This window comes from Rutilus rutilus (genome assembly GCF_951802725.1).
Source record: "Rutilus rutilus genome assembly, chromosome: 24".
NCBI lineage: Eukaryota > Metazoa > Chordata > Actinopteri > Cypriniformes > Leuciscidae > Rutilus > Rutilus rutilus.
The window spans coordinates 24,542,298-24,664,321 of NC_140228.1; the positions used below are offsets into that span (position 1 = coordinate 24,542,298).

At 36.8% G+C, this 122,024-nt stretch overlaps 3 protein-coding genes across 8 annotated transcripts in view; 2 read left to right on the forward strand and 1 right to left on the reverse strand.

The window, feature by feature from the left end:
• Window positions 1-1,722: 1,722 nt before the first annotated feature.
• On the forward strand, window positions 1,723-45,641 carry LOC311283900 (NACHT, LRR and PYD domains-containing protein 12-like). The gene is made up of 13 exons (XM_084398660.1): window positions 1,723-1,905; window positions 2,028-2,118; window positions 2,318-2,431; window positions 3,587-3,694; window positions 3,876-5,672; window positions 6,743-6,916; window positions 13,655-13,825; window positions 22,340-22,510; window positions 29,884-30,054; window positions 35,502-35,672; window positions 41,724-41,894; window positions 42,437-42,612; window positions 43,776-45,641. The coding sequence occupies exons 2-13, from the start codon at window positions 2,069-2,071 to the stop codon at window positions 43,778-43,780; spliced, it is 3,279 nt and encodes a 1,092-aa protein (XP_084254786.1). The 5' UTR covers window positions 1,723-1,905; window positions 2,028-2,068; the 3' UTR covers window positions 43,781-45,641.
• Window positions 45,642-46,220: 579 nt separating this feature from the next.
• Window positions 46,221-66,833, forward strand: pdss1 (prenyl (decaprenyl) diphosphate synthase, subunit 1). Of its 3 annotated transcripts, none has more exons than XM_084398747.1 (11): window positions 46,221-46,447; window positions 46,868-46,935; window positions 49,182-49,308; window positions 49,479-49,606; window positions 49,689-49,830; window positions 53,982-54,093; window positions 54,174-54,283; window positions 54,372-54,452; window positions 58,177-58,290; window positions 58,440-58,520; window positions 66,359-66,833. In XM_084398747.1, the coding sequence occupies exons 1-11, from the start codon at window positions 46,304-46,306 to the stop codon at window positions 66,497-66,499; spliced, it is 1,248 nt and encodes a 415-aa protein (XP_084254873.1). In that variant the 5' UTR covers window positions 46,221-46,303; the 3' UTR covers window positions 66,500-66,833. The 3 variants fall into 3 exon arrangements, with proteins under 3 accessions (XP_084254873.1, XP_084254874.1, XP_084254872.1); XM_084398748.1 differs by having other exon boundaries at window positions 46,233-46,447; window positions 49,476-49,606; window positions 54,174-54,280; XM_084398746.1 differs by having other exon boundaries at window positions 46,234-46,447; window positions 49,476-49,606.
• Window positions 66,834-67,629: 796 nt separating this feature from the next.
• The window catches only part of abi1a (abl-interactor 1a), a 58,976-nt gene continuing 4,581 nt past the window's right edge, over window positions 67,630-122,024 (reverse strand). The window contains exons 2-11 of one of the 4 annotated variants that reach the window (XM_084398745.1): window positions 107,819-107,986; window positions 89,399-89,575; window positions 83,316-83,419; window positions 83,025-83,165; window positions 79,318-79,418; window positions 77,492-77,581; window positions 74,235-74,432; window positions 71,972-72,058; window positions 69,754-69,945; window positions 67,634-68,928 (exon numbers count right to left, since the gene is read on the reverse strand). In XM_084398745.1, the coding sequence (XP_084254871.1) occupies window positions 68,753-68,928; window positions 69,754-69,945; window positions 71,972-72,058; window positions 74,235-74,432; window positions 77,492-77,581; window positions 79,318-79,418; window positions 83,025-83,165; window positions 83,316-83,419; window positions 89,399-89,575; window positions 107,819-107,986 (1,434 nt within the window). In that variant the 3' untranslated portion in view covers window positions 67,634-68,752. Of the gene's footprint in view, window positions 68,929-69,753; window positions 69,946-71,971; window positions 72,059-74,234; window positions 74,433-77,491; window positions 77,582-79,317; window positions 79,419-83,024; window positions 83,166-83,315; window positions 83,420-89,398; window positions 89,576-107,818; window positions 107,987-122,024 lie in introns of all 4 variants that reach the window. The other 3 variants (XM_084398742.1, XM_084398743.1, XM_084398744.1) reach the window with 3 other exon arrangements.

The window sequence follows — 122,024 nt, forward strand, 5'->3', positions numbered from 1 at the left end:
GACTCTATTGCTTAACATTATTGATGGTTATTTAATGAGAAATGTCATGATTGTGCTCTTATGTTAGGACTCTAATGACGATGACTCATTCTGCCATCTGCACATTAGAATCCTCCTCATTGAGCATGAAGGTGTTGTGCTCTCGTCTTCTCTCCGTCTCAATCAAGCGTCATTGAACATCATCATTGAGGAAGAAGTTATGATGGACAACATTGAAACCGTGCTAAAAGCTATGTGCATTCTGATTGAACTTGCAAGCAGTTTCAATGCTTATTTTTACTTGTCTTTTGGTTGACAAGTTTATTACATTGAAGTGTTAAATGTTTTTTTTGTTTTTTTTGTCAACAATGAATAAAAAAACATTGGAACATTGAAATGAATGGTTTAATTTTCTTCCCCTCCAATTTATGTGACAGAATGCATTTATTACAATAAATCTCAAAATATAAAAAGTATAAGACATTACATAAATATAACATCTGTGTAACATAAAAGTTATTTTATACAACATACACTCCAAATAAAAGAAATACATGAACTAATGATTTTAAGTAAAGACTACTAATGTAAACTTGATTTGTCTACTGCATCCACTTAATGTGTTATGCTTGATCTCTTTAGTTTCACCTTGAGTAAAAACTTAAATGGTTTAAGGCAACAGGTTTCTGTGCAATTTCTAGTAAAGTCAAGTAATTCAGGTTAAGAGTGAGATACAGATGCTGTCCATTGTAGTAATCAGAAATAGGAAGAAACCAAACACGGCACACAATGCTTTTTTAAACAAACAAACCAAAAATTATTTTGGCTAAAGACAATTTCAAAAGAAAGTATGTAGGAATAAAGCATCAGTTGTACGGTTGTACATAATGATTAAATTACACTTAATTTTACACTTTTGGTTCTTTTCGCTCTCTATCCTCTGTGAGTTCATGGAGTTATGAAGTGTTTGAGAATAGGTTTGTTAAATACATGGACAGACGATAAATTTAGAATACTTAGAGATAATGAATTATGTTTTCCTTCAAGAAATCTATATAAATAGAAGAGATTATAATGAGTGGGATGTGTTGGGAGAACAATTTGTTTTTAGTCATGGAACAAACACCAGCGCCAGTTTTCTTTTATCTGTTGAAGAAATATAAAAAGGTCTTTAAATGTATTGCTAACAGAGTTTGGGGTAACATGTAGGTCCTATTTGAAACTATGCACACACACACAAAAAATGTGTGTATAGAAGAAGACTGGAGCTAAACAAGTAAGGAACCTCATGGTCAATCTTGTGAGGTCCATATTATAATTAAGTTTATTCAGTGGATGTGAAGAGGAGGAGGAATGTAGAAGTGGTTTAGAGTAGCCTATTAAATAAGAAGAAAGTAGTGCTACATAGATTCTATTTAAGTGAGATGTGGAATAACAGGCTTATGAACGCTTACATGTTTTATTACTGACTGGTATAGACAGATGACCTGATCTGCACGCCTGTCTCGAACACCCGCTTTCACTACACAGCGCACACCGCCCTCTACTGGCGAACACGGGTATGAATAATCTGCTGTAGCTACAAATGCATTAATCCGTGTAATAAATGTTAGTTTTGAGTTTATCAGCACACAAAACTGACTGGAGTTATTAACTGTAAACCTTACTGGTGATTAAACTCACGTCATCTGCCAATAAGGGCAACCATTAAAACACTACTAACCAACAGCAGTTTAATCACGTGCCCCTTTCGTCACAGATAATAGCGAAAGTAAAAGAAAGCGGATGTTTCGCCATTTTAATAAAATAGTCGTTTCCTTCCATGTGTAGCTAGCCTACTCGATGGAACAGATGGAGGAGTTTGTGAATCGGTTGGCTATGTAGATACATTTTGATAAAGGTTACTGTTCGCTTAGCCTACTCGAGGTGACTTCCACAAATATATCTATAATATTTTCTCTGAAAGGAAATGAACGAGGTTCGATTATAAAGATGTTTAACAATGTTTAATTACATTAGTTTTGTGTTTGTTCGTCATTTCCATCCAGAGTCAGTGGAGATCAGACTGTTTCAACTGTTCAGCTTTATCATGGATGACACACAAACATCCAGAGATGAAGATGTTTCTAAAGAATGCAGGTACTATGAATAAACACATTAAATAACCTTTTATATAATAAAAAAATATGTCTCCTGAAGAAAAAACGGTGACATTATTATTATTAATTTTTATTAAATACATTGTTTTAAATGAAATTTCTTGAAAACAATGTCTAAACCCTCCTCAAGTGCTTTTTATTAAAACGACTTGTTTTTTCCTTTCGTTGTTCTGTTATAGTTCAGTTCAGCAGGAGAGATCAGAACCAGCGCCCAGCTGTGTGTCTTTGAGGAGTGACAGGTCTATGGGTCCGCCAATAGATTTTAAGAATGACAATAAACAGACTGATCTCAGGTATAACATTTTTTAAAATACATGATTGGCATTTTTATATTATTTTGTTTTTGTATTCCTCCTCCAAAATAACTATTAAACTAAACTGTAATAAAATTAAACTTAATGAAATTAATCATGTTGTTGGTAGAAAACATTGTTTCTGCTCAGATAATCACTGCCACTATATCATCTGCACATATTGCCAAATAGGCACAAGGTTTTGTTATCAGTTGAAGATCCTCCTTTATGCCTCTTATGATAGAGTCCATCTTTAAAGCATATTTTAAGGAAATGCGATGGTTTTAACTCCTCTAGGACTCTGTTTGTATTCTGTTGATTCTTATGAAAAGAATAGTGAGGCTGTTGATGTGATTTAGTTAAAAAAAAATGTAATTTGTAGATTTTTGTTTATTTCCCTTTTTATATTTTGTTACTTTTATTCTAACCATTGAAATAGCTCTGACAACTGACATGATGTTAAATTATAAGCAATCAATAAACAATGTATTATTTTAATTTAATATGTACAATATATTGTCAAACTTTTTTTATAGTTTTTGTTTTTAGTATTATTACAGTTGTGCCCTTGAGCAGTTGACTTATTAATGTGCATTTACTTATTAACTGTTCATAGAATTATTCAGGTGATGTAAAAAAAAAAAAAAAAAAAAATAATCCACCAATATTGTCACGAACTGCTCCGAGACACAAAGGTTGAGATCCAGTTGCATCTTTATTTGAAGCGTAATCCAGAATCGTAATCAGCACAAGCAGGGGTCAAACACAGGAAGGCAGTCCAAACAAACAAATAATCAAAACAGGCAGGGGTCAGAGGCAAAAGAGTAATCCAGGGAACAGGCAAGAAATCCAAAAACCAAGAGACATGAAACCAGGGAAAACGCTCGGAAATGCAGTGCAACAACATACAAAACTTTGCAGTGAGTGATGGGGTGAATCAGGCTTATATGGGGTGAACTAAGCAAGAATATGAGATACAGGTGAATGTGATAATGAGTGCTGATGAGTCCAGGCAGAGAATGATGGGAGATGTAGTCTGTGAGTGAACATGAAAGTCTGGTGTGGAGTGCCCTCTGGTGGCTCTCAAGGGCACTCCAGCTGGTGACCGTTACATATATCAGTGTCTGATTCTTGATTCTCTTCATGATTTTTAAGGTCAATCCCACTACAAAGATCAGCCGTAACAAAACCCGTCTGTAAGAAGAATGACCAGCCTATGAATCAACTACAGGACTTTAATGAAAGCAGGGATACTGGTGTCAGGTAAAGTGTGGAATTTTTGATTGAGATCAAAATTAAAACACATTAATAATTAACACATTTCATAAATATTATGATATTTTCTTGGTCATGATACAGAGAATAAATAAGACATTTTATTCTATATATGTATCTCTATATTTAACTTATGTAATACATGTACCATGGAATTTTAATTTTGCAGCCATGAAGTCCTCAACACATTTAGATCAAATCTGATGAAGAAGTTTAAGTGTCTGAATGAGGGAACAGCAAAGCAGGGAAACCCAACACTCCTGAATGAGATCTACACAGAGCTCTACATCACAGAGGGTGACAGTGGAGAGATCTGTAATGAACATGAGGTGAGACAGATTGAGACACAATCCAGGAGAGCAGCAACAGAGGACAAACCCATCAAATGCAATGACATCTTTAAACCTTTAGCTGGACAATACAAACCCATCACAACTGTGCTGACAAAGGGAGTCGCTGGGATTGGAAAAACAGTCTCTGTGCAGAAGTTCATCCTAGACTGGGCTGAAGGCAAAGTGAATCAGGACGTCCAGCTCATATTTCCACTACCTTTCAGAGAGATCAATTTGATGAAGGGCAAAACGTCCAGTCTTTCAGATCTTCTTCATGTGTTTTTCCCTGAAACAAAAGAAATGGAAATATCCAGTGACAAATATAAAGTGTTGTTCATCTTTGATGGTCTGGATGAGTGTCGTCTCTCTCTGGATTTTCAGAGTGATGTGAGGTTTTGTGATGTAAGTGAATCAGCCTCAGTGGACGTACTGCTGACGAACCTCATTGCGGGGAATCTGCTTCCCTCTGCTCTGATCTGGATCACCTCTAGACCAGCAGCAGCCGATCTCGTCCCCTCTGAGTGTGTCCATCGAGTGACAGAGGTGCGAGGCTTCAATGAGCCACAGAAGGAGGAATACTTCAGGAAGAGAATCAGTGATCAGAGTCTGGCCAATACAATCATCTCACACCTGAAGTCATCAAGGAGCCTCTACATCATGTGCCTCATCCCAGTGTTCTGCTGGATCTCAGCCACTGTTCTAGAGAAGATGTTGAGTGAAGCAGAGAGTGGAGAGATTCCCAAGACTCTCACTCAAATGTACACACGCTTCCTGATCCTTCAGTCCAACATCAAACATGAGAAGGACTATAAGAAGAACCTGACAGATGAAGACATGATCCTCAAACTGGGGAAAGTGGCTTTTCAGCAGCTTGTGAAAGGCAATGTGATCTTCTATGAGGAAGACCTGAGAGAGTGTGGCATTGATGTGACAGAAGCATCAGTGTACTCAGGATTGTGCACTCAGATCTTCAGAGAGGAGTCAGGCCTGTATCGTGAGAAGGCGAAAGTCTTCTGCTTTGTTCATCTGAGTGTTCAGGAACATCTAGCAGCTTTATATGTGCACCTCTGCTTCATAAACAACAACAGGAATGTATTTGACCCAGTCACCAAACCAGATTTGTTGTTTGTATTTAAGGACTGGTTTCAACTTAAGTTTAAACATGTTTCATTTTCTGAGCTTCATGAGAGAGCCGTGAATGAGGCTCTAGAGAGTAATAATGGTCATCTGGACCTTTTCCTGCGCTTCCTTCTGGGTTTGTCAGTGGAGTCTCATCATATTCTCCTTCAGGGACTAATGACACTGAGAAGAAGGTTTGACAGCAATGAGAAAACAGTTGAGTACATCAAGGAGAAGATCAGGACCATTGACTCTCCAGAGATATCCATCAATCTGTTCCACTGTCTGAATGAACTGGGCGACCAGTCACTAGTGGAGGAAATACAACAGTATCTGAAATCTGGAACAATAAGTGAAGCCAGACTCTCTTCATCTCAGTGGTCAGCTGTAGTCTTTGTGTTGTTGACATCAGAGAAGAGTCTGGAGAAGTTTGATATTAATACATTTGTTGGAGAAAACAATAAAGCTGAAAAACTGAAGGTTCTTAAGAAGCTGCTGCCCGTGATTAAAGTTCAGTAAGTATCAGTGAAAACTATCACTTTACTGTTAAAACAAAAGAAAATCAAAAGCTCATAAATCTAAGAAACATACGAACATTTATTGTACATGGCAGCATACTTGTTTTTATTGTTTTTCAGATTTTTTAAATTTGAATTAATCTATTTTATTGATGGGAATAATGACGGGGAGATGTGATTGGGAAAAAATACAAGCTGACTCAAACTTGTGTTAAAGCACCTGACAGCCAATGTCTTCGACATGAAAACCTTATCTAAGTATCCACGTTAAAAGTTAATTCTTTATTGTTGCAAATTTGACAATGAAACTTGACTACTTAGATAAGGTTTTCATTAATATTTTAAGTATAACATTTTAAACACAAATAAAGCCCAACTCTTACAATAGAGGTAAACAACATCAACTGGATAGAGCCAGAGACTGGACTAAAAAGGCAAAGGTCAAAATCTATAAATATGACTTCATAATGTATATAATAAAGCATGTATAATATGACATAATAAAGCACACAATATAAAAAAAAAAGGCTATCATGGTTGAGATATCAGTTGATGGTTGTAAAATTGATGTCATGGGAATAATTTGTCTTAATTATACGCTATACAAAGAGAGTGATTTATCACTGATCCAGTACTATAAAGTCCTGGCAACAACAGACAAAAAATGTAATATTCATATAGCATGTTTATTGGTTATTCACCTGCAAGGGAGCCCAAGAATGCGGTCTTACATTTAGAGCAAAGCGTGGCGTTAGTTGGTTTAATTTGATGTTGTTTATGTCGTGTCTGTTCAGAATCTTGTTCTTTTGCACACTGAGAGTTTGTTATCCTGAGTCCATACCATGTCCCATTTGTCTTTTATTCACACTTAACTCTCTCTCCCATTGTAATCTGTGACACCATGACCTCAAGGTTCCTGAGTAATTTTGAGACAGTGCCATCCATGGGTGACCAAGTGCAGTGTTTTCTTTACTCCATCTACAAATTGTCTATTTTTTCTCTATTTTCTATTGCTTTTTGTTTTCAGTTCATAGTGTTTACCAAGTATGATTTTCATCTCTCTACAGTTTGAGTGATTGTGGAGTCACAGAGAAAGATTGTGCTGCTCTGACTTCAGCTCTGATATCAAACCCCTCACAACTGAGAGAACTGGATCTGAATAATAGAAAACTGCGAGATCCGGGTGTGAAGCTTCTCTCTGTTGTACTGAAGGATCCTGACTGTAAACTGGAGAAGCTCTGGTAAGAGCATCTACGGTATATCATAGTCAGACATGTTATTGTCTTCTGTAAGACTAAATCAGGGTTCCTCAAATCTGGCACTGGAGGGCCGCTGCCTTACTGAGTTTAGCTCAAACCCTGATAAAACTCTCCTTCCTGTAACTCTGAAGACATGGATTAGCTTGTTCAGGCGTCTTTAATTAGAGTTGGAGATAAACTCTGCAGGACAGCGGCACTTCAAAACCGGATTTGAGGAACCCTGGACTAAATGCTTTGATGTTAATTTTAGGACTACACTGCAGAAAATACATTTCTTTCTCAGTATTTTTGTCTTCTTTTCTTTTTTGTATTCTTAATTGAAGATACATTTACTTGAGAAGCAAAACTTAAAATGTTAAGTCTTGTATACTGAAAAATTGCTTATGTATCTTGATTTAAGAATTTTTAGATATTAGATATTTAGACGACGTCTGGATCGGATTCAGAATGATGATCAAAACACAGATGGAGTAGATCAAGTCCAACAACACCCCCAAAGCTTCACAGTCCTATACCTCGTCCTGCGTCGACATTTCATTAAGTAACATTAGGCAGTTTTGATTTTACATATGCGTCTGCTTACATACTTGACACGTTCTGGCAAAATGAGTCGCAATGAGCAAATGTTCATGACTGAGCTACACCTGTTTGAATTTAATAGTCAAAGTAAAGTTTTCTGAAGGTACACAAGAAAAAGTGAGGGTACACTACAGCTTAAAATATAGAAGTGCTGGTGCGTACCGGCCCACTTCGAGCACTGGAGGCACATCATCACTACACACGGCTTATACAGTAGAGAACTGTTGAGAATACAGTAATATCACTGTGAAAACAACAAAAATAATTTACAGTCTACAAAAACATATCAAACTCAATATAACAAAGCACTGGAGAACAGGGGCCCGTTCTTCATACGTGGATTACTGTTATCTGGATTTTACTGTTGACGATTTTACATGATCCAGGATTGTTAGGTTCTTCAAAGCTAATCCTGGAGTTGCTGTCATAGCAACAGGTCCGTAAGCTCAAACGGGAGCATCTTATTTCATGTAAACTGGATTAGATTGCATCTTTTCAAGCGCAGGTGATACTTAAAGTCTGTTCCAGCCACTGCTACTTTCTTACAAGAGTAGCCTAATGAACCAGGTACAATAATGACTTAAAATAATAATAACAATAATAATTTAAAAACTCATTTGAAAATAATATTACAGTGCTGTGTAGTCTATCATAATAGACACAGTTTACTGACTGAGAGTAATAATTACCTAATAATTTTATTGGAGTCTTACATGATGTAGGCCAACAGTTAGTCTGAGCCGTACATTAATTTGCAGATATTATCGGAGTGGTTTGTTGTAGGAGATGCAGTTAACTTATAAAAAAAATGCTGTGCCATTAGAAGAATGTTCTTGCCCCATAAGAAACTTTAATCAATGCTGTCATTTAACAAATCTGCTTTACAGGTAAAATGAAATGAATTGCTAATTATAACATTTAAATGAAAATGTAAAGTACAAATACTAGAAATAGTGAAATAATGGAAATAATTGGGAATCATGTAACAAGCAGTACATTTAATTGATCTATTATAACTTTTATGTCATTTTAGTTGCTTGGCTGTTTCCTTATAAAGGTCCAGAAATGTTTTCGTCAGGTGTGTGATGTTATTGTTTAATATGATGTCATTACGTTGCTGTCTTGCTGTCTGAAATCATTGAAAAAGTTGGTTTTGTTTGAGCCTTCACAACATCAGTGGATCAATAATTAACAAACAACAAAAGAAGATTATCTTTCCTCTGTGTTTCTCCTATTATTAAACTGCCAATATAAACCTGGAGTTTCACCAGGGCTGCGTTCAGCCCCGACAAAACGTTGCACAACGTTTTTTAAACAGAAACGGTGATGCGTTGAACCAAGGGCGTAACTTTGGGTCTACCATTGGGGGGGTTAAACTCGCGGCATATTTATTTATTTATTTATTTATTGAATCATTTTCTTGTGTAAAAGGTAACATGCTAATTTGCCGTTCCTGTATTAGGCTACTTAACGTAAATGCAGCTGTTCACTTGACTATTTATGCCATAATGACACAGTAGTTAAATTAAGTGTTTAAGCAGTAGCCAGCAGTGGCAGCTTCCACTTAATTGATTTTTGGTGTGTTCAATATCTTATGAAAAAATAACTGTTAAAATGTATTTTATTAACATCACATTTTAATAACTTAACATCAAATAACAGCATTAAAAACTTTCAAATAAAGAAAATTAAAGTGCAATTATATTATTACTTTGCATGAAATAAGACTCAAGTAAGTAGATAAAAAAATAAATAAATGTGTTTGCATTGAGCCTCTGATAACATCAAATTCAGAAACTGAGAAAATACAAGTGTGGACTAGTTGTGCTTTGATTCATTTTGTCACTTCGCAAACTGCATGCAAAAAGAACAAAAAAAGCCGGAGGTGGTAAATTCCTAATAATGTATACGTATTTTAGGTATTTTAATAAGATACCTAAAATAGGCTACGTTGCGCATAGCCTAACGTTACAGCTCAACTAACGCGATCATTATAAAGGTGTTTGAACAACAAAACACATCCACTTGCACATATTTGACAATCGGAATATCATATATTTCCGGCTATAGCTAATTTGTGAAATTTTGAATAAAAAAGGAAATAAAAGCAGATCATCAGTCATTCAGCGCTATTGTGGCTGCGGTGTGACAAGCAATGTGACGCGTCTCCATGGGAACCATAAAGCGATACTACGATCTAAATAACGGTTGCCTTTACATGACAGATTATTTAAAATATGATACTATCTTGCTGGCAAATGAAATTAATAAAGAAAACGAATAAAAGTATTCATTCTGAATATTTCATATTATTATTTTAATCTGAATGATGTGATGATATTGGGGGGGTTATATTAGCTGGATCTGATTTTTGAGGGGGTCATGACCCCCGTAACCCCCGTGCAAATTACGCGCATGCGTTGAACACACTGTTCTGATGACGCAAGAGTTGCAACTATGGCAGCTGAGAAGGCCATTCTTGCTGATGAAGTCGGTATAAATATGTGTTTAATACTACAAAATATGGCCGATGTCACAGTTACTGCACTTGCCGCCCAGAACAAAAGAGAACATCCCAATCGAGTGAAGGGATTAGTGGAAACTGAAATGGAAGCACACATCTTACCTAATTCAGACTAAAACACATTTATTTAGCCTCACATACTGACTTTATTTGTAGGTCATACTGTTTTAATACCCTGTATTTTCTTTCTCATTTTTAGGAAAAGCACTTAATTTCCATTGTTTATTTCTATACCAAATGTCATACACTTGCAATGAAGCTAAAAATATAAACATCTACATCATTATGTTGATATCCTATATTTTAAAACTTTCGACAAACATGTCTTCTAATATCCTCAGTTGTTGCGTATACCGAGCTGCATCGAACACATTTGTAAATGACTTTCCTTGAACCCATTGTGCGAGTTCACTTTAATGCGAGTGCTTTATATACATGTTGCTGCTGATTGGACTGCAGTTCTGACACACCCACCAAACAAGAGAAAACGTATCTCAAACCCCATTGCACACCGGTGCACGCCGTTTCCAGGAAACATGACGTTCAACCCGGAAACCGTAGCAAAACGTTGCGCACCGTTTTGAACTTGAACGTGCCCCAGCACTGCACAGATTAGATGTCTCTCTAATCAAACACAGCTGATTCAACTCATCAGCTCGTTAGTAAAGACTCCAAGATCTCAGGTGTGTTTGTCAGAGAAGAGAGACATCCAAAATGTGCAGTGTTGGGGTTCTCCTGGGTGGTTTCTCAGATCTAAGAACGGACTTGTGTTCTTGTGGAGAAAGAATGAAAGAATGTACGTGCCTGAATGAATAGTTCAATATTATGTATCATTTTGATGCACAGAAGCAGGAAACGTAAATCATGTGTCTATCTCGTAACTGTTCCTGGAGATCTACCTATCTGCAGAGTTCAGATCCAACACACTGACCCAGCTCATTAAGCTCTTCAGGAGCACTTCAGAATGACAGTGAGTGGTGTTTGTTACAGCAGTGTTTCCCACTGGTTCTGTGTCCTGTTGCATGAAGCCAGTTTCAGTTGCTCCCCTTGGAAGTTTGAGATTATTTTAAGCAAACTCAGTTTTTTCGGGCTCAAGAAGGTGGATTGGTTTCTAGCGGGTTCGATCGCCATGGTAACTTGCGCTGCAGGATGACCTTGAATAAAATGAATGTATTCTGTGTTAGAGATCACAAACCAAATCTGGACCAATCAGCTGTGAGTAAAGTGACACGTATCTGATGCAATAAAGCCACTCCCCCTGTATCTCTCACTCCAAATTAAAGCAGTTTAGAGTGAAATAATTTTATATTTATATTATATGAATTGTAATTATTTGTAATTTATATATTATTCATATAATTATTCTCTTAATTTAAAATGAACCCTAAAAGGGGCGATGTATCCTGGGACACACAAACATTCAAGAGTCTGTGAGGAGAAGCAGGGATTTCTTTTAATTTCTCAGTTTTCATGTTGAAAGGGTGTTTGTTGTGAATATTTAGATCTGGTGACTTCATTCATATATTCTCTGTTTAGCTCATGGGCAGCATTTAAAAACAACATGACCTGTAGTGGGAAATCTACTCGCCTTCAGTGATACATTTCACATATTTACAGTATTTGAGGGGACTTGCATGTTTGAAGAGTTGTTAAGTGTTAGCTTATTATGTTTATGCTGAAATTGTATGGATTTAATTTTTCCATTTTCCATAATCTGCCTGTAAATGTTTGTGTCTCCCAGGATACGTTGCCCCTTTGGGAGTATAAATTAATTGGAAAAAAGAATGCTGGTTTGGCAATGCGTGTTACAGCATTTTAATAACAATTTTAAAACATTTATTCTCTCATAACTTAAACTAAACATTCTTTGTAAAATTCGGTCGAACAATAAGTATAATGCCTATTTATGAATATATTAGCCTACTGTATCATATTTAATATGCAAATATCTAGGGCCTATTATCAATATGACCAAAACTTTGCTGAAAAACATCTTGTACACAATCTACTTCATGCCTTCTGTCCTCTGACTGATAAAAAAAAAAAAAAAAAAAAGTATAAACTATCAAGTAAAGTCATTTTGCTCAGAAATGAGGGCTTTAATTATCTTTATTAAGTAATGTAAGAAACATTTACTAGACTGAAGCAACTGGGGTTTATTGATTATTAATACACCATTTTTTTTTATGTTAAAAATTGCATATATGAACTATAAAAGCGTGTGTGTGTGTGTGTGTGTGTGTGTGTGTGTGATATGATACTCAACAAAAAACACATGCAAACTTGTATATCCATGCATGTGTGTTTTTTGTTGTTGTTGAGTATCATATTTATGCATTGGTTTATGGCTCAAATGCAATTCAATGCAAATCAATGATAATTAAGAGATGAAAAATGTTCCTCAAAAGCCTATTGTGTCATATTTGACATTTATATTTACATGAAAAAATGTCAAAAGAATTAAATTTTTAACATTAACAAATGGTGTATGAATAATCAATAAACCCCAGTTGCTTCAGTCCAGTAAATGTTTCTTACATTTACTTTATAAAGATAATTAAAGCCCTCATTTCTGAGCAAAATTACTTAACTTGATAAAAAAAAAAGTATAAACTATCAATCAGAGGACAAAAGGCATGAAGAAGATCGTGTGCAAGAGGTTTTTCAGCAAAGTTTTGGTCATATTGATAATTTATAGGCTCTAGAAATTAGCTTTAGCTTGCTAATTACACTTTACATAAGAGGCTAACTTACACATGTTGGCCAAATGCTAGCATGAAATTAGATAAGATGTATACATTATGAATCTGAGTACTGTATATACAATAGTCCTCATTATGTGTTTTTATGTGACTGTTGGCCCAAATGAAGAGGAAGGGATACAGAGACAGATATTTATTCATTTATTTACAAAAAAATCAGAGCGAGATGCAGATGAAGCAGGAGAACAGGAGCAAAGAGCAGAGGCAGGACATTATTATGCAGTGGAGGTACAGAAATGCACAGTGGAGGGAGAGAATGATATACTGGAAGGAGAAAGTAAATGATGAAGAAGAAGAAGAGTAAAACAGAGAGGCAGAAGGTAGCATTGGGAAGACAGAAACACTCACTACATATCCAGTAAAACCTCATGGTATGTTCACTGTCAGCAACAGTGTTGTCATAATTCTCAATTTAGGTTAGACCATATTGGTTTCACTTTATTTTAATGGTCCCTTTAACACATTCTGTTGACTATAAGTACAGTTGCACATGTCTACTAACTCCCATTGGAGTGTTGATAGATGTATTAGTAGACTGGTAGGGTTAGGGTTAGAATAAGTTGGCATGTAGTTGGAAAGTTACTTATAGTCAGTAGGTAACCTACCATACTCTTGTGTGCTTTCATCTTCACGATGAGTCTGTCACAGAGAAGAGGTGTAGTTGTGTTTGAGCTCATTTAGAACGGTTGGATTTATGAAGAACATGTTGAAAGCTTTTTGAATTTCTTTATTATTTTTTTATGACTGATAAATCTCCAATTGAAATTTAGACATATTTATAGTCTGTGTAGAATTGTGACTTGTACGTGTTGATCTGAACTGAGAGAGTGAAGAGTGTGTCATTGTTCTCTACAGGTTGTGGGATTGTGGAGTCACAGATGAAGGTTGTTCTGCTCTGGCTTCAGCTCTGAGATCAAACCCCTCACACCTGAGACAACTGAGTCTGACTGGGAATAAACTAGGAGATTCAGTTCTTCTGCTCTCTGCTGTACTGGAGGATCCTCACTGTAAACTGGAGAAACTGGGGTAAGATGAACTCTCTGATAGTCACACGTCTTTGTCCTCAGTAAGAATTTTAGGACTAAAATTAGCTTGTAAAATGTTCAGTAAACACTAAATCTCAGCACAGAAATCACAGGTGTACACAAATGTCTAATCTCATTATCTGGTATTAATGGTCATTTTTACATTCTTTTTAAAATATATCCTTTAAATTTAGTCATTATTTCATTATATTCATTATGTTCAATAATTTTAGTCTGTTTCACTCTGACTACAATGACAACTCTTTTCCCCTCGTTTACTCAACAGTGTTTTCCCTAATGATGTTTCTTTCTGTGCAATAATAGTGGTTCCCAACCCTGATCCTATAGTTCCCCGGCACTGCACAGTCCTTAATCGTTGAAGTTTCTGCTTTGAACAGCTCTTTCCGTGGCTACAAAAATACAATAGACCTTTCTCACAACTTCCGTATTTGTGACCGGAAATACGCAATCGTCGTGGTAATCTACTTCCTCCGCAGTCAAGACAACATAAACAAATGGCGCAAGCAACTAGCAAGAGCTATTGACACGCTAATGATGTGTCATTTTAGTTAACAGTTAAGTAACAGTTAGCCTCGCTCTCTTACTTACCTTGATATTTATGGACAAATTCCTCGTGGAAATTTTTTTACCCTTTATTTCGTTTTTTATTTTTGGTGACGGAGTTTTCCTCCACGAGGTGTCACATCAGTGTTATGTCTAGGTCCAGGTAATAGTGAAGACAAGAAAGTTCACTCTCATTTCTTCAAGGTTTATTCAAACCCACAAGCAATATAACAGAGTCAGCCATTCACATGATTAGGCAGCAGGTGTCACACCTCCATTCTTACTCTACACCTTTTATAGGTATCAACATGTGGACTACAGCGCCATCTCCTGACAAGTACATAAACACAACAATCAGCAAATGTAATACTTATGTTAAATAAGAGAGTTAATGATAAATTGTCAGTGTTCACAGGAGAAATGCTGGCCATTCTCTTAGCCCTTGAGTGGGTTGAAAATAGTAGGTCAAGGGAAGTGTTAATAGGGTCAGATTCATGCAGTGCGTTAACCAGTATTAAGAACATGCAATCAGAAGCAAGACAGGATATTTTGTTGGAAATAGCCCAAGCTGTTTATAGAATTAATAGAGTAGGAGTAGTAGTAAAATTCATCTGGATTCCAGCCCATATAGGAGTAGAAGGAAATGAATTGGCTGATAAATATGCCAAAAATGCTACCAAAAAAACAGAGATAGATATGGTAATAAGGTATAGTAAGGCAGAAGTTAAAAGCATAATTAAAGCAGAAATGAGAAAGAAGTGGCAAGAGGAGTGGAATATGGAAACAAAAGCGAGAATGTACTACAGTATCCAGAAGAGGGTAGGAGGTATGAGAGAAAATAATAGGAACAAAAAGGAAGAGGACATTATTTCGAGAATGAGATTTGGGCATACTGGATTAAATAGTACGCTTAAAATAATAGGGAAACATGCGACTGGGATGTGTGAGGTCTGTAATATTAACGAAACAGTAGAGCATGTAATTATGAATTGTCATAGGTATAAGGAGGAAAGGATGAGGCTGAAAGACTGGTTTAGGAAAGAAAAAATTAGATTTGAAATGAGGGAAATACTACAAATGAATTCAGGGCATGTAGGGTATAGAGCGATATTTGTGTTTTTGAATAAAACAGGGCTTAGTAGAAGGATATGAGTTTAGTTGTTTTAGAAAGTTGTATGTAATAATAATGATAATGTATGAATATTAATAAAGTTATTAGATATTTATGAAGCTATTTATTGGTTTTATATAAGTATGTATTTATTTATTTATTTATTTATTTAAAGGATAGTGAGAGAAGGCTATTGTGATCCACACTCCATATCAGAAGGTGGCGGTAATGCACACTGAAAAGTTGTTTGCCAACCGCCATTAAAAGAAAGAAGAAGAAGAAGAATGTAATACTTGGCAAATCCGTTAATGAAGTTGTGAGGACTCTTTGATCCATTTTAAATTTGCCCGCGTTTATGTTTTTCTGGTGTGTTGATTTTCTGGTGTGTTGACGCTTGACAGGAACTCCGCTTCCACAACGATTACGTATTTCCGGTTATTGTGAGAAAGGTCCATTCTTCAAAGTAGCTTTTCAAACACTACTGTATAAAAGGCTCTGACGTTTCTGGGTGCCTGTCGCTTTAAGACTCTTCTTCGGTGGTTACGGTAGAGGAAGTGTGTAGCTAGTGTTGTTATAGTGAGTTCGGAAACGTGTTCAAGTTCAGCAGCATAGTTCAGCCTACATACCTGTGTTGTGTAGTTTCCTTAATCTGTTCTGGATGATCCAGCTTCCAATATTCATGTGTTGAGTTCATGACGAAAAGTAAGTGACTCACTTAGTTGTGTTTTGTTTCTATATTGTAGAATTACCATGCATTAACACGTGCCCAGCGTGATGAGTGAGATTTATAGCGATAGAACAACGTTTCTGCTGTTTAAACACTGTAGGAAATAATAATTTAACTGATGTGAGCCTTCTGATGTCTAAGTTATGTAGTAACGTTTATAACATTGAGTTAAGGAAAATTAATATCGTGCTCAGGAGACCATGTGCGGACGCCGTTTGTGTAGTAGCTTAGTCTAGCCAGGGGATGTCGCCATTTCTCCTTCTGTAAACCCTTTTAATACAGTTTCATGTAAACTGGTCAGTGAGATAGGTGAAGCTCCTTATATTTCTCCAAAGAGTAATATTCTCGTCTATGTAATTGTATATTATGTTAAAAGGGGCATAGTACTGTTTATTGAGAGATTTATGTTTGATGATCCTGATTTGTATTATTTGTGTGGATTTATTATTTACGTTGCATAGTAATTTAAAGGTGCTGTATGTATGATCCAGCGGCCTCTAGCGGTGATGTTTCAGATTGCAACAACAGCGCTCGTGCTCGTGAAAAGCAATAAAGTTACAACTGTAGTCTTTCACATCAGATAACGTTAGCAAATGGTCGGCGTTAGCTGGCGAACTAATGATGTCTAACTTGAGCCAACTAAAGCACAAAATCACAATATATTTTACATGCTTTGAAGTATTGTTAGCTTACCTGTCCAAAAGGATGAAAGCCAACTCAGGGTCTGTTTTTATACCTAAAACAAAGCGGAGGTCTCTCCATAATTCAAACGCTCTGCCAATGTTGATCCGTGTTTTCGTCCTGAGTCGATCCGATTGACGTTTGGCCTGACGAGCTTAAGCAGATAAAAAAAATTTTTTTTTTTTTTTGGAGTTTGTGTTGGAGTCTGTGTTGTGCTGGAGGCAGGTCGTTTTTTGGTGTTATCAGACTCCATGTCGTTAGCATAGACAGTAAAAGAAATGGACACAGCGACCCCATTGGAACTCAATGGAGACAAGTGAAGCCCATTTTCAGCGATTTCTTAGCACTTCCTTTCCTGACGCGCAGACTCAAACCGAGCAAAGCGTTACACGGACCACGTGAGCAAACCGTCTGTCTTCTAGTGGCTGTGCCGAGAGAAATCTGAATCATTCCCTTCCGAATCTTACAGAGACGGAGAGTGTGAGTACGAGCTGTCCATGAGCGATGAGCTGGAGAAACTTTTAGTAGGTGTTCTGATTAATTACTTTGCCATTTTCCCTCCACGTCTCCCCGATTGCCCGCGAGCTTCTCCTCCTGTCCATACGGTAATCTCTCTACTGTGCGACAGAGAGTCGAGTGGTTATGACGCGATCGTTAGCCTACTTTTACAAAAACTGCTTCTACGGGCCCATAACATAAGCTACAAGGTAATGGAGCATTTTATACATTGCCGTGTTTCTTTAGAAATAAAAAATGGACAAATGGAGTCTTCAAACGCCTCAGATGTAAAGTTATTCGCTGTCAAAGTGACGCCAAAATGAATGGAAGTCAATGGGATTGCTAACGCAAGTGAAGTTCCGCTCAAGATGGCGGCACCCGGCCGACTTCAACTTCCGGTCGACTTCCTTCCCGCCTGGTCGTTAGCTGCAGTGACTGTATATATAAAACGGAGAGGCTCGGGAGCGCGCATGCACGTCACATCCGGTGGATTGCGCAGAAAATCCGACCCGGAGACTTCACATAAAAATAGGAATACTGGCCTTCAGAGGTAATAGCAAAACGCGAAAAGTGGATCATTGTAATGTGTGATTACAACCCCTTCACAGACGGGCAATAAAAAAAGGATTCATTTTATAAAAAAAGTTACATACAGCACCTTTAAGTACAACTGTTTAAATGACAGTACCTAATGGTGATTTATTTGTTTCTTATCAGACTATAATGACAATACTGGATATTGGAATGTTCTGATGAGTACTGCTGGATCTCAATACAGTTAATAGAAGAAATTACATCTCCTCGTCTTTGTTCCTGTGTTCTGACCGATACACCATCCTGTTTACTGGCTAAAACCCTTGATGAACTAGCCCTGCTAGAATACCTCACTAACAACTACTAATGTACTAATATGAAAGATAATAAGCAAAAGAAATGTAATAACTTCATGCTGATCTTCATTATCTTATATGCAGGGAAAACACCTGAACTTTTGTGGAGCAGTAATGAATAAAGTCACATGGTCTGCGCCGCGCTGGTGAGATTAGTTTGCGCTGTCCATTCGGTTTCGCTAGCAAACACGTCCTCCCTGCGATGTCGAGTCGGTCGCACAGCTCGGTCCATTGAGCCGCACCGATGACGTCAGCACGGCACGAGCTCTGTAACACCGCTCCGTTTCGTCCCACTGTTGGTGTGTTTGGCTTCCCATACAACTCGTTACAACTAACCGACATTGCTTAAGAGTTTGTGAGACGCGCCAAATTAAACAGAAGTGCGGACACACAACTTCCTTTTCAAGGGAAATTAGCCATCATCAACTACCGAAATCTTTTCTTATTTCAGTAATGCGTATGAATGAGTTTCATCAAGGTTGATCAATGTTTTTCGTTTCACTAGTGTTGAGGCTTTTCAATAATTGTTGCCTATGCGGCCCTTCATACTGGAGATCTCATATTTGTCTCCTTCAAAGTTTCAGACAAGAATGAACATTGATCTAGATAATTTGTACAGTATGGTGTTCTGGCAGAATAGTTTTGTATAATTAGTGTAGAAATATGTGAAATGCTTATAAATCATTAAATGTTTGTTTTATAGACCCCATTATTACACATTTTTCAAGTGTCCAGACATATATTATTATCCATTTAATATGAAGAGACTATTTTATTAGTCTTTTTCATTATAATATATAATAACATTTCTAAAGACACGTATTTACTGTTGTGGTAATAAACACTTATGTGTTAAACTGCAAGCATGAAGTTATAAGGCAACGCAAATAATAGAAATAAATGATAAACATGAAAATGGTCTTGATATAAAAGCTTCAGGTCAGGGGCATTCAGTCCGTATACTGTACGCTGTGAATGATAGCAGACCCAAGCCATTTAAGAGAATGAGTTTGTGGACTCGCAAATTAATATTAACACTATAAATATGACTATAAATTCCCTTGTCGTTTGAGGTGTAAAATAAAGCTTACATAAGAAAATTATGGTAATACTGTACATGCGTAACTGTCCGTCATTTATTTGCCAATCAACTCATTTTTTTCAAATAAGTACCAGTTATAAATTAAATTAATATATATATTTTTAATTAATACATTATTAGCTAACTGTGTGATTTGTGTATGTACATTTCTGCAATGCATAACTTGGACAGTCACCTCTGATAACAGATCACTGTAAATTGTAATGTAGATGTGCATTTTCTGTAAAGCTGCTTTGAAACAATATGTATTGTGAAAAGCGCTACACAAATAAATGTGAAATTAATGGAAAAGTTATGGAGGGTTTTGGGTAATTGCATCCGCAACGTTGGCGCCTACGTTCTGTTATTATGCATCATCATCATTGTTCCGAGTTCTATGGAAGCATATGAGTAGCAATATTCAATTAGAAATGTAATATGTAAAATGGCAATGCATTTCTGTATTTAAATTGATGTTTTCCATTACATTTGTGCAACGTTTGGTGCAAAATTAAAATTCTATTATATAATTTACTTTTGCCATTTCATACACTAGTTTTAAATTGAATACATATTTTAACATATTGCAAGTTTGCAGTGGCTTCATCAATTAATTAAAAACATTAAAAAAAACAAGTACACCTGATGCACATTTCTTTGTTCTTCATTTTCTAGAACTGTCACTTGCCTATATATATACAGTGGTCAAAATTGATGGCACCCCTGATAAATATGATCAAAAATGGCTGTAAAAAATAAATCTGCATTGTTTATCCTTTTGATCTTTCATTCAAAAAATTCACAAAAATCTAACCTTTCATTTGGAGAAAAACATTTATTTCATAATGTGATTTACCCCCAATTTCAATTATTTTACTTCAATGAAAGGTTAGATTTTTGTGAATTTTTTAAAGGAAAGATCAAAAGGATAAACAATGCAGATTTATTTTTTAAAGCCATTTTTGATCATATTTATCAGGGGTGCCATCAATTTTGACCACCACTGTATTTAGAACAATAATATCTTAGTAAAAACCTAAAGTAATATTGACAAACTATATATCATTTGAAAGCTTACAATCTCTAGTTTTCATATTTGGTGGGTGTTTTTTAAAAATAAATTGCAGAGGAGCAGTAATTTATCAATTTGCAACAAGAATATTTCATATTCATTAGGCGTGTTTAGGCCTTTATTTTGAAATAGAAATAAACATGAAAAATCATGAAAGATTGGTAGAAACCTCAGTTTGTTTTTATGCCAAGAGTTCAAAAGATAACACCAATTCAATTTTATGAGAGAAAAAAAGGTCTGAAAATGTTTTTAATATAAAGAAAAATATTATGGATTATCGATTTGTGATGCGGCTGCGAGCTATAACGCACATGTGCTCTTTTTGTGTTTATTAGAGGTTGAAATCAAATCAAATACTGCCAAACCACCCATACTATTTCTGAATAGGATGTATACTTCATAAATTGTATGAAATTATGGATGTACATGGTTCAGATCACTCAAAACATATATGAAAATGGAGGCGCCCTTATATGGTCATTAAGGAAGCTTGGCTGTCCATCTAGTGAAAAAGTTTGGTACTGCGCCCAAATAAAATCTTACTGAAAGCTCATTTTTTGAGATATCAACCTAAAATTTGGAACACAACTTGTTTAGATTTTTGGCTTTAATTTTCTTGCAGTTTTAGAGTAAAATATATTTTTTAATATATATATATTTTATATAAAATATTAATAATTATATTTTTACATTGTACATTTTCATAAACTCAAACTTATATAACTTTTTTTTCTGTTTCACTTTCATAATTTACTTCTACAATAATCTGGCAAATGTTTTCTTTAAAACAAGACCAACCATATGTCTATATTCCAAAGCATTCTTGAATTACAGCCATTTTATTTTATAATTTAAAATTATATAATTGAATTTATTTTCATTTTGCACCAAATGTTGCACAAATGTAATAGAAAATGTAAATTTAAATACAGAAATGCATTGCCATTTTACATATTGCATTGTGCATATTACATTTCAAATTGAATAATGTTACCCATAAGCTTCCAGGATTTCATGCGAAAGGAAAGCTGACTGTGAATAGAGCTACAGGGATGACATCAAAACCTGGGAGACTAATTCGCCACTGGTTGCCTCCAATTTATGGAAGCTTGTTTCCGCCACGAAATAAAACAGTTTAAAAGACAATTGTGACTTTTTATCTCACAAGAATTGCAAGGTATAAACTTGCAATTCTGACTTTTTCTTTTCAATTGTTATTTATGTCACGCAATTGTGAGTTTGGCCCTGTCACAAACGGCACCCTAAACACTCGCGGTCTTCCTCTGAGTCCGCACTTTCATAACGTAACGCCGCTTTGACTGTCGGGAACAAGTCTGCTGCGGAGCTCGCTTCAGTGCGCATTTAGGGCGCATATCGACCACAGAGGGGCGCTCGTGAGTACCCTTCTGAAACCTAACATTACTAAATGGGACACCACACGGTCTCATGGACTTAACAGGCACGCAGAAGCCATTGTAAGTCTACAAGACTGAAAGTGAAGTGTGCCATTTAGGACAGGGCCTTTATATCTCGGTGAGTGGATTCTGACTAAATGAATGTGTGACTGCGTAAATGAAAACATGACTGTGATTGGCTACATTTCTCACCGCTGTAAAAGCATTTGACGTTCTCCAGAGCTCAAACACAAAAACACACTTGAGAGTTTGCCAGTATGATATTATTACAGGATCAACTGAGGGTGATCTTGCATTCATTTGAGAGTGCTTATATTTAAATTTGACTTTGTGATGTTTTTTACCCATGTTTTAATTTAACAAAAAATTAATGCTTGAAATAATTGACGGCCCCCTGCAGTACGGCTGCGGACCCTTGTGTTAAACTGATCTGATCTGAGCTGAGAGAGTGAAGAGTGTGTCATTGTTCTCTACAGGTTGAGTGATTGTGGAGTCACAGATGAAGGTTGTTCTGCTCTGGCTTCAGCTCTGAGATCAAACCCCTCACACCTGAGATATCTGAATCTGTCTGGGAATAAACTAGGAGATTCAGTTCATCTGCTCTCTGCTGTACTGGAGGATCCTCACTGTAAACTGGAGACACTGGGGTAAGATCAACTCTCTGATAAACACATATTTTGTCCTTGGTAAATATATTCTTTATTAGTTAGCCTATGTAATAGTTTTTAACTTTTTTACTCAATGATCACCAACTTTGCTCGTTAAACCCTAGCTTGTTTTTTTATGTGTGAATCATAGACACTCAGTTAAACGATAAATTACAAGTGATACTTACTTCAGTCCAAATGCACATTAAATAAATATTCAGTTAAATCAGTGAACATCACAGGTGAGCCGATGCTTGATTAAACATGCTAATCCTAAAACATAAATGTCCTCCCCAGCATATATATATATATTACATATTTGTATATAAATTCCTCCACATCACAAACAAGGCAAAACATTACACAAATACACAAAGTATAAATGTTAAATTAAAACAACAGGGTTTTTGAACAGCCATAGACTTCCATAGGAATCGAGGAATGCGGAAGTAAAGTTTTGTATTGCAGTAAATATCATTACAATAAGGCAAAACAAAACTATAATAAATGAACAGAGCACAATATAAAAAAGGAAAAAGAAATAGAAAAAATAATAATGTCAGGGACAAAAAGGTTTCTAATAATTTACATTTCTTTAATAAATTGATTCATCTTCCACTTTTCAATGTTGACATTCTCTGATCCTCTTCGGTCAAAAATGAAGATTTTTTTCTTCTTCATCTGAATGGGATGACACTTGGTGACGTTTGATGTATTAGCTATGTGAACACACACAAAAATCATGGACATGATTTGGATATGTTTAAGGGTTGTAAAAAAAGGGTCACACTTGGCTCCTTCGCAGTCAAAAATGACCGACAGGAAATGAAAGGAAATACGAAAAAATACGAAAACTCAGAGAAACTTTTGGTGGTACAAACTACAAATCAGCCACTGTGCAGAAAAAAGTGCACAGCAATGAAAGAGTGACACTCTAAAACATCAAGAGTGCAAATAAGACACACACACACACACACACACTCTCTCTCACACACACACACACACACACACACACAGAGAAATGTACTGGTAAGACTGCAACCGCAAATTCTGAGAATATGCTAAATAAAATCAATAAATGAAAAAAATACAAAAGAGACTCTCTCTCGCTCAAATACACACACACACACACACACACACACACACACACACACACACACACACACACACACACACACACACACACACACACACACACACACACACACACACACACACACACAATGATTGTGTTTGCTCTTCTTTTAGCCTAATAGGTGTTCCTGATATCTGTTGCATATGATACATAAAATAATAACAGTTTGTATGTACATAGTTAAAAAAATATTTATTATTATTAAATTTGTATTCCTGTTTTTTAACCTACAGTTTGATAATGATTGTTTGCTGTTATGTTATTTTATGTTTTTGCTTAGATCATAATTGTTGTTCCCTTCTGAAGTTTTATTACCATTTATAGAATTAAACTGAATAAAATACCAATTAATTGCAAAATGTCTGTATAAACTGTTTTGAATTATCACTATCCATCCCTTATTTTGTTAAATATTTTAATTATCAAATACTGATTAACAAAAATGCTTGCATTGTGTTCCTTTTCTAACCAAATGTTATTGTTTGATTGTGAACAAAAACAGTATTATTATGGGTGACTTTAATATTGACATTTCTAAAGAAGATATCAAGGGAACTGATTTTTTAAATACCCTTCACTCTTCCTCATTCTATCCTACTATTGATAAACACACACGTGTTACAGAGAGAAGTATGTCTACAAATGACAATATTATAACAAATTTACAAAATACGGGTTGTAAATCGGGTGTAATATTTTCTGACATCTCTGATCATTACCCTGTTGTGTTCTTTACTAACTGGATAAAAAGAGTATCCGATCCATAGGAAGGTAAAAGTTCTTAATAACAAAACACTTGCAAATCTAATTCAACACCTCCAAAGTAAAAGCTGGGATGAAATATACAATGCCATAGACCCCAATTTTGCTTATTTTTTAATTGATGGAATAACCGATGCTATTAATGTGACTATTCCTGAAAAGATAATCAAACATAAAAAGGAAACTCATCCATGGATCACCAAAGGAATCCTAAAGTCTATTCAAAAGAAGGATAAACTTTACAAACAATATAGGAAGAATCCGAATAACAATAACAAAACCTTATATACACGGTATAAAAATAAATTAACTAGCTTAATACGACACAGCAAAGCGAGTTACTTCACTGATTGTCTCAAAACTGCCTCGGGGGATCAGAAGAAATCTTGGAAGGTGTTGAATGAGTTACTTGGCCGCAGTAATAAATCCACAGTCATCCCTGACACCGTTGTGCCAACCCAATCTAATAATTATACAATACAAGATTCACTACCAGACTTGTTTAATAGATATTTTGCCTCTGTTGGAAAGAATTTATCTCAACAATTTGGTCCATTTGGGGGTGCCAATTATAAAACATTCTTGAGGAATAATTATCCCAGTTCTTGCTATTTTAGACCTAGCTGTAAACTGGAAGTTACTAACATTATTAATAAACTTAAATGCTCTCACACAGCTGGTGCTGATGGAATCTGTAGCATGATCCTTATAGCCATAGTGAATGAAATAGCTGAGCCACTCGCCTATATAATTAATTTATCATTACAGCATGGCATAGTTCCTAAACAAATTAAGGTGGCAAAGATAATACCAATATACAAATCTGGTGACAAAAGTGATTTTCAAAACTATAGACCCATATCAATCCTCCCAACGTTGTCTAAAGTATTTGAAAGGGTGGTTTATTCACGACTTGTAGATTACTTAAATAAACATAACATACTAGAATCTTCTCAATATGGCTTTAGGAAGAACAGCAGCACAAGTATGGCTATTTTAGATCTTGTTGAGAAAATAAATGATGCTTTTGAAAGGAAAGAGGCTGGTATTGGGATCTTTCTCGACCTTTCAAAAGCATTTGACACGATTGATTTTCAGATTTTGCTTGGAAAACTGTCGCACTACGGGGTCAGGGGTGTGGCTCTCCAGTGGTTCAGGGATTATGTTTATGGAAGACGGCAATATGTAAACTTAAATGGTATTGACTCTGGATTGCAAAATATAGTATTTGGGGTTCCCCAGGGATCTATTCTGGGGCCTCTCTTGTTCATTGTTTACATTAACGATTTTGTACATTGTTCCAGTGATGTTCATAAAATACTCTTTGCTGATGACACAAATCTGTTTGTATCCCACAAATACTTGAATCATCTTGAAAAACTCTTAAATGATAGACTAGCAGAAATAGACACCTGGTTTAAATGTAACAAACTATCGCTAAATATTAGTAAAACCTTTTATATTGTTTTTCGATCAAGTAGTCATAAGTACAGTGATTGTGACATTAATTTAAACATAGATGGTAGAGCTATTCAAAGAGTGGATGCAATAAAATTTCTTGGAATACATATAGATCAGTTCATAAATTTTAAGGAACATATTAATGAGTTAGTTAAAAAACTGTCTAAAATTGTGGGCTTGTTCTTTAAAGTGAGACATGTGCTCCCATTAGACGTGCTCTTGTCTCTGTATAGGACTCTGTTTGAGCCTCATTTGATTTATTGTAATATTATTTGGAATAATACTTACCCTACTTATACTGAGAAACTCTTGATATTACAAAAGAAAGCTATAAGAGCTATTACATGGTCCACACGTAACTCTCATACAAATGCTCTCTTCCATAGACATGGCCTATTAAAGCTTCCTGAAAGTAACTTTTATCATAATGCATGTACAATGTACAATGTTGTCAACAGGTTAAACATCAGATTGTGTGAGCTCATTCCACTATATACACCTTCTCACACATACCACACTAGACAAAAGTTGCTCTTAAAAATGTAGGAACCGAACAAGTGCTAGGTTTAGTTTATGTTATAGTGGTCCACAATTATGGAATGAGCTGGATACTAATTTAAAACAATCTGTTTCATTATTTATATTTAAAAAGAAATTAAAGCAACAACTACTGGAGAGATATAAACCTGAGGGATTTACGGCTGAGAGCTAAACCCCTTTCTCTTGGTACAAGGATCAATTCAAATTGAGGTACAAAAGTACAGTGACTGTCATTTCTCTTCTTTCTGTTTTTTTTTTTCTTCTTCTTTTTTTGTCTGCTTAAGGTAATTCTAAACACCCATAATTTAAAGAATGGTTGTCCTGGCATCTAAAGTTGGACCAGTTATATAATCTTTGCCAGGTGGGTGGGGTGGTGTTGGTGGTGGGATGGACCCCTATTTATAAGCTATTGCTTTTTGGGAGTTCATTTTTTCACAATAGAACACAATTGTTTTTTTGTTTTTTTTTTCAGAACAGCTGTTGGTCAAGTTATCTTGAATTGTGGTGTGTACTAGTTGTAGCTGCAGTTGAAATGTAATGTGTTTTGTAACGTAAAATTTACACTGCTTCAAAAAGAAAAAAAAAAAAGAAAAAAAAAATGTAGCTGTGTAACTGAGTAACTACTTCAATTACTTGACACCATTGGCAAGATATGGACTGAAATGGTAGTGATACCACCGAGCCGGGGTGCAGATAAAGATTTTCATTTACCCATTCTCTGTGTTTTTGTTTCGACGTTGGCTATAAGCTCTTGCAGATCTGGATACTGTTGTACAAGACTGCACACTTTACCCACTCAAGTTATTTGTATTGTGATGACTGATATATTATCATATTTTGTGTGGGTAAAGTGTGTAGTCCTTGGCTGCTGGAAAAGTAATATATTTTGTAACTTGTTTTTTGTGATTGCTACGCTCAACAACTTTCTGATGTAGCAACAAATGCAATGTGTGAAATTGTGGAAATAAACAAGAAACAACAACTAAACAAGAAACAACATTGTAATCATAATGCAAAACCTGATACTTATCTAACAAAAATATCTAAACCTTGACAGAAAGTAGTCTTTTAGAATGTCTAAATGTATATCTAAAAAAAAATAATAATAATAATTAAAAGAAATAATAAAATGGAGAAATCATGTCTAAAAATAACAATAAGAATCAAAAAGCCTCTCTATGTATTTATATAGGGAGCTACAGTACAGCCTACAGGCGGTTACACGACATTACACACGCTTTTATTTTTAACGGCACTGGATGGCGCTTTTCTCACTTCAGAAAATATATCAATATATATTCTATATTCCATATATATATCAAGTCATATATTCTAATGGAAAAAATGCTCATAAAAAATGTGTAATTATTGCATAGAAACCTTTCAAAATTCTAAATAATAATCCAAAAATATTATTGAACAAAAATATATTACATTGGTTTTAAAAAAAAAAAAAGTAAAATTTTAAGGCTTCGGTCACTTTTGACCACGAAGGAGCCAAGTGTGACCCCTAAACGAAGAGGACCAGAGGGATTTACAGTAAATCCAAAATTCTTTTTAAAATACAGAAAAAATTTAGATTGTGTTTCTGATTAGAAAATAATCATAAATATTGATTATGAATTCATTTAGATCTTTGATTATTCTGGGCATCTCATAATTTCAAATATTCGTTCATTACGGACCTAGTGTCACGTTGAGACGTCACGTCGCGAATGTGCGCTCACGATCACAAACTAGCCAGTCCTGAAATAGTCAGAGGGTGCAGTGCAATTATTTTACCCTATGCAGCCGCTCACTGCAGACCCATAGGTGTCATTTATTATAATATTTGCAGCGTACAACATGCTAAGTCAGGGAATAGTCAGAAATCAGAAGGTCTTCCTAAGATGTGCCCCATGCTCCATTCAAAGTGCCTTCAGTTTGATCTATCCTGGACAAAGATTTGCGGAAACACCAGACTACACTTTTAATCTACTAAAATGAATGATTTCTGAAACTTCAGAATAAATCAAGATGTAACATTTATTTTTCAGGTATAAATGTATCATGCCAATTACACAAGTAAATGATTAAAATCCAATTCAGAAAAATACATGACATCATTTACTCAAAGATGACTCTAAAAGTAAGTAATGTTTTCCTGACAAAGACACACAGTGGTGTGTGTGTGTGTGTGTGTGTGTGTGTGTGTGTGTGTGTGTGTGTGTGTGTGTGTTTCCAATGGGAAAACACTGAAACAGCGCTGTATGGGGGATCCTGGTAAAGGGTCCTAAGACTGCTCTGTCCCCTCGCCTTAAATACCCAGACCAGAACAAAAGGGGTTATACAAATATGGTTTAGTTTGGGCCAATCCATTTACCCCAGGGGGGAGCACCTGGTTTCTTGAGATATCTTAAAGAGATATCCCCCAGAGAGGAGAAACAGGATTCTCCTAAGTTCTCAACCTTTCTCAGTAAACCAATGACTGCACTGAAATTAAGACCATTTTACCAATCGCACTGAGACACTTAAAATGATACCAAACATGAAAAGGAAAAACAACATATTCACAAGATACACCATATGTGATATATAGACATTCTTAATGAACTTTCAGTGACTTGAGGAGGGAGAGGGGGGATGAGTTGAAGTCAAACAAGGAGACAAGGAGATAAGTTTGGTCAGGGCTATGTCCTGTGCTCTGTCTTTGCTATCTCCTGTCCAGGGTGCATTTTATGGCTTTATTGCAGGGTGAGCTTTGTTTTATCAGGAGAATCAGTCCTTACAGCCTTACACACAAAACAATGCACTGAAAAAGTGTGTTGGATTTAAATGATTTAATCATGCACATCAGTTCCAAATGAACCAATTACGTTCAACAAAGATCATTTGTTCACAAAATTGTCAACATTATGGAATCAAGTCATTTCCAAGTAACCCAATTAAGAAGTTTTAAAGTGATTTAAATATGGTTCCCTAACTGGATTAATTCATTCAATTTCTTATATTTGTGTCACATGACTGAATTGTAAGATTGTATTAGATTGCTACGAAACTATTAATTAGCAATATATATTAGCATGCTAAATGCTAAGCATGAAATCTAATTGTAATATAAGTAATAAACATATTAGAAAAAATATTATTTTAAATGGCCATTAATGGATCATAATTATTGGACAAATATTTAGAAACAAAAATATCTTCAAAATATGCAATTAATATTATTACACTAAAATATAGTACATTTAATTGATAAAGTTACACTTCAGGTGTTATTAATGTTCTCTCTTTATCACTCCATAGTTACAGCACTGCATGGTATTTGTCCCTCAGTTTCTCCTCAAGCACATGGAAAACCGGCATCCTTTATAAAGCAGTGTAGAATATAGTGGCTTTGCTTGTCACTACACTCAAATCACATCACACACTGCAATCTTTAATAAATTGGTCATTTTACACACAGTTTACACAGCGTCATTGTTCTCTACAGGTTGAGGGATTGTGGAGTCACAGATGAAGGTTGTTCTGCTCTGGCTTCAGCTCTGAGATCAAACCCCTCACACCTGAGAGAACTGGATCTGTCTGAGAATAAACTAGGAGATTCAGTTCATCTGCTCTCTGCTGTACTGGAGGATCCTCACTGTAAACTGGAGAAACTGGGGTAAGATGAACTCTCTGATAAACACATATTTTGTCCTTGGTAAATATATTCTTTATTAGTTAGCCTATGTAATAGTTTTTAACTTTTTTACTCAATGATCACCAACTTTGCTCGTTAAACCCTAGCTTGTTTTTTTATGTGTGAATCATAGACACTCGGTTAAACGATAAATTACAAGTGATACTTACTTCAGTCCAAATGCACATTAAATAAATATTCAGTTAAATCAGTGAACATCACAGGTGAGCCGATGCTTGATTAAACATGCTAATCCTAAAACATAAATGTCCTCCCCAGCATATATATTACATATTTGTATATAAATTACTCCACATCACAAACAAGGCAAAACATTACACAAATACACAAAGTATAAATGTTAAATTAAAACAACAGGGTTTTTGAACAGCCATAGACTTCCATAGGAATCGAGGAATGCGGAAGTAAAGTTTTGTATTGCAGTAAATATCATTACAATAAGGCAAAACAAAACTATAATAAATGAACAGAGCACAATATAAAAAAGGAAAAAGAAATAGAAAAAATAATAATGTCAGGGACAAAAAGGTTTCTAATAATTTACATTTCTTTAATGAATTGATTCATCTTCCACTTTTCAATGTTGACATTCTCTGATCCTCTTCGGTCAAAAATTACGATTTTTTTTTTCTTCATCTGAATGGGATGACACTTGGTGACGTTTGATGTATTAGCTATGTGAACACACACAAAAATCATGGACATGATTTGGATATGTTTAAGGGTTGTAACAAAAGTGTCACACTTGGCTCCTTCACAGTCAAAAATGACCGACAGGAAATGAAAGGAAATACGAAAAAATACGAAAACTCAGAGAAACTTTTGGTGGTACAAACTACAAATCAGCCACTGTGCAGAAAAAAGTGCACAGCAATGAAAGAGTGACACTCTAAAACATCAAGAGTGCAAATAAGACACCCACATACACACACACACACACACACAGAAATGAACTGGTAAGACTGCAACCGCAAATTTTGAGAATATGCTAAATAAAATCAATAAATGAAAAAAATACAAGAGACTCTCTCTCGCTCAAATACACACACACACACACACACACACACACACACACACACACACACACAATGATTGTGTTTGCTCTTCTTTTAGCCTAATAGGTGTTCCTGAGGTGTTTCTTTTAGCCTAATAGGTGTTCGGGCGGCAGTGGCTCAGTGGTTCATGTAGGTTGTCTACAAACTGAAAGGTTGGTGGTTCAATCCCCGGTTCCACTTGACCAAGTGTCGAGGTGTCCATGAGCAAGACATCTAACCCCAGCTGCTCCCGACGAGCTGGATGACATGCCTTGCATGGCTGACACCGCCGTCGGTGTATGAGTGAGTGAGTGAATGGGTGAATGTGAGGCTATGTAAAGCGCTTTGGTGGCCATAGGTCTGTGAAAGCGCTATATAAATGCAGTCCATTTACCTGATATCTGTTGCATATGCAACAATACATAAAATAATTACAGTTTGTATGTACATAGTTAAAATAATATTTATTATTATTATTAAATTTGTATTCCTGTTTTTTAACCTACAGTTTGATAATGATTGTTTGCTGTTATGTTATTTTATGTTTTTGCTTAGATCATAATTGTTGTTCCCTTCTGAAGTTTTATTACCATTTATAGAATTAAACTGAATAAAATACCAATTAATTGCAAAATGTCTGTATAAACTGTTTTGAATTATCACTATCCATCCCTTATTTTGTTAATTTTTTTTAATTATCAAATACTGATTAACAAAAATGCTTGCATTGTGTTCCTTTTCTAACCAAATGTTATTGTTTGATTGTAATCATAATGCAAAACCTGATACTTATCTAACAAAAATATCTAAACCTTGACAAAAAGTAGTCTTTTAGAATGTCTAAATGTATATCTAAATAAAAAATTATAATAATTTTAAAAAATTATAAAATGGAGAAATCATGTCTAAAAATAGCAATACGAATCAAAAAGCCTCTCTATGTATTTATATAGGGAGCTACAGTACAGCCTACAGGCGGTTACACGACATTACACATGTTTTTATTTTTAACGGCACTGGATGACGCTTTTCTCACTTCAAAAAATGGATTTTAAAGGCCTGCACTCTATTTTAATGTGAAATGTTGCATTCATAAAAAAAAAAAATATATATATATATATATAAGTATATCAATATATATTCTATATTCCATATATATATCAAGTCATATATTCTAATGGAAAAAATGCTCATAAAAAATTAATAATTATTGCATAGAAACCTTTCAAAATTCTAAATAATAATCAAAAAATATTATTGAACAAAAATACATTACATTGGTTTTCCTGAAAAAAAAAAAAAGTTACATTTTAAGGCTTCGGTCACTTTTGACCACGAAGGAGCCAAGTGTGACCCCTAAACGAAGAGGACCAGAGGGATTCACAGTAAATCCAAAATTCTTTTTAAAATACAGAAAAATTTTTGATTGTGTTTCTGATTAGAAAATAATCATAAATATTGATTATGAATGAATTTAGATCTTTGATTATTCTGGGCATCTCATAATTTTAAATATTCGTTCATTACGGACCTAGTGTCACGTTGAGACGTCACGTCGCGAATGTGCGCTCACGATCACAAACTAGCCAGTCCTGAAATAGTCAGAGGGTGCAGTGCAAGTATTTTACCCTATGCAGCCGCTCACTGCAGACCCATAGGTGTGATTTATTATAATATTTGCAGCGTACAACATGCTAAGTCAGAGAATAGTCAGAAATCAGAAGGTCTTCCTAAGATGTGCCCCATGCTCCATTCAAAGTGCCTTCAGTTTGATCTATCCTGGACAAAGATTTGCGGAAACACCAGACTACACTTTTAATCTACTAAAATGAATGATTTCTGAAACTTCTGAATAAATCAAGATGTAACATTTATTTGTCAGGTATAAATGTATCATGCCAATTACACAAGTAAATGATTAAAATCCAATTCAGAAAAATACATGACATCATTTACTCAAAGATGACTCTAAAAGTAAGTAATGTTTTCCTGACAAAGACACACAGTTGTGTGTGTGTGTGTGTGTGTGTGTGTGTGTGTGTGTGTGTGTGTGTGTGTGTGTGTGTGTGTGTGTGTGTGTGTGTGTGTGTGTTTTCCAATGGGAAAACACTGAAACAGCGCTGTATGGGGGATCCTGGTAAAGGGTCCTAAGACTGCTCTGTCCCCTCGCCTTAAATACCCAGACCAGAACAAAAGGGGTTATACAAATATGGTTTAGTTTGGGCCAATCCATTTACCCCAGGGGGGAACACCTGGTTTCTTGAGATATCTTAAAGAGATATCCCCCAGAGAGGAGAAACAGGATTCTCCTAAGTTCTCAACCTTTCTCATTAAACCAATGACTGCACTGAAATTAAGACCATTTTACCAATCGCACTGAGACACTTAAAATGATACCAAACATGAAAAGGAAAAAACAACATATTCACAAGATACACCATATGTGATATATAGACATTCTTAATGAACTTTCAGTGACTTGAGGAGGGAGAGGGGGGATGAGTTGAAGTCAAACAAGGAGACAAGGAGATAAGTTTGGTCAGGGCTATGTCCTGTGCTCTGTCTTTGCTATCTCCTGTCCAGGGTGCATTTTATGGCTTTATTGCAGGGTGAGCTTTGTTTTATCAGGAGAATCAGTCCTTACAGCCTTAGGCCCCGTCCACACTACTGCGTTTTCGTTTAAAAACGGAGACCTTTTGCTACGTTTGCACCTCCCGTCCACACTAAAATGGCAAAAACGGGGACCCAAAACGGAGAAGTTTAGAAACGCTGCCGACCCGTTTTTCGTTTTGAATCTCCGGAGGGCGTTTTAGTCTGGACGGGTCAAAACGGAGGACTTTAGAAACGATGACGTCGTAGAGGCTCACGCTCGGCTCTATGATTGGGTGTCATCAGTCATGGCGTAGGCTATATCTTTTCTAGCAGCTGTTGTGCAAGTAAATTCTGCATTTTACAATGCTAACTGCCTACATGCGCCGGAGGCAAGCTATTATTCGAGCGATCTGTGACAATTCCCAGTAAAATAGTGACAATGTGACAATTCCCGATAAAATAGTGACAATGTGACAATTCCCGATAAAATAGTGACAATGTGACAATTCCCGGTAAAATAGTGACAATGTGACAATTCCCGATAAAATAGTTTACGTTTGACAATTCCCGGTATCGACCGTGTACATGGAGCGTCGGTTTTGGGTTAACCCGGGAAGAACCAGCGCATGGTGGGATAATTGTATCAATGAAGTTGTGTTTACACCGGCTCGCGCATGCCCAGTGTTGGTGAATGGTCACGTGATCCGCGTTTTCAGTCGTTTTAATGTGGACGGAGATCAATTCTAATACGCAGCTAAAACGCTGGTGTGGACGGAGATCGTATTCGTTTTAATTCTCCGTTTCTAAACGAAAACGCAGTAGTGTGGACAGGGCCTTACACAGAAAACAATGCACTGAAAAAGTGTGTTGGATTTTAAATGATTTAATCATGCACATCAGTTCCACATGAACCAATTACGTTCAACAAAGATAATTTGTTCACAAAATTGTCAACATTATGGAATCAAGTCATTTCCAAGTAACCCAATTAAGAAGTTTTAAAGTGATTTAAATATGGTTCCCTAACTGGATTAATTCATTCAATTTCTTATATTTGTGTCACATGACTGAATTGTAAGATTGTATTAGATTGCTACGAATCTATTAATTAGCAATAGCATATATTAGCATGCTAAATGCTAAGCATGAAATCTAATTGTAATATAAGTAATAAACATATTAGAAAAAATATTATTTTAAATGGCCATTAATGGATCATAATTATTGGACAAATATTTAGAAACAAAAATATCTTCAAAATATGCAATTAATATTATTACACTAAAATATAGTACATTTAATTGATAAAGTTACACTTCAGGTGTTATTAATGTTCTCTCTTTATCACTCCATAGTTACAGCACTGCATGGTATTTGTCCCTCAGTTTCTCCTCAAGCACATGGAAAACCGGCATCCTTTATAAAGCAGTGTAGAATATAGTGGCTTTGCTTGTCACTACACTCAAATCACATCACACACTGCAATCTTTAATAAATTGGTCATTTTACACACAGTTTACACAGTGTCATTGTTCTCTACAGGTTGAAATATTGTGGAGTCACAGATGAAGGTTGTTTGAGGGTGATCTTGCATTCATGTGACAGTGCTTATATTTAAATTTGACTTTGTGATGTTTTTTACCCATGTTTTAATTTTTTAACAAAAAATGATTTGTGATCAAGCATTAATTGACGGCCCCCTGCAGTACGGCTGCGGACCCTTGTGTTAAACTGATCTGATCTGAACTGAGAGAGTGAAGAGTGTGTCATTGTTCTCTACAGGTTGAGATATTGTGGAGTCACAGATGAAGGTTGTTCTGCTCTGGCTTCAGCTCTGAGATCAAACCCCTCACACCTGAGAGATCTGTATCTGTCTGGGAATAAACTAGGAGATTCAGTTCATCTGCTCTCTGCTGTACTGGAGGATCCTCACTGTAAACTGGAGAAACTGGGGTAAGATGAACTCTCTGATAAACACATATTTTGTCCTTGGTAAATATATTCTTTATTAGTTAGCCTATGTAATAGTTTTTAACTTTTTTACTCAATGATCACCAACTTTGCTCGTTAAACCCTAGCTTGTTTTTTTATGTGTGAATCATAGACACTCGGTTAAACGATAAATTACAAGCGATACTTACTTCAGTCCAAATGCACATTAAATAAATATTCAGTTAAATCAGTGAACATCACAGGTGAGCCGATGCTTGATTAAACATGCTAATCCTAAAACATAAATGTCCTCTCCAGCATATATATATATATATATATATATTACATATTTGTACAGTCATGGTCAAAATTGATGGCACCCCTGATAAATATGATAAAAAATGGCTGTAAAAAATAAATCTGCATTGTTTATCCTTTTGATCTTTCATTAAAAAAATTCACAAAAATCTAACCTTTCATTGAAGTAAAAGAACTGAAAGTGGGGGGTAAATCACATTATAAAATAAATGTTTTTCTCCAAAACACGCTGGCCATAATTGTTGGCACCCTGTTATTAAATACTTTCTGCAACCTCCTTTTGCCAAGATACCAGATCTGAGTCTTCTTCTATAATGCCTGATGAGTTTGGAGAACACCTGACAAGAGATCAGAGATCATTCCTCCATACAGAATCTCTCCAGATCCTTCAGATTCACAAGTTCATGTTGGTGCTTCTTCTCTTCAGTTCACTCCACTCATTTTCTATAGGGTTCAGGTCAGGGGACTGGGACGGTCATGGCAGAAGCTTCATTTTGTGCTCAGTTACACATTTTTGTGTTGATTTTTATGTTTGTTTTGGACCGTTGTCCTGATGGAAGATCCAACCACGGCCCATTATAAGATTTCTAGCAGAGGCCGTCAGGTTTAGATTTTTTATCTGTTTGTATTTGCTAGAATCCATAATACCATGTATCTGAACAAGATGTCCAGGACCTCCAGCAAATAAATAGGCCCACAACATATAAGATCCAGCAGTATATTTAACCGTAGGCATGGGGGACTCTTCATTCTTGCTGCCAAAAAGCCCTTTTTTTCGTTTTATCCGACCATAGAATCCGGTCCCTTTTGAAGATCCAGTCGTGTCTGACAACTGAATATGCTGGAGTTTATTTTTGGAGGATCGAGGAGGATTTTTCGTGAAACCCTCCCAAACAACCTCAGGGGATGTAGGGGTTGTTTGATAACATTCATAACATTGATAAACCCTCATAACATTTTTAGGCTTTCTGACCCCCAAGACTCAACTAATCTCTGCAATTCTCCATCTGTGATCCTTGAAGAGTCTTTGGCCACTCAAACTTTCCTCCTCACCGTCCATTAAGACAGTATAGACACACTTCCTCTTCCTGGCAGATTCGGAACATCTTTAGTTGATTATAACTTCTTAATTATTGCCCTGATGGTCAAAATGGGATTTTCAATTCTTTAGATATTGTCTTACAGCCACTTTCTATTTTGTGAAGCTCAACAATTTTTTGCTGCACATCAGAACTATATTCTTTGATTTTACTCATTGTGATGGATGAGCAAGGGAATTTGGCCTTTGTGTTTCCTCATGTTTAAACTCCTGTGAAACAAGAAGTCATAGCTGGACAATTTCATGTTCCTAGTCACCCTGGTGTGCTAAAAAATGTAAATATTAATGGGAATATACTTCAGAGATATTTTACTCGTAAAAAATTCTAGGGGTGCCAACAATTATGGCCAGCGTGTTTTGGAGAAAAACATTTATTTCATAATGTGATTTACCCCCCAATTTCAATTCTTTTACTTCAAAAAAAGGTTAGATTTTTGCGAATTTTTTTGAAGGAAAGATCAAAAGGATAAACAATGCAGATTTGTTTTTTACAGCCATTTTTTTATCATATTTATCAGGGGTGCCATCAATTTTGACCACCACTGTATATAAATTACTCCACATCAAAAACAAGGCAAAACATTACACAAATACACAAAGTATAAATGTTAAATTAAAACAACAGGGTTTTTGAACAGCCATAGACTTCCATAGGAATCGAGGAATGCGGAAGTAAAGTTTTGTATTGCAGTAAATATCATTACAATAAGGCAAAACAAAACTATAATAAATGAACAGAGCACAATATAAAAAAGGAAAAAGAAATAGAAAAAATAATAATGTCAGGGACAAAAAGGTTTCTAATAATTTACATTTCTTTAATAAATTGATTCATCTTCCACTTTTCAATGTTGACATTCTCTGATCCTCTTCGGTCAAAAATGAAGATTTTTTTTTTCTTCATCTGAATGGGATGACACTTGGTGACGTTTGATGTATTAGCTATGTGAACACACACAAAAATCATGGACATGATTTGGATATGTTTAAGGGTTGTAAAAAAAGTGTCACACTTGGCTCCTTCACAGTCAAAAATGACCGACAGGAAATGAAAGGAAATACGAAAAAATACGAAAACTCAGAGAAACTTTTGGTGGTACAAACTACAAATCAGCCACTGTGCAGAAAAAAGTGCACAGCAATGAAAGAGTGACACTCTAAAACATCAAGAGTGCAAATAAGACATCCCCACCCACACACACACACACACACACACACAGAAATGAACTGGTAAGACTGCAACCGCAAATTTTGAGAATATGCTAAATAAAATCAATAAATGAAAAAAATACAAAAGAGACTCTCTCGCTCAAATACACACACACACACACACACACACACACACACACACACACACACACACACACACACACACGCTGATTGTGTTTGCTCTTCTTTTAGCCTAATAGGTGTTCCTGATATCTGTTGCATATGCAACAATACATAAAATAATTACAGTTTGTATGTACATAGTTAAAATAATATTTATTATTATTATTAAATTTGTATTCCTGTTTTTTAACCTACAGTTTGATAATGATTGTTTGCTGTTATGTTATTTTATGTTTTTGCTTAGATCATAATTGCTGTTCCCTTCTGAAGTTTTATTACCATTTATAGAATTAAACTGAATAAAATACCAATTAATTGCAAAATGTCTGTATAAACTGTTTTGAATTATCACTATCCATCCCTTATTTTGTTAAATTTTTTAATTATCAAATACCGATTAACAAAAATGCTTGCATTGTGTTCCTTTTCTAACCAAATGTTATTGTTTGACTGTAATCATAATGCAAAACCTGATACTTATCTAACAGAAATATCTAAACCTTGACAGAAAGTAGTCTTTTAGAATGTCTAAATGTATATCTAAATAAAAAATAATAATAATTAAAAAATAATAATAAAATGGAGAAATCATGTCTAAAAATAACAATACGAATCAAAAAGCCTCTCTATGTATTTATATAGGGAGCTACAGTACAGCCTACAGGCGGTTACACGACATTACACACGTTTTTATTTTTAACAGAACTGGATGACACTCACTTCAGAAAATGGATTTAAAGGCCTGCACTCTATTTTAATGTGAAATGTTGCATTTATATAAAAAAATATATATATATATATATTTATATATTTATATATATATTTTTTTTTTTTTTATATATATATTCTATATTCCTATATATATAAAATATATCAATATATATTCTATATTCCATATATATATATCAAGTCATATATTCTAATGGAAAAAATGCTCATAAAAAAAATATAATAATTGCATAGAAACCTTTCAAAATTCTAAATAATAATCAAAAAATATTATTGAACAAAAATATATTACATTGGTTTTCCTGAAAAAAAAATGAAAGTTACATTTTAAGGCTTCGGTCACTTTTGACCACGAAGGAGCCAAGTGTGACCCCTAAACGAAGAGGACCAGAGGGATTTACAGTAAATCCAAAATTCTTTTTAAAATACAGAAAAAATTTAGATTGTGTTTCTGATTAGAAAATAATCATAAATATTGATTATGAATTAATTTAGATCTTTGATTATTCTGGGCATCTCATAATTTCAAATATTCGTTCATTACAGACCTAGTGTCACGTTGAGACGTCACGTCGCGAATGTGCGCTCACGATCACAAACTAGCCAGTCCTGAAATAGTCAGAGGGTGCAGTGCAATTATTTTACCCTATGCAGCCGCTCACTGCAGACCCATAGGTGTAATTTATTATAATATTTGCAGCGTACAACATGCTAAGTCAGGGAATAGTCAGAAATCAGAAGGTCTTCCTAAGATGTGCCCCATGCTCCATTCAAAGTGCCTTCAGTTTGATCTATCCTGGACAAAGATTTGCGGAAACACCAGACTACACTTTTAATCTACTAAAATGAATGATTTCTGAAACTTCAGAATAAATCAAGATGTAACATTTATTTGTCAGGTATAAATGTATCATGCCAATTACACAAGTAAATGATTAAAATCCAATTCAGAAAAATACATGACATCATTTACTCAAAGATGACTCTAAAAGTAAGTAATGTTTTCCTGACAAAGACACACAGTTGTGTGTGTGTGTGTGTGTGTGTGTGTGTGTGTGTGTGTGTGTGTGTGTGTGTGTGTGTGTGTGTGTTTTCCAATGGGAAAACACTGAAACAGCGCTGTATGGGGGATCCTGGTAAAGGGTCCTAAGACTGCTCTGTCCCCTCGCCTTAAATACCCAGACCAGAACAAAAGGGGTTATACAAATATGGTTTAGTTTGGGCCAATCCATTTACCCCAGGGGGGAACACCTGGTTTCTTGAGATATCTTAAAGAGATATCCCCCAGAGAGGAGAAACAGGATTCTCCTAAGTTCTCAACCTTTCTCATTAAACCAATGACTGCACTGAAATTAAGACCATTTTACCAATCGCACTGAGACACTTAAAATGATACCAAACATGAAAAGGAAAAAACAACATATTCACAAGATACACCATATGTGATATATAGACATTCTTAATGAACTTTCAGTGACTTGAGGAGGGAGAGGGGGGATGAGTTGAAGTCAAACAAGGAGACAAGGAGATAAGTTTGGTCAGGGCTATGTCCTGTGCTCTGTCTTTGCTATCTCCTGTCCAGGGTGCATTTTATGGCTTTATTGCAGGGTGAGCTTTGTTTTATCAGGAGAATCAGTCCTTACAGCCTTACACAGAAAACAATGCACTCAAAAAGTGTGTTGGATTTAAATGATTTAATCATGCACATCAGTTCCACATGAACCAATTACGTTCAACAAAGATAATTTGTTCACAAAATTGTCAACATTATGGAATCAAGTCATTTCCAAGTAACCCAATTAAGAAGTTTTAAAGTGATTTAAATATGGTTCCCTAACTGGATTAATTCATTCAATTTCTTATATTTGTGTCACATGACTGAATTGTAAGATTGTATTAGATTGCTATGAAACTATTAATTAGCAATAGCATATATTAGCATGCTAAATGCTAAGCATGAAATCTAATTGTAATATAAGTAATAAACATATTAGAAAAAATATTATTTTAAATGGCCATTAATGGATCATAATTATTGGACAAATATTTAGAAACAAAAATATCTTCAAAATATGAAATTAATATTATTACACTAAAATATAGTACATTTAATTGATAAAGTTACACTTCAGGTGTTAGTAATGTTCTCTCTTTATCACTCCATAGTTACAGCACTGCATGGTATTTGTCCCTCAGTTTCTCCTCAAGCACATGGAAAACCGGCATCCTTTATAAAGCAGTGTAGAATATAGTGGCTTTGCTTGTCACTACACTCAAATCACATCACACACTGCAATCTTTAATAAATTGGTCATTTTACACACAGTTTACACAGCGTCATTGTTCTCTACAGGTTGAAATATTGTGGAGTCACAGATGAAGGTTGTTTGAGGGTGATCTTGCATTCATGTGACAGTGCTTATATTTAAATTTGACTTTGTGGTGTTTTTTACCCATGTTTTAATTTTTTTAACAAAAAATGATTTGTGATCAAGCATTAATTGACGGCCCCCTGCAGTACGGCTGCGGACCCTTGTGTTACACTGATCTGATCTGAACTGAGAGAGTGAAGAGTGTGTCATTGTTCTCTACAGGTTGAGGGATTGTGGAGTCACAGATGAAGGTTGTTCTGCTCTGGCTTCAGCTCTGAGATCAAACCCCTCACACCTGAGAGAACTGTATCTGACTGGGAATAAACTAGGAGATTCAGTTCATCTGCTCTCTGCTGTACTGGAGGATCCTCACTGTAAACTGGAGACACTGTGGTAAGATCATATATGACTCACACATGAAACACAATGTAAAGTCTATATTTGAAATGTTCAGCCTTTTTCTGCTGCTGTTATTGCGCTTATTGAACTGTAAGTGATTGAACACATGAGCTGCTCTTCAGGAACATGATTCTGCAGGACTGAGTCACTGAAATACACACTCACATCACAATCAACACTTCAGTCTCTTGATTTTAAACCGACTCGATCTCAACACATTCAGAACTGAGAAATGAAGAACATGCTGGATTTATTCTTGCAGTTCATCACGGTCATCTTTCTGCAGGGACTGTTTTTAAAATATTCTTTACACAATTAAAACAAATCATTACTCCATACATACTGTATTAGTACAGATCTAAAGACTAGATGTTTAATAATCATGTTTTGAGCTCTTTGACATTTTAGATCTCAGTCCAATGATCCATCAAAACATTTTATTTATGCTTTAAGTTTGTATTTTCTCTTTAATAATGGATTCACTGCTAAACTGATCTGAACTGAGAGAGTGAAGAGTGTGTCATTGTTCTCTACAGGTTGAGGGATTGTGGAGTCACAGATGAAGGTTGTTCTGCTCTGGCTTCAGCTCTGAGATCAAACTCCTCACACCTGAGAGAACTGGATCTGTCTGAGAATAAACTAAGAAAATCAGACGTGAAGCTTCTCTCTGATCTGAAGAATGATCCACATTATAAACTGGAGACACTATCTTGTAAGTAGATTATTTACTACAGATTACAAAATACAGTAATTTGTAACATATTTCATTAGATTACACAAGCTTTGTAACCTAATCTAAATCATTTAGAATACTTTGGAATACTAATAAGGTTTGTAACACAAAGGGTCCACCAAACACAGGACTTGGTTTTCCCTGCATATTATTTTAATAACATCAGTTTTACACAGTTTTATTTCTTGAAGAACTTTTTTTTTTTTTTTTTTGATTTAGTTTAATAATTTTTGTTAAATATTTTAAAAAAAAACTTTTTTTTTTTTACTGATGCAACACAATGCATTAAAAGCTGGGGTGTGTAAACTTTTTAAATTGCATGAACAGGATAAATTGTAATTATTTTGTCTTCTGTGAAACAGGGAAGTATTCGCTTCTGAAGGGCAGTACTAAATGAAAACAAAGATGATCTTTAAACAAAATTTACACATCATCATAATCCTGTTTAAAGTTTACACCCCCTGCTCTTAATGCATGAGTCACTCAATTGTCCTTAGTGTGAAAATATGGATCTCAAAATCATACAGTCATTGTTGGAAAGGTGTCAAATATGCAGAAGATTCTGGAAAACCTAAAAATGTGCAAAACCTGGAGGATCTTTCTGGAGAACAGCGGGCAGTTTAACTGCTCAGTTATTTAGATCCTGTAATAAACATTATTAGTTCTCATTATTCTGAGAACACACACAGTCTCTATGGAATGGACTACATATGCCGTATTATCATTTAATCAGTTAGTACACAGATGTTGTCCGACAGGAGGTCCGCTCTGACTCTCGGCTGCAGGACATTGTCACAGAAGAATCTAGATCACTCCCAGAAAAGATTACAATTAATTGAGAGAATCATTCATATAATGCGAATAATCTACTGAACCTTTCGTCTCCACGACGGTAAGTGGGAAGTGGTTCTGACACGATGATCTGTTCACAATGGTCTTGATCAGGATCTTCTTCATCTTGTCGTTCACCCGCGTGCAGAACAACAGCTCTGATGTTCTCCTCACCTTTATATCTCTGGCTGTAATATTAATGTACTCTGTATGTATCTCTGCCTGTGTTTGTTCTGAAATGAATCTACTGATGTGATGTGAGCGCAGTAATGTCTCATACTCCATATGTGACTCTGTGTGTTTAATTGTAGTTTAAGGATCAGCTGATGGTGAATAAGGAGCCGCTAGAGAGACGTCACAGTCAACAGAGACCGAAGACACAGAGACCGAAGACGTCACAGCGATCTCACTCTCGTGTATGTGTGTGTGTGGGTGTGTGTGTGTGTGTGTGGGTGTGTGTGTGTCAGATTTCCACAATGATCTAATAGAGGACTTGAACTTGAAGATTCTATTTTGTGATGACCCATGAAAACTGCTGAAGACGCATCTTTTTGTAGACTAAACTGGGAATGGTCACATAACTTGCATATTGTTGCCATATTGTTGGTTTTATTGCTTCTATTGCTCTCCTCATTTGTATGTTGCTTTGGATAAAAGTGTCTGCTAAATGATCATGTCAATGTAAAACGTGCTGAAAATGACTTTATTGATTAGATATTGCACTGCTTGATTACAATGTTGATGGTGTAACTTCCAATATTCAATGACAATTAGATTATTTTAATCAACAAGATATAGACAGTGTATATTAATAATTTATTATTTAGGAAAAGGTGACAGAGTTTAGAGAGTTTATAGATTTACAAGAATGTGATTATAGAAGAGTAATAGAAGTATTTTAAATGAATATGTTACCGGCAAATAGTGACGAAGATGATTTCATCAAACATTAATTTCTGTTTTTTTTTTTCTTTTGTTTTTTAAATATCATGACCTATTAAATTTTATCCTTAAATCTCAGTTTTCCCTCATGTCTCAGTTTATCAGTAATTGCTACCAAGGCTATTCGAAATGTGACTTGTAATTCATTTAATCTGTTATTTTTAAAGGGATACTTCACTGATTAGCATTAAGCTTTGTATAAGTAGAAACCCGGTAGTAATGACCGTGCTTCCCTCCCTCATGTCCCCCTGAGACGAGAGATTTCTGTTTTGTGTGTCTGGAAAAAACCCTCAGACGATGCAAAAATCGTCATTTTGTCATCGGAGGCTTTTTTGGCAGAAGGCGAGAGACTACAGCCAGTAGGAGGAGCTCGTTTCGCATGTTTTCAACCCGCCCATAGGGGGATCTCACCATAAAACGGCGTCTTTTCAGTTTCGAGTCAACTAGTAGCCTAGTTGTATCATTTCTTCCGATACTGCCCTCTGTAACCGGTAGGCGTGGCTTGGGAGTGGCCTCTAGGGCAGCGAAGCAAGTGCATTCTGGGAGTTGTCTTTCATCTATGAGCCAAAATACATTTTCTGGCTTTTCTCAGTCTAGAAGGCACCAACTTCTAAAATAATTTCACATTTCTACTACATAAATGACCCAAATTAAATACACATTCATCTTTCCAGCGGTGAAATATCCCTTTAAGATTATATCTTAATGAGCAAAATGGTCTAGTCTGCTCAGAGGGAGTCGAGGGAGTATCTCAGGACTTTTGACCCTCATAGGAAAAGGAAAACTGAAAAGGTTTGGGTCACAGGTTTGATTTACAGGTCATTCAAAGTCTGATATCATTTAGATGTTATATGTGGAAACCTTCAATGCAGTCAATCATGTCATACAACAAGGTTGTCATTTTTAGCACAGACCTATAAGAAGTGTTAATGTTCAGACTCAACATATAATTTTTAAATGATTAAACAATATCGATCTTAGGCTATAGATGCCATATTTCTATGATTGAAAATATGGCTGAGAGACAGACATACAGTCCATTCTATGGGATTTAGAAACTATCCAAAGTCCAACAACAAATTATCACAACACGCTTTTTTTTTTTTCATGAATGTATTTACACTGAAATTACAACTGCAAATATAATGTTATGAAATTAATGTTTTAAATATAACATTTTGAATATAGAAATATGAAATTATACTTTTAAATGGCAGGTTACGGTTACAGCAAGTCTTAAAGGGGACCTATTTTGCCCATTTAATTGGCAAATCATTTTTTTTATTTTTTTTTTATAGTGACTTTAATTCATATTTTGTTGCGCCTCCTTGTGAATAGCTAGATCTTCGGTGGCCTCCTGTGTATTCTATAATGAGTCTTTTTTTGGCCTATATATTGCTAAATGTATTTAGTTGAATAAAAAAGAACGACTGTGTACCTCATAATGTCCTGTAGCTTTCACCTGGACTGCTGTTCGATGAACAGATAATGGACCTTGGAGGTGGTTTCTGTTTTTAGCTGTGAGAGATGTCTGCTGGTTCAGAAAGAAGACACAATCCAGTAGTTTTCTCCAGTAAAAGTATAAGTAGGCCTACTACTTTTTATTGATGTGTATATCTAATGAGTGTAATAATTTGTATACTATATAACGTTTTTATTGTTATTGTTTACAATTAGATCATTATTATTTCGAACTATCGCACCTAACCAATTAGCGAGAAGTTATGGGCCACCATGCACGCCCATTTTAGTTTTACGCCGATTCTTCCCGTTTATTCTATTTCTAAAACGATCCTCCTCGTCTGCATCACATCACGTGACATTATTATCTTCCGGTTCATGCTGCGGTTCCGTAACGTGTCGTCACTGGGCATGTGCCGCTGTCGGTCGGGGCATCATGGCGCTGCCGTGGAGCCTGTGCTGGAGGAGCAGTGCTGGAGCTGCTGTAGTTCTGGACTGGTGTTGTGGGATCAGCAGAAGAGCTTTCACACACACGGCTTCAGCTAGCAGAAGAACCGCGTCTTCCTCCGCTGTGACACAGGTAACGCGATCACGCTGATGATGATGATGAAGGTCACCGGTGAGAGCCGATGGATGACAGATCACTGCCTTACATGATTGATCACATTAGGTTTGATATGAGGATGAGTGCGAATGTCTGGCGCTGTAATAGTGTAAGAGGTCTTCGATCAGATGATTGCAGTAATGTTTGTACAGAACTGCCTGAACTCTGTGTTAAAGGTCATGAACTCATGCATTAGAGACTCACTGCTCAGTGTTGCATGCCATTCAATGTCACTGGTACACAAGATTGTTGCACAGGAAGTTTTGTGTTGTGCTTGTGTAAGCTGTGTTGGCAAATGTTAAGACACACTATATCCTGAGCACAGTTTGTACTATTGTTTTGATGGTTGTTGCACAACTTTCAGCTTTATTATGATATGGTATTTATGTTTTTCAGGTTTTATTCCGGCAGGGCCCTGTACATAATTCTGTACATAATTTTAACAAACCAATGATCCTTGCAAGGTATGTCAATGTCATGGATAATAAATGTGCACTAGTTAGTACAAATGTGTATAGGTACACTGGGGCTAGTTGTCACACAGGGAAGGTGTAACATGGACTATATATATATATAAAAAAAAAAACTATTAGGGTCAAAGTCTAGTTGCATAATGTTATGAGTATTACCGTATTACTTATGACAGTTTCAGTTAGCCAAAACAGTTGTGTGTGTGTGTGTGGTGTTTTATTTTTTTTTATGAAATTATTGAAACAAAACTATTTAGTTGCTGTTCAGAAGTTTGAGGTTAGCAGGATATATATTTTTCTCTTTAAAGACATAACTAGTTTTAGTTACAGTAAAGACATTTAAAACGTTACAAAAGATTTGTTTCATAATCATCTTTCAAAATAATAATAATAATAATTAAGCAGCACAACATTTCAATATTGATAGTAATTCAAAATGTATTTATTAATTTATTATAAATATATTTACATTTAAAATATATTCAAGTAGAAAAAGGTTATTGTTATATATACATAAAATAACTTAATATTATTATATAAATTCTCTCCATATAAATATATATATATATATATATATATTTCTTAAAAATATACATGCATGTGTGTGTGTGTGTGTGTATATATATATATATATATATATATATATATATATATATATATATATATATAATAATAATTACACACAGTACACACACATATATTATGTAAACACAAACTATTTTGGATGTGATTATTCGCGATTAATCGTTGCCCAGCACTGCTAAAAATATATTTAAATGGGTGATTTGGTCAAATGTATTTATACTACCCCTTTCAAAGTTGCAAAGACGTTTAACAGACTACATTTTAAGTACATACATAATTTAAATACATTACATATGTATAATATGTAATTTCAAGTACATTACATCATTTTACTTGTACATTTTAAATACATTAAATATATTGACTTGAAAAATAAACCAAACCTAATTGACCCTTCGCTAAGCCCCGCCCTCCTTAGTTACTGTTGCTACGCCTGTCAAGCTTTTGCGCCTGGCACGTCTATTACAGTATAGTATGTATGCACCGGTTTCAGACATTCCTAAGGAGATAATTAGTCATTTTTGGCGAACAGGTGAAAATATGAGAAAGCAAGACTGCAGTATGCATTCGAGGGCTATATCCACGACATAATATGCAAACGATTAGAGAATAATTTCATCAAAATTTAAGCTAAAGCCTATAACGTTAGGTCCCAGCGCAAGCAGTAGCCGCCTCGTACGCTGATCATTCAAATGGGAAACACACAAATTGAGGAACAGCTGTGTTCATGCACAGCAGCATAAGTGAAATTTGAAAATATTCTAATATTTATAAATCAAACAGCTTATCCATAAGTATTGTGAAATAAACACAAGACATTAGCCTGACCACTTTGCAATGATAACATTCTCCCGCTTATATTTTTAGTGCGCCAGGCTAACGTTACTGCTCACACCTCGTGGGTCACATAAGTGACTAACTTACTGTTATGAACTGATTAAGTTTGCATACCAACCTTTTCCTTGGAGATCTCCGGCAAAGCCCCCTGATGTTCCCTCCTTTTACTACCTTTTACTTTTACTAGACAACGGGAGAGTCGCGATCGGATTGGGGTACTAGTTTGGCCGTCGATTAACAAAATGCTGAAATATAATTTGAAGTAACGTTAAGTTATGTCAGTGAGCCTCCGTCTTGCCTTTAATCACACTGCTTGATCCACGAGCTGGACAATAACTTTATTCTAGAGCTGCTATAAAGCCAAAACACTTTACTTTAATTTCCTATTATCAATGTAAAGCTGCTTTGTGAACAATCTACATTGTTAGAAATGTACAAGCGCTATATTTATAATGAAGATGACGCCTGGCATTTCTCCCCTTGGGTTTTAGGTTTCGGGAAGGGAACAAAATCCACCACCCCGTCCAAACTTTTAGGATACCGGGTATCAGATTTGCACAATCCATACGCAGAACGCTTCGGCATGTTTCCCTCGCTCGAAAGCTTGCCAGACCTCCCGCGCCTAGTTACGGTTGCTAAGCCACGATTGGCCTGTGGCGGTTTTCGGGCGTGGCTTAGTGAAGGGTCAATTGTCAGTTTGTCAACTAGCCCTGCTCTCCCTTATTTATAGATTCATTCATACGTGCACATTTCAACTAGAAACATATGTTTTTTATTATTGTGTTTTATTGAATCTTTTTTCCATGTTTGTGTCTCAGGCACAGGTATAGATGTCTGTTCTCAACACCACGGGTCTGTTGCAGTATACACAGTGATGCAAAGTTAAAAGATCCTTTCTCACTCGCACAAAAGGACTTGCAAGATTTATATGAAGACATAAAAAAGGTACAGCAAGAAAACTGCACAGTACTACATAGCTTTACCACTAAACATTGTTGTTCTTGTCCACTGTTGTTTTATGAAGTATTATATTTAGTAATTAGTAATGCCCAAACACTTTCCACCACTTCTCTGGGATGTACTCAAACTGACCTTCTTTAATATCTGTTCAGCAGCTGCTGGTGTCTAAAGCCGAGCTCAAAGCACTCTGTGATTATTACTTTGATGGGAAGGGAAAAGCCTTTCGACCAATGATTGTGATCTTGATGGCTCGAGCTTGTAACGTCCACAGCAATAAAGAGGGGTGAGAATGCACTTCAGTGCTGTGTGTGTGTGTGTGTGTGATGCATCAGTCAGTGTTAATAAGGCACATCTGATGTCCTCAGGGTCTTGCTGCCGGCGCAGCGCTCTATCGCTATGATCTCTGAGATGATCCACACTGCCAGCCTGGTGCACGATGACGTCATCGATGACTCGGACACAAGGCGTGGGAAAAACACCATTAATAAATTGTGGGGAGAGAAAAAAGTGAGTAACTCGTCTGATTATACAACAGATCGGTGGTTTTCTGCTGTTGGTCACACATTTTGGTACTTTGTTGATGTCTAATTTGAAATCTGAAGGAAAATCAGTTGGGAACGATGGATGCTTGTTTCTGCCAGGCAATAATAATAAAAAAAAATATATATAAAAAAAATATTTTCTTCAAAATTGAAAGTTTAACCCCTGTTTTCACAAACACGGTTTAAGCCTATAGTCCCAGACTAAAATGCTTGTTTGAGCTGTTTTAACCCTCTGAGGTCGGCAAACGCACCCCCGCGTTTTGCTGGATTTTTTTCACATAGCAGCAACATAAACTTAAAAAAGTCCGTCATTTACGGTCATATTAATAAAATAAATACATGATTATAAACTATAGAGGGTCTTCTTTTTTTTGTGTACACTCACATTAACATCAAAACCTTGTTTTTATTTTTAAATAAATAAAATAAACAGGGTGCGCTTTCAGCTCACTCTGTCTCCGCAAAAATCTTTTTGAAACAAGTCTGGAAAATGAACTGAAACTCAGCTAATACTTATCACACAACCATGAAACATGCGTCTAAAGAAAGCTTTAAATTTCTACTTTTAAATAAAACAATTCACATTCAAAACAAATATTCTCCTGCAATGTAATCTGTAAGAAACTAAAGAGAAGTACAGTTTCTCCCGTCTCACCTAATTATCGGTAATGAGTTCACACCCACTCGCAGAGCGCGCTATTCATAAGATAATGAGCTGAGGTGATCTATGCAAAATAAGGTAAACGCCCCCTGAAATGCCTTAAAACCAGCAAGTTTCATTTATTCACTTTCCTGTGCTGTTGGAAGATGACACGAGTTCAAATTTTGCTCAGAAGAAGAGCAGGACTCTGACGACGAACGTTTGTATTTTGAGCGACGAACGTTGAGCGACTTGATCCAGCCGTGGATAATATTTCGGGTAAGTCTTTTTAAATTTACTTGCATTAGTTGACACATGTTCGCATTTATGAGGAAAAAACAATATTACGTGACAGTTCTCCATTATGGACGCGAGCGCTCTGAAGCAGCACTAAAAGACTTTCAAACTTTCACAGAGACTTCAAAACAGAAAGCACAAATCCATTCTTTAAAACGAATTTCGTTTTGTTTTAATTGTATCTTAATTTTAATATTATTTTCATTAACAAATTTCCTGGATTTAATACATAAAAAGTAAATAGGCTAGCAATCACAACATAAGGTGCTTGAACTGGAGATCATCAAGTGGTCTAGTGGTAGAACATTTGCCTAGCGTGTCAAAGGTTCTGAGTTCAAATCTGCACTCATAGTTTTTTTTTTTTTTTTGTCAAATCAGATTATGTTTATCAGTGGTTGTATATCAGGCAGAGACATGTGTGTGTGTGTATTTTGTTTTGTAATTTCACTGGAACGAAAAGAGAGTCTCCACAACGGATTGAAGCGCGCGTCCGAGTGAAGACTGCGCGAGCCTAAAACAAACACAGTATCCGCGTCTGACTCGCGGGAATCCACGGCGCAAACCTGTGAGGGGCTGTGTTTTCTCGAGCCCCATATCAGCTCAAGAAAACACAAGTTTATTCAGATCATTACTTGTTTACACCGTCTCGCAGCGCTGTGAGGAATAATAATAATAAGGGAAAATGTCCCTCAAAAGGTAGATGTAAACAAACTATTAAAAGGTAAATATAATTTTTTTTTCTTTAAATAATTTTTATTGTGTTTTATTAGTAACAAATTTGGGGAGAGGATAAATATTCCAAAACTGAAAATACAGTATGAGAATTTACTGCACAATTACTAGACATGTTTACCTTGGATATTATACAATTTACAAGCACAATTTGTGGAAAAAAAAATGTATATAAAAAATATAAATAAAATTTATTTTTGTGTATAAATATATACACATGTATATGTGTGTGTGTGTGTGTATGCACATATATATATTTGTATAAGCAACGTATTAAACTGCAAATTAGCATTTATATTCCTTATAATAAAAATGAAAGACCTATGTTACAGACATATGAAAGACAACATTTCGTTGATTAGTTTTGTATAGATTATACATTTTTACTGTAAAATATCTGCCACCTCAAATAAGCTTTTATTTGCCAATTTTTTTGTCAAAAATAATCAAATAATCAATCAAATCCTTAACTTTGAAATATGTATGATAAAATGTATACTTTAGTTTGTACAAAGAAAGATTACACTTGAATTGTTGTTTATTTAAATATTTACAAGGTAGATGTAAACAAACTATTAAAAGGTAAATATAAGCCTTTTCTTTAAATAATTTTTATTGTGTTTTATTAGTGACAAATTTGGGGAGAGGATAAATATTCCAAAACTGAAAATACAGTATGAGAATTAACTGCACAATTACATGTTTTCCTTGGCTATTATAGGCCAAATTGCAAGCACAATATGTGGAAAAATAAAAAAGAATTGAGATGCTTCCAACTGTTGCTCTTGCATTCTTGTGGCTCAGTGACTCACCTGAATGAATGGCTCATTAAGTATGCGGTCCTCAGGTGTGAACCACTACATATGCATGATCTGTGACGCCCACTCCGCATATGGCCTTTCCAAACAGAAAGTGCTTTGCAAAATTCAAATCAATGTATTGTGTTATGTGAAGGATTAGGCAGGGTGATTTTCACATAATTTTGAAGAAAAAACACTAGGCGATGACATCCATTAGACAAAAGTCTTATTGGCACATATTTAGTGTGTGTTTTGTGGTCTTATTTCAGAAACTTTAGTTTTTAGTTTTTTCAATAACCACGCATAAACATTATTCTCTCAAAAATGCAGACATGTACATTCTTGTTGCTCACATATTATGGTAGCCCTGTTTGTGCTAAATAGTGTGTAATTTTTTTTTGCCATTACTATGTTTATAAGCAACTGAAAAAAGCACAAATGTCAGGGCATGTCAGAACATCTCAAGGACCCCAAAAACACCTCAGACCCCAGAGGGTTAACTGAAAGCAACTTGCACTGACATATCTTATAAAATTTCAGTTCCATTATTTTGTCTCGAGATGCACACCAGTAATGTTTTTTTTTCTCAGGCACGTTTATAAAAGCTACTTAAATGTCTTAATTGAACTACGGTCTTATCCTGGTTTAATCTAAGCCCTGTCTGTGAAACCGGGCCTATATCTTGCTATTCAACTTTATATAACTCGCAATTGCAAGTTAAAGCTGCATTCAGTAGCTTCGGGATTTCTTCGCTGTATTCTCGCTTTTTGCTCGCAGCTTTCTCTCTAGAGCTCCCCCCACAGCTTCGGAATAGATATTTGACAACACTGTTGTAAAAACTCGTTGGCTATTCTCAGACACCAGAGGCTAGTAGATCAACGACATCAAAGCAGATAGGACATTCTTTAAAACGTCTTCTTCATTCGGGTTCGAACAGCGTGAGGGAGCGCAATAATGACGGCATTTTAGCAGATTTCTTTTGGCCGTAAAGCAATTGTTTACATCGCGAGACCTGATATCACGCGAGACTTCCAAAGTTGCAAGTGCGAATTTTCCGCTCACGGGCACCAGGGGGGTGCGAAACGACCACCATTCAACCCGAAATAAGTAATATAACCATTCCAATGACTCCGAAGCTGTTCAGTTAAGGTAAAAAAGTTACTTAGTTCACCTTTAATCTTACATTTCTGAGAAACACAGTCGCAATTCTGTGATAGGCAGATCGGTGACTTTCCTTCTTGCAGTTGTGAGTTTATATCTCACAATTCTGACTTTTTTCCTCAAAATTGCAAGTTTATATCTCGCAATTCAGACTTAATAACTCGCAATTGCGAGTTTCTCACAATTCTTAGAAATGTAGTCGCAATTCTGAGAGGCATTCTGACTTTATTTTTTGCAATTGCAAGTTTAAATCTCTACATTTCTAGAAAAGCCAGCGCTGCGAGGTATGAAAACACAAATCTGATATCTCACAGTTGGCTTTTTTTTGTGAAATATAAACTCGCTGTTGAGAGAGAAAAAGTTCAGAATTGTCAAAAAAGTTGCACTTACCTTTATTTTTTACATTTCTTGGCAGAAACAAGCTTCTATAGAGAATTGAATAATGTTGTTATTAAATATAAAAATATTTGTATCTGTAATTGTTAGGCTATCCTGGCTGGAGATTTCATTCTGTCTGCAGCCTCCATGGCATTAGCGCGTATTGGGAACAATACAGTAGTTTCTGTGCTGTCACAAGTTATAGAAGACCTTGTACGAGGTGAGTCTCCACAGATTTATGCACGAGGCTTGTTTTATACAGTGGACGTGTTATTAATGTTTTTCATTGATGAATTCCAGGTGAATTCATGCAGCTAGGGTCTAAAGAGAATGAAAACGAGAGATTCAAGCACTACCTCGAGAAAACCTTCAAGAAGACTGCAAGTCTCATTGCAAACAGTTGTAAGGCAGTATGTACGTTCCGTTTTAACAATAATAAGATGAAGTTCAGAGCTGAACGAGAAGTTGAACACCAGCATTATTTCTTTTGAATTTTAGGTGTCAATTTTGGTGAATTCTGATCCCGAGGTGCATGAGATAGCCTATCAGTATGGACGAAACGTTGGCATTGCATTCCAGGTAATTTGTTCATTTACATGTGAAATGCTATTTTCACTTGGCTTAAATAGCATCTAGTCTATCACTATTCACACTTAATTTTATAAAGCATTTAATCTACACAGTGTAAATAGAATCTGTCGTTGTTTGCATGTTAGTTGTAATGCAGTGGTCTGTGATCTCCAAGTTGACAATGGTTCTTTTGTTGCAGTTACAAATGCTGGAAGTAATTGTAGTTAATTATGAATTATAACAGAAACTTCAGCAGTAGAAGTTTCTTCTGGTTAGTGATGCACCAGAGTGAAAATTCTGGGCTGAAACTGAAAATTCTCGATGCACTTGGCAAAATTGAAATTGTCATTTAGCTGAAAACCGGAGATTTTATTTAATTTAGAATGAATCATATTTGTTTAATAATAAACGCTCAAATAAAACTGAGTTGTACAAACATTTAAATTGTACATAAGGTGGTTTTTATATAAATTTTTTAATAAAATTAATTGTTTCTCCTAGGGCTGGGATGATACACCTATCTCCCGATTCGATACTATCACGATACTTGGGTGCCGATACGAAATGTATTGCATTTTTTTTTTTCTTTTTAAGAATTGCGATTCTACAAGTATTGCGATTCGATACTGCAAATTATTTTTTCTTTTTTTCTTTTTTTAACACTAGACCATGGGGAAAAGTTAAATCATTCACTTATACAGACTGTACATGATGTATATCATATTCAAAAACAATTCATCACATTTTTCTCAACTTTGTTTCTCACAACTGTCTGACTTGTTTCAGAATCATCATACCCTCCTGAGACCCAGAAAAAAAAAGTTTTGTGAATTTAGTTTTTTTCCATGTCATCACACTGTTTAGAGCACAATAAACAAATGGTAAAAAAACATTTTGGAAAAATAATATTTTATTCATACGTTATGTTATGTCCTCTGTAGTGGACGCCAGGACTAAGTTGTTTAAAAAATAAAATGACATGAAATTATATGTATAGGCAAAACCAATGGGATTTTTTTTTCAATCACCAATAAATTTTGGGGTTTCAGGATTTTTTCAACCAAAATTTGTATAAAGATTATTTTCAACTATGTTATGAAAGAAATAACGGAATGAATTGATACACCATTTTACTTTATGCAATATGTGGGTAAAATGGCAATAAATTAATATTCCCATTCAATGCAATGTATCTATACACTGTATCTAATTTGCACATTAATGTGTTCTTGGAGCAACATTTAATGAAAAAAGAAGTGTAATAATTGGAGTAATAATTGGCATTAATTGGAGTAATAATATCTAATATTTCATAGGAATATTGATGTATAATTTATTTCCATATTCACTTGCTGTGTCTCACAAAATGCCTGATAAACATGATTTAAGTCCTGGTGTCCTCTACAGTGGACACGTATGAAATCAACGCCCTGTTCTGTAACAGAAAGTAATTTTTTTATTTGAAACCCCTTAACATTTTCCTGAGATGTTGTTTTATGAAATACAATTTGAAAAGTAGTCCAATTTAAATTATAATTACAATATATTATCATATTTCCATAAGAATGCTACATTTGATCACTAAATTAATGTCAGACATTTTTAAAGACCAAGGAGTAGTTGTTTTCATGGTGAAACCTCCAAACATTTGGTATCTCTGAAAAGTCCTGAATGTGCTCTTTACAGGACACCCAGGTTGTGTCATGTGACATGTATGATGTCAGAGAAATTCACTAAAATATAATGTCCACTACAGTGGACAAAAGTCTATTCTTGGGTCCCAGGAGGATACGGTACTACATTCTCTTTAATAAATGATTCAATAAATACATTTGTAAACAGTCACTTGTGAAACAATGTAATCGATAAACGCGTTATTTTAATGCTATCATAGACATCAGTGTTTATATTTGAACCTTAAACTTTTCTCCCAGTACTTCTATGACTATTGTATCACATAAATAATGATACTATGAGGTTGAAAAGACTGCTCTTTCATGACAGCTCTCTCTGGGTCAGCGGCAGCGCCAACACAGATTTGAATGTTGCGATATGAGTTTAATAGACAGACGAATTGAAAGATCGTGTGGGTGTTTGAATCGAGATCACAGTCTTTTAAAGATGAATCGTGCAGCTCTACTGTCTTATCTCTCTCTCAGCATATGAGCAGCGCGAGGGCTTTCAGTCTCACGTCCACTTGAAAGGGATGTTACGTCCCTTAACACTCTGTTGGAATGAAAGTGGCTAACTTCGGTCAACCTCGTCTATAAGCAAGGACAAAAATAAAGCAATTTAATTTGAATTAATATCGATTCTGTAATAAAAACAAAATCGATTTTAAAATTGTTAAAAAAACAATCGTGATACCTAGGTGAATCTATTTTTTTTCTCCCAGCCCTATTTTCTACTCAAATTTTCTGGTGAAATATAAACATTTAAATTATTGTATTTTTTTCATGACAGATTTATTTAAACATATATTAAAAGAATGAAGACAACAGGTTAAGTAAAAATATATTTAATATGTAATTTAGAAAAATGCTGCTCTCTAGAGTTCTTTTTATAGCTAACTCTTGAGCTATTGCCGAAATGACATTTATTGTTTGAATTTCGTGATAAAATTGACAGAATTTGAAAATCGAGAAACTGAAAATTGCTGTTTCGGCTAAAAACCGTCTGGTTCTTCCAGTTAAAGCTGCAGTGTGTCATTTCTGTCACTAGCAACACTAGAAGTAAAGGTGAATAAGTCTCAAACACGTCACCAGATAGATTTCAGTTCTGTTAATAGTACAAAAATTTTACTCTGCAACTTTAAAGGGATAGTTCGGCCAAAAATGATATTTAACCCATGATTTACTCACCCTCAAGCCGTTCGAGATGCATATGTCAATCTTTTTTCAGACGAACACATTTTCAGTTATTTTAGAAAATGTCTTAGATCTTTCAGTGGTTATAATGTGAAGCAATGGGGTCCACCTCCTTCAAGTCCCAAAATGTGCATGCATCCTTCACAAAAGTAATCCATCCGGCTCCAGGGGGATAAACGAAGGCGGTCGACGCGCGTTCACGGAGATGGATGCTGGCGTATGACGTAGGACGTAGCGTAGGAAGCGTCGTGACGTAGAACGAACGTGACAGCGCAGCCAGAGAGCAGAACAAAACTCTACGTTCATTCTACGTCACGACGCTTCCTACGCTACGTCCTACGTCATACGCCAGCATCCATCTCCATGAACGCGCGTCGACCGCTACCGGAAGCCAGTTATTTTCGTTTATAAAGTTTTAAATATGTATATTTTTACGATAAAACCGCACGGATTACCCTCAGAAGGCCTTCGTTTATCCCCCTGGAGCCGGATGGATTACTTTTGTGAAGGATGCATGCACATTTTGGGACTTGAAGGAGGTGGACCCCATAGCTTCACATTATAACCACTGAAAGATATAAGACATTTTCTAAAATAACTGAAAATGTGTTCGTCTGAAAAAAGATTGACATATGCATCTCGAACGGCTTGAGGGTGAGTAAATCATGGGTTAAATATCATTTTTGGCCGAACTATCCCTTTAAGCAGTAAAAATATGGGCCAAAAATTTAGGTTGTGGCTGCATATTTTAATAAATCTGTGCTGGTATAGCTGAATTCTTTCATTACCAATGATTCATTACAGGTCACATTGGTTTTATCTTGAATTATGTTTAAAGTAAAATACAACTTAATTGTCTTTTTCAGCTTGTGGATGACATTCTGGACTTCACCTCCTGTGCAAACCGCCTGGGGAAGCCGTCAGCCGCCGATCTCAAACTGGGTCTGGCCACCGGGCCCGTTCTGTTTGCTTGCCAACAGGTACGACAGCTGAACGCATCTGTGCTCTCACAATATGACGTCACGTCCCTGAAGGACAGAAAGGGGAATCAGGTCTAATGGTTGACTTGGTTTATTTGTAAAACAGTTTGGATTTTCTAAAGACCTTTCACTCTTCTTTCTCTGTTTAGTTTCCTGAGCTGCATGCAATGATAATGAGGCGCTTCAGCTCTGATGGAGATGTGGATCGAGCCTGGCAATATGTCCTGAAGGTGAGGAGGATTTGTGTTGTACACATGTGAATCTCATGAAAACATGTCTGGTTTCATAAAACACTAAGACTAGTCTTACAAGTGAGTCATCCAATTCTTTCTCTTAGAGTGTTCATACAAGTCTGTTACATAAAACGTAGATTTGTCTAATTTGATACCAAAAAGTAAGACTCGATTACCCCTAACTAACTGCTAGTTGGTCATACTAGTTCTTAAGACACAGTCTTAACTTAATGGCTATGTTTATGCAACTGACCCCAGGTCACATTTCTATGGAAGCTTGTTTCCGCCACGGAATAACATTTTTGAGAAGATAATTGCTCACAATTCTGACTTTTGTTCTTACAATTGTGAGTTGACATCTCGTAACTTTGACTTTAAAGTCGCAATTGCGAGTTATAAAGTCAGAATCGTGAGATATAAACTCACAATTCTGAGAGATAAAGACTTTATATCATGCAATTCTGACTTCATAACTCACAATTGCAACTTTATATTGCACAATTTTAAGAAAAAAAGTCAGAATTGTGAGATAAAAAGTCGCAATTACATTTACATTTTTTATTCCAAGGCGGAAACAAGCTTCCATACATTTCACCCCAATATTACAAGGAAAGAAAGTCAGTAAATCAAACCTGTAAGAATTGTATGATATTTTTATAATGTGACATTTTGTATGACAGTTTCCCCCCAAAAGTCTCATTAACGCTAACAGATGTTTTACTTTAGCGTTTTTTGTTATTCTTCTTGAGCTCATTACTGTAATACTGTCATTTTTACCATAGTCAGAATCAGGGATGCAAACTTGTCACCAAATAGGTCATTTGTGTAGATCCGATGGGTTTTTAAAATTGTAAAATTTGTGAGCTCTGGTTTCTAATTGCAAAGGTTTCTATACAACGTGTTTTTGCAGCGTTGAATATTGTAGCCAATCACAGGCATGTCTGTTGAAAGCAATGGCCAATAAGAGGTGTTTACTGTATGTTAGTCAGAATCTGCTCAGTATCCCTCAAAACACTGTTTAACTAAGTTCTTCACTCTTGCAAATCATCTCATTATAACAAAGCGTAGACATTATGTAAATAAGAGATTTAAATATAATGTTTTACAAAATAATTTTGAGACTGCAGAAGTCATTAAAAGTTGAATTTGGGGAAACCACTTGAAACGTTTGTTGTGTTGAGCTGTTTCTATAACTTTTGTTTGATTTGTTCATTGCAAAGTCTGTACATTTTGCAAATAAACCTGATTTGCAATGGGGGTTGGATAATTTTGATTACAAAACCTCACTGTATTATACAGTGTGTGTTTAGATTCATTGATAATGACAGGAGTTTTTGCGTGAGCTCAGTCAGCCGCGCTATAAAGGGAGCGCGGGTGGGCTTGGTTTAATATTTAAAAACATAATTTAATGATTTCAATATTTAAAATGTTATGCAATCAAGGGGAACCACCTATAAGTGCTTAGACACAAATTGAACACTGCTTGATATATATCATAGTAATATGCAGTTTGCATTTAGCATGGCTCCGCCCTCCTACGTACTTCTGCTCAATTTTCATTTTCCTTCAGTACTCCGTCTGGGTTTGCGGTATATTCCGGGTTTTCTCCGGTCAAATTTTTACCGGTCCAATCAGCGAGCAGAGGGAGTGGCTGAGAACGATGACGTTGAGGTCGTGCGCTAGTTTGAGTTGTAGGGTTACGTCACGACCAAATGTTAGCGATTGGTTATGGCAGATCCAATAGTTTTAAACTTCAACAGAGTAGCCACGTTCAAGGAAGTTAACGCTTGTCAATGGACAGTGGCCAGACTCTCTGTACAAATGAAATGCACGAGAGTCTGGTAGGACTAGGCTAGCTTTTCATGCATTCTGATTCCTTCGTATATTGTCTTTTGCAAGACCATGCAAAATATTAATCAAAACATTCAGTAAATTACATATTTTATATTACACTATATCAGAAAGTTAGTTTATTATATGTAAATATATGGAATAATTTATAGAAATAAATATTTATGAATAGAGATTTAGAGATTCAGTTTTTCTGTATATTGTACTTCAAGTATACATAGCAAAAGCAAATCTAGTGAAACATGCACCAAAGAAGCTTCCTAATATATATATATATATTGTATAGAAAAGGTCCACTGATAAATGTAAAGGATAGTAAAAGTCTTTGGACTTAAATCTGTCATAACAATTAAAACAAACCTTTATCTGATGATGTTTGGGATGCAGGCTATTGTTGCAAGATAATGTATACTGAAATAGTGAATCAGTTTAATTACATAGCCATTGTCTTCAGCCATAAATTGTGGAAAATATGAAGTATATATGTTGTTACAATGCTATTCTTTGGCTTAGTGTGTGAATTTAATGAGCCCAGTGACAGCAGATGAAAATGATCTGTTTATATAACACCAGTGCTAATTAATGTGTGTGTCATTGACAAATAAATAAATACACAGTTTATATATTGTTGTTAGGTGCTTAAAGATGTTTAAAAGGGATGATAACACAACATTTATGTGAGATGTAATTTGTTGCTATATGAAGTGGCAGAAACAACCAAGAGCAACACAGAGGTAACAATTAAGTTATGTTTATTTGTGAGGACGGAAAAGGTTACAGCAAAGAAAAAAATATTAGATGATGACGAAGATCGCCATGCTTTCTTGCTGAAGACTTTTTTCAGCCTCTTCCTTCTCCGACAGACCCTTCTCTGAGGGTAAACAATCTTTATCACAATATACTTATCAGTTGATATTATAATCATTACAATATGATTCAACAGTGTGTCAACCCTATTAAAGCCACGAAAAAACGTTTTTTTGTTTTGTTTTTTTACCGCCCCCCAGTGTCCTCTGGCTAGTACTACACTTTTTTGAAAACAACCAACATCAACCGATTGGCCCCAACGCCGCAATACTTCTATGCTTACAAGCCATAAATAAATGACTAATGTGTGTGTCGCCAGTCATAACTGTTAGCTAACGTTACCATTAATCACACGTGTAAGCCAGTCGCTTTAGATGTAGCTCATTCACTTAAGTTAGTTGTTGATCAGGTTAACTTCTACGGTTTTAACGTTATTCTTATGACGCTGACTCGAGATACGTTCAGTGATTAAATGTTCACGTTAATTACCATTGAAAAATCAAAATAAGCCACGGGTAAACTTATGGTCCCAACGTCAACATATTAACGTTAACTTACCTAGTGTACACTAAGCGAGCTAACACCAAGTTAACATTTTCAAACGAATGTAGGCCTACATATACTTATCTACCAGAGAAAGTCAGCAGAGCAACATGTCTGGCATAAAATGTACAGGCTACTTAATACAGCAGCACATTTAAATGGTAGTTTGTTTCACTTACTTCAGTTTATCCGCGATGCAACCGATGATTCTCTCCGGTGCAGGAAAGTGATCCACGGAACGTAGACTTGAAGAGCGGTCTGGTGACTGGTCGAGATTTGTGTTTAATGCCCGTGCGCTGCCCTGTGTGTAACCTTGAAATTGTACATTCGTCGAAACAAATATTTCTTGGCTGAGCTCTTAATGAAAAATATTTATATTTAACAATGTTTTGAATGAAAAAAAATATTACCTGAAAAATAAAACAAATAATGGTCAAATGAATTGAAACTAAGACACATTTTTTATTGGATGAGGAACTCACCACTTGAAAACCTTTTATTCATGTGTACATGTACAATTACAATTAAATATTTGAAATGACACAACATTTAGCAAATATGCTACATAAATAGTCAATTTGGTCTGCTGCCTGGATCCGACCGGGTGACCCGTCCACTCCTGCACTGCTCCATAGACTCTTACTCCATCTGGACATGGGTGCTCCCTCGGGAGAACTGGGTGGTTGCTGTGGGGAACACGGTGGAGCAAGTGTTCTCTGTGGGGTCCTGGCAGGCACAGACACTCCCTTTTGGATATTCTTCTGCCTCAGCAGCTCAGGGTTTTTAGGATCTCTCCTCTCGCAGATCTTGTCTGGCATCGGTGCTCCATGTGAGGAGCATGTGAGCACCTTTGAGGAAGCCTCTGGTGGTGGTAGAGACTGGATGGGTATGGGTGTTTCTAACGCAGCCCTTTTCAGATGTTTAGTCAAATGTTCAGGGATCCTCAGTTTTCCTCTTGTTTGGGACCCTTTGGGCACAGGTGCTTCCTTTGGGGACACAGCAGGCACAGATGCTATCTGTGGCTTTCTCTGCCTCCAACTTCTCCTCTGGTCCATGGCCCTTGTTGTATCAGAGAAACTTGAGTTCTGAGCTGGGGACACAGCAGGCACAGATGCTATCTGTGGCTTTTTCTGCCTCCAACTTCTCCTCTGGTCCATGGCCCTTGTTGTATCAGAGAAACTTGAGCGCTGAGCTTTCTCCGATGCATCACTGAAGACCAGGGATGAGGTGAGGTCCTCTTTTTTTGCACTGGGAGATTTCTGCTGCCTCCACTGCCTCGTGGTCTTCAGATCTCCCTCCTCATATTTCCTATCTGAGACGCCGGAGTGCTGGGAACGAGCCTTCTCAGATACATCACTGAAGACCAGGGATGAGGTGAGGTCCTCTTTTTTAGCACTGGGAGATTTCTGCTGCCTCCACTGCCTCGTGGTCTTCAGATCTCCCTCCTCATATTTCCCATCTGAGAAGCCGGAGTGCTGGGAATGAGCCTTCTCAGCTGCATCACTGAAGACCAGGGATGTGGGGCATGATGTTTCTCCTTCCTCCACCGTTTCCCACCACTGGTCTGAGATGAGGTCCTCATACTCAGGATACTCAGATATGGGGTCTGAAACCTCCATTATCGCCCACCAGCGCCCCGCAGCAAGGGCCGTAGTGAGCTCATCTGACAATTCAGTAGATGAGGACTGCTCTACACTCTCAAAAATGGTGGGCATGGTTGACATACTCGAAAATGAAGTAGAAGTGAACAATACTTTCTGCAGTTTATATCTGTGAAACACTATGAAAGAAAGAGAAAGGGAAGAGATGATTGAGTAAACATACAGTACAAGAACCTGAAAGCTTGTTGTCTTAAACCCAATGTAAACTTATGTCGTTTTTGTTGTGCGGTGTCAAACTAGTCCACCAACTAATATATATAACTAATATATATATATATATATATATATAAAAAGTTATAATAAAAAGTATATAAATTTATCTAAATATAGCTACAGCAAATCTACACAATAACATTCCACAGTTTAAGCAGATTCTTCTCCAAATTATGAAAATATAAAAATTCAGATCCCCAAACCCTGTGTAATAAGCATACTTACACAATCGCCGACTCGTTACAAGAAGAATAAATTCGCTGCACTGTTTATACTCACGATCATTATGACGTAACAGTCGACAGTTGACGTAACAGTCGGCCACCCGAGTTGACGTCACAGTCGGCCACCCGAGTTGACGTCACAGTCGACCATACGAGTTGACGTCACAGTCGACCACACGAGTTTGTGGGGGATGGGATACCTAGGCTGTTTCGTTGTATTAAAAGTGAACATGCAATACAAACAAAGACTGACTTACATTTTTAAATTCATGATTGTTGATACAAAAACTAGCGCTGTTTAATATGTATTTTTAGCATTTGCAGCTGGTGCATAAACGGGAGCAAGTGAAGCTGGCATACATTTTATTATTTAAGCACAGACCACTCAACCAAACTTAATCAACAGATTTTTACAATAAAAGCTCATTTCTGAAACAGAATATAATTCACACAAAAGTTCCTGTTGGCTATCTTGTTTTTCTCTATTTGTAACAATAGCCTAGTTAAGCCAATATATCAGAAGAGGAAGAGCGCGGTCCCGAACATCAGCAGGACGTTGATTTTATACAATTCAAAAAACAAGTCGTTAATATTACGTTTATTTTGCTCTATATCGTCAACGAAAATAGTTCCAAATAAATCTATAAATCGTTGCACATATTTGATAATTTCCCTGACAACTTTCCATAAGTTTAGTCGCTTGAGATGCTCTCTGAAGCGCAGACAGAGGAGCGAAACATAACGATGTCTCAATTATAAAAATAAAAATAAACCCTGCTTTAAACTATTATTTCCGTTATAATGTATTGGTTGAAAAACGGATAATAATACAATTCGGATTTCAAACGCAACGCCGAGTTTATGAAACTCAACACTGATTAAGACATAAACCGATGGTGCAAATTAAGATGATATTTTAGAGAATCAGTATGGGCTGCTGGTGGTGCTTGAGACTGTCATTTTGTGTTTCTGTGAAAAACGAGGCTAAGAATACGCTAAAAGATACTAGGCTAAATGTAAAATGTTTTTATTTAAAGAAAGACGCGTTCCCTTGTCATCAGGTAGCCTAGATTGCATGTCTTTAGTGTGGCTGGATGTTAAACAATAGTAACGTTCATCCAATCTTGCTGAAATATAAACGCAATGAAAGGGATCAGCCGAGAAAGGATTCTGCTTAGTTAAGCCTTCCGCGAACAGAAGTATTGATATCACTTAATATGATCTCTCATATTTCAGTTGGCCATTCGCAAAATCTCTTTAAAGCTGTTAAAGAGCTGGCATTCCAGCTGAAAAATCACGAACCAAAGAAACTAACACTTTAAAGTTGAAAAATTATCTATAATACATATACACAAGTCTTTTTTGTGACATTGGGTTGCACAGTTTTCATTTAGGACACTTTTTTTTCATACACGCACAAACATAAATGCATACATACATAGGCACGCACACACACACACACACACACACACATGCTAAAAAGATATGTGAAAGAGTAAAGGCCAATCACCTCCCAAGTTTCATTAAAAAGCATCCCAATCCCCTCTTCTGCTGTCTACCACTTCTTTCGCCATGTATTTGTTCGTTTCTTTTATTATTGTATGCAGTCCAAAACTCTCCAACCTGCCGCGCTTCATATCTCTGATCAAATCCTTCCTTCCCGCTCTGCCAGAAAGCTGCTGTCATTCGCTGACGGAAAGCATGAACTTGCCGTAATAAGCCGTATATTGCCGAAAAGCGTATTTGTCTACTGTCAGGGCGATTTGAATGTTTTTGATAGCTAAGAGTTACAGTAAAATGAATACAGCTTGTTGGTATGTGTCAGCGACGACACAGCCGGTGTAATTAACTCTTATAACTAATAGCTCGTTTACACATGAAGATGGTGGAACAAATACTACACAAATACGCATAACTGTAAATATTTACATATCATTTTACTACAACATATACTATAGTACTATAATATTTTTGTAATATATATATATATATTTTTTTTTGCATTACATTAATGAGAATGGGATTATTTATTATTATTATTATGATATTGAGTTTAGAAAGTTTTGGTGTGGAAATGTTCTATGAGGAAAGTAATGTCATAATGACTTTTTTTATCTTCTAAAAAAAAGGCTTAATTTTCTTAAATCAAAATACAATATCAGTTTGATTTTTGTGGTGAAATATATGGAGAAAGTAAAACATTTTAAAATATGAATGAAACCTTTTTAAATGTCGATTTATTTTTCAATTTAGAAATACTTTTTGATTTATTTGTTTCTTACACTATTTTAAAACACAAATTAAAAACAAAACTTTTTAAGTATGTTCATTTAAAAAAAAAAGAGATTTCTTTTCCAGATTTGTTTGAATAAATAAATGTATATTTAAGTGTTACTCCTAGTTGAAGAAATCGGAACCAGTCCAGTTTCTTGGGATTCATCCAACCAGAAGAGTTCCAGAAGCACTGCAGAAGTTTCTATAGTTGATAAACCTCCTCACTCGCTCATCAGCTTGTGTTCTGTGTTCTGCTTCTCAGAGTGACGGTGTGGAACAGACCAACTACCTCGCTCAACACTACTGTCAAGAGGCCATCCGTCAGATCAGCCGTCTGAGGCCGTCGACCGAACGAGACGCTCTCATCCGACTGACCGAGCTGATGTTGCGCAGAGACAAGTGAAGCTGCACGCAGACTCACACTCCGGCAGCTACACCTCTGCAGGGTTTACCGTACTGTAATCGCAGAGCCCTGACCTCCGCTGACCTCTGTGAGAGGGGTCTCACTGGTACAGGAGGACTAACTCTGCGAGATCATTGTAATTCCAGGTGTAGCACAGATGTGCTACTGTCACGTGTGTGTGTGTGTGTGTCCATTACAGACGCTCTCTTAAACATCCGTCCACACTACGAAAGGCCAAACGTCTTTGATTCCACTGTAAGTGCTCAATAACAACCAAGGCCTTAAAGTTCACTGGCTATTTACTTAAATTAAAGAAGGTATTTTTTAAAGTAAACAGCCTGTTTGACTCTTTTTTTCTGATGAAAATAAACATTACATAATTTCTTATCCTCACCAATCAAGATTTTAAATAACTTCTATTTTAATCCTATTATATTCCTGTGATCAAAGCTTCATTACTTCAGTCTTCAGTGTCACATGATCCTTCAGAAATCATTCTAATATGATGATCAAGAAACATTTTTGAGTTATCAGTGTTGAAAACAGTATTTTATAACAGTCTCTTCTGCCACTTTTGATCAATTTAATGCTAGCTTGGATAAAAGTATACATTTCTGAACAAAAAACGTTGACACCAAACTTTAGTTCGGCACGGAATTTTTTAAATAAAGGTAATTATGACTTTTTTTTAATAGAAACTCAGAATCGTGAGGAAAGTCAGAATTGCGAGTGTCCATATTGAACTGTATTGTAACGTTTTAGTATTTCCACATAAAAAAGGTTTAAATAATACTTATATTTCATGTTTTCTTGACAATTAGGAGATCATGTCTAATCCATCTAGAGGTGTCCATCAGATTTTACAATTGAATGCCTGTCTGTAACATTAATGGGTTAGTTCATTGCTATAGCAGATTAAACAACATTAATCCAAAACCTGTAAATCTCAGAAACCAGCTCATACAGTATATTTAGTCTGACCTCCTGAGGTCATGAACATTTTGACCCTTCTTATGTTGTAAAGACAATTATTTAGCTCTATTTTGTAGCATTTTATGAAATTCTGTGCATGTATGGTATGATATACATTCAAATATGGCTCTATAATATGTTAAATGAATAGACCAAGGTTTTACATAGAATGATTTATTATAAAAGACTGTACAATTAAATTTCAATTAACATTATAAATACAAATTCTGGGCTGAGACGAGCTTCAGCACAGCTGGAATTCAGTTGAACACTTCAAATGTTTCAGTATGACAAAAAAAGTCTCAAGGCATTAGCTTTAAACTCTTCTGACAGTGGTCAGACATCTCTGTAATCGTTTCTCAGACGGCACGACTCCTAAAACAGCTGAACGAGTGAAAAATAGACAGAGAAAGGTGTGATTAATGCCAGACCTGAGTCGAGTAACTAGACCAGTTCAGACCGTACTGTACAACACGACACGCCGGTTACTTGTTACAGACCATGGCGCAAAAGAATGAGTCCAGCATTGTAAGAACTGTGATTTGTACTGATTAGATACTTTACAGCTTACATATTCAAGCTATCTACATAGAATTCATGTTTGTTCATTGTAGCAAATACTCTAATAAAAAAATATTAACATGGAGGGAGACGTTGTTGAAACAAATGAAAAAGTTCTGTGCTTTGCATTCATTAACCAAATTAATAAAGAAATTTATATCGACGTTTCACTAAAAATTAGAGCATAAACATGAGTAGTCTACAAATGCCTATATTTAAAATAAAGTGTTCTGTAAATAATACACAGATGGAAGCTGAATGGAATTTAACGTTTAGGTTACGATACATATTTAAATTTTGTATGCATGCTTTAACGTTAAGATTTTGATACACTTCGGGGCAATGACATGGTGCTTTAAGATAAAACACTGAAATTAATTAGTTTATAAGATGAGGGATGGTTGACTTTCAGTTGGAAATGTCAAAAGAAAAAAGAAAAAATGGTGACAATCATCTACTTTCACATGATCACATGATGTATTGACTGTTGAAGATAACGTGATTGACATTCACTACGGAAACCCCACAGGCTAACTTTCATTTTATGTACACTGACTTCCTCCGAATAGTCGCTCCATCCCGTTTGCCCACATATCCACCCATCACCACAAAGCAAAGTTCATAGATTTTCATGATCCGCCATTGGTCGGGAACAAACATGTATCCTTGCACACGGTTTATACTGTGTTTGGGTATATATGATTTTTGGGTCGAGTCCCGTCAGTCGGCGTAGTGCATGATGGACTCCACGTAGTTCCCGGGAAACAGACCCGTGACGCCGTTGCTCACTCCCTCGAACCAGCCGTCGTCGTTCTTCTTGATGATGTAGATGATGGCTCCTTCCATGAACGACAGCTCGTCGTCCTTATCCTTGATGTAGTCGTAGATGGCGACCACTGCAAAGATGAACGTTATTAGTTATTAAAACAATAAGCCGCATCAAGAGTGTTATTAGGTAACTATAATATGATCAAAGACACTAATGTTTAATAAATAGCTGTTTTAAAACAAGTATTATGAACAATATATATATAAAAAAAAACTATTACATGTTGACTTCAAAATATAAATGTTGCATACATAAACGAAACAATGGTAAACATTATTGTTAACCAATAAAAATAAACATAAATCATTGTTTTTAACATAAATGTTGATTATTTAAAAAAACATAAATGTTGCATATGTTAATAAATAAAATAAACAACAAATGGTAAATAATAAAACTAATTCTAATAATAAAACAATAAAGGTTACTTGTTACATTAATAAAAATATAACATCCCTAGTTGACTATTATGACCAATATTTTATTTTTATTGTTATTTTATTTGTTTTGTATTATGTAACTATTTGTATTTTTTATAATGCCACTACTACCACTAATAATAATAATAATAATAGTTAAAAATAAATAAATGTTGATTTAAAAATATAAATGTGACATAAAAAAATAAACAAAACAATGGTAAAAATAATTGTTAACCAATAAAAAAAATAAAAAAATAAAAAAAAAATTATAATAATAATAAAAAATATATAAATCATTGCAGTGTGATCATTTCAAAAATATAAATGTGAAATGATCATACATTTTAATAAATAAAATAAACAACAAATGCTAAATAATACTACTAATTATATTAATAGCACAATATAGGTTGTTACTTTACATGAATAAAGATTTGTTGCAGATTAATAAGGTAGATGAAAAACTTCACCTTTCTCCATGTAGATCTTGGGGGCCCACTGAGGGTCTCCGTCTGCATAGGGGTCACTGTACTGCACTACAGCTGCCTCTTCATCTTCATAGTCCACTGGAGGAGGAGGAGGAGGAGGAGGGGGCGGAGCCTCGTCGAACATGGGGATGTCATCAGGGGGAGGGGGGGGCGGTGGAGTCGGGGTCTCTGCAACTGGACACGCGTCACACAACAGTCAGTCAAACGCATTAATGACACGGCTCCAGAGCGGGCATGGGCTTCTCATGCAGACCGGTTAGTAGACATGCAAATCACATGACCAACGGTGAATCTGCATAAACACTCGTGTCTGTGGGAGACACTCACGACGGGCGCTGGATTACACACACACACAGATCTATGGATCTAGGGAGATTATTGTGTATGTATGAAGGAATGCACGGATATGAATACTTACCAGATTTAAATGGAACAGAGAAGTTATCAACAGTCAAATGATGGCAATATTATGCAATAATAAACAGTATACACACACACACACACACCATACATTCAAACTAGAACGCCACTAAAGGGTGTTTGCTGAATGGGGGAAGTGGTACAGCATAACTTACAGAATAATTAAAATAAGAGTTCTTATTTAAACTTCTTCGTTTATTACAATCATTTTAACACATTTTGTATTGCGATTTGAGTTTGCTTTTAAACGTCTGGTTGGAAATAATGAAATACATTTTTATCCTATTGTCAGAAGAGTTGGTATTGTTAACTAAAGCTAAAGGATTTAAAATGGTATTTATGAATTTGGGGGAAAAAAGTATTAGATAAAAAACAAACAAATGAAAATTAGAAATGTTGTCTTGGCCACAAACTGAAATAAGATTAAGTTGAAGAACTACAATTACTGACTAAATAAATAAATAATAATCCTGAAATAAAAATATAAATAGTAAAAAAACAATACACATAAGCACATACAACTGCAAAAACACACTAAAAATAAAATGAAAACAAAAGTATAAAAATAAAAGCTATTATAAATGCTATAATAGTGTAGAAATAATACTAAAATTCAAATTCAAAATTAAAAGTTGGTAGAAAGTGAAAGACAAGTTGTCAGCTTGATACAAATTAATAATTTTCTAGATAATATTTCATTCATTTGATTTTGCTTTAGTACAGTGACTTCCAAAAATAAATTATTAAAAAAAATATTATTAAATAATTTAACCAATTATATTCATATCATGTGATTGATGAAATTTCTTTAAATAGTAATAAAATATTATAGTATTATTTATAATGACACCTAATATTTTTCTAAAACAACATAAATAGTTCTTTATACATGGAAATATATAGCTGCCTTTATATTTGAGTGAAATCATCATATTTTAGGGTCCTTGTTTCAAAAGTGGTTGAAAACATTCCCTCCTTGAATTTGCTTTTTACATTATTATTTTTATATAATTGTTCTATATATTTAAGACAAACATATACTTGCATGGCACATGAAACCAATATGAACTATACTTAAACAATTACTTCCATTTTCCAAATCACTTGGCACAAAAAAATAGCAAACTGACCAGACGCTTAGTCGACAGTCTGGCTTTGTGTGACTACCTCAAAAACGCCTCACAGTACCAGAATGCATCATGAGAGGGCAGCAAAACACACTCTGAGGCATTTTAAGACCAAACCTACAATGACAACTTCATCAACCTAGAGTATCCTTCTTTCTGAACGATACGGTGCACTCGAAGTGTCCTTGAACTAAACGTCTGTCAGCAGTGTGTGAGTTAACCGATGCGGCTGCTCTGATGACTGGCGAAACGTCGGGATAAAAGGTTTCAATCCTTCCCAAAACAAACCGTAGAGCACATGCAAAACTGACTAAAAACAATGAGCGCCTCAAGTTCAAAACGTTAAGTTCTTGCCCCAAGCAGCCTAGTAAGCCTCTTTAAGGTTACATAAAGCAATAGACACTTATGTAAATGTGTGACACACTTTTTGTTTTCAGAAAACGCAGGCTTTAGGCGTTAGCAGAGGCTTTATTTCGATCTGTTGTAGTGAACTGAATTATACAATGGCAATACGCATGCACTCTTTGACCTGCAGTCGCTACGCAGAGTGAACACTGACTACTTCACAAACAGATGGAGATGGAGATGGAGGCATGCAGTGAACCTCTAACACATCCACATGCTAGGGTGAGAAACGTGGCCGTCAGACTTACTGTTTTCCTGAACTCTGGCCACAAAACCTGTGAGTGGGATCTGTGGGGTGAGCTGGGGCATGGGTGGAGGAGGGGGGGCCATACACACTGAACACCACCCATCACGCACGCACACACACACACACACAAACACAAAGAGCAGGAGAGACAGAAAAGAGAAAAGAGAAAAGAAAAAAAAACAGCAGGAAGAGAAAAGAAAACATCAGTCCCACATAATAAAGGTGGGGAAGAGTAGTCCTATAGGAATAGGAATCCTATATAGATATAGAGAGACTGAACATGACATTCTCTCTGGTAATTTGATATCAAATAACAAATCGGCAGCGTTCTCATACCTTTTGACCAATTTTCAGTAACACTTTAAACTGTAGTTATATCAATATCAAAATTCTCATTTAAGATTGTAATAATCTCCATGTTTTTTTTTCAATTTAAAACATTTGAAGAAAAAAAATAACATTTTTTTTTTTAGGTTTTCCAGATAAAATAGCATTTGAATAATTAGTAGTAACTACAAAGTAGTATTCAGAAGAAGAAAAAAAAAAAGTCAAAAGGCCTTAAAGGGATACTCCACTTTTTTTTGGAAATAGGCTCATTTTACAACTCCCCCAGAGTTAAACAGTTGAGTTTTACCGTTTTTGAATCCATTCAGCCGAACTCCGGGTCTGGCGGTACCACTTTTAGCATAGCTTAGCATAGATCATTGAATCGGACAAGACCATTAGCATCACTCTCAAAAAATTTACCAAAGAGTTTCCATATTTTTCCTATTTAAAACTTGACTCTTCTGCAGTCAAGCACCTGAAAATAGGTCTAATAGGTTAGACAAACTTAGTCCCGGTCAAGCTGGGGACTATTTTCAGGCGCTGCGTCATATCATTACGCCTGCTGCACCCATGGTACGGCAGCAAAGTTTCTTGATTATTACGCAGGAATGAGAGTATAGTTCCTAGCCATATCAGCCTAGAAAATCACAACTTTTCATTTTCCGTCGGTCTTAGTACACGATGTAACTACAGAAGAGTCAAGTTTTAAATAGGAAAAATATCGAAACCCTTTGGTCATTTTTTTTGAGAGAGATGCTAATGGTCCTGTCCGATTCAATGATCTATGCTAAGCTATGCTAAAAGTGGTACCGCCAGACCCGGAGTTCGGCTGAATGGATTCGCAAACAGTAAAACTCAACTGTTTAACTCTGGGGGAGTTGTAAAATGAGCCTATTTCCAAAAAAAGTGGAGTATCCCTTTAACTTTGCAGTAAAAAACAAAACAAAAAAACATAAACAAGTATTGTATATCATAATAAACCCTTCTGTTCAAAAGTTTGGGTCGGTAAGATTTTTCGCTTATGCTCATCAAGTCTGCATTTATTTGATCAAAAAAATAATAATTATTATAAAATAAATATTAGAATAATATTACTCGAATTTAAACTAACTTTTTTTGTATCTTAAAATGTAATTTAATCTTGCAATGCAAAGCTGAATTTTCAGCATCATTACTCCAGTCTTCAGTGTCACATGATCCTTCAGAAATCAGTCTAATATGATGATTTTCTGCTCAAGGAACATTTCTTCTTATTATTTATCAATGATGAAAACAATTGCGCTACTTAATATTTTTGCAATGCATTGTGATAAATGTTTTCAGTATTCTGAATAGAACATTCAGAAGAACAGCATTTATCTGAAAATCTTTTGTAACAAATGTCCTTACTGTCATTTTTTTATTGCATTTAATTAAACGTTGCACAGTTAGACGAAAGTAACAAAAAACTAAACCCACTGTCCACATTGTGACATGATTGTGATTAGACGGTGTGATTAGTTCATTAAATAAACCAGTTAGTTAAATGAGTAGGATTTTCCCCTGAATGCATGAATGATGTGCGATTCATTCACGTCTGATGCCGATTTAACCGTCATTCACTCTAATGCTCATGGACATCTGACAGTGGGATTTCAAATCTCACACTAAATCTCCATTCATAAACAGGTGGCCACGGGCCCTGTGCTCTCACGAATCATAAATCTGAGGCTTTCCGCTCTTAATGACATTAGTGTGTACGTCCGCACACCTGTGGGAAGAGACAGGCTGTTCCCATCTCCACAGACGGGGCGAGCTTAAAAATAACTGCCTTTTATGATGCATGGATATGGCTTTCCACTTGCTATTGCTGAATTTAAACTGTCAAGTGTGCGTGATTCAATCTGATGTGAGTCTGAATGTGTCTGTATATTCGTGCTGCGTTCTTCGTGTCTTACTTGCGTTTGTGCCCCCGTTAACGTGCGGCTGCTGCAGGGAGAACTGGGAAGACACGGACGGGGCTCGGCGGTACGTTCCCGTGGCGGAAACCATGGAGACGGAGGACGAGGTGTTGGAGTTGTGTCGGGAGATCTGCCGAGATATCGTGCCGAACTGGGACATGGGGATTGGCCCGAGACCCGGCCCAGCAGCCACCGCTGTTAGTGCCCAAAGGAGAGGGAACAGAGACAGGAGAAAGTCCAGGAGTGGCCAGTGAATTACAGCAGGCAACACAAGATTCCCGACATTGAACAGTTTAACAGATTCATTTGAGGAAATAACTAATAGGCAGAAGAGTGAATCCAACGAAACACGTCAAGCACACTTCCAGGTCACATTTTATACTTTTCATACTTTTTATAGTACTGTCAACTCGATTAATCGAGATTAAAGGGACAGATCACCCAAAAAAAAGAAAATTCTGTCATAATTTACTCTCAAGTTCAAGAGAGGCCTATCAACTGTTTGGTTACCCATATTGTTCAAAATATCTTTTTGTGTGTGTTCAGCAGAAGGAAAAGATTCATACAGGTTTGAAACAACTTTAGGGTGAGTAAATGAGTTTAATTTTTGGGTGAACTATCACTTTAAATCACATCTAACAAAAGTTTATGTGTGTATAAATACATACTATAAAATATAATCTAAACTATTTAAATATATATATATATATATATATATATATATATATATATATATATATATATATATATATATATATATATATATATATATATATATATATATTATCACAAAGAAAACAAGTAGATTTATAAAACATTATACTAATTTAAATAGTTTTAAAAAGTTTTCGTTTTTATTATATTACTGCATTACAGTATGAGAATTTAATGAGAATCTTCATAGAAATCGATGAGAAACTCAAAAGTAATTATATTTTATATAATATTTCTTTTGATTTTGGGTTTAAATATGACCAGGACATGTTTCATCAGATTCACAAAGAAAACCTGGGCTTGAGAAACCCAACATCAGATGAAAACTCAGAAAACTCACAGCCATTATACATGAATAACTACAAACAATGGCAATGTAATCATACAACACTACAACAGGACCTGCAATAAAATGTGCAAAGTTAGAAAAGGCCCTGAGAAAGAGTACCATGTTGTAGTTGTATCTGTAATAATATAGTCCTTCTGTGTGTGTACACTGCAGATGGGATTTCCTCTATAGGGACATTTCCTGTTGACAGTGTCAGATATCAGATTACAGGGAAACCCAAGAGACACACGCTCTCCCTGATAGTGATGGCCAGAACGAAGCGAACAACAAACACAGTGGACAAACATCACTGTGGCACCACAAGCCTTCACCAGTGACATATGATATGAGCACAATACAAATATTTAAGGATGAACCTCTGATTCCAAATGTGTCCTGGTGGAGCCAGTGAAAACCCGTTCTAATGAACAGAATTATGGGATATGATGTTTACATATTACATTTAAGCATTTAGCTTTTATCCAAAGCACTTACAAAAGCAATTAGTCAATTCGTCATGCACCGGCTAACGTGATCTTTCAAAAGAGCCTGCAGTGAGGAAGTCTCTGACAACTCCCTAACGCAATGCTAGGTTGTTTAAGGTGGTTGCTAAGGCATTGCTACGCAGTCTGGCATGAGTCAAGAGAGCCCACCCTCAAGATTCTAGACACAGCTTGAGTTTCTCCATGTCAAGGTGAGGTAACATTAGTGAAACTTCAGTGAAATTTAGCAGAAAAAGCAACTTCATTGTCCATTGCCAACACTAGTGATTCATGAAACAGCTTACTTAGAAGTCGCTTCCAAACCAAGAAGCTTTATATTGGTAAATTTGCATGTTCAAAGTTCAAAAAGCTTAAATCCAATGCCAAATCCACATGGGGAAATGTTCCCAATCCGGAGATTGCTAATGAGAGGGGTTAGCACATCCAAAAATGAACATTCAGTCATCATTTACACACCCTCATGCCGTTCCAAAAGTTTTGCTCATCTTTGGAACACAAATGAAGATCTTTGATGAAATCTGAGAGACTTCCATCCCTGACAGCTATGCAACTACCACTTTAATGCTTCAAAAAGTTCATAAAGAGATGGTAGAACTAATCCGTATGAATTGAACGGTTTAGTTAAAATTTTCTGAAGAGATTCAATCGCTTTATATAATGAACAGATTTAATTTAGGCTTATATTCTCATTGACATTCATCGACTCACACGTCATCAGTTGTGGTAAACGTAAGCTCAAGCATGTTCACATGACGTGCGAGAACCAATGAGGATCATTCCAGTGTTACGCAGCACGTTTGAGCTTCCACAAGAACCAATGAGGTTTGTCTTTTGAGCTTCTATTTATGTTCACTGATCAATGTTTATAAAAACCTAAATTAAATCTGTTCATCATATAAAGTGATCATGTTTCTAACAAGCTCAATTCATAAGGATTAGTTTTACAACTTTTCTTAAACGTCAAAGTGGTAGTTGTGTAGCTGATTTCATTAAAAAGATATTAATTCGTGTTCCGAAGATGAACGAAAGTCGTACGGGTTTAAAACAACATGAGGATGAGTAAATGACGACAGAATTTTCTTTTTTGGGTGGACTATCCCCAATAACCCATTAAAGGCCCATTCACACCAAGAACAATAACTATTAAGACAATTATAACAACTATATAAGCGTCCACGCCAATGGACAATAACGTTCTGTTTATTCTGAGCGCGCTCTGCAGTTTTGTCGTCTGCCGCTTTAAACGCTTAAGCTTTTCTACGTCCGATGGATTCTGATTGGCTGTCAATGTTTTTATTGTTAATCAGCTAGAAACAATCGTTCTGAAAGTGATTCCAACAATATTGTTCCTCTTTGACATTATCATTATAATTGCGGTGTTGTTCCTATTCTCACAGCATTATAATGATTATTAAAACATTACAGTTATTGTCCTTGGTATGAATAGGTCTACTGGATTTTTTCCATTAACATAATGAATTATGTGAAATACTCTAGGGCAGTACAGAGACTTCTCCACAGTGCATTGATTTAAACTGGTTGATTAAGCACAAATCCGCCACCCAAAATAACAATCATCACCACCACCATCCCCAAAAGCGGCCCATTCTGACACCCACAGACGGACAGGTGGATGGCGGGACGGTAACGCCGGTGTCGCCTGGATCAGATTTTGTGCAGTTGGCGATGGGATCGGGGGAGGGGCTCACCTATAGCAGCGGCTGGCATTGGTGGACCCTGACCGGGGAGGGGGGGTGGAGGAGGAGGGGCTGGGGGAGGAGCAGCCCATGAGGGTTCGACTGCGGGTCAGAACGTCATATCAGAGAAAACACACCTTGAGCGCGATCCATTCATTAACAGCGCACAAAAAACTAAGCTCTGTTCCAAAACCCAGTGAGCTACATCGCTGTCTACATAGACAGGCGGCATCCTAACCATCCTATATCCTTGTGGGCAGCAACTTTTCGTGGCACACAAATAGCACTTGATACATGAAGCACATGGGAGACTCGACTCTAAATTGACTCCAGTGGATTTTGAGGTTAGAAATGATGCTAAAAGCTAACAACACAATCCTAAAAACATAGCACAACACAAACACTGGGTAAATAGATTTTTGACAACCACCCTGGACGTTTGCGTCACCCCGGTTCCCTAGACAAAAACTCGATGGATTTTTCCATTGACTTTTGTATTATTGCAGGAAAAAGCTCTCTGACCAACAAAAGCTTATAATTCTCACACATTTTGTTTACCATGACAGTCTTCACAAATGCGGAACTTGGAAGCAGAAATGATATCATCTCTAGCTTCTGACAACTCTTTCTATCTTTATTTAAAATCTACAAGCTATAATAGTTTGCAAGAGTGCGATTATAAACACAATGAGGCAGTGAAAGTGAGTAGATGAATTTCTTGTGAATTTCCTTTATCAAGGCACATAAAAGCTTAAAAATATCACAAAGGGGTTTTACTGATATATATATATATTTTTGGTAGAATAACACTTGAGAATATCTAGAGCTTTTGTTAACCACAGACTTTATTTCAGGCATTTAAAAGCAATAACAAAACCCATTAAATCCCATTGACTTCTGGACAATGGACCCGGAAGGGTGAAAATGCTAACTTGTTTCCGCGTTTTAGGACTCTGGATTTAAAATACTTACAATAGACTGAAAACACTCCATAAACAATTTTTATTTAGACAGAACTAATCTGAACTGATATTTTTGATAAATCCGTTTATTATATATAAACTATTTTGCGTTTATCAAATATTCAGGGCCGAATGATGCAAGTATAATCAACATTCCCTCAACTCTGTGCGCCATCTTGGAATAATTTTGTAATGCAACTGTCTTCTCCATAAAGGGTTCAAACTGATGCTGTCTAACGAGAGCTAAAACGAGGCGTCAAAGTTTAGAATAGCCAACATGTGTTTAAGATGCCTTAAAATGCTGCCTAGGTAGGTAGCTCACTAGGTTTTGGGAGTCAAAATAGTCCTTCATCAAAGCCTAGAGGAAAAACCTTAAATGTTATTATGCAAGTACACAAACAGATAAATAAAAGAGTACAAGGACAGAGAAGCTGCATTCAGAAGTCCTGTCAGCACTAAATAACCTTAATCCAGGAGAAGGAAATCAGAGGTGCTGATGCAGTGTTGCTATGGTGACTGTAAGGATTCAGGAGGTGGGGGGGGGGGGGGGGGGGGGGTTGGGGGGGGGGACAGGACAGCGACCTCTTTTCTCTCTAAACTCTTTTCTTTTCTCCTGTTCTCTGCAGACAGATCACCCTTTAGAGTTTTCCACTTCTTCTCTATTTCTACCTGTCCTTGTTTTGTGTAGTGGCCTACTTTGACAAACCTTTAGCTGGAAGAATCAGGCCATGAACAACTAATCCTGCTTCTCACTCTAGAGAACGGGAAACACTGCAGCGTTAAATACCCAGATGTGAAGTGTAAGTCTAATTCTCCGGTTGGCCCTAACCTAGGGCATCGTGCTTTAGCAGCAGCTGTATGTGGGCTGCAGCTCACCTGGGACTGAGTTGGGAATGGAGGGAGTCGGCACAGCGATGGGAATGCCGATGCTGCTGCCGCCACTGTTCTCTCGACTGCCGCTTCCCCCGCTGCTGCCACTGCAGAGAGATAGAGAAGAAGTCAGACACAGTTCTCAGCATACATATCATCAATTTCTGAAGTATGCAGAATGCATACTGTGTATAGTATGTGGATTTTACACACCTACTACATCAACCAAAACAGAGAATACTTTGAGGAGTACTGTATCCCACAATGCAATTTGACTTTCAATGTGATGGCAATATCAACAGTGATCTTTCTCTCAACTCGTTAGATTAGACTGCAAAAGACAACAATACTTTTGCATTTCCAAATACACAAGTAACCCAAACTCAATACTGGATCATGAGCTGTCAGTGTGTAAACGAACACAATGCAGTGCTTCACTCTGTCTCTATATATATATATATATTTATATTTCTGTATTTTAAATCACAGCTTTTGCGATTTGATAATCAAACTAAGCCATATCGCGATTTTGTCCAAGATCACTGGATGCTACAATGAGATCATGATATAACACTACTGTTAAATGCATTTCATTACATCATGCATAATGTTCCACACACTATTTTAAAAGAACAGCAAGCAGAACATCGTATACTGTAGTATTCAGTAAGAAGTAAGCTTAGTGCTCCGTTCTGAGCATCACAGGCTCACATGGTAAAGTGACCTAGATACACACTTGGCTTTGAGACACATTGCACTACGTTAGCCATACGTAGTTACACGTACGTTCAACACAGATCAATTGATGGATTATTCAACACTGTGGAGCTACGAGCATCATTGCATCAGTGTTACACCCCCACATGATCCTCTGTGTGTCCATGTAGAAACCAGAGCAGCAGGGGTTCCCATGATGCACTGCAAGAGATCTCATCATCACAGCACAGGCTTTACTGCTCCATTATCTAAACGGAGAGCAGACCGAGTTAAATGATCTGATTTTAACTAGAGATGTGCAAATCTTTTCCAATTGAATAATTTTCTAATTATTCTGTGGGTTGTCTGAAAGGCTAGTACAGGCATTTAGAGAAGATCATATAGAAGCTAGTTTCCGCCATTGCATAAACAAAATAAAAACGGTAATTCCAATTTTTTGTTGCAATTGTGAGCTTATACTTCACAATTCAGACTTATTTTAGATTTTTTTTAAATATAATTGGTTTAACTGACTATATCTCGCAATTGTGACTTTCTCGCAATTTAAAAATGTAACTAATAAGCAGTGTTAAAGGGATAGTTCGGCCAAAAATGATACTTAACCCATGATTTACTCACCCTCAAGCCGTTCGAGATGTATATGTCAATCTTTTTTCAGACGAACACATTTTCAGTTATTTTAGAAAATGTCTTATATCTTTCAGTGGTTATAATGTGAAGCTATGGGGTCCACCTCCTTCAAGTCCCAAAATGTGCATGCATCCTTCACAAAAGTAATCCATCCGGCTCCAGGGGGATAAACGAAGGCCTTCTGAGGGTAATCCGTGCCGTTTTGTCGTAAAAATATACATATTTAAAACTTTATAAATGAAAATAACTGGCTTCCGGTAGCGGTCGACGCGCGTTCACGGAGATGGATGCTGGCGTATGACGTAGGACGTAGCGTAGCAAGCGTCGTGACGTAGAACAAACGTAGAGTTTTGTTTTGCTCTCTGGCTGCGCTGTCACGTTCGTTCTACGTCACGACACTTCCTACGCTACATCCTACGTCAGCATTTTTCATTTATCAATAATCTTATTATTTATCAATAATATTTCAAAATATCATTTTTGGCCGAACTATCCCTTTAAATGTAAATCATATTATCACCCATTGATATATTAAAAATGATACATTACATCTGAATTTACCAGCCTACATACAGTATACTCATGTAAAGCAATTAATACAATATAGCACATCTTAGCTGTCTGATTGTTTATATCGTTATATATAGGCTATTTCACATCTAACCTTATCCACATACATACACTACTCACGTAAAGCAATACATACTATAGTGCAAATCTCATTTGCCTGATTGTTTTACTTATTGCCCAGCTCTTTATATAAAGTTGAATGTATAAGTATGTCCAACTTTATCCGCATGCATAGAGCATTCTGGTAAAGGCTATACCCTGTATAGCATATTTTAACTGCTTGATTACTTGTATTGTCGAAAAATGTAACTACATCATCGCCCAGCTCTAATATTATATTATAAACATTAATGAAACAATGTGTATTGTGAAAAGCGCTATACACATCAATTTGACTTAAGTTGATATCTGGTCATCTGACCAACATCTAAACACTCAAAACTGCTTTTAAGAAGATATCACTACTCAACATCACCAGATTACTAGATCCATTTGTAAATGTAACCTTAACTGACACTGTAACCCATAATGCATTGGGTACCCAAAGAACTGCATAAACAGAGCTGAATAAGCAGCAGTGAATGCTTCTGGAGAGCAGATAATGGCTCAGGTGGAGACAAGCATTCATACTTCATCTTAATCACACATAAGAAGTGCATATACAAACTGCTGACGCTGCAACATCACATCGATTGATAAACACTGTCGGCTACACATCAGTAATCGAGAACAGCATTCAAAGATTATTCAGTAAAATATATTATAAGTGGAAACAATGAATCTCTGTTCTCGTATGTCGCTCTTTTTCATACATTACAATGACCAAGAACTGTACCATCTGGCACATTTACATTTTGGACTTCGTCCTCATGTTGATTAATGTGCGTTGTCCCTTTTAAATAAATAAATCAAAACTGAGGCTGTCAAGAGTGATGCAGAAACACCATATCCTTCAAAAGTTTGTACATGTTTTTGTACTTACTGTAGGGTTAGGGTTAGGAATAGGGGTTGGTTTAGGTTTAGTTGTATGTATTTATGCACAATTTATGGTAATAACTACATGTAACCTGTGTAAGAAGGACACTGTGAAATAAAGTCTTACCCAATATTGCATGTAGTCAAATTGCATTGAGCTTTCATGGGGATTTGCGCATCTTTTTAGAAGCTTGAACGACTAAGTTCATTGTAATTTTACCAGTACAATTCTTCAAAATTTCTACTTTGTGTTTTTATGGAGGAAGGTAATTGAAGCAAAATCCTTTCTTCCCTTTAAGACAAGTATTTGATGGATTCAGCAGGCCACACTCACAAGACCTGGCGTTGTGGTGCCACTATTTACACAAATGAAAAGTTGTGTATTATTTATGGCATCACAGTCAGCATTAACTAATGAGGCCGAGTCATTCAGTCATTCTGAGCACGAACGCTGCAGTCCTGATTGTGTTTGGTAAGCGCTGGGGAGTGGGATGAGGGGTTATTCCCTCTGGTCTGGAGTGCGGTTGAGGTGTGGGTTGGTGTGATGACATTATTTACAGATGTTAGACGAGTGGGTGTGAAGAGTGCCGAACGCACACTGGAAACATTCAGAAACCCCCCCGATCATCGTCATTTAGACATTAGCAACATGAAGAACATGAGCGAAAATGTTATAACCCCAGAGGACGTCAAATATGCGCTGACATTCAGAAATAAAACTGTGGAGGCTCATGGAAAAGAGTGGGAGAGGACTAGTGGAAAAAGCCAAATTAAGAGAGAAAATGAGACATCTGACAGACAGACAGACAGATGTGTGTTACCTGTGGGTTCTGGGTCTCTGGCTGAGAGATGCGGTGCGTCCTGGACTGTGTTGGCTGCCCAAGCGAGCTGGACTCGTCATGTAGTCATTGGGAACGGTTGGAGGTTTCACCGGCTCAAGCGTTTTATAAGGATTGTTACGCCTGCATATTTAAAACAAACAGGCATATATGACTTATGACATATGATTTCCGACTTTGCTACTGAAAATTGCTGTCAGTGTCGATGTGTTGTCTGATAGCTTTATCACACAGCTCATTCTTTTCACACTGAAGTATATAATAAGATCTTACCCAAGAGTGCCTCGTCCTGCCAAGGGTGGGCTGGGAGGTTTCTGTGTCGGGGGATTGGTCCTGGACAGAGTTCCTCCTCTGACTGACTGATTGTTGCCGTGTTGCTGATTGGACAAGCAAAACATCAGTGTAAGTATTCGACCAGAGCTCGACCATCAGGTTACATAAATAAGACTAAAGGAATAGAGCTCAGAAGAGGACTTTACCAGACAAAACTACAGATTTCATCCAAACGTTCTGTTTTCTACTGTAATAAAAGGGCCTCATTCATGAATACATAATACATATACAAGTAATTTGTGTGTAAAATGGACCTTCCTGAGAACTCTTCTCACAAATGATTCTAACCTCGGATTTGATAGTTAAAAGTGTGTATGTTAATGAAACAATTCATAAATATGCAGGCTCCTTCACAATTAGCATAATCTCAAATGACAACTACTTGAACTACATGTAATGTGGAAACTCCCTTCTCAGCTTTGGCTCCAGTATAATAGAAATCTATAATAAAAAGGAAAACGGACTACATAGCGGTTACTTTTGTTTTACCGAATTAATTTATTTACATTTTTAACAATTAATTTAGGCACTATATCTATAATTATTGTAAATGGTGTTATCAAAATGCAGTCGTATCATCTCAAAGAACACAAAATGTTTGGATATTTTATGCACTATTTATGTATGGTTGGGAGCAGGTGTACATTTCTTGATAATACGCTTTCATGAATCCATTAATTTACCTCAAGCGGATTTACACCAAAAAAAAAAATCATTCTGCTCATGTTTCATGAATGAGGACCATTGATTCAAAATGAAAAGATCATTTACGTCATTGATCATTAGTGGTCATCAACAATTTCAATAATAGCAAATAGGAATATTTAAATTGCATTTAATTTTAATTAGGTAATTTAATAAGGATTTTTTTTACACAATATGCACAATATGTTTATTATCTAATAACAATTATTAGCAGATTTTAATACATACACAATGGGAAACTAACACTTATCAACATACTCTTCTACAATCTCAAAATGCTCAGATATCAGTTGACGTACTGGCCTCGCCAATATATATCAGTCTATCACTATCACATAGACTAAAAACATGACATTGACAGTCGATAAATTACAAACAAAATAATAGAAGCCCAAATACTTCAATTACATAGGCAACTGTGTGTTTCAGCCACATGAACATGATTTAGTGTTAAAACACGTAATAATCTTTAAATAATAGAGCTATGATGGATCACTTTGCAATGGGATTGATCTACAACTACAGCACATGATGAGGTTATGAGTAGGCCTGTCACAATCATACATTTGTATTGATGAATAACGGTCATACAAAAATTTTACTTCTGTAAGCCTAATATGTTATGATTCCAAGTTAAATGTATATATACTGTATATAATCTAATATAAAATCTAATCTAATCTAATAAACGACTGTAATATGATTGTGCTTAATTTAAAAATCACACAATTCTCACATAATTGTGATTAGACTGAATAACCAAACCAGATGAATTATCGTGACAGGCCTATATGAGGTAAGGATGAATGCAGGAATATGAATATGTAATTGGATCACAGGGAAGACTGAATCAGTTGATCAGTAATAGACTAAAGCAGGAGGGGTTCATGGGACAAGTACACTTACCTTGGCTTTAAGCCACTAGCGAGGGCAAGAAAAGAGAGAGTGTGATTTATAGAACAAGAGAGAAAGACAAAAAGAGGGAGAGAAAGAGATACAGGCACGTCAAACATCGGCATGTGTCAGTTCAGAGCTCTTAAAGCAGGACAAAAGCACTTTAAATCTCGAAGCCTGCATTTCACTGCATTAGCGCTGAGAGTGGCGATGCTAAAATGCTTTTTCCTCTTTTCACACTTTCTTCGATTGAGTGGTCTGAAGCAGACATCAATTCCATCCCTCGGTCTCATTTCATGCTGTGTTATTTGGGTCTGAACTGCAGTGCGTTCACACAAACAGTGCGATTATAGGAAACAACTCTTGAAAACGTGAAAAAGTATTCATCCCTCTGTATTCACCACCAATACTTTTCATGCACACAAAAGCATTTGCGTTTGTCTGCCGCATATGCATGTATATGAGCTTTTCTATGAGTAAAACTTAGTTATGCACTTATTAAATACTGTATAAAAATGTCCACATTGCAGAAACTGCAGTGACAAAACCGACTCACACAACAAAGGCTGCAAGTGTAGTGACTGTTCTGCACTACATGCAAAGTGTGCCATTATTAATGTGCTGTCCCGTATGAGCAATGAGGGCAAAAGTAACCGAGACAATGCTCATACATTAAATAGTGTAGACCTGAGTGTGTTGAACAATAGTGTGTTTCTGCAATAAGGCACTTGAGGTCAGTCTATATTGTGAGTATATAAAGGCACAGTGTGTTGTGAAGCACCTGCAACCCCTTCAACTGTCACTATATTCACAATATAACAGAACCTAATGTGCATTATTGCTTTTATAAAACAAGTTAACATAAAAAAACAACAACCATAAAACCAAATAAACCCACAAATAAACAAACAAAAATACATAAACTGTCCCACCCTCCTCTCTCTCCCGCTTCCCTTCCTGTCTCCTATCTCAAAAAATAAACGCCAGAAATAAATCTTAAAAAAAACAACAAACCAAACAAAAATAAACAAACAAACCAAATGAAATAAATTGAATGATAAAATAAACCAAATAAATAAATAAATGCCAAATAAAAACAAATAAACAAAATAATAAATTAATAATCAAATAAAAGTATACAAAAAATTAAATAAACCCCCCAAAAAAGAAAAGAATAAATAAACTAAATGAAAACACACATCAAAAAATGTAAAAAGAAAATAATAAAAAATAATAATAATAATAATAATAATATTATTATATAAAAAAAAAATTATATATATATATATATATATTTTTTTTTTTTTTACCGGTTAGACTGCAGTCTAACTGAAAATACAAAGTAGAAACATCTAATTTAACTATTTCAACCTTTGGTTATATATTAGGAAAGAATTTTAAAAAGAGACTGAACACTTAATACACATTTGCAAGACTTCGCCGTTTTCACAAATTCGCATTTTTGTAATTTACACGAAGACTACAACAGTACTCGTCTTCAAAAACCCGTTTTCAAAAGTTTGCATTTTCAGGCCCCCGAAACGCCGTTTTTGTGCAATAGAACGGCCAAATTGCATAAAAGGTATTCAGATTTTAGTAGAAAACAGTGTCGTGTAAACGGCCCCTAAATCTTGCACAACATCAGTTTCCAGGATCAGATCCATCCCATCAAGCAAACATACATGCGGTGTTCATTTAGATCTCAGTGGAATCAGTCGAGAGCAAAACTCCAGCCTCAGCCAGACAGAAATACGGCTTAATGCATCATACTCTGACAGCGCCAAAATCCTCTGCGTTTAAGACTGCGAAAGCGCTTAATGTTCACCGAAACAGGCAAAGAAAAGGATCCCAATATTTTTCCTGAACAGGAAAAGGAAGTAAAATAAACGAGTAAAAAAAAAAAAACGTCTGAGAACTCCTCTGCATTCCTGCGGCCACTGACTAGATTAAGTGTCAGCTGACATTGGAAATAAATCTCATCTTTTGCAAACACAGTAAATTTGGCAGAAGACGCTGTAATCCCAGTCAGGTGACTCAAGGTTACGGCGGCTTCTCTTACTGAACGACATCAGGTGTAATAAAACACTGCCAGGAGATTCGGTGACAGGGTCAGGATGATATACAACATTTTGGCTTTAGTTAGTATGACTGTAATGATGCTGAAAATTCAGCTTTGCATCACTGGAATAAATTACATTAAAAAAAATTTACAAAAAAAAAATTACAATCTAAAATAACTTTTAAAATTTTAAAATTAAAAATAAACTTTTTTCTATTTTAATATATTTCACAACTGGATTTTTGATCAAATAAACGCAGCCTTGGTTGAGCATAAGAAACAATAATGACAAGTTTGTGCCCTGGTCACTGAAACAAGGTTTTGTTCATTAATTTGGCTGAACTGCCATTGGCTATAGTCCAAATAGACACTGAAGCAACACAAACAAACAGCAGTTAGCTTTAACCCCAATAGATGTAAACAACACATACATCAATATTGATTATATGTGAGGCTCATCCTATAAATGCTCGTAATCGATTGGCTGTTGGGTCGCAGGCGTCATTTAAGCCCTAATCCCCTGTGAAGAACCACAGATGGAGGGTCATGCTGTCACTAGGTCAAATGTTTTTACATTTCAGCACGTCAGACGCATGCTGTCAACACAAGAGCTGGAATGTGCACTGCATTGCTGGATTTAAAAAAATAAATAAAAATGAATGTCAGGTTATTTAAAACTCCAGCCCTATTGCAATGCCTTCCTCTATAAACTAGAACAGAGGCAGGCGTAATCTTGTGCCATTCATCTTATTTTGCTGATAACTTTCATACTCAATTTTAATAGACATAAGGTACCAGAAACCCTACTTTAGAAACCCTAACCCCAAGCGCAGTCTCAGCTGGCGAGTCACAAAAACAATGCTTAATGCTATTTACAATGCTTAATGCTATTTATAGTGGTGGACCAATATGGATTTTGATGGCAGATATCTTAGATGGGCCAATATAAAGCCGATTATGGTGGTGGTGGTGGGGGGGGGGGGTTACATATAATTTTCATTTATTATTCAAAGAACACTTTTAAGTACTTCACAACCATAGTCTTTATGAGGACACTTGAAGAGACGGATATTTTGACATAATTTTGTGTGCAGGGCTCAACGTGAAGGATTTTTCCCATTGGCCCAGTGATTAAAATGTGTACTTGCCCAGCAAACATTTTCACTGGCCCCACCCACAAAAATAAAATAAAATAAAAATAGCCTAGTTATTGTTTTCATTGTTTTTGACCCATGTAAGGTTACTAGCCTAACTCATATAAACTTCAAATATTGTTAAAGACAAGTCAGTAATAAAAGAACAAATAATCAATTTACGAGGAATAGCACAAATAAATCCAACAGAATAATTTAAATGAATTAAACGGTGCTTTTCACGTTGATCTAACAGTAGTTTTCAGGTATAGAAATTGAATAAAGCAACCACATGTAAAATAACACTGCATAGTCTTTACTGAATAAAGATTAATCCTCATTAAAGTTACAAAAACTATTCAGCAAAGAGCTGAGAGCAGTTTTTTTTTCTGTCTTGTTGTTTGATTAATATTAAAAACACAGAAAGCAGCGAGAATATTAGGCTGCTGTCACTTTAAGACCTAATTCACGAATTCAATAGTATAGCCTACTGTTTTTCCATTTAATTTTTCCATTGCTTATCAATGTAAACGCATGCTAGATGAACGTCTTTTGCAGCGCCTAGTGCGTGGCACAGCACTCTTAAAGGTGAACTAAGTAACTTTTGTACCTTAACCGAACAGCTTCGGAGTCATTGGAATAGTTATATGACTTTTTTCAGGTTGAATGGTGGTCGTCTCGCACCCCCCCCCAAGCGCCTGTGAGCCGAAAAACCACCCTTGCAACTTTGGGCCGGCGAGCCCAAAGAAGTTGCAGAATGTCCCATCTGCTTTGATGTCGTTGATCTATAGCCTCTGGTATCTGAGAGTCGCCAACAAGTTTTTCGACAGTATTGTCAAATATCTACTCCGAAGCTGTAGGGGGAGCTCTATAGAGAAACCTGCGAGCAAAAAGCGAGAATACAGCGAAGAAATTCACGAAACTGCACAGCCCTGCTTTCAAGAAAAGAAAAAAAAGTTTAACTTTTAAGCATGTCCAGACCTCGTGCTTTTAAACGTTCCACTGACCTGCATCTCGTGCTTGGCTCACTGTTTTTATACATGTATTTTAATCATTTTAAAGGCTATTCACTTGGGTCTATTTTTATATAATAAATGCATCTCTAAAATAAACAGATTTTTGTATTTTTCACAAAAAATAAATTGTTAAAAAATATGAAAAAAAAAAAAAAAGTAAGACTCATGTGAGTTGGAAGCAGAGGATATAGATGAAATAGATGGCAATGTATTTACCTTTACTCCATGGCCCACATCATCCAGTACTGTGAAGTCGATGGGCTTCCTGATGTACCTCACCGGCCGCTCAATGTTGGCAGGAGCGATGATCTTATGAGTCCTTGATGTGTTCTTATTTGTTGTCAGGATGCCAATCTCTCTCCGGGCGACCTTCTCCTTATGGATGTCCACCGTCTGATAAACACACAAGACAAAAACAAGATGAAAGATTGACAACAAGGTCCAGAAACCTAGCCTCTAATTTGATTACATGCTTGTCATAAAATAAAGCTGTACAGCTTTTTCTACTTTGGTACGCACTACGGAAATCATTTACACTACTGTTCAAATGTTTGGAGTAAGAACTTTCTTCACAGGGGTTTTGGAGACGTGATATGACATGCCAGCCAGTCGGACCGTGTGCACAGGGAACAAGTCCATAAGCGTGACATGCTGCGAATGTGAAATTAGTGAGTGATGCTGGGAGCACGAGCAGCTCTACGTGCCAGACACGGAAGGGTTTCTTCAGCGGAGTGATTCACTGCAGTGTCTGTACCCTGTTGTGCGAGACATCCTCCGGGTGTTTTAAAGGAGCTTGTGAAGAAGTGAAACACTTTTGACCTTAAATAGACACTATAAAAGAGAAAAGTGCCCATAACGGTGTATAAATCACCAGGCAGCCTCTGTTTTTCAAACTAATAGGGCACAAAAATCACATGCTGTGTCTCAATTTGCCTACTAGTACTACACATTAAAAGTATGCCAGACATACTACAGCGTGATAAAATCATTACTTTAGGTAATGCATTTAAAAATGGGCATGAAAGCTTCAGCCTCTGCAGGCATTTCTTGCCAATTTTCATCATTCAGTAGCATCTTAATCATCTCACAAATACATCATTAGAAAATCCAACAGAAAAGTACATAATCCAGGTTTACTATTCTCAGTGTACACGCCAAATGTGAATCAGGATGCACTTATTGCACTAATTCTAATTTTGCATACAGAGAGTATGAAAATTGGGATCCAAGGAGTATTTCTGTGAATACTTTAAATACTTAAACTAAAGTGATATACTTAAACGACTTTCAAAACCCTAAAAGAGTGCAACGCCTGCCCACTTTTTCAGCAGCGCTGGTTCTGGAAGTATTTTTTTCCATTCCTTTCTCCCTTAGGGATTCGTTAAAGCTTTATAAGCCATGAACCAAGCCAACCATCTCAAGGTGAATCATAACATTACAAAATCTGACTTGAAGCAGAAACATATTTGAGAATCAGACAACAAATGCAATGGTTCAAGACTGTGTACTCAACAGCTTTAGTGAGTGAAAAAGAGGACTTGCGAACATAATCGAATAAGAAATAAAGCTTGCAATACAAATTTTTAAGTATTTGAGAGCGTAGGGAGACCGACTTGTTTCAGTGCATCATTGGAGTAGGCGGAGCTTTTTGGTTGTGACGACTCTCTGATTGGTGGAATTTTCTGTACAGCGTCATGGGTACTGCAGTTTTCCACCATGAATTACGCTGTTAAACACGATTATTTTAAGAATAAGTTGAAATAATGCAGGCTGACAGTTTCAACAGAAGCAAATTTCATTGATTAACAACCCCGTAGCTCACAGTCTGTCTTTAAAGGTTTAAAAGTTATTGTTAAGAAAAATCAATTTCCCCATGGAGAAAACGAATGGAGTTTTTATTCCGGCTGTAATGAAATTAATTCATGAAACTTTAACCATTTAATCAATATTTTAAAATGACTGAATTGTTTAAAAAATTCCTTTAAAAGAAAACTTTAGAAGTTACATCAAAATTCAGATTACTTTGAGAAGTATATTTTACTATACAATTTGTTTTGGTGATTTGTAGTCAAGACCTATCGGTGTGTATTTGAACATTTAAATGACACAAAATTTGACCTAATTCAGTGACATTCCACGTTATACAGTAAATTCCATTTTTAGATTGTGCAATTCTGTGTTTTCCCCATTGTGGAAGTCCTAAGTCCTTATGTTTTTGTTCACAATTCAGGGATTTTCCGTGGACCTACTGACTATTTTCTGACAGATCTCATTCTGAGAAATGCTGTCCTAAATAATATACAAAACACACAGACATTGGAAAATGGTTCATGTGATCACTCTGAGAAGAACATGAGAAAATTCCCTCATAATGGAAAGAATGTCATAATATTTTATATTTGATGAACGGCTTGCAAATCATGTTTTCAACTCATTCTGACTAACTACAGTTCATCCAAAGGCCAAAATCAGTGGCATAAAAAGCTGACAGAATGAATGCTGGGTGTTTATCTGAACGGCTCTGCATCACTTGCACTAGTGCTGAGGTTTCAGTTCCCTATAAAGACTCAACTTTACGGATTCCTCAATTAGGCTTCATGGGCAACAAAGTTTACCAGTAACACACCATACAGCACCAATTAAAATGTTTATTGCCATCTGCTTGATCTAGTCTGTCTCTCGGAGAGGGAACAGCACTCTCTGGCACACGAGAGACTCGAGCAGATGCAGCAGGCCTCCTGTTGGAGATGAAAGGGCAGCAGTGTCTGCACTGCAGAAATACAGAGGATCCCATTCATTTCTCAAAGGAGTCAGAGCAGCTCCAGCTCCTATTCAACATCAGGAAGAAGGAGTCTTGTGCATTGCAGCCCTTAAAAAACCTCTGAGGTTTAAATTCATCCGCTTATTACTTAGTCATCTCAAAAGACACTGGTTCAATACTGGTGTAATACAGGAGCCCTTGATTTACACACACAACTGTGGAAGTCCAACAAAAATCACTTTAAACTAAATTATCCAGTTAACGATATGAATATGTTAGAACTGAATACTTCATGGCATAGATTCAACAATGTGTTGGAAACATTCTTCAGATATTTTGGTCCATATTGACGACAGCATCATGCAGTTGCTCCATGATCCATGATCTCGCATTCGACCAAGAGCATCCCAAAGCTGCTCTACTGGATTGAGATCTGGTGACAGTGGAGGCCATTTTAGATTAGATTTCTTTATTTGTCATTGCACAATTCACATACAACGACATTTTTTAGACTCTCCAAAGTATACAAGTAAGAGTAGTTAAATACATATTGCAATCAAGGCCGTATTGCTCATAAATAAATAAAGTGCTCGTAGTGCTTCACATAAGTTATCTTGTGTGTCAAGAATGTGTTGTGATGATGATGGTTTGGGGATGTATTTTCAGTTCATGGTTCATTATCGTGATAGCTTTGGGATAGAAGCTGTTGATGAGTCTTGTTGTGCGTGATTTGATAGACCTGTAGCGTTTTCCGGACGGCAGTAAATAAGTGATGGACTGGGTGATACGGATCCTTCAGAATGTTGTGTGTTTTCTGCAGACAACGAGAGGTAAAAATGTCATCCAGGGCAGGTAGCGTTTGTTTTGTAATGTTCTGTGCGGTCTTTAGTACTCTCTGCAAGGCCTTTTTATCAGCTGCCGAGCTTTCTCCATATCACACCAGCATTCCATGTGTGAGGACTAGGGCTGCACGTTTTCAAGTTTTTCATTAACCGTTAACCGAGGCCCTTTGCGGTTAATACTCGGTTAACCATAGTGTGCGCGCCGCAACCCCGAGATAGGCGTAATTTGCGGGTGAGACATATCCCCACGACCCCACCACTATTTTCTAAGGTCGATATTGTATTGTCCCCACCACTTTTGAAACATCTCGCGGCAGGAATACCAATACAAATAAACAAAACATCTCCAGTTAACTAGCAGAGCATTCATTTCGTTCGTTTTTTTTTTTTTTTTTTTTGGCGATCTAGCGCTGAAATGTTTTGTTTTTTAAATCAAGTGATCAAAGTGCTCGTTGCCGCTGCGATCGAGAAGGGTCTTGTAAAACGTGCGGAGGTATTATTAATTCGTGGCCACGAAACAATTCACCTGAATATTCACCCGTTCACACACACACACACCAAAAAAAGGAATAAAAAGCTGTACGAGAATAGTCGGCCTTCACTGAAGAGCTATCTTCACAGGTAAGAAAAACAGTTTAATAATTATTATTAATTCGTGGCCACGAAATAATTCACCTGAATATTCACCAATTCACAAAAAATAGGTCTTTAGCATTCACTAATTAATAGTATCAAACTGTTTTTGGCCACGTTGTAATTCGTTAAATCAAAATGAGGGAGGGAATTTGTTCAACGTGTCCACGATTTATTAAAACGAGGGAACAAATAAGTCGTCGTAACAACTAATTATTTAGATCAGTGGACAGGGCGCATAAGAACAAACAGTGAGAGAGCCCCGGCCGCGCGCGCGCACTCTCACCGCCTTCAAACAACACGAGCGCTGTATTGCGCTCTCTCCCTCGCGCATATCAACACAATAGTAAAAGGTCGGAAGACCGATTGTGTTTTATAGATTAGTAGTTTGTTCAGATAAAGTGTTTGATTAGCAAGTACATGTTTAGGAAATGCATAATACAAATTGTATGGGTTAATGTAACGGTAAACGGACTCTGCGGGTAAAACTGTTGTAATGAAATTGCGCATGCTCGAGGTAAAACTGCTGGGGTAAAGCTGTGGCTCTGCGGCTCTGCAGACAGATATTATTGTGCTGCCATCAGTGGCGCGGATACTATGTTTGTTTCTGGCTCGCGCACGCTCGCGCACAGCCTTCACTCTCGCACAGCCTTCACTCTCGGACGCGCGCTTTCTTTGCCCGCTTCATATTAGAAAACTGGTCTAGCGGTCTCTGGTGGTGCAAAAATGTATTACAACTAAATTCAGTGCACGCCATTGACGCCACTTAACCGAGCAAAATGTTTCACTCGGTTACGCAATTTTTAACGGTTAATCGGTTAATCGGTTAACCATGGACACCCCTAGTGAGGACACTTTCAACGGAAAAGCGGTAGAATGACACCAATAGCCGTTGTGACAGGTTTATTCTCCTAAGCATTCTTAAGAAATACAGCCGCTTTTGTGCCTTCTTGACTAACGCTGTGGTGTTTGTATTCCATGAAAGGTCCTCAGAGATGTGTGTGCCCAAAAATTTAAAGGGATACTCCACTTTTTTGGGAAAATTTACAATTTGACATTTTACAACTCCCCCAGAGTTAAACAGTTGAGTTTTACCGTTTTCGAATCCATTCAGCCGAACTCCGGGTCTGGCGTTACCACTTTTAGCATAGCGTAGCATAGATCATTGATAAACTTTGCTGCCGTACCATGAGTCCAGCAGGCGTAATGATATGACGCAGCGCCTGAAAATAGTCCCCAGCTCAGTAACTTCCAACGTAACCGGGACTAAGTTTGTCTAACCTATTAGACCTATTTCCAGGCGCTGCGTCATATCATTACGCCTGCTGGACTCATGGTACGGCAGCAAAGTTTCTTGATTATTACGCAGGAATGAGAGTATAGTTCCTAGCCATATCAGCCTAGAAAATCGCAACTTTTCATTTTCCGTCGGTCTTAGTACACGATGTAACTACAGAAGAGTCAAGTTTTAAATAGGAAAAATTTGGAAATTCTTTGGTCATTTTTTTGAGAGAGATGCTAATGGTCTTGTCCGATTCAATGATCTATGCTAAGCTATGCTAAAAGTGGTACCGCCAGACCCGGCGATCGGCTGAATGGATTCGAAAACGGTAAATCTCTAACTCTGGGGGAGTTGTAAAATGAGCCTATTTCCAAAAAAAGTGGAGTATCCCTTTAAAGCTAGACACTCTCTCCACCATCTCCCCGTTGATATACAGTGGCGTGTGAACGATCTGTTTCTTCCTGAAATCAATAATGAGTTATTTTGTTTTATCAATGTTTAGAGTAAGGTTATTATCTGTGCACATTTGATTATAGTGAACACATTGTCATGTTCAAGAAACCAGTTAGAGATGATTTGAGCTTTGTGACATGGCGCGTTATCCTGCTGGAAATAGCAATCAGAAGATGTGTACACTGAGGTCATAAAGGGATGGACATGGTTTGCAACAATACTCAGATAGGCTGTGGTATTAAGGAGCCCAAAGTGTACGCGATCCACACCATTACACCACCACCAGCGTGAACCGTTGATACAAGGCAGGATGGATCCATGCATTCATGTTCAATTCTGATCCTACCATCTGAATGTCACAGCAGAAAAAGAGACTCATCAGACCAGGCAACGTTTTTCCAATCTTCTATTGTCCAGTTTTGGTGAGCCCATTAGTACTGTGGCCTTAGTTTCCTGTTCTTGTCTGACAGGAGTGGCACTGGTGTGTGTTCTGCTGTAGCCCGTCTGCTTCAAGGTCAGACGTGATGAGTGCTCAGAGATGCTCTTCTGAAGACCTTGGTTGTATTAGTGGTTATTTAATTTTCTGTTGCCATTCTATCAGCTTGAACCAGTCTGGCCATTATCCTCTGACCTCTGGCACTAACAAGGCATTTTCACCCACAAAACTGCCACTCACTGAATATTTTCTGTTTTTCGGCCCATTCTCTGTAAACCCTAGAGAGGGTTGAGTGCAAAAATCCCCGTTGATCAGCAGTTTCTGAAATACTCAGACCAGCCCGTCTGGCACCAACAACCATGCCACATTCAAAGTCACTTAAATCACAGCTCTTCCCCATTCTGATGCTCAGTTTGAACTTCAGCAGATCGTATTAACCATGTCTACATGCCTAAAACAACAACTAAAAAAAAATTTAATGACAATGTTTCAAGAATTGTGTTGAAACATTGAATATTGGAAGAAAAATATACATACTGAATTGAGGGCAGTGGTTTATTTGAACGTATCTTTGAAAGGAACTGACTGTCTTCAGAAAAGTTTCAATGGCACTGAACTGGCTTTGTGTACAGCGGCACCCAAAGAAACACTTAATCGTTGTTGTCCCATAAGCACCACCTACTGTCAAAGATTGAATTTGCATTTTCACCCAGTCTGTCTGGTGTTTTTGTTTTGTGCAGGTATGTTTGATCTAGCATAATTTCACAAAGCTAAAGTCAGTTTTGCTTTAAATCTTCAAATTAATACAATCTAATTTAAAATACAAACAACTGCTCAAGCAACATCTTTGTTAGGGTCGTGATTAAAATGCAGTGGTTGCCTGTAATTTCAAATGTCTACAGATATTTATGTTTAAGGCCAGTTAGGCCTGTAATAGAGCAAATAAACAACAAATAAATCAGATTTTACTGCATTATGACTTTCTCTAAAAATGTAATGCACTAATGGTGAACCCTGTTAGGTTAAGACTAAATCAGTGTTAGCCTGCAGGACTTTCTTTCTGCAGCACTAGAATCCACTGTAACAAAAAGACAGACAAGGTTTTTTTCAGATGTAAATGTGGATGGACGAAAAATAGATGTAGACTTCACAGAACTGTTGTTAGTGAAATCAGCAGCTCTTCTTTGGAGTAAACTGAGCACTACATTCAGCAGTGCAGCTGGAGTTGGGGGAAGTGGGAAGGGAGCACAATCTGACTTCATCTCCTTCCTGAAAGCTGAAAAATAGATGTGCTGAAATGTGCGTTGCATATTGCACAATGTGTGTGGGTCCAACTTTATCAAAAGGTCCTCAAAAAACCCAATGACGTGTTCCATTGTTTTGGAATCAAGTATTGAGAGCGTTCTCCTGATTGACAAGAGTTAGGGTTCAACGAAATGCCCGCTTGGTTTCAAACTGGGAGTATTTCAACATCCTATGATGAAGGCCAACCCTGCTGCCAAAACAGTTCAAATGCACACTCCATCACTTTCACATTCATCCCTTGAGCCCTGAATGGCTTTCACACATTGCTAATCAGCATGTGGATCTAACTAATTACAAATCACAGTAGGTCATCTGAGTTTGGCAAGACTGTCTCTGCTCTACAGTCTTGTGAAGCCAGACTTATGACAATTGGCGTGAAATCTGGTCCACACTGCAGCTTATTCTAGCCAATAACTACTGACTAATATGTAAAACACAGTTGTTGTTTTTTTACTTTAAGTTAAGGATAGGCAAATCTGGTATCAAGTAAACCACACAGACAATGGCAAATCCAACCGTTCTCCATAGATGCATTCATTGGCCCTCAAACTCAAGCAAAAAATTAGTTGTTCATGCAAACAATATATCAATGTAAATTTTATGTTAAATTCAGTGCAACCTGACTCCCGCGCACTGCATATAACCAGTTAATCAGAATGGAGCATTCTGAGAAAGTGCTTTATATTTTCTGTGCAATAAGAATCAGACGGTATATGTCTGTAGGTGCGATGTCTGAAGCTGAGCTTATTTTTTGCACACACCAGAACAGCAATAGTTTGCTCTAAAAATCAAATTCTGAAGAAATGATTCACCTTTTTCATTAACAGAATATTACAGAAACTATATTATGTCAAGGTTTAAATACAAGTGGCAAGAATCTCTTTAAACTGTAATGGGCTGCACAATTTTGAAAAAATAAAATAAAATAAAATAAAATAAAATAAAATAAAATAAAATAAAATAAAATAAAATAAAATAAAATAAAATAAAATAATTCGAATTGCAATTTTTCTGATAAAATTATGATTGCAATTAAAAAAACTATTCCAGCTTTGTTGTTATTATTTTTTTCTAAATAAGTATATATATTAGGGCTGTAATCAACTAGCCTGGATGCCAGCCGAACTTAGCCCCGCCCACAACATTTTTAGGTCGGGAAGTTCGGTCTGGACTCGCTCCGTTGAGGAGCTATTATGCCCGAACAAAAATTGTTCGGACCAATCAAATTGTCAGGGCGGCTTTATACGATGATGGACAGATGAGCAACGGTAACGTAATCATCCACGTCACCAAAGAGCGCTTGGGTTGAATTCGTTTACAACAAAGATGACTGCCGCTGGAGAATTGTTATTTCACGAGTTCACACTTACAAATAAGTCAGATAGAATAAATGCATATTTGGCGTGCTGTCCGAGGAGAGGTTCCGGGCTCGGTATTCGGCCCAAACCCAAAGTACTCCCCCCGTATTCCAGGCTGTGGAAGAACAAGCCGAGAGTGAGTGGAGGGATGCTGAAAACCGTCAAGGAATGTTAGGTGAGTTGACTGAGTGAATAAATATGCTTCCTCTCATGCTGATAGTGTAGAACATAGACGGTCATTGTTTGATGACAAGTTGATTGGATTGATTATTTGAACGTGCTCCTGTCGAACTTTGTTTATAAAACATTATGTGTAGATTCCGCCATCGCGACTGTTATAGATGATATCGACAGCGGATTCATTTTAAAAGAGGAACAGAGAACCGCGATCTTCTTTTTTCATTACAAAACCGTAGATCGGAAACATGAATGAAAAACATACGTCACTTACTCCGTTGCTCTGATTGGTTGTAGGCAGAGTCGTTGACTATCCAATTGAGTGCAGAAGCATTTTCCTTCCTGGTTCGGTTGAAACACGCCCCATAATCAAAACTCAATGGAACAGTATCAGACTCATATTCTGACTAGAATCTGAGTATGACGACGTCAGGCTAGTAATCAACCAAAGAAAATCTTGGTCGACTGAAGTCCAGAAATGTTCGACTAAAAATCGACTAAAAATGACGTTAGGAAGAAAAACGTTAAGTTAATTAGCTGCGCACTGTGCGCAGTAATTGGTAGCCTTGTTGTCCGCCTAAATTAATTATAAATAAACATAAAAAACTAGTAGGCTATTTGCAGTATATGAAATCGTTTTTGACCTAATTATTTTGCACTGAAATGAGTCTGACACACGAGTCTGTCGGCTCTGACAGCGTTGCATCACGTGCACCTGCGCAACATCACAGCCTATGATTTCAGAAAATAGTACTATGTTGTCAACTAGTGATATCACAAGAACTTTTGAGGAATATGCAACATAGAAGAACCAATGACCAATGTGACCATTGTTTTTGTCATATGTATTATAATAACTGACAGACACCATCATTTCAGCCGCTCTGTGCAGCTGAACATAGGAGCTCAGCTTCGCGGCTGAGACACGAATATACTATTAACTTCAAGCTTTTACTCTTAAACACAAACCCACTTTAATAAAATAATAATATTCAGCAAACCTTCTCTACCCTACTTTCTTCAATCTGTCTCTCTTCTCCAGTGGGTTGGGCTAATCCAAAAGACGTGAAAACAAGGGGGGTGTTCTGAAGACAGACTGTTACCTGTGAAACAGGGGTGCTCTGAAAACACCCCCATTAGCAGTTAGTGCTTTCCACCTGATGAAATGAACGCGGCAAAAAAAAAAAAAAATCGACCAATCAGAATTTTGGTCGAGCCAGAACGTATCGACCAAATAATCGACTAATCGACTGGGAGATTATAGCCCTAATATATATATATATATATATATATAAATTATTTAAAAAAAAAAGGTTTTATTTTACCTTACAACTGTAAATTTACAATACTAATATTTATGTTTGTCTTAAACCATCAAACTTTTATTTTGATGGAAAACCGTTGGGAGCCTTTAAAGCTTCTCTATTGTTAAGGCTACGTGTTTGGCTGTACACATGCAGGGAGCAAACAAAAGCGTAAGGAGAGATGGCTGCCTCATGCCTCAAAGCACATAACATTACAATAATAATGAACACAAACAACGTAAAGAGCTCTGACCTGTACCACCTGACTGCTGCAGATTAATTTCGCAGTTGATAGTGTTGCCATTGAAAAACGCATACATTCGAGTCACGAGCCTCTCTGAGTATAACGTAACTGGCTTCCATCTCTTCCAAATTACAGGAGTTGTGAACGCAGCATAAGCTGGTTGTTTTGGTTCAGGAGGAACTGTAAAGGCGGCTGCTGTTTTGGTTGTGGCGCTCGCTGACTAACGTCTGTCTACTCTGTGTAGCATGAAACGTGCTTATGACGTGTGATGTTGGTAAAAGCAGGGTGCGCAGAGGTATGAAAATACATGTTGACAGGCAGGTAGGACATCGTACCACTGCATTCGGACCGAATGCAATGTTTGGACGAACATTTTACAGAATGTGAGAGACTTTCAACGAGCATAAAAAATAAATAAAAAAAACCTGCCTTTAATATAGTCATGTATATTGTATTTCATTTATTAGGGGAGGGTATAAAATAATTTTGTTTAAACTATTACAGTTTCTTTGAGTGTGTGTATAGTGGTTACCAACTTAGTGGCACTATCGAAATATTTTTATTCAACCCAATAAAAATGAGATGTTTACTTTAAAGATGTTATTGTTGTTAATATCAGTAAATTTACCTTCTAAATATGCATTTCAGTTTAATTTCCCATTTTATAGGCCTATTTTATAATCTACCTCATTTTAAATTTGATAATGCATCTGAAATGAAGTGAATTGAATAGTATCAAACTATATTGCAATTTCGTTTTATAGCAATTAATTGTAAAGCCTCACACTGAATATCTAATGTAATGGTATGCCTCGGATCTTGTGTCTTACAACAGGATGTATCAAGATGCATCACAACTCAACATGAAGTGACTTCACACTGAGTTCACAGGAGAATCACGTGAAAGAGCCTTTACTGTGTTATTAGTCATTTAGTAGATCATTTCCCATTTTAAGAAACTCAATGTAATTTCTATAGGGTCCTGGAGCAATGTCTTGCTCAAGGGTCTTTCACCACCCTCAGAAGACGACAAGGTGCTTACTTTGATCACATTCAAAAACTGCTCTACAGTAAAATAATGGTTCCCACCAAACTTGCTTCTCTTGCATGTCTGAGGTCAAAGAGGTGTGATCTGTGAGACCTAAATGATCCCCAGTAGGGTTGTCCCTATAACAAAGTTTTAGCAGTCAAATACCAATATCTAGTAAAATTCTATGATTCTTAATACCTTTTATTCAAAACCACAGCAAAAAATTGTTTGCATTTAAACCGTTTTTTTTTATATATATAAACAACAATGAAATATAGTCCAAGTATTTTTCTAATAAAAAGTACATTAAATAAGTAACTACTGTTAAACTTTTTCATTTGAATCATTTGTAAAATGAACAGACAGTTGCAAACAACAGAATAAAGATATTAATTTAGTAAATCAAATGTAAAACAAAACTACTTAACAGTTTTCACTGCACTTTCCCTTTTTATATATAGTTTTATATATGTTAAGTTTTAGATATTGCACATTAGTACTTTAATCCTATCATAATGTGATAATAAAGAGAGAGAGAGAGAGAGAGAGAGAGAGAGAGAGAGAGAGAGAGAGAGAGAGAGAGAGCGAGAGAGAGAGAGAGAGAGAGAGAGAAGCTGCATACATGCAAAGATGGTTCAAATGGAAAGTGATGCGCTAGGTTTACAGAGTTGCCTGTAAATGACAGAATATTTTTGGTTAAAGCACCTCTGAATAATTTGAGTCTGTTGACATTAATAACTCGCTAAAAGGAGCATCATTCAGACCAAGAGGCACATTTGACCTGACATGCACGCAGCCATGATATTACTGCATGTACTATTCACAGGAGGACACGTACGCATTTATGCACAGACAGCCCTTGCGTACCGGATTGTTTCGGAACTTGGTTCTACAGATGAGTCAATGACATATTTTCGTTTAGTTTGACAGAAACATTTTTTTTTTTTTTATCTACCAATTTCTTAGAAATGTACTATTTTGTATTCATGTTGGTTTTGAAAACTTTTATACTATTTTAGAGCAAAGCTTTAATTTAAATGACTAAAAATGTCATGTGGTATAACAATCAAGGCAAAAGTAATGAGACATTTGTGTTAAACCTTGAATATATGCGAGTACACATCTTAATTCTCAAAAAAAATAAACATCTAGGTAATTTGAAACCAAATATATTGAAAATATATTTAGGTGCATTTTATTTTACAATACATGGACTTAGCATGTGCTACTGGTTATTGTAATTAGTAAACAGCACGTGTACAACAGGACTGTAAAATAAAGTGCAACCATATATTTAACATTCTTCAGTGTGAAATGTATTTCACTTACAAACTCAATTTTGTGAATTTTGTGGAGAAGCAGCAGACAAAAAGAGAGAGGCTTTGATACTGGTCAGACAGTTTCACTTCAGCATCTGACAGGAAAAAGAAAAAAGTCGTTTCAGCAGTTTAACGATGCGACCCCGGGGTGGCATGGCTTCCGGAAAAGCCAGCTATGCACAAACAGACAGACGTGTTGTGCATATCTGTAGCAGCAGTGGCCTGTAGCACACACCCAAAACAACACACACACACACACACACACACACACACACACACACACACACACACACACACACACTTCCACTTTATGTGGTTATGTCAATAGGATTGCCATGCCAGCATTTAATAATAGCGCAAAACCGCATGATTACTTCTGAAATGAGAAACGGACCACACCCTGATGTTCGTGTTACTAGCCAAACTTTTTTTTTTTTTTTTTATTCATTGTAAGAATTAAAGTCCCACAGCAGGCTAAATAGCTTGTGAACCAGCATTCATAGCACATAACCAATACAATTCAGGAAAAAACTAACCACTCATGCAACAGAACATGTGGAACAGCTCTTTGCCGCATATCCAGCGCTAAACGGTAACGCTTGGTGACTAAAAGCAAGGACGCAGCTCTGTTAGTTTGGACTGCAGCTCACTAACAACATTACGAGCACAGCTGAAGGGTAAAGACAGGCGCTCCCTCCACAGATTTACGGGTGTGTTATGCTCCATCTGGCTTTGGCTTCTCTCCGACAGGGTGACCACGAGCATCTGAGAGCAGCTATCTCTGCAGCGAGCCAGATGAACGTTTGCTGTGAGCAATATAAATGAGCAACCTCTTCACGAGTGAGCCTTTACTTTGTAGGCACAAGTATATAAATGTATTTGGTTGTATATTACACAAAAGACTGCAATTAACCTCATGAATGACAAAGTTAAAGACACATCTACATACTGTGCAATGTACAATGGGTGCAAAATACACCACAAATCTGTGGACAGTAGACCGGGTCAATTGAAAATGGACTCTATATGTGGACTATCTGACTCTAAATTCTCCCAGTACTATATGAGAAAATACAAGGATTTAAGCTTTCCAAACAGTGAACAGTGAAAACAAGCATAATCTACTGAAACAAATAACACCTATTTTCACTCCCGTGTGAAGCATAAGGTTTATATACCCAGGTTAGAAACAATAAAGTGAATAACATCAGTGAAGTTGAGGAATCGACAGAGGGTAGTTTACATCCCTTAAACTGAGCACTAAAATCATACTGTGCCCTCAATGACTCTCTCTTCTTCTACTTGTCTACTTCTTGTACTCTTCTTCAAATTGCGTTTGAGGCTTCCACTCCAGAATCAAAACACTGAAGGTCAACATCAGGTTACGAGGATAGTCTAAACTGCACCCTAATGCAAGGAACTTGTTTGTGCTTCTTCTTTGCCAAAAAGATTGAAGTCTTCACACTGGGAAACGCATTGGAGAGTTGTTGAGCTGCTCTCTGTGTCTCTAGCGATTCTGAAGAGGAATAAGAAGTTTCAGAGACTTGCAGGTTGTGTGGGAAGCATGGAGTTTGGGAAAGGTTATACGATTGAAGAAACCCCTGCCCCCTTATGTAACCTACTTAATTGTCACAATTCACTCATAATCTCATTCCCAAGTGAAACATTTTGGCCAAACTTTATTGTCAGGAAACAGAGGGAGAGCAGGTCTTCCCTACAGTCTCATCTCTGGAACTCCATTTCCTGTTTGGATCAAGTTCATCTGCCAAGAGCACACTCAGCCAGACAGTCAGGAGAGATGAAGACAGAGAGATCCCAAAATAATTTGAAGTTAATCTTGCTAACTCAAAGTGGGGGGCTAAGTATTTACACTTGTAACAACCAAGTATGCAGAACTTCCCAGCGGGGGCATTCAGCAGCCAAGTGCCATACACTATAAACTTGCACTTTGTGTGATAATGATTAGAGATGCATCACAAAACAGATCTTTTAGCTTATTAGAGGCTATGAACATGTTTGAGGAATGCACAAACTTTGCTGCATTGCAGACAACTCAGAACTTTGAATTCTTACTTGAAAATACTCAATGACAGACATGTTTTTGACAGACTTGTAAAGTCTTGTAAAGGGATGGATCAGTCAAACCCAACTTTAATGAAAAACGGGAGATGGTAAGTCCTGCAGATGTTTGCATGACTAATTCAAAACCAGGCTTCATTCACCCCAAAGGAAAAAAAAAAATTTACTCAGTCTGAATCATTCATACCCTTCCTTAGGTCTCTGTCTTAACTTGGACTCCATCTTCTGTTCTCAGTCTTGACTCAACCTACTCTTGATGTTCGTCCTTGGACTCAACTAAGTTGGTCAGGAACACAGCATGACGCAAACAAACAGCAGTCGCTTTTTTACAGCTCCATGAACCAAAACAATGAGCTTATGCTGCGTTCACGCCATCGTAACTGTAATTACGAGATGAGAACCAGTGACACTCTATCAGGAGCTGTTCACGTCCTCAGACTCGAATTTATGTGTTTCTATGTCAACACTATCAATGCCAAAATGAATCTGCAGCAGTCAGGTGATACAAATCCGAGCTCTGTAAGTTGTTTACGTTCATTATTATTGAAATGTTATGCGCTTTGAGACATGGGGTCATTGAACGCCGTCTCGTGACGCTTTGCAGACTCTGCTGTGTGTTCATGTGTTTTGAAGGAGGCGTGGCTTTAGAGACCTCTGAAGGGAGGGTGGAATCTCGTGCTTTCAAAGCTAGCTTGCTTTGCTAGCCTCTCTAAAATGAGTTAATAGGAGATCAGTCGCTGATGGGGTAACCATGAAACCCTTTCTAAGCATGCTGCTTCAGAACTCCACTAAGAGCTGCCTTTAATTAGTCATCTCTGTAGTTCCTCAGATGCAACAGGCAAACACAGATTTACTTGCAGCTATGAAGAGAGAGAAAAGCAAAACGAGACTCCTAGTGTGTTGCCAACTCTTTAGCTGGCCAGACAAAGCGCGGACTGTTCACAGTCTCTTAGCAGCCACTTCATGCACTGGTCTAGGTAGCAGCACTTCAGCCTCCCACGCTCAGGGTCAGTGCCGGCTCCAACAAGACAGATTCGTGATAACACAACAACAAGAACATTCCGTGTAGAGCTGTGATGAAAACAATGAACTCCAGACCTGGCATGCTGGCCCATTAGTCTGGTGCACTGATGTTCTAATTTAATTTGGCCACATGCTGGCAGTGCGGTCCGTCTAATCGGCAGCCAGAGGAAGAGGAAAGAGTGAGAAATGCTGTAAAGACGGGAACATCCTCTGTCAGCAAAGCTCTAGGTGTGCCTCAGCTGAGAGATTAGAGCCACTTTATCGCCATTAGTCACCTTCCAGTAGAACAGCGCAGTCATGTCTGATCCGTGGCAATCAGCACTGAGGCTACAGGGTTACGGTTTGTTTATGGAACTACTACAGTTTCCAGAGTTGAATGACCAATGTCAGTTTGTCTAAAATATAGGAGAGAGTATCTTTAAACACTATACAATTGAATTCCTTTCAGTCAAGGGACTGCAATGAGTTCTGACTGAAATTGGGTCTCTACAGGGGTGTCCAATTCTGCTCCTGGAGGGCCACTGTCCTGCATTGTTTAGCTCCAACACACCTGCCTGGAAGTTTCTAGTGATCCTGAAGACCTATAGATTAGCAGGTTCAGGTGTGTTTAATTAAACTCTGAAGGTAGCTCTCCAGGAACAGGATTTGACTCTACTGAACTATGATGTTGACCGGTTTTGAGCTGCCACTCATTGTTGATATAGTGTGCAGTAGTAATGGACAATGGCACATAAATGGCACAAAAACCCTGATAGAAATTCATCATGCTCTTTCCAAACTTTGTGAAAGTTTGTGAAAGTCTGGGATTGGCAGCAAGCAAAGCATACCATTATATCTGTGAGCGATTCAGAATTGTGATGCACCACTGAATACGTTTTCCCCCACCTTTAGTACAACATGCTACAACAGAAAGCTTGCTCACAGACAGCACCCTGTTTTCAACATAACTGTCCTATTATTCTCATCTCCATCTTTGGAGAGAATCATGATTGACACTGTAAGTGGAGGGTGTGTGTAAAGAGCTGGACATGAGAACAGGCCTCTGTTGACCATCTAAATAAGCCTGTCTTACAGCCATTCATAAAGCCCACTGTGATTCCCAGACACGCATATGAATGGAGACGAGACCTGAGAATAGTCCACTGTAAGCCAATTAAACCCAACAACATCTGCAGATTAAAGTTCTAATGTGACTGGCAGATTATATCAATCTAATAATTCTGGTTTTAGCACTTCACTGTGGGCAGTGTTTGTGCTTAAGGGTGAGAAAAACAGAATTGGTGTTTGTCAAATAAGAGATCGAATTTTAAAAATCTTCAGATGGTTGAAGGTCTTGTTGACACTGTCATAGGAAGCTGAACCTTCCCACAGTTCTGAGTGATGAGGACAAAAATTGATAAAAACTTTGATAAGCTCTTTTCAAAAGCCTAGTGAGCTGCCTTCTTAAACAGCACCAAAGCTGCTGCAAACAGTGAGCAGAATATTTATTCAATTCAATACCAGAAAGCATTGTAATGAGCTCAGTGAAAAGGCTAAACATTTAGTTATTCAGCAGAATTTTTTTTTTTTTTAAAAACATGGACTATTTGACCAGATTTTTAAGTGTTTTATGTACTTTTATATTTATTACAGCAGCAAGCCGTTAGCTTAGCAACATGCTAACTTCAGTTTAGACTCTATTGAAATTAATAGTAAGTCAAGTTGCCATCTATGAAGAGCATTCTAAATAAGTCACTTTTGAGATTATATAACTGTTAGGACCATGCAAGATCATAATGCAGTTCACTATGTTTTGGAACAGAGATAAAGTCCTAAGCTGAAGTTAGTGTGATTCTCTAGTCCTGATGAATGTAACTGATCATTCACACCATTCAAAATAATATATAATGCAATGATCTGAATAGACACACTTCTCCTAAAGAAAAGTTATAAAAATGACATTCCTAAATTGGGATTGGCTGTGTGATGAAAATCTTATATGACGGTATAAAAATATCATATAAAGGAAGACTACTTTGTTCTAAATATCAACATGGCTGTCTCATGGCCATAGGTTGTAGAGTTTTTATTTATTTTTATTGGCAGCAGAAACTAGTGGGTCTGACTGAAGCCAGTCATGACTTCAGCAAATAACAGCACCATATGGAAGTGGGATGAGATTTACACAAGGACTCCGTGGGAGAGTTTTACGTCTCCATGATGACTGCATAGAGACGCATTCAAGAAGAAGAAAGAGAAACGGGGGCAGAAGAGGTGAACAGAAAACAGATATTAACTAGTCAGTCACTGTGAGAGACAGACAAATACTAAATGAAAACTCTAGACAGACAAGGACAAAGCGAGGGAAATGAGATTGAGAGAAAGATATATTAAAAATGAACATTTCTGACCTGAGATATGTGGTTAATGGAGGACTCCATCCTGCGCAGCTGTGAGGCCTGGATATCCAACAACTGCAGGACATTGTTGGCTAAGGCATTGATTTGATAGGCCACGCTCGCCAGGGACTGAGTGGTGTAGGCTTTGGTCTCCTCCAAGGCTTTCCTCTTATCCTGTGCCTGCAGGTCAAGGTCAGAAGAACATTTTACTTCACATTTTCACAAAAGAAAAAACAGCAATAGCTTCAACCTATACACAGTCTCAGCCTCAGAGAAGCACACCCACGGACCGTCTGATATACAGCATGCTGCAAACAAAAAAATAACTGGCTAAAAGCATCCATTCCAATCTGACTGCCAGGTTGCTATGTAACTTCTGGAAGATTGCACAAGTTTTAAATCATTTTGAGGAAAACAAAGTCACATTTACAAGGTACTGGGATGCTTTAGTAAGCAAAGAAAATCACTGGATTTGATCAAGTTCGCAATGTATCAAAGCTTAATTTGAGTTTGCTGAGGTAGTTAGTGAGCAAACCCAATGTGAGTGTACCCAATGCTACAGTATTGTCTAGATAAGCTACTGCTTTGTAAAGTGGTCTGTTGTGGTGGTATTGTAGTCAAAAAGGATGAGAACCACTTCATCTTAAATCTTAACAACAAATAGCATAACATCACATATTTCTAAACAAAGTTAATAAATGAAACTAAACAATGAATATAAATGGTTACAATTGAGATTGCAAAAAAACTAGACAATTTCATGAATACTGTTATAACATTAATAATATTAATATAATAAAATAATGATAATATATGTTTGTATATATTATAATTAAAATGCATTTAGTATTCTGTCCAAAGCTGTAAACAACACATTTTCTTGTATTTTTGTTCTTTATATGGGATCTCTCTTTATATCAGACAATTCAACATAAAAAAAAAAAATATATATATATACTAGATGTCGCCTTGGCTACTGCAGTTCATTGGAACGAAACCGTAGCCAAGGCGACATCTATGTATATATCTATACCCGCCCGCGCCGTCAGATCATTTGGACGTGTGCTGTTTTCAAGAGATAACAACGATATAAATACTGTTCGTTTTCTCACACAAACCGCTCGTTTCGTGTCTTAGGCCATCAATGTGTACTTATGATGGGGAATTGTTTAATTTAGACGTGGGGAATTGTTTTAATTTGGACTCTGTGCTTGTGTTTTGAGACAGTGACCATAGACCTGCATTATATGACTGACAGACAAGAACGGTTTGACCTAAAAATATCAAAATTGAAACTACTGCGGAAACAAAGACACCTACATCTTGGATGCCCTTGGCTTGAGGTAAGCTAAAACATATCAAAAATTAATTTCAAAGTGAACTATCCCTTTAACTTTCACCTATATCACGTATGCTAGCCTAAAAAGATTTTAAATTTAAACAACTCGAAACCTGTTGTGAAACTAAGAATAGAATAACAGAATCTGCCTCAAACGCAACCGCACTGAACCGAAACTCAGTTTTTAAATGTGGTATTTTCTCAGTTCTCGAATTGGCCTACCTCTGTGGTAAACCATGATCTCACTGAGGTAAACTATCTCTCATGCAAGGCCTTCCGTGAAAGGACTTCAAAACCTGACACGCATGCAGATAAAACATTACCAAACACCTGCAGTGAGGAGGGATTTCGATAATGAAAGTTTGTTTGTACTTTAAAAAAAGTTACTGTCCTTACCAGTGCCCGAATTTGTGTACACGATAAACTATTCACGACCTAGGAAGCCAGGGAGCCGATTGAGATGCACCCTCTGTCTGTATTACATACATGAACATACACTAAAAGACATTTACACTTGGGGACTACTGTACAGCTCTGCATTCTCCATTGTAAATTATGTGGTGAAGGTATGCAATAATATTGTTTTACAGATGTTCCACTGAAAAATGGAACAGAGCTGTTCTTAAGTCAAAAGTTATGCTATTTTTAGCAAGGGTTTGGCAAGAGCAATGGACATTGTTACACTAGAGATGCACTTCCCAGAGTCTTGCTTTAAGAACCATAGAATTCACACATACAGTTGAAAATAAGTGCGTCTCCATCTAGCCTACACCGTAGTTCAGGGTGCTCACTGAAAACCAACTCAAAGCTTAATATTTTAAACCTTGTCCACATGTCATAAGATTCAGACTTCATTTTAATGGTGCTGAACAAGATGTGCAAATAGGATCCAACATTCTCCACAGACAACTTATAAAGGATTGAAAGTGCCATAAAGGCAGCTTGTAATCTCATATCTCTTAAACAGAACATTTGGCCCATTTCCAGTCTGGATGTACGGTACTGTTATCAGAATCTGTTGTTATTCTGTTTTATGGCTGTTCTGTTGATTGAATTTTACCTTTGGTGCATCTGTAAATCTCATAGCTCACATCCGGCTAACAGAAACGTACATAAGTAGGGCAGATACTAGGGACAGGACTAGGGAATTTCTACGGTTTGAAGAAAATGTCAGTGGTTGCCATGCTAACAGTGACAGTGCCATATTAATGAATTCAAAAATACATTAAACATACAAATGTCTAAATTAAAATTAATTTTGATATTTTTGAAGGCCTGAAGTCAAGACTATAAAACTGTCGTTATATCATAAATAAGCTTCTTAAAATTATCTTGTAACAGGTTTTAACTCAGCTTGCAAAACGTGGTGTGACACCCCCCATACCTTACAAAATATGTTTTTTCGATTTGAATATATTTCAAAACGTTATTTATTCCTGTGATGCACATAGAGCCGGGAGATATAGGCACAAAAAAAAAAAAAATCAATTGATATCGATAATTATCACAATAAATGTCAAATCTTTATTTATTTTGAGTGAAGGTCCTCAGCTTCGCGACGGGTCCTGATCACCCAGACAGTGTTTATTCTGAGATAACAACCGGCTGGATGTACATTATCCCTTGCTTATTTGTTGACGCAACTGTCACCTTCCTGATCAGGCCAGAACTGCATCATGAAACGTAATCATTTGCACGTTTTTAATCCTTGCCAATTTATATATTCAAGCGCAAGACGACGCAAAAGAGAACTCAATTTATGCTGGGTACACACCAAAAGATAATCGGGCTGATTTTGGGCCGATTTCCCCCCTTCCGACAATCCTAGCTATGTCCCGATTATCTTGATGGTTCAACAGATTATCTTATCAGATTTTTCCCTTGGTGTGACGTGTGTTAAGAGTGTCCGAACCTGCTCGGAAGAACGTCGGAGCCGCTCCGATCGCGAATCGTAAATATTCAACAAGTTTAATATTTACGATCAGAAATCCTGATGTGTGGGGGGAACCCCGAAGAGAAACGCGCGCACGTTCTGGAGATTATCACGTGAAACAAAACAATAGCCAATCAGAAAGCGAGATGATGGAAGACACGGTCATTCTCACACACACACACACACTTGCAGGAAGCTGAGTGTTAAGATTTAATATTCATAAGCGTAAATTTGGAGGAAACAAGCCTTTGTTTTTCATTTTAAGAGCAGAAATTTTACAATACCTAAACACAATATTGGGTTTGAAAAATAAGAAAGCTGCAAAGTGCGTTTCAATCTGTAAACATTTTAAATTTTTTGTTTAACTTTTAAGTTTGTCACTGTTTATGTATATGTCTTTTTATGTTTGTTTATCGGCTTTACTCTTTGTACCCCCCTGACTGTAATTGTAATTCTTAAAATCAATTTAAAAAAAGATAAAAAAAAAAGAGGGATTAAATTACTTTTTCTAAAGAGACAATAAATCCAATAAAGAATAAATAAAGACAATAAAGAATGAATATATTTCTGTATAAAAGGTTATAATGGTAGGTACAATGGTTTTTTCACGTGAATTTTCTGTGAAAATCATTCCAAACACTATTGCAATTTCTTCCTGCATATCATCCGCCATGCTTATTCTGAAGTCTCGCGTGATTTTGCGAGAATTCCTGTGTTCACAGTTGAGACTCTGGTTGAAAATCTGTTCGTGTGTGGTGTGCTGTCTTTGTCATATCATGGCACACCACACACTATAGGAGCAAAATGCTTAAATCTAGGATTTTTTGTCCTCATGTTTGTGGTCTATCACATTTTGAAAATCTTATAAGATGTAAAAAATCTTTTGGTGTGTACCCAGCATTAATATTGTGAGAAGTTCTGTTTGCGCACACATCCGAAGCGCTCGCCCAGAACGCTGCTTCTCGAACATTGTGTGGAATGCTGAATTGAGCTCTTTCACGTCTTCTTGCGCTTGAATGGACATATTCACACAAAATGACGTCAAACAATGCCGCCTCGGTGAGTATCCTCTGTAATATCTTAAGTGAACACAAACAGTTAAGACATAAAACGCATGTGGAACATTATATTAGATCCGTGCAGCTCTTAAAGTGACAGCAGCCTAATAAACTTGCTGCTGCAGTGCTATTTTACATTTGATTATTAATTTTCTCAACCTGAATATACTGTTAGACTTACCTGAAAAACATGAAAAGCAGTGTTTATATTATATGTATGTTTGTTCTTTTGTTTTTGTGCTTATTTTATTACTTACAGTTTACTTGTCTTTAGCAATACTTGAAATTTATATGAGTTAGGCTAGTAGTTTTTAGTGTCACAACCTTATTTATTAAGGATATGGGTCAAAAACAATGAAGACCCCAGTCGGGCCAGTAGAAAAAAAACAAAAAAAACGTATTATCCTTAGTATAAATTCTTAATATTTTTGTGAAAACCATTACACATTTTTTTCAGGATTCTTTGATGAACAGAAAGTTCAAAAGAACAGCATTTATTTAAACTAGAACTTACTGACTGTAGCGTACGAGTTAGTTTCTAAAAACTTTAAAGGGATAGTTCACCCAAAAATGAAAATGCTGTCATCATTTACTCTTCCTCAAGTTGTTCCAAACCTGTATGACTTTCTTTCTTCTGCTGAACACAAAAGAAGATATTTTAAAGAAGGTTGGTAATTAAACAGTTGCTGGTCCCCATTGACTTCCATAGTTTTTTTTTTTTTTCCTACTATGGAAGTCAATGGGGTCCATTAGTCGTTTGGTTACCGACTTTCTTCAAAATATCTTCTTTTGTGTTCAGCAGAAGAAAGAAAGTCATACAGGTTTGGAACAACTTGAGGAAGAGTAAATGATGACAGCATTTTCATTTTTGGGTGAACTATCCCTTTAAAGTAGATTTTTTAAATAATACTTTATCACGGATGATCATACTTGATCATTGGCCAGTGGATCTGATTCTTCAAGACACCAAGACTGTGGGAGCTGATAAGGCAAATGTGTGTTGGCGTAACAGAAATGGCCTTGTCAGTAACAGGAGTCATTTGTTCTGGTCCAGCTGTTACACTTCTTTCCATATTTGCTCTTACAAAAACATCAATAACCTTCTAGACTGGTTGTGGGACCCACAATGCACCACTCTCACATTAGCCCATCAAGGCTAAACAGGCAGTTTTTTGGAAAAACAGCTTTATCTGAAGGACATTTCACACAGATACAATGTTTGACTGGCATCTTCAGAAATCTCCAAAAACTTCCCACGAAGCAAGAAAGGCAAACTCCCATTCCCAGAAGACAAAAGCAACAATCTCTTTATCTCTTCCACGGTCACAGGCACAAACACCCCGAGATAAGGAAAGGCAGAAGGTGCAGAGGAGAAAGCCAACTCTTCCTTGTTGAACAATGAGCGATAAAAGAAATCGTATGGTCATAAAAGTCTTAAATATCTTTAATGGTATAACTAAAATTTTAATTAACTTTTTAAGAGGTCTTAAATTTGGTCTTAAATCGTGATACGGTTTAATGGGATTATTAAACTTCAATTACTTGAAAACTTCAAAATAATTAAATAACTTAATGAAATAAATATGATTGCTGCATGTTCAAAGTGAAAATGTGGCGCTGTTGCACGTTCTAGGCGTGCAGTTTCAGAGCCGTTCACCATCAGTGAATAATACTGCACATTTCATGCCAAGCTAATGCTAATGATCTACTGTTGATGATGAATCATGACAATGTTTACCTAATGGTGTTTGTACTGTAATATGTTTTAGTTGGTTGTAAGAAAGCATATTTCTCATGTTTGAATGTGCAGCTAGAAGTATTAAAGACTACAAATGAATTAATGTTGTAATGTTTCTTGTACATAAGGGGGAAAAAAAGTATTTAATACATTTTCACTGCGCCCTTAAGTTCTTTTTGTACTCTTACATTTTTCAAAAAAAAAAAAAAAAAGAAAGAAAGTGTCAAGCCCTGTAACTACACAATTAACACCTTTATAAATGACCTTTTAGAAAATTCACATTAAAGGTGCTCTAAGCGATGCCGGGAGACGTTACTTCTTGTTGACATTCAAATTGTTGTCAAACAAAACGGAGGCTAGCTCGACCCTCCCTCCTCCTCATCCCGTCTCCTCCCTCCTCCCCTCCCTTCCGGCACAAAGGAAAGTCAAAGCAAACAAAGTTGAGTTTTACTGATACTTCATTCAATGTGTAATGTCGCCAAGTTAGATAAATGCTTTTATATATTGCAGAACAGAATGCAGAAAAAGAGAAACATTATCTTAAAATCGTTATAACTATAGCTCCCATACAAGGACGCAATAATAGCAAGATAACGTTAGCTTCGCGTTTCCCAGTGAGCATAACAAAACAAATTTAGTCAACGTTGTCAATAGCCTATAAATGAACATTCAAATTCATTACAAACAGTGGGTGAAAACAATCATTCACACAAATTGTCGCCCTACTGTGAATTTTCTTGATCATTTACAATAGAGATCGATCGCTAGCTGCTAGAAACATATATGTTGTATTCACCAAAGTTAACGCTGACTGCATAGTTCTAGCTAATTACATCCTTGTGTTGGTTTGGCGAACATGAACGTCAATTTAGAAAGAAAAATGGATTGACTTGTTCTGCAAAAACAGAGCAACTATGTCGGATTGGACGCCCTTCTGCCTGCGGAGTTCTCCCACCTTTCGAAGGTTTTTCCGATGTAAATTCGGTACTTCGCACGTTCCTTATCCTTGTCCCTCTTATTTGCAATTTGTTCATCGGAACGTCGTCTCTTTGGTCGTGTGTCGGCCATAATTCAAACTTCCCTCTTCATGCTTCTCTCTCCTCCACACCCCCTTCATGTGCACGCGCACTAACCCCCCAAACCCCACCCTCAAATACATCTTGCCAGTGATTGGCTGGAACACTGTTTGTTGTGTTTCGTGGTGCGGGTGAGCCCAGTTTGTTTTTCTTGCTGTTTGTGGAGCCTGTGGTGTCTAGAGAGACCGCGTTTTTTTACAGTGTGCTCAGGGGACAGGCAGCTAGCGGATAGTGAGGAGATGTTTGCTAGATGTGACAAAAAATGTTTTGGCCTAAAAAACGCGTGACATCACTTAGAGCACCTTTAAAATGGAAAGTCCCACCAACTAATTGCTGAAATTCCTGAGACAATATCCTGTAAGTCAGTGTGACGTCTATTGACAAGATAAGAGCAAACATAAAGAATTTATCTGACCAATCACAAGGCCAGACGAACATACCATTACAAGTAAACACTGCAGTCCTTTATCTTAAGTTTAAGCTAAACCTAAAACATTCTTCAACCTTCATCCCCACGACTTCCATGAAAGGAATCACAGGGTAGGTCGGCTGTTCCTGGTTCTGAGTGCACAGGAAGGAAAAGCCTACGTTTCCTCCCTAGGGTCAGAGTATCAGGAGAGACGCTCCACCCAACACACTGGTGGAGTCCACAGGAAGAAACAGTAACTCTTTTGGACACTTTTGTTGGACATAATCAGCTCTCGTCTTTGGGCGGTTGAGCCAAGTATCTTGGCACGCTTGCAAGAAACTACAATTAATTCCTTTCTGCCCTAGAAGAACAGTCTGTGACGGGCACTCGGTAAAACACTCAAGGTTTAGCATGCAATGAGTTCATCTTCATGCTGAAGAACAAGTCAAAACACTCTCTCTCCTACAAAGGGATTGTTTGGATTTACTGTAGAGCTGACAGCCCAGCTCACGCTGCTCTAATACAGATCCAGAGGGAAATGTACTCGGAAGATCAGGTGAAAAAAAATGTAAGGAATGTCCTTTATTAACACTGTGTAACTCTTACGAAGACTCCCCCTCTGCTTTGCTCTCCTGTTTGTGAACGCAATCGTGTAAGTCAGTTCTGGGAGGTAATAATAACAAACCACTTTGACGACAGACTTTGCTTAGGCATTTCAGAATGACCAAAACAGCATTTCAGACGCTGTGCAATGAGATCGGACCGCTGGATGGTCCAGTTATGCCGTCCCATCCCATCCCCAAAGTCACGTCTTTTTTAATGCGCATCGAGGAATTTATTCTGTAAAGTGCTTCCATCGTAGTCTATGCACATTTTCATATCAGATAAAAAATGTATCCAACTCAATTGAGCGCATATGTTTTTTATGACAAACTATTAAATTAGTCATTCAGGCAACCTACCAATAGTCTTTTTTTTTTTTTTAAATATGCATTTTGCATTTAGCATTCTGCTTAAGGCCAGTTCACACTGTCCCCACGAACTCCCTGCAAACATTCTGCTGGTTGTTTGATTTAAATGTCAGGAAACATATTGTCATTTTCACACCAACCCAACAAACACCAACAGGGTTTAACCACACTGACTCCACCAATTTGGTATTCATTAAGGCAGTGTGAACTAGCCTCGTCACAGGCTTAGTTTACCCAAAAATGAATACTGCATCATCATTTACTCAAGCCTGTATTACTTTTTTCCACCATGAAGTAAGAAAGGAAAAGTTATGATGACTGTCCACGCTGCTCCTTTGCACAACGACACACACACACACACACACACACACACACGGGCAAAAAATGGGCCCAAAATGGCTAAACATTAAGCTTTTAATTGACTCAATCACACATTATTGGTCTGGAAATTAGCTAAATTTAAGCAAATGCACTACTTAAAAAGCCATTGCTCTCTCAGAAAAACATCAACGACAGAATGAAGTTTTTGGCAGAACATGGGAAGTTGTGGGAGTGATGAATCACAATGAAACAAGTTGCATAAACGTTTAGTCTTTAGGTTAATTAAAGACTTAAGACTCTAGCATCAATATTTGACCAATATTTTACAATAAAAAAAAAATGTTACAGTTAGTGACACAGTAATTTATTAATGTGTCTAGGAAGTGTACAGCATTCATGCTGAATCTAACTGGTATTTGCCATTTCACATAAAAAGCGAACACAACTTTGCAAGGATGCACAAAACAACTCCATTAAGGCTTTTAAGTCCAAAGACTTACACATTTAGAAAAATACTGATAAAATATCATATGTTTACATCACATTTGTTTAGAAAGAGTGAGCATTTCTATGAATTGTCCAATTATGGAAATGATGCGATCTGAGGAGGTTTGAGCGAGGTCCCGTCTCACTATACTGTTATCCTTTCAGCCAGAGCAACAGAGGGCGCTCACGAACAGAAAATATGAGTTATGAGTTATACGAGTTAACCGGAGTGCATGTTTTTTTATGACAAAGTATATTCGGACACATTAGTCCGGTATTAAAAAAGGCACAGTGAAGAGACAGATGAAACCGGAAAACAAATAAATACACGATTTTAATCATGATATATGATGCGTTCAAGCAGTCTTTGGTATTTTCCATAAACATGTGGAAACACATTTAATGTAAAAGCTGCCCATCAGGTTTGATGTAAAATGGCAACCCTATTCCTCCGCATGACCGAGCACGCTTCGAGTCGAATGTCCACGCTGCTCCTTTGCACAACGAAAGTAAATGAAAACATTTGCTGGATTCTAGAAAATCTCCTTAAGCCTGACAACACATGATAAAAATGTCATAAAAATGTAATCTTTCAAAATTAAACAGTTTATTTAACCTTTACACACATGCGCACACACACACACACACACACACTAGGGCAAAAAATGGGCCCAAAATGGCTAAACTTTTAGCTTTTAATTGACTCAACCACACATTATTGGTCTGGAAATTAGCTAAATTTAAAGCGAACGCACTACTTAAAAAGCCATTGCTCTCTCAGAGAAACATCAACGACAGAATGAAGGTTTGGGCAGAATATGGGAAGTTGTGGGAGTGATGAATCACAATGAATAACGTGTATTTATCATCGCAATGGTTAGCAAGTAGCCTTTAGAATTGCATATAAATACATTTCTGCCTCATACGGTGATCAGAATCCTCATCAGATCGTGAGGAAGTTGTTTCAAACGCTCGCTGATGTCTGAAAGTGAGTTTTGAGCTTAAAATGATTTAAAATGTCTTGAAATGTGTAAGTTAGCTGGTAGCCAGATATAATAACATGGGAAATGAGCAGCGGCGTTGACCGTCTCCTGTCTCCGCTCATGACCACTCCTCAAGCCCGTTGGCCCGCTTTGGACCGAGGTATTCGGCAGGCCTAAAACCCCTGCCCGTTGGCCCCGATCAAGCCCCGAAAGGGCTAGAGGAAACTCGACTGTCCCTGGCACGCACCACTAGCACACTCGCTTTTGTCCCGACAGTGGAAACACGGCTATTGTGTGGAGAGCCCTTTAGCTGCTGGTACTGGCGAGCTACTTTACTGTGAAACGTCATTTAATGCTTTGGAGTGCAGGAGAATATTGCAGATTGGCTTGCTTCTCGCAATTGAAAAGTTATCTAAAGAGGAATTATCAGATGTTATTTTTCAACAAGATGCTCCTGCCCTAAGTTACTTCATCTACAGTGTTTGTGCAAATCTTGTTAATTTCCTGACCAATGATTTGTGATTAAAATGGTTAAGACCATTATAAGTCCACTAAATATTTTGCCTTCTTTGGCTTGGCCCATTTTTTTTTTAATATATATATAAATAAATTAAAGTGTTTTTTTTTTCTATCATATTTGATACATCAGGCTTTTATGGCTTGTGCTAGAGGAGAACATGTAGCTCATACTCAAGGAGGAAAAAAAGAGTTCAAAGTGTGTGTCCTTTGTGTCAATTCTTTCAAGCAAAAGAACAGATGGAAGTCAAGGCCAAAGAAGCAGGGTTGTAATTACAGGCCTCTTTAATCTGTTATGGCCACTGTAATCGCCATGTCTGATCACAGGAAGGGGCATTTTAGAGCGCCTCCCACCCAAAGTGCATGCTGGTTCGCAAACTGCCTGGGTTAAGGGACAGCCTAGGATCTCCTCCAGGAAAAATAATGAGTATTTGTAGGATTTACTGATGTGGTTTTGCTAGAGGATGCCAGCGAGAAAAGGATTATGGTCTTGTGGCGTAATCTAGGTACTGGCATGAGCAATGCTAACGCCACTTTCCAGGACATATGTTAGGCGGAGCTGAGCTAGCGGCGGTAAAGTCTCATCTCTCGCATGATAGCTGCACTAGCCTCTGACCTCAATCCCGTAAACAGAGACATCTGGGGGGTTATTGTGTCCATTTCCATGGCGAACCTCAATGACACCCAGGCACAATCTAAACATACAGCGGCCCCAAAAAGTAGATGATGCTTAAACCACATTTAAACGCCTGAATATCTTTACAAAACCAATTTGTCAATCAAGTGGCCCTGAAAAACAAGTCGTTTTTAATGATCAAACTCAAGAGTACCCAATTCGAATAATTCTGAGAAATCCTTCACTGAATGAACGCACTAAATCCATCCGAGGGCTTACTGACTCAACATCTGACTCACTCAATGAACTGCAAGTCATTCCTTCCAGTCGGTCTCGAAAGGAAGCAAGTTTACTGTACTTAATGTTGGTGCTATGGTCAAAAACAGTCAAAGTAAGCGGTGGTCTGGCTGCTCAATTAAGAACAGGATGATGAGCACGTTATCAAAGCTGCAATAAAATTGGCATCTAAGCCCTGCAAAAGAGACAGAGCCCATGATATGACAATCTGCCCTGGATGGCACCGCCCTTATCCAGGCTCACTGACTCATCGAAGGGAAGCCAGCCACACCTATGAAGGCCACGGGACAAACAGCTAGATTAGAAAAGCTGACACACACATAACCTCAGTCTGGTTCTGAAGTATTTTACAACTTTTATCTGAGAATACTCACTGTTCTCATGGCACTGAGGAAATGATCTAAAAACCACATCGGCCAAAGTGGTCAAGTATGAAAAACAATCCAGGTCGCTATCTATTCTGCAAACTGATTGGTCATGCTTCAGTAGTTGAACATTTATTACAAGTGTTTTCTACTATTGTAAAAAAAAAAAAAAAAAAAAAAAAACTATTTTCACAGGGTGGACGACAAATTGGTGGGGAAAAAAATCCAGTAGATTTACAAAGAAAGCGGGATTCAAATAAGGAGCAGAGTATGAAAGACTCGGGTCAGTAAAATACCATCAAGAAGAGCCTAGCAACCTCATAACAACAGCACTTGTTTTATTTTATTTTTGACAGCTTTAAAGGCTATATTCTTCACAAAAATATAACAAAAAAATAATAAATCATGCTTGATGGTTTATACTAGGGCTGCCCCCTTATAGTCGACTGAATGTTAGTCGAATAATCGCAGACAAAAAAATAAATAAAAAAATAAAAATCAGGAACTGGCGAAGTTGCACAGTGACAGATCACGAACACATTATGCCCCACATAATACCGCATCCCAAAATCCAAAGTGTGGGAATATTTCGAGAGGGTAAAGATTGACCACAAACAAAGTACTAGCCACTTTATACGACCGCTATCTCTATTGTTAACATTAAAGTAGATAAATGTGCGCTAATATTAGGTGTATATCCAAGTGTCCGTGTGGAGTGTAAAAGCTAAATTAGTAGTAGTGTTTAACTTGACTTCCACGCCATCAGAGCGCATCTTTTCAAAGGCCGATGTCAGGGCTTCATTGTAAGCAAGGCGAGTAGAGTGTAGTCTAATTGTCTATATTCTTCAGTTTGAAGCTATATTTTATATTTATTTGTTTTTATATAATGTATTTATTATATTGTTTGTGTCATTCGATGTTGAGTCAACTTGTCAGTCGATCTGATTATGTTTTCACTGATATTACTCTTAAGCGTTACAATTTGCTATATATTTATTTGTTTATTTATAATTTACATTTAAAAAATATTTTGATAAATTTCTTTTTCTAAGATAATTATTTAAATCATAGGCTATTTATTTTGTATGCATTGCCGCCGGTATTGCAACGGCAAGCCTTATGCGTGTGCTGGAGTGTTTAAAATATATATATATATTAAATGCTCATTTTTATGGTTTATACTAATCGACTCCGACTAATCGACTATTGGCTTTAATGAACGACAAAGTAAACTAGGAAAATCTTTGGTCGACTAATCTTTAGCCCGACTAAAATGTCAGCATATATGCTCGTACTGTACATGCGCAACCAGATTTATCAGACTACACGCAGATTACGCACACACGCTATTCTTAGCTCGCACATGCATCTTGAGATATATATATATATATAACTATTTAGTTCACTCACAAGGTGGCAACATTGGACCTCCCCATTTCATCACAGTCAAAAAAAAAAAAAAAAAAAACGGAAGAGAATGAAACAAAAAACGTTGATGTACACATGCACTAAGTGTTTGCGTCAAAACTGACGTATACGTTGGGCTTTATTCTACAATTTTCATAGCAACGGCATTACTCGAAACACCCAAGCATCATGATGGTGACTTCTGCACCCGATCACGTACTTACCAAGGAAATTTGTTTTTGCCATATCTAGTGCTACATTTTTCAGTGTCTCTAAATAACTGTCTTATCACAAGTTCTGCTGTAGGCCTTTTATATCACACTAAAATCAGACTTATTGTTCTGTACACAATACCAACATCCTCCACAGAGAAGCCATGCTGGAACAGTGGGCAGCAATCTTCACACTTGTCCTATTATACAGAAAACCCAAGTCTGCAAGTGCGCTTGGTTTGCCGAAGACAGCGCTGGAGTCATGTAGGGCAGAACGCTGAGAGACTGCTAACAAGTGCCATCGAGCTGGCCCAGCTCAATGAGAGAAGAGCACCTCAGCTCGACAGAAAACCAGACAGGAGATGGACAAACTAAAAATGACTGCTGGAACAAACATCAATGCACTTGCTTTACTTTACTTTACTTGGGTATCAATTTCATATTTGTGCGCATAGCAGTGTTGGTCCAGCACCTGTTCAAGCCAGGTGGTT

Bases quoted from the DNA above. Each gene is read 5' to 3' on its own strand.
- LOC311283900 (XM_084398660.1), top strand. From the start codon at position 2,069: ATGGATGACACACAAACATCCAGAGATGAAGATGTTTCTAAAGAATGC. The intron at 2,119-2,317 runs GTACTATGAATA...GTTCTGTTATAG, and splicing joins GATGTTTCTAAAGAATGCAG to TTCAGTTCAGCAGGAGAGAT. The intron at 41,895-42,436 runs GTAAGATCATAT...TGTTCTCTACAG, and splicing joins TGTAAACTGGAGACACTGTG to GTTGAGGGATTGTGGAGTCA.
- pdss1 (XM_084398746.1), top strand. From the start codon at position 46,304: ATGGCGCTGCCGTGGAGCCTGTGCTGGAGGAGCAGTGCTGGAGCTGCT. The intron at 49,309-49,475 runs GTACAGCAAGAA...ATATCTGTTCAG, and splicing joins TATATGAAGACATAAAAAAG to CAGCTGCTGGTGTCTAAAGC. The intron at 54,284-54,371 runs GTATGTACGTTC...TTTGAATTTTAG, and splicing joins TTGCAAACAGTTGTAAGGCA to GTGTCAATTTTGGTGAATTC.